At 46.1% G+C, this 143655-nt stretch overlaps 4 protein-coding genes across 8 annotated transcripts; 3 read left to right on the forward strand and 1 right to left on the reverse strand.

Moving 5' to 3' along the window:
• Nucleotides 1-3282: 3282 nt before the first annotated feature.
• On the reverse strand, nucleotides 3283-9064 carry xkr9 (XK, Kell blood group complex subunit-related family, member 9). Its single transcript, XM_010885983.3, has 5 exons — nucleotides 8779-9064; nucleotides 7448-7995; nucleotides 6766-6977; nucleotides 5066-5148; nucleotides 3283-4866 (listed from the first exon to the last, which is right to left on the reverse strand). Exons 2-5 carry the CDS (start codon nucleotides 7747-7749, stop codon nucleotides 4303-4305), a joined length of 1161 nt encoding a protein of 386 aa, XP_010884285.1. The 5' UTR covers nucleotides 7750-7995; nucleotides 8779-9064; the 3' UTR covers nucleotides 3283-4302.
• A 7329-nt stretch (nucleotides 9065-16393) lies between these two features.
• tram1 (translocation associated membrane protein 1) lies at nucleotides 16394-26914 on the forward strand. The gene is made up of 11 exons (XM_010885984.5): nucleotides 16394-16699; nucleotides 18063-18126; nucleotides 20101-20225; nucleotides 20471-20587; nucleotides 20678-20736; nucleotides 22648-22732; nucleotides 22808-22878; nucleotides 23367-23471; nucleotides 23907-24050; nucleotides 24355-24509; nucleotides 24731-26914. The coding sequence occupies exons 1-11, from the start codon at nucleotides 16577-16579 to the stop codon at nucleotides 24799-24801; spliced, it is 1119 nt and encodes a 372-aa protein (XP_010884286.2). The 5' UTR covers nucleotides 16394-16576; the 3' UTR covers nucleotides 24802-26914.
• A 2136-nt stretch (nucleotides 26915-29050) lies between these two features.
• ncoa2 (nuclear receptor coactivator 2) lies at nucleotides 29051-105565 on the forward strand. Of its 4 annotated transcripts, XM_034289322.1 has the most exons (24): nucleotides 29051-29393; nucleotides 44984-45077; nucleotides 59991-60144; nucleotides 67743-67915; nucleotides 73422-73525; nucleotides 76877-77054; nucleotides 78365-78559; nucleotides 80535-80636; nucleotides 81467-81607; nucleotides 81766-81913; nucleotides 82456-83177; nucleotides 83226-83860; nucleotides 88085-88295; nucleotides 88609-88830; nucleotides 89837-90055; nucleotides 90346-90457; nucleotides 92081-92246; nucleotides 92526-92685; nucleotides 92960-93117; nucleotides 93753-93830; nucleotides 93953-94442; nucleotides 97954-98137; nucleotides 98748-98934; nucleotides 101411-105565. In XM_034289322.1, exons 3-24 carry the CDS (start codon nucleotides 60053-60055, stop codon nucleotides 101420-101422), a joined length of 4689 nt encoding a protein of 1562 aa, XP_034145213.1. In that variant the 5' UTR covers nucleotides 29051-29393; nucleotides 44984-45077; nucleotides 59991-60052; the 3' UTR covers nucleotides 101423-105565. The 4 variants fall into 4 exon arrangements, with proteins under 4 accessions (XP_034145213.1, XP_034145211.1, XP_034145212.1 ...); XM_034289320.1 differs by having other exon boundaries at nucleotides 82456-83860; XM_034289323.1 differs by having other exon boundaries at nucleotides 29052-29393; nucleotides 82456-83860; nucleotides 93953-94226.
• A 543-nt stretch (nucleotides 105566-106108) lies between these two features.
• Nucleotides 106109-112111, forward strand: prdm14 (PR domain containing 14). Of its 2 annotated transcripts, XM_013131564.3 has the most exons (9): nucleotides 106109-106708; nucleotides 107815-108504; nucleotides 108913-108966; nucleotides 109098-109258; nucleotides 109458-109728; nucleotides 109977-110179; nucleotides 110396-110497; nucleotides 111333-111552; nucleotides 111684-112111. In XM_013131564.3, the coding sequence occupies exons 2-9, from the start codon at nucleotides 107871-107873 to the stop codon at nucleotides 111854-111856; spliced, it is 1818 nt and encodes a 605-aa protein (XP_012987018.1). In that variant the 5' UTR covers nucleotides 106109-106708; nucleotides 107815-107870; the 3' UTR covers nucleotides 111857-112111. The 2 variants fall into 2 exon arrangements, with proteins under 2 accessions (XP_012987018.1, XP_034145164.1); XM_034289273.1 differs by lacking the exon at nucleotides 106109-106708 and having other exon boundaries at nucleotides 106878-108504.
• Nucleotides 112112-143655: the final 31544 nt, after the last annotated feature.

A 143655-nucleotide genomic window follows, 5' to 3' on the forward strand; every position in this document is an offset into this window, starting at 1 on the left:
TGTCGTTTCCCAGAGTGCCTTTGACAGGGGACAGCCGTCAGATGAAAGGTAACTGCCATTTTCTTTTTAAATAAACATGTCAGGAAGCCTCTTTCAGCTGCGCCGAGTGTTTATTTGAGAGAGCCAACTACCGTTCCGGGGACCCTGTGGTTTGTCATCAGAGTTCCTCCCAGGTGAGCTAACAGATGGAGCTGAGCAGGCGGGAAGACCAATCTGAGAATGACCACATAGTACACTACTTTTAACCTGGGCCCTAATAAACCCTATTTACTACATAGTACACTACTTTTAACCTGGGCCCTAATAAACCCTATTTACTACATAGTACACTACTATTAACCTGGGCCCTAATAAACTCTATTTACTACATAGTACACTACTTTTAACCTGGGCCCTAATAAACCCTATTTCCTACATAGTACACTACTTTTAACCTGGGCCCTAATAAACCCTATTTACTACATAGTACACTTCTTTTAAACTAGGCCCTAATAAACCCTATTTCCTACATAGTACACTACTTTTAACCTGGGCCCTAATAAACCCTATTTACTGCATAGTACACTACTTTTAACCTGGGCCTTAATAAACCCTATTTCCTACATAGTACACTACTTTTAACCTGGGCCCTAATAAACCCTATTTACTGCATAGTACACTACTTTTAACCTGGGCCTTAATAAACCCTATTTACTACATAGTACACTACTTTTGACCAGAGCCCAGTAGAACCCTGCACTACTCTTGACTGCCATTCCAACAGAATATAGAATTCCATTAACCCCATTTTCCATTACCCTGTTTCTTATATAGCATCAGTACTTTTTGCCAGGGCCATTGGCTGCTCATTGCCTCTTCGAGGGAGCATGTGGTTGGTCAAGATATGTAAGGGATTGAGGGAATTGCATACGCATTATGAACAAAAAACAGCACAGCAGACGACCTGAGCTTAACATCCCAGACATATGTCCTCCTACACAGTTGCGGCGATGAAATCAGAAACCAACATTGATATGATCAGACTGGCCCCACCTGAGTTTCATCCGTTAAGATTTGTTAGTATACACATCACAAATATTCATTTCTCAATTGGTGTGATTTGCTCAGGGTTAATAAATTAAACTGTATCTCCAGAACTGTTCAAGATCGAGACCAAACTGTCTTTCACATGTTTGGCTATCCCAATCAGTGCCGGTCCTAGCTTTGGGCCCTAGCCTCGAAGCAACATTTGATTTATGGGCCCCATCTCCCTAGCAGTCCGTGGCCCCCTGGCAGTCGGGGGCCCTAAGTGCCTGCTTATGTTGCTGATGCCTAGGGCCGGGCCTGATCCCAATGAAAAATGTATAAATGCTTATTGACTATGACTGTAGAGTCAATTAACTATAGCAGTTTATCTTGAACCATTTAAACTTGAGAGACCAGACTAACTGTTATTTCACATTCAAGCTATTTCACATTCATCCTAACTCTTATTCTAAGTCTAACACATTTCCCACGCATACATGCTGGGAACCAAACCCAATTTACCACCCTGTTTCAAAAAAGTTGTAACGCTGTGTAAAATGCAAATGAAAACAGAATGCAATGAAGTGAATATCATTCATCCCTGTTTTTAACTGTAAATAGTACAAAGAGAACACATCAAATGTTGAAACTAAGAAATGTTACTGTTTTTGGAAAAATACATGCCTATTTTGAATTTCATGCCAGCAACACATTTCCATAAGGTTGGGACAGGGGCATGTTTATCACTGTGTTGCATCACTTCTTCTTTTAACAATACTCTGTAAGTGTTTGGGAACTGAGGAGACCAGTTGTTGTAGTTTTGAAAGAGAAATGTATTCCCATTCTTGCTTGATATTAGATTTCAGCTGCTCAACAGTTTGGGGGCTCCTTTGTCGTATTTTTTGTTTCGTAATGTAACAAATGTTTTCGATGGGTGACAGGTCTGGACTGCAGGCACGCCAGTTTAGCACCCAGACTCTCTTACTACGGAGCCATGCTGTTAAAATACGTGCAGAATGTGGTTTGACATTGTCTTACTGAAATAAGTAAGACCTTCCCTTAGAAAGATCTTGTCTGGATGGCAGCATATGTTGCTTCAAAACCTGTATATATTGTTCAGTATTAATGGTCCTTCACAGATGTGCAAGTCACCCATGCCATGTGCACTAATGCACCCCCATACCATTTCAGATGCTGGCTTTTTGAACTGTGTGCTGATAAAAAGACAGATGGCACCGCTCCTCTTTAGCGCAGAGGACACCCTGTCCATAATTCCCAAAAATAATTTCAAATTTTGATTTGTCAGACTACAGGACAGTTTTACACTTTACCTCGGTTCATCTTAAATGAGCTCGGGCCCAGAGAAGTTGGCAGTGTTTCTTCTTTGCATGGTAGAGTTTTAACTTGCATTTGTGGATGCAATGATGTACTGTGTTCACAGACAGTGGTTTTAAGAAGTGTTCCTGAGCCCATGCAGTGATTTCCACTACAGAATCGTATCTGTTTTTAATGCAGTGCTGTCTGAGAGCCCCGAAGATCACAGCCCTCCAATATTCGGTCTTGTCCCTTGGGTACAAAGAATTCTCCGGATTCTATGAATCTTTTAATGATATTATGTACCGTAAATGATGAGATCGCCTAACTCTTTGCAATTTTATGATAAGAATGTTATTCTTCAATTGTTGCGCTATTTGCCTGCGCAATCTTTCACAGAGTGGTGAACCCTTCCCCATCTTTTCCTCTGAAAAACTTATCCTCTCTGGAATGCTCTTTTTACACTCAATCATGTTACTGACCTGTTGCCAATTAACCTAAATTGTTTTTAGATGTTCCACCAGGTTTAGTTTTTTGCATTACTCAACTTTTCCAGCCCCTGTCCCAGCGTGTTGCTGGCATCAAATTCAAAGTGAGCATGTATTTTTCAAGAAACAATAAACATTTCTCCGTTTCAACATTTGATATCTTGTCTTTTTTACTATATTCTTTTAAATATAGTATTTAAATGATTTGCACATTATTGCATTATGATTTTCTTTAAATTTTTTGGAAGTGGGGTTGTACTTTGGGATGTATTTCCTTTGTATTTCCCCTGGCATTTTTGTGCTTTATTGCACAGCTAAGTAGGAAAAATATAGAATAGAGATTTTTGCTGAAAGACCTGTGGGACAGTTTGGAATTCATACAGCAGTAAGGACCCACTGCTTGCCCATCCAAGGCCCCAAGAGGACCATTTTAAAATCCTGTTGAGTTAATAAAAATTAAGTAAATTAAATTAAATCTGGTTTGTTGTGTTTATTTGGCATGGGAAGTCCTCAAACAGCACTGGGTTTTTCTGAGCTTGTTTTCACATATGCCATTTTTCATCTCGATAAGGAGAGCAATTGAGAAGATAGTTTATTAAACATTTTACAGTTAAATACATTATATTTGCTTGATGAATACTAACATAGGTAACCATGGAGACACAGGAGAGCTATCAGGAACTGTGGAAAGCTAAAGTTCGTCATTAAATAAATCTTTAAGTTAGTTGTTGCCAGGTTGATAAAAGAGTCCACGAGAAGTAAGTCCACACCAGAATCTTCCTCTTCACGTTATTCTAGAAGGCCAGAACGTTCAGTGGCAATGACCTGAAATGTGAGACAACAGTGCCCCCTGGTGTACTGTACTTGCGTTGCACATCTTGAATTCTCTGAGGTATATTTTACATTACATTCTCCTGCTGTGGGTACTGGACCAACTTTAACCTGCTCAATTCCTTCACTGGGGCAGGAGATAAGGAAAGGAGATGAGGAGATAAGGAGGGAGAGGACTTTGATCCCCAAAGGGTGCATGAGAACAGTCATATGATGTGACGTCACAAGAAGTAAACAAAACCTTCCCAGCAAAGGGGAAGTCTCTCGCTCGCTTTGGAAAGGAGTGTCAAGTTTGTTTGTGTGTGTGTGTGTCAGCTGCAACTCAGTGTGAGAATATTATCTGACTACATAACATTAGGCCAAAGTGACCACATCCTAAAGCAAAGTGACCATATCCTACAGCAAAGTGACCACATCCTACAGCACCAAGAATAAAATGTGTCGGTTACAACAGCTAATAGGTAGGTATAGCATGTCTTCGTATGTTTTACGAAACAGACTCACCAACCAGAGTTTGTTTTAGCAGTTACATTTCCCCCGCACATTGCTTAAATTGGTCGTCTTAAAGAAATGTGATTAGTAACCACTTTTTTGTATCACTGAGTGGCATTTTAAATTGTCTGTTGAAAGTACAAGTTAAACAATAATAAGCTAAATAAGAGGCTTAAAGCTGTAGGAAACTCCTGATCCTCGTCTGGGTCTCTGGCTTCTCTGCTTCGTCGTCCTGGTCCATGGATCCATCGACCTCATCCGCCTCCATGGGGTTCCCAGTGGGATGAAGACAGCTGTAAAACAGGCACAGACAGCCCAGCCCTAGAAGGGTCCCTCCGAATATCACCCCAGTCATGGGCCAGAAGAACTCCTTGGCCCCCATATCTGGCTTCACCAGAATCAACAGACAGGGACCGGAGAAGTTCACCAGCCCATAGAGCAGATAGTACACAGACATGTGGCCCCTGGTGTTCTGCCCTTTCACGTTAAAGAAGGTGAATACGAGGATGATCCCCACCACTATCCTGTACAGCACCTCCAGGGATTTAGATTTACAGAAGTCAGTCTGGACCTGACAGGCCCACAGTGTCCCAGCCAGGCCCAGGCCGGCCAGACCCAGGAGGCTGAACGGACTGACGACCAGGAAGAGGCTGATGCAGAGGATGTGTGAGGTGATGGTGAAGAGCTTGTAGAGGAAGTAGAACAGCGTGGGGAAACCACAGGGCATCTCCCGGACCTGGGTGAAATCGTACTATTATTAGCCTAAATCCTAACATGTATTTATATATTTATGTATTTTGTATTATATGTTGATTATAGCATCAATGTATGATAAAAGTATTCTGATATAAGTTCATGTACAGAATAGATATCATCATACTTTTATTTTGTTTGTGTCGTAGACCCAAGTTGTTACACAAGAAGGGCGTTATCACCTTAGACAAGGAGCGACGAAGACACCTGCGATAGTCAACTAGAGCCCAGGCAATATTAACCAATGAGAAGGCCATGCTGACACCTGGATGGAGCAGAGGACGCAATGAGAGAGAGAAGGATCTTCAAAGGCAGACACATGAGAGACAGACACGTGAGAGACAGACACCTGAGAGACAGACACGTGAGAAACAGACACATGAGAGACAGACACGTGAGAGACAGACACGTGAGAGACAGACACGTGAGAGACAGACACATGGGAGGCAGACACGTGAGAGGCAGACACGTGAGAGGCAGACACGTGAGAGGCAGACACATGGGAGGCAGACACATGAGAGGCAGACACGTGAGAGACAGACACATGGGAGGCAGACACGTGAGAGACAGACACATGAGAGACAGACACGTGAGAGACAGACACGTGAGAGACAGACACATGGGAGGCAGACACGTGAGAGACAGACACATGAGAGACAGACACGTGAGAGACAGACACGTGAGAGGCAGACACATGGGAGGCAGACACATGAGAGGCAGACACGTGAGAGACAGACACATGGGAGGCAGACACATGAGAGGCAGACACGTGAGAGACAGACACGTGAGAGACAGACACATGGGAGGCAGACACATGAGAGACAGACATGTGAGAGGCAGACACATGAGAGGCAGACACGTGAGAGACAGACACATGGGAGGCAGACACATGAGAGACAGACACGTGAGAGGCAGACACATGAGAGGCAGACACATGGGAGGCAGACACATGAGAGACAGACACGTGAGAGGCAGACACATGAGAGGCAGACACATGAGAAGGAGACACGTGAGTGGCAGACATGAGAACAAGGCCTGTGACAGAGAGGTGACATGTTTGAGGTAGTGGTAGAAAGACAGTCACATTCACTACACGAGAGTATGTGGTTCTGTTGTGGTTCTATTTTGGTTCTAGTGTCACACTAAAGCCACAGAAAGCTATCAGATGTTCTGTGTATAATGCCGAAGTAGGGGAGGTGGTTTTCTGTGTTCCACACATAGACAATGAGAGCACAACGATCAATATAATGATGTGCCGTATTCTGTAACTGTCTCCCAGCCCGCAGAGTCACACACACACTTTCAACCATTCAACATCCAGTGCATACACACTCACACTGCAGTATGGACCAATGACAGCTGCTCAGCCACTCAACATCCAGTGCATACACATCACACTGCAGTATGGACCAATGACAGCTGCTCAGCCACTCAACATCCAGTGCATACACACTCACACTGCAGTTTGGACCAATGACAGCTGCTCAGCCACTCAACATCCAGTGCACACACACTCACACTGCAGTATGGACCAATGACAGCTGCTCAGCCACTCAGCATCCAGTGCATACACATCACACTGCAGCATGGACCAATGACAGCTGCTCAGCCACTCAACATCCAGTGCACATACACTCACACTGCAGCATGGACCAATGACAGCTGCTCAGCCACTCAACATCCAGTGCACACACACTCACACTGCAGTATGGACCAATGACAGCTGCTCAGCCACTCAACATCCAGTGCATACACATCACACTGCAGCATGGACCAATGACAGCTGCTCAGCCACTCAACATCCAGTGCACATACACTCACACTGCAGTATGGACCAATGACAGCTGCTCAGCCACTCAACATCCAGTGCACACACACTCACACTGCAGCATGGACCAGTGATTGCTGCTCAGCATGATGTACAACTGGAGTAGGAGTTGAGGGCTGCTTTCTAGGAACGTCTCAAACAGTTTGAGCATGCTCAGATCAGCTGCTTGGCCAAACAGGTGCAGGTGGAAATCCCTGGAGTCGTCAACAGGGACGGGTGGTCTGGACCACAACACCCTGTGCCCCATCCTCAAAAGCCAGTAATACCTGCCAGGGACAGAGAGAGGGGAGTAAGACAGATCTGTTGGTGTTCCAATCGACTGACAGACAGACACAACTTGTGGGTGCAGAAATCCGTTTAGCTGACTAATTGAAATAGTGCCTCCACTGTGACATTGACTCTGGATCTAGGGTGTAACCAGATGGTCCAAGGAACATACTTGAGATGCCTGACATTCTGTTTTCAGGTGACTGATAATTGTGTTCAAAGAAACATTGCGTTTTCTGCAGCAGCAGAACACAAAAACTCTGCCTTATTGCTGTTAGAAACCGGCTACAGAATTAGAACAGAGTGTTTATCATAGTTGTGATGTAATCTCACATAGTTTCAATGTCGCACATAGCACAGCTTTCAGCCAATCAGCATTCAGTGTTCGAACCAGCTAGTTCATAACAACAGATCTAATGAAATGCCAACAGACAGACATCATGACATTTCACCTCAGACCTCTACAAACCTGTTGAACATTCCCATCTGTGTGACGTGGATTCCAACCAGCCCACCCATCTTCTGGTATGTTCCTGTTTGGACCAGCGTGTTTCTCATGTCGTCTCTGTACCAGGTGTAGCTAAAGATCTGTGTGACCATTGATCCGACCACCACAAACAGCACAGTCAGTCCGGCCCACAGAAGGTACTCTCCTCGGAAGAAGCTCACTGATAAAGCTACATCTGTCAAAATGTCCGCCAAGTAGAAGAGCAGACCGAGGATGGTAACCCACCATCGTAGTTTGGTGAATTCAGACTCAGTCTGAATCATATTTTTTGGTCAGCTTAGAAATTAATAGTGAAACCTAACTTGATTTGTTTCCTTAATAGTAAGTGGATCAGTGCATGATGGAAGTGATGACCCTCAGGAGCTAGATCTTCTGGGTGGTGGGTTGAGCTTGGTCGGTTGGTTTTAGATTCTTTAAGGAGTTGTGGTCTTTCTGGACTTTTCCAGAAAGGTCTGAGATGTCCAAAGCTACTTCGTTCCCTGGAATGTGTAAGTTGTCTAGATCATCCACTGAAAATTAGTAGGGGAAAAAAATATGAAAGATTTAAGTGTTTAATGTTTTACGTTTCATTCTCTTTCTTTTGCCCTCAATCTCTCCATATCTCAACCGATTATTCTTTATTCTTCATCACTTTGTTTCATTTTTATTTGGTGTCTTTATCTGACATTGTGGAGCAGGACAGTGAATGTGATGAAGTTGTAGACTTTTTTCATAATCTTTAAACAACCTACAAGTATTAAATGAACAAAATGCATACATGAATGACTTTTCTTGAACTCAGATTGTGTGTCCTGTCACAGCACCCTTTGCCACCATTTCTACCATCATAAATAATGATAACATACAGCTGATTGAGTGTTTCTCCTAACTACACACACGCACACACACACACAGCACGTTAACTCCCAGCACTCCAATTCAGGACACTTAATCTGTTGTAGCAAGGAGCAGCTTCATTCAAGCTAAACATTTCCGTGAACTATGCTGTTAAAACTCAGCTTTTTCATATGGATGATTTCCTAAAACATTTTGTTCTTCCCCGCTAACCAGGACCTAGACACTTTGGGTGCAAATCAGGTGGAACAGAAAACCTGTATCGCCTTCGCCTTGATCATGTCATCTCAATACTGACGCTAATTCTGTTCACCTGTAACTCCAACACGAAACATGTCCCACATTCATTGTTATCAGTCAGGTGAACCTTTGCTTTTACCTGTTGGAACGTATGCCTCTATACTGTACATAGAGAGGAGTTAAATTAAAAACATGATGTAATTAGGAATTAAGCATACCTTGTATTCCCTGTCGGTTGTCCCCCCTGTTTCACGGTCCCTGATCCAGACTCCCCCAACAGATCTGCTGTCTGCCTGATCCAGACTCCCCCAACAGATCTGCTGTCTGCCTGATCCAGACTCCCTTAAATGATCCACTTCACTCCCATTTATTGAAAGTCATGTGACCACATCACTACCAACACCCACTGCAGCAATCATATGACATAATAGAGTAAATGGGTGTGTGAGGTTGTGTGTCTGTGTGGGTGTGTGAATGCATACATGCGACTCCTTCGCTAAGAATTAACGTTTGCCAAAGTTCCCTATTCTCAAAGAAAAAAAGGAAAAGGAAAGAAAGAAAAACGTCCAACCACAGAAGCGCACCATTCTCACACGTCAACTCACATGTTATCACACTGCAGCAAATGCACCGTCGCAAAGGAAACACGCATTCTGGACATTCCAGTCTCATGGTGAGATGTTTAACCTCATGATGTAATTCTTCATTCTTAAAATTGTGTTGCAACATACACCAAGGGACAGTTTTGTGGATTTACATTAAGCAGGTAGGGATTCTCCACTGAGGTTGATTTTGTAGTCCAGGTCTAAGCATAATCTGTGCCAGTCTAGTCCTATTCTAAAAGAATCAGGCAAAGTGGAGATTTCCATATCAAGCTCAATGTACAGATACTCAGCCTAGAAACCACAAGGAGCAAACTACAACAAAAGTTGATAAACGGTGCTAGGAAAACCTCCCTAGTACTGTCAAAACCTAGGAAAAACCTCCCTAGTACTGTCAAATCCTTGTAAAGACCTCCCTAGTACTGTCAAAACCTAGGTAAAACCTCCCTAGTACTGTCAAATCCTTGGAAAAACCTCCCTAGTACTGTCAAAATCTAGGAAAAACCTCCCTAGTACTGTCAAATCCTTGGAAAGACCTCACTAGTACTGTCAAAACCTAGGTAAAACCTCCCTAGTACTGTCAAAACCTAGGAAAAACCTCCCTAGTACTGTCAAAACCTAGGAAAAACCTCCCTAGTACTGTCAAAACCTAGGAAAAACCTCCCTAGTACTGTCAAAACCTAGGAAAACCTCCCTAGTACTGTCAAAACCTAGGAAAACCTCCCTAGTACTGTCAAAACCTAGGAAAACCTCCCTAGTACTGTCAAAACCTAGGAAAAAACATGGATGACCAGGTAGACAGAAACAACCAGGTAGACAGAGACAAACAGGTAGACATGGATGACCAGGTAGACAGAGACAAACAGGTAGACAGAGACCACCAAGTAGACATGGATGACCAGGTAGACAGAAACAACCAGGTAGACAGAGATGACCAGGTAGACAGAGATGACCAGGTAGACAGAGACAAACAGGTAGACATGGATGACCAGGTAGACAGGGAACAGGTAGACATGGATGCCCAGGTAGACAGGGAACAGGTAGACATGGATGCCCAGGTAGACAGGGAACAGGTAGACATGGATGCCCAGGTAGACATGGACCAGGTAGACAGGGAACAGGTAGACATGGATGCCCAGGTAGACATGGACCAGGTAGACATGGACCAGGTAGACATGGACCAGGTAGACATGGACCAGGTAGACATGGATGCCCAGGTAGACATGGACCAGGTAGATATGGATGACCAGGTAGACAGGGACCAGGTAGACAGGGACCAAGTAGAAATGGATGACCAGGTAGACATGGACCAGATAGACAGGGATGGCCAGGTAGATGTGGATGATCAGGTAGATGGGACCAGGTAGACATGGACAGTGACTTTGGGCAGGGTCAGCTAGGCCTTATTAGCTAAATTAGCAATATCATAGGTATTTTAAAATCAATCGTTTTAACACAAACAAATGAAGTCAAATGATTAAATAAAGTATTTATCTTAAACTCTCTCTATATTTACAGTGGATATAAAAAGTCTACACACCCCTGTTAAAATGCCGGGTTCTTGTGATGGTAAAGAATGAAACAGATAAATCATGTCAGAACTTTTTCCACCTTGAATGTGACCCATAATGTGAACAATCCAATTGAAAAACTGAAATCTTTGAGAAAACAAACAAAAATAAACAAAAAATCCCAAAAACTTGGTTGCATAAATGTGCACACCCTTTAACTAATACTTTGTTGAAGCACCTTTTGATTTTATTACAGCACTCAGTCTTTTTGGGTAGGAGTCTATTAGCATGGGCACATCTTGACGTGGCAATATTTGCCCACTCTTCTTTGCAAAAGCGCTCCAAATCTGTCAGATTGCGAGGACATCTCCTGTGCACAGCCCTCTTCAGATCACCCCACAGATGTTGAATTGGATTCAGGTCTGGGCACTGGCTGGGCCATTCCAAAATGTTAATCTTCTTCTGGTGAAGCCATGCTTTTGTGGATTTGGATGTGTGCTTTGGGTCGTTGTCATGCTGAAAGGTGAACTTCCTATTCATCTTCAGCTTTCTAACGGACGCTTGAAGGTTTTGTGCCAAGATTGCCTGGTATTCTGTATATAATTCCCTCCACCCTGACTAAGGCCCCGGTTCCAGCTGAAGACAAAAAGCCCCAAGGCATGAGGCAGCCACCACCATGCTTCACTGTGGATATTGTGTTCTTTGGGTGATGTGTAGTGTTGTTTTTGCACCAAACATACCTTTTGGAATTATGGCCAAAAGGTTCAACCTTGGTTTCATCAGACCATAACACATTTTCCCACATGCTTTTGGGGGACATGATGTTTGTTTTTAAGGCTTGGATCTTTTTCTTTGTAAGAAAAGGCTTCCGTCTTGGCCCCCTACCCCATAGCCCATTCATATGAAGAATACGGGAGATTGTTGTCACATGTAGCACCAGTTCTTGGTGTCTCTGTTGTGCCATATTTTCTCCACTTGATGATGTCTGTCTTGTTCCATGGTATATCTAATGCTTTGGAAATTCTTTTGTACCCTTCTCCTGACTGATATCTTTCAACAATGAGATCCCTCTGATGCTTTGGAAGCTCTCTGCGGACCATGGCTTTTGCTCTGAGATGCAACTAAAAAAATGTCTGGAAAATCTGGAAAAACTGTTGAATTTTATTTGTGATTAATCAGAGTCACTTTAAATGATGGCAGGTGTGTAATGACTTCTATTAAACATGAGTTTGAATGTGATTGGTTAATTCTGAACACACCCACATCCCCAGTTATAAGAAGGTGTGCACACGTATGCAACCCGGTTATTGTAAGGTTTTTATTTTTCATTTTTCCCCCTCAAAGATTTCAGTTTGTTTTTCAATTGAATTGTTCAGATTATAGCTCACATTAAAAGTGTAAAGGTTTCTGACATGATTTATCTTTGTCTCGTTCTTTTACATCACAAAAACCTGGCAGGTTTAACAGGGGTGTGTAGACTTTGTATATCCACTGTATATGTATAATTCCCATGCCCGAATGCGTATTCCTCCCAAATCTAATGGGATGGTTTTAAACCTCTCATTTAGCAATATATGTGTAAAGAGATTAATTGAACTTGACCTGAACAATCGAAATGTCACGATAACATAAGGGGAAATAAACTCTGGGAGAGAATCATGAATCTGCTTACACTGACCTCATTACCAAAACTGTCAGAAAGAAACTGTGGGAGAGCATTGTGAATCTGCTTACACTGACCTCATTACCAAATCTGTCAGAAAGAAACTGTGGGAGAGCATTGTGAATCTGCTTACACTGACCTCATTACCAAAACTGTCAGAAAGTCGTGATCAAGTCAAATGATACAAAACTGAAAAAAATCAATTGCACATGTTGACGTCCCACAGTGTATTTAACTGATGTGAATGTTGCCTCTTATCTTTTTCTCATTTGGAGTTGTAATCTTCACCTTAACTTTATTGAGAGATTAAGGTAACCAGTTAAACAAATTACACCAAAAGATTACATTTTGGCTGGTATGGCCAGAAATTAGTTTAGGATCCCCTCTCAATCAGAGAGATTTCTGGCTCCCAGGTGTCTTTTATACAGGTAACGAGCTGAGATTAGGAGCACACTCTTAAAGGGAGTGCTCCTAATCTCAGCTTGTTACCTGTATAAAAGACACCTGTCCAAAGCAATCAATCACATTCCAAACTCTCCACCATGGCCAAGACCAAAGAGCTGTCCAAGGATGTCAGGGACAAGATTGTAGACCTACAATCTTGGAATGGGTTACAAGACCATCGCCAAGCATCTTGGTGAGAAGGTGACAACAGTTGGTGCGATTATTCACAAATGAAAAGAAACACAAAATAACTGTCAATCTCCCTCGGTCTGGAGCTCCATGCAAGATCTCACCTCGTGGAGTTGCAATGATCATGAGAACGGTGAGGAATCAGCCCAGGACTACTCGGGAGGACCTTGTCAATGATCTCAAGGCAGCTGGGACCATAATCACCAAGAAAACAATTGGTAATACACTGAAATCCTGCAGCGCCTGCAAGTCCCCCTGCTCAATAAAGCACATGTACAGGCCCGTCTGAAGTTTGCCAATGAACATCTGAATGATTCAGAGGAGAACTGGGTGAAAGTGTTGTGGTCAGAGGAGACCAAAATCAAGCTCTTTGGCATCAACTCAACTCGCCGTGTTTGGAGGAGGAGGAATGCTGCCTATGACCCCAAGAACACCATCCCCACCGTCAAACATGGAGGTGGAAGCGTTATGCTTTGGAGGTGTTTTTCTGCTAAGGGGACAGGACAGCTTCACTGCATCAAATGGATGATGGACGGGGCCATGTACTGTTACATTTTGGGTAAGAACCTCCTTCCCTCAGCCAGGGCATTAAAAATGGGTCGTGGATGAGTATTCCAGCATGACAATGACCCAAAACACACAGCCAAGGCAACAAAGGAGTGGCTCAAGAAGAAGCATATTAAGGCCTGGAGTGACCTAGCCAGTCTCCAGACCTTAAACCCATAGAAAATCTGTGGAGGGAGCTGAAGGTTCAAGTTGGCAAACGTCAGCCTCAAAACCTTAATGACTTGGAGTAGATCTGCAAAGAGGAGTGGGACAAAATCCCTCCTGAGATGTGTGCAAACCTGGTGGCCAACTACAAGAAACATCTGACCTCTGTGATTGCCAACAAGGGTTTTACCACCAAGTACTAAGTCATGTTTTGCAGAGGGGTCAAATACTTATTTCACTCATTAAAATGTAAATACATTTATAAAAATGTTTACGTGCTTTTTTCTGGATTTATTTGTTGTTATTGTGTCTCTCACTGTTCAAGTAAATCTACCATTAAAATTATAGACTGATCATTTCTTTGTCAGTGGGGAAATATACAAAATCAGCAGGGGATCAAATATTTTTTTCCCTCACTGTAACTGTTTATCAGTCTTTTATTATATTTTCTTACTTCCTGATCTCCTACGTAGGCTACATTTCTGCTTCTTCCTGACAATTGATTGCAATATAAAACTGATACTGACAAGAGCGGCCTGTAGATCCCTTGGTGTTAACATAGAGTTCTTAGGGACATTTGAGAATATTTCGGTCAGCTCTTGGGACGAATTTGGTGGTAAAAACTGTCCGACGCAGATTTTTATTTTCTAGCTCCTTTCAGAGGAAACAGGCTTGGATCTTGGAGGTGACTGAGGAGGAGACAGGCTTGGCTCCTGGAGGAGACTGAGGAGGAGACAGGCTTGGTTTGTAGAGGAGACAGAGGAGGAGACAGGCATGTCTCCTGGAGGAGACTGGGATAGAGACAGGCTTGGCTCGGGGACGAGTCTGAGGTGGAGACAGGCTTGGCTCTGGGAGGAGACTGAGGAGGAGACAGGCTTGGCTTGGGGAGGAGACTGAGGAGGAGACAGGACTGTGTGCTGGAGGAGACAGGCTTATCTCTGGGAGGAGACTGAGGAGGAGACAGGCCTGTGTGCTGAAGGAGACTAAGGAGGAGACAGGTTTGGCTCAGGGAGGAGAATGAGGAGGAGACAGGCATGTGTGCTGGAGGAGACTGAGGAGGAGACAGGCTTGGCTCTGGTAGGAGACTAAGGAGGAGACAGGCTTGGCTTGGGGAGGAGACTGAGGAGGAAACAGGACTGTGTGCTGGAGGAGACAGGCTTGGCTCTGAGAGGAGACTGAGGAGGAGACAGGCCTGTGTGCTGAAGGAGACTAAGGAGGAGACAGGTTTGGCTCGGGGAGGGGAATGAGGAGGAGACAGGCCTGTGTGCTGGAGGAGACTGAGGAGGAGACAGGCTTGGCTCTGGGAGGAGACTGAGGAGGAGACAGGCCTGTGTGCTGGAGGAGACTGAGGAGGAGACAGGCTTGGCTCTGGGAGGAGACTGAGGAGGAGACAGGCCTGTGTGCTGGAGGAGACTGAGGAGGAGACAGGCTTGGCTCGTGGAGGCGACTGAGCAGAAACAGCAAAGCAGGAGAGGTGGGCTAAGACTCACCTCCTCGTTCAGGGCTACACTCCCGCCAGCCACTAAGAACTGGTCTGAGATCAGCGTAAGTTTGTACATTTTACATTATAGTAATTTATGGAGTCTTGACTCCAAATCATATTCACATTTATTTGGTAGACTTTTTTTCAGAGTGACTTTCTGTACTGAGTGCATATATTTTCACACTGACCCCCTGCAAGTAATCAAAACACACAGATGTTGCAAGCGGCACGTTCTTACCAAGGGAGCTACAAGGGACCAACAGGACATGTTGTATGAACACACTGTCCTTGCGTGTCACCCAGAGGCACGTCTTGTGTTGCGTTCAGTCTGTCCACTAGGGGGCATGGATCTACCAAACCCCTGGAAGTCTCTTCAACCATAGTGCTGTTTTAACATCCCCAAGGCCAGTTTCCATGGTTCCTATAGTTAGCTAGGTGAGTACACCATAGATCTGTGGAGCACACACGAAACACAAGTCGCTCATGTTTTAGAAAAAAATAAACATCTGTAACTACCAGTTCAACATTCACTGTAGAAGGTATTTCATCTTTAAAGTGTGCCAACTCTCAGACATACAGTAAACTATTGCATGTCTTATACACTTGCTGCAAGTCATGATATTTGGCGTGTTTAAGTACCAGATTGTTTATGAACATGCGCAGGGATTTTCCCTTCGGACAAAACATAAGCGTAATGAAAGGCTACCATTGAATGTTGGAGGCTTTCTAATGGATAGACATCTCTTTAACCACTCTATCAGTTCTGGGCCGTGGAGGGCAGAGGACAAAGGAGATTTGGTACATATACACTCCTACTGAATGAAACCTTTTGAATGAACTCCTACAGAATGAGAAAACCCCATAGAGATGGCCTTTGAAGGCATTTACAACTTAAATGTAGTCAAGTGGGTGGGACTGCTATCATTCCTGATGACTTGGTTTGGTAGGACTCCAACCAAAGAAGTTGAAAGGCCAAATCAGTTGACCTTAAAATGAGAAAGTATAAAGTTAAAAGTCGCACACAATTTACTACATCAAAATGTCGGATTACCTCGATGTAGAAGTGCATGTTCTAATCAGACTATTGTTGGCCCGTAGCGGGCTCTAACCACCTCTATGACAAAAACCGATCAATGCACTCCAGGCATATAGGGGGCGGTAAATCGCTCAGGCAATGTCTAGCCCAGCTCGAAAAAAACAGCTCTACCGGCGATGCGCGTCGATGGATCCTCCCACAAGAAGAATAGTGACTCGCTATTCATTTGCTGGCCCGTGGTGGTTGTGAGAAAGGAGCAGGAGGAAGACCGTTGCTTTCCTTTCGAACTGACGGGGACGGAATACGGTACCGAACAGGCTCGGCGGTAATACAAATTCCCCCACTCGGCAAAAAGTTCATTTTCGGAAGCCTTTAAAATGGGTATCCGCAAAAAGACCAACAAGAACCCGCCTGTGCTGAGCCACGAGTTTATTATCCAGAACCATGCAGATATTGTTTCCTGTGTTGCTATGGTGTTCTTGCTCGGGCTGATGTTTGAGGTAGGTCGAGTCATCATGTTGGAGGGGTTTCGTCTAAAATAAGAGCATAGTAAGCATCCATCTAGGCCAAATGTTACATTGTGTCAGATGGAGTGCGATGTGAGACCGTCATGTCAGGCTGTTAAATATGGACATGGCTTCTGAAGGCTGCTCTTCTACCCACTTCCTTGACTGACAAACCCAAAGTTTCAATGTTTTTTTAGTGTCTCTGCTGTAATGTTCAAGTGAAAAGCAGTTGCTTTATTCTGTCTATGAGTCAAAAGGGCGTCTGTACGAGCATAGTTACGGATTTGAAACTCTCCACCCATCTCCACCTGATTGCCTTATTGTTCCAGGCTAGTCTAGCCATTTGTACATTTGAATAATTTGGTCTACGTCGCATTGCACACAACACAAATATTTGTGGCGGTAATGTGACAACTGGAACGCAATACAGATCCCTGGATTGTATTCGCTAAAACGTGACAATGTTTCTATTTCGCTGGGAACAATAACGTGGAGGACAGTCCAGCATGGATACTTTTTTATGCGCAGATCGAGTGTTACGTGGCAATCACTGGGCGATTGTACGCGCTGTCATCGTTTGTAGGTAACCAAAAACGAAAGTTTTATAATTCAAGTCCAAAGAATCGCCTATTCGCTTTCCCTAGACCCGATGTGTTTTTAAAAGCACTTTCTTTTTATTTTAATTTTTTTATCTACAAATATTCTTTTTTCGCCTGATGTTTAGCCTATAACGTTAAGCATCCTTTACAAAAATTCAGCGCCAGCATTGACTAGACGAGATGCATTGTGGGGCTTTTGGTTCTTGAGTCTTGATTTGCTGTAGTCACATAGTGGATCCACATTACAAAATTCTGTGTATTACGAAACTGGGTTCTGCGGTTTTACAGTTATTAATCAGTTTTGTCATATTTGTAAACTTGCATATATCAGAGTTCATGGAGTCACAATATTGTCCTAAATTCCCAGAGTTTAATCCTGTCTTGCATGCAGTGTTGCATTGAATGTTTGGCACACTGTGTTTCTCAAGAGATTCATGTTTTTCTGTCAAATGAACAGGATACAAAATGTATGTGCCAAAATTCTCACATTTTGGCACTGGTAATTCCACTGTGTTTTCTGGGTTGTTGAAGCAGTCCGTTCTAGAGGCAGCCCACATCGCAGTAGACAGCCCACAGGAAGGCCAGGAGGCAAATAAGAAATTAACTTGTGGTTTGTTCCAGTGGATGTCTCGTAAGCAAGCTCCCGGGATGTGTCCCAAATGCCAGTCTTTTCCCAGTTTAGTTCACTACTCTAGAACAGTCCTGCGCTTCACGTTTTTTGTTTCTTTTAGCTAATACTCTCAGCTGTCCCCGTACAGGTCACCTCAAAGGTTGCAGTTCTGTTCATCACCGTCCAATACAACGTTACCATCTCTGCAAATGGTGAGTGGCCCCATCTCTACCTGTGTCCGTTTATATTAACCAAATTGTAACGCTTAAAGTTACTTGGATCTCATCTACAGTTTTATCTTCCCCTTTGCTTCCTTACATTTTTGTATCTTACTTTTTCAAATTTTTCCACTCTGTTATTCTTTCTCTCTGTAATTATTTTGTGTTGTCCAGACATTGTTGAAATGTAACTATGACTGATAGTCTTCTCCTGTGCGTTATAGAATATAACTCGACTCATATGGTGTTCCAGAAAACTATTTTCAGAGCTTTTTTTTTTTTTACTTTCTTGCCCTATTGCTCTATATTTAGTCTCTGATTTCTAAAGTTGTCCTGTGGCAGGATCGTCTTGGAACTGTTGAAACTTGCGTGTAGTACAGGCCACTGCGTCAGGGTCCAGTCTGCCTTCCAGAAATGCATGTAGTTCCTTGTGCCGTTCAGTACTTTTTGTATTATTTGGGACCCGTAGAGCTCCAGTCATAAGTTAAACACCACAGGGCAAAGTGTGCAGTTTGTGCGCAAATAGTGTGTCTCATCTCAAGGCGAATGAACATCTCTACAAGTTCTCCTGTTTCAGTGTTACCAGATGAGCTCCAATTTAATTTCTTCCAGAAGTTCTAATCCTCTCTCTTAATTCTTGTCGTCCAGAGCCACATACGAATGGGGGACTGTTGGAATGTGTTTCATGCTGTCAGATTTAGTTTGAAGAGCTGATATTCTTATCAGTCAGGGTGCGTCTGAAATGGCACCCTATTCCCTACAGACTGCACTATTGTTGGCAGATCCCCGTGGGCCCTTTTTCATAAGTAGTGCACTTCAGTACTACATGGGACACGGTGTCATTTGTGACCTACAACCAGATAACGGTGCTCACAAGGCCTCTGTAACTCATTAACGGCCTGATATTTGTTGAAGCTAAATGACTACGACCCTTCCGTATTTAAGTGGCTTACTCAGCCTTAGTAGATGCTCTTCCACCTATATGCAGGGTAGGAAATGAAAACCCGGCTCCCCGCCAAATGCGTGTTATAATGTTTTTGCTTTGGCACATAGATTTGCCAAAACTGCCCGCCGCCGTGCCGCGGAGACATTAGCCAAAAAGACGGATATACCTCCCAAAACGTGTTAATTCTAAAAACACAAATCAACTCCAGTCAGTCAGTCCAGATTCTCCCTGACACTCTGATTGGACATTCAACCATGTATATCATGAGCGCTTCACTTAGTTGGTTGGTAAGAGCTCTGGCTCAAAATCTATTTGCATTGCAAAACAAATTGTGCGGAGATAAACATTTAGCTTTCCAGCTAGCGTGATAGCAGAAATGTGTCGGCATATTGCTGGGATGAAAAGGCTGGCAGCAGTAAAGGTAACATCAGACAAAGAACTCAAAGCCAAGAAGAAACGTTTATTTGACACAGGAAAGTTGCGGAATTGGTTAGTGTATGACGAACAAACTGAGAAAATGTACTGTTGGCACTGTCGGCAGCATTCATCGAACAAACGGCAGACAAATTAATTTATTACAGGAACTTACTTTGTTAGTTAGTTATGTAGCATATATATTTAAAAGAAATGTCTGATGAATGCTGATGACAGTGCATATATATATAGTCATCCACCAGCCACAATGGCTGGTGAACCAAAAGGTTAATTTCATACCTGCTCGTATAGCGTGACGTAAGCTTAAAATTCCCTTCACAAAGACATTACGAAGGCTTTATAAAGCATTTATATGAATGCTGGGTGGTGTCGATGATTGTTTTATATCGGTTCCCCTGTTGTTTACATTTTAATCTGGGTCCCCTTCCTCTCGCCCATGAATATTCAAAATACTTCCAAAATGTATTTGACTGGGACTCATAGTGTCCCGAAGACACTGCAGTGAGCCAGTGGATTTTTCCAAGCATCTATTAGGGCCTTAGGAATGATTTAGGAAGGGCTAACGATCGCTACTGTTTCCCAATCAGAGGGCCAGCCGGACGAGAGCGTGGTTAATCACTTCCATCACGGCCTGAAGGACCTGGCGACTATCTTCTTCTACATGTTGGTAGCCATCATCGTTCACGCCATCATCCAGGAGTATATACTGGACGTAAGATACCCGCTGTTCTGGGTTTTTACTTTCTACACTATGGACTCACACGTCATCAGTGCCTTGTTATATCTAAATGTCTTCATTCCAAACACCAGGTTGCCCCTTTGTGACTGACTTTGACCAGGGCCCATTAAAGGGAATGGCCTGTAGTTGGAGGGGTGGCCTGTAGTTGGCATCAGCTGTCTGTTTGTATAATGACCTCTGATGCCTGTTTCTGTGTGTTGTTTTTTCTGACATTGCAGAAGATTAATCGGAAGATGCATTTCTCCAAGACCAAACACAGCAAGTTTAACGAGTCCGGCCAGCTCTCCGCTTTCTACCTGTTCTCCTTCGGCTGGGGAACCAGCATCCTTATGTCGGTATGCACTTCATTTACTTCTGACTGTCTATGTCTGTCTGTCTGTGAGTTCAGTATAATCAACAACTCATTTGTTTTAATTATCTTCTAGGAGAACTTCCTGTCCAACCCAGTGAGTCTTTGGGAAGGGTATCCCCACACCTTGATGCCGTAAGTCTCATCAGCCAGTGGCGCCTCACGTAGCACATCTACCATTCGTTTTTTAAAATGCTGATGTCAAAAATGGACCCTGATAACACTGGTCCAAGTTATCAAGTATAGTAAAAAGCCAATATACCCTGACAGAGGGCTGTTATCATGGCCGATATACCCTGACTATGGGGTGTTCTCATGGCCGATATACCCTGACTGAGGGCCGTTCTCATGGCCGTTATACCCTGACTGAGGGCCGTTCTCATGGCCGTTATACCCTGACTGAGGGCCGTTCTCATGGCCGATATACCCTGACTGAGGGCCGTTCTCATGGCCGATATACCCTGACTGAGGGCCGTTCTCATGGCCGATATACCCTGACTGAGGGCCGTTCTCATGGCCGATATACCCTGACTGAGGGCCGTTCTCATGGCCGATATACCCTGACTGAGGGCCGTTCTCATGGCCGATATACCCTGACTGAGGGCCGTTCTCATGGCCGATATACCCTGACTGAGGGCCGTTCTCATGGCCGATATACCCTGACTGAGGGCCGTTCTCATGGCCGATATACCCTGACTGAGGGCCGTTCTCATGGCCGATATACCCTGACTGAGGGCCGTTCTCATGGCCGATATACCCTGACTGAAGGTTCGTTCTCATGGCCGATATACCCTGACTGAGGGTTCGTTCTCATGGCCGATATACCCTGATTGAGGGCCGTTCTCATTGCCATGTTCTCTATGGACCAAAAAGCATAGTGCCTGGGTACAGGCCTGAGCTGTGGCATATTGGCCATACACAGCTCCCCGAGGTGCCTTATTCCTATTTTATACCAGTTAATGACACAATTATAACTGTAGAATATACCACCTGGTTTATAATTACCAGTCATTTCTAGCTTGAGTGCACATGTTGCAGCTTACTGAAGAAGGGAAGAAAATCTTGCCTGACACACATCAAAAAGATTTCCTCCTCCAGAAATAAGCCCAATAACATATTATCATCTTGCAGGTGTGCTATTTAGAAACAACAAAAACACGTTGGCCTGCAGGGTAATTTACAGTGGCTTAAAGTAAATAGGCTTGAACATGTAATAGGGTCTCTGACCTGCATGTCACGTGACCTAATCATTATCTAGATTACATGCCGTAAATATTAACACGTTCCTAGTGACTCGAAATGAATACCTTTAAAATGTGGGTGTCAGATTTTTATCAAAAAAATAAAACATGACCATAACCCGAGGTGATTACCCTGGCTGTGGTTTGGGCCTGGCCAACCTCATTCACAGCTGCTAAGTAACTCTGTCCAGACCCGATTGCTTATGCCAGCTTTTAGATGTTTGGTAGGATGGAACTGTGAAAACGGCGCAGTATTCTCATTCCAGTCGTGGGTTTGTGTTAGGGTGTGAGTGGGTTCTTTTCAAACACGTGAGTCATATCGTACAGAACAATCTCTCCAAATAGATGATGGTGTAGGTGTACTCTAATTTGATCAGTTCTTAATTATTCATTAGGGATTTTATTGGAAATGATGGCTGCTTTTATGTGGAAAGTTCAAACGGTGGTATGGAGACGTCTTTCCTCTCTTGGGCGGATGCATGTCGCTCCATGCGAGTGTCCACTAAGCCACCGACGGTATCCAGACATTCCTATTCACAACCCGTCCTCCTCCCGTCCTGCAGTTCATGACATCAATAGAGAACGCAAAACAAAAATGGGGGACTGACTGGGTCCTTAAGAAGCGGCTGCAACTATCCGCATTGGAACGTCTTCAAAGAAATGGTTATAACAGTATTGAAAAGAGTCCTGCGGCTATTTTTAAATGTCCCCAAGCAAGTATAACCCAAAACGGAGACCGCTGTGCTGAATGACCCAAATGCGAGTGTTTAACTGACAGCGTTGATGTTTATCGTCTTGCTTGTAGGTTCCAGATGAAGTTTTATTTTATCTGTCAAGTGGGCTACTGGCTCCACGCCCTCCCCGAACTGTACTTCCAGAAGACCAAGAAGGTGAGTACTTCCGGTTGTGTCATTGTCCTGACCATACGTTATCCTGACCATACATTTCCTGTCTGTGTTGTGTAGGAGGACATTCCTCGCCAGCTCATGTATATTGGTCTCTACCTGGTCCACATTGCAGGGGCCTACATGCTCAAGTAAGTACTACACCACATTGACTGGAGAAGTGAATAATAATTTGAATGAACTCAAATGCCCAGCGGAAACACTGCTTCCTCTTTATCTTCACCCCCACCCCCACATCTGTGTGTTTGGGCGAAACGGGGGGGCTGACTCTTATAGTTTGTTTCCCTGTCGCTTTGTAATCAATTATACGACAATCGTAAAAAAAATATTATAATGTTCTGTCCTTGAGCAAGGCAGTTCGCTCCCCATACTGTGTCCCCCAGTACTACAGTTCAGAGAGGCCGGGTTACATGTGGAGGCCAAGTCTCGGTTGTGTGTAACCTGAAAAATATCCCTGTAGCCTTTCCCCTGAGTTAGTGGTTGAACTGGCTCTTTTCGCCTTAAAAAAAAAGAAAAAAAGAAAGCCTTTCTCTCGGTCTCCAAGAAGCATGACAGGCTAATAAGTGATGATTACTGTGGTACCAAAGGGCTATATTGACGGCTGTTTGGTGTCTTTCAGTCTGAACCGCCTGGCTCTGGTTCTGCTGGTGTTGCACTACTTTGTGGAGCTGCTCTTCCATGTGTCTCGTCTGATCTACTTTAGCAACGAGAAGAGGCAGACCGGGTGAGTTGACGAAAATGTTTTGGTTTGAGTTTCGGCAATAAGAGGGGGAAAAAGTTTTCCTTAACCTTAATAACCTGGCCTTACCCCTTAATGACTTAACTTAACCTTTAAAATGAACTTTAAGCCTAAATGTAACCCCAATCACTTGGCATGATTTTCCTTGTTTTACATTTGTAGTGAGGACCTTCAAAAACACTCTTAAACACACACACACACACACAAACAAACCCATGGACAAGGGGACCAACTGGGTGTGAGTAATTTCCACTTGAAAGTCTTTACAAAGCCACCTTGGACAGTACAGTGAGGGTGGAACTAGCTAGCTACTCTCAAGGTCCTGAGTAATGATGTGTCGATATCAAATGGAAAAGGAATTAAAATTCAAACATAGGAATTGAATGTCATGGTCATATGTGTCTGTGCGTCTGTCTGTAGGTTCACAATCTGGGCAGTGCTGTTTGTCCTTGGGCGTCTTCTCACTCTGTCCCTGTCTGTTTTGACTGTGGGCTTCGGCTTGGCCAATGCTGATCACCAGGGACTGGACATAGCCAATGGAAACTTCAACGTGCTCTTTGTTCGGTAAGAGAGAGTGTATTTTATTTAACTGTTATACGAGCAGGAAGTTGCTTGAAAACCAATTCTCAATACTTCACTGACAACCCCTGTGTCTGTCTGTAGTGGGGGGGTAGCTTGCCTGGATTGAGACAAATCTAAAGAAAATGAACAGCTTGTAAATGGCGGTCATTTTCAGTACTTTCAGACCATAAAAAGAAAAGGGTCTAGAAAGGAGAAGGGCCATTTCAGCTGAAGCGTATTGATTGACACATCAGTCGTCCGGCATTTCGGTGAACCACTTCACCTGGTGACCTCCTCTCCTCCACAGGTTCACCGTGCTGGCCACCATCTGTGTCACTCAGGCCTTCATGATGTGGAAGTTCATCAACTTCCAGCTTAGGCGGTGGAGAGAGCAGGCCCAAGCCTTGATCACCAAGCCCAAGAAGCCCCAAGCTCCCAAGAGCAAGTCAAAGAAAGACAAATGTGAGTCCCACTGCTACCAGACAATGCCAGCTGATTTGACACGTTGTTATAAATCTCTGCAATTTGGTTTTATTTTTTATTTTGATCAAATCTCTTAGCAATTGTTCTGCCACAAGAACAGAGTAAAATGATGCTGTTCCAAGTCATTTTACTTGTGTGTAATTTTCTTTTCCTTAGCTATTCACTTCATGGAGACTTACCTTTTTCTCTGTTGCTTGCAGCCAATGGGGTGAATGGAGTGAGTTCCGCCGGCGCTGATTCGCCAAGAGTAAAGAAAGAGAAGTCCTCATAATGCCCGAACCCCCCCCCCCCCCCCAAAAAAAACCTCCCTCTTCATTCCACTGTTCTGTCTGCTCACTACTCCCCATACCCTAAACCGACCTTTTGACCCTCTGCCAGGGCTATCCCGCTCTGTTTCTTTAACCCTTGCTGTCCTGTTGGTTTTTGTTCCAAACTTAATCCAGCATCAAACATTTAACTGCTTGTGACCTAAGTACAGTGTTCAGGTACAACTGGGTTTGGAGCAAAAACCTACAGAGTGTAGCACTCCAGGAATTAAGTCTGCCTAACCTGCAGTTCTACACATTTGTCCTTGTACCTTCTTATGATACTAGGGGTTAAATCCCGACTAAGCTTCTTTCGCCGTCACCAGCCGAGGACAGGGGTTCTAGTGGAGGATTTGGGATTGGGCCTTAATCTACAACTCTTTTTAAGGACTACAACTCTTTTCAGCAAGACTACAAGATCCACAATGGATTTTAGCTTTATTTGCTTGTTGCCAATCTCCAGTTCTGACGATTCACAGAATCAAGACGCTGCTGTGCCATTTACTACAGAAAATAAACAAAACAAATCTGAAAATACAATAAAAAAAGAACTTATTTAAAGAAAAATTTAAGTGCCTATTGATACAGATTGTTTTGAACAGGGTGTACAGATTTAAGAAGAAAAAAAAGTTTCAGTAATAACTTTATTTTCAAACATTTCATGCCATTTTCACAGAATTGTATTTATCTGCTTGTATGCTGTTACATTTTCTATTTCTTAAAAAGGGCTTATTGATGTTATTGCCGTCTGTGTTGGAATCACGTGCAGAAACCACTGCACTTGCCTACCAACGTTTTGTTCAGACAGAGAAGGTTTGGTGAAATCTAGCGGCCGAAGGGCAGTTTTCCCATCAGCACTGACATTGAACGCATCTGCTGTTAACGTAGTCAAATTGGCGGGACTTTCAATTATCCTGATTATCCGTTAAACCGGGGTGGGATTTCAAATTCATTGGCCGACCCGGGGGATCGGTTTGGGGTGACGTCAGACCGGGTCAATCGGAGGGTTGAAGTAGGATCGTTTGATTACATTAAAATGTCAGATGACACCAGCGGGGACGTCCACGCCGTCACAGATTCTATCATGGGAAATCTATATAACATCCTCGAAGCCCTTTCATCTACTTTGTCGGAATTAGAAACGTATGGATAAAATGTTTAGTCTGCATCTAGAGATAATGGAAATAGTTTTGTGACTCAACGCTATCTAGCATTAACACAATGACCGGTAAGTCTCCCGGAACAGCTAACTGCGCTAACCCTAGTTGGCAACTTACTGTTAACTGAGCGCGGAGACAAATAATATCCATAAGCTGGTCAGACTGAGATGTAGATGAAGGGCCTTCGTGTTTGTTTGTTTTTTTACCCCCCAAAAAACACGAAACCATCCCTTTAACTTTATGGAGAAAAAAAAATGTAATAGATTTTATTGGTGTTCCACTATGTTGCTCTCACCTATTGGCTTCTCTGGTCAGTGAAAGAGAAGAAAAGGGAACTGGGGTAAGAATTTTTCTGTGCTTTTCAAGCCTTAGCTTTGTCTCTGTAAAAAGTTGTGCTACTTTTGACTGGGACCAGTTAGAGCGTTGGTCAAAAGAAGTGTGCTATTATGGGTGATGGTGTGTTTGGGACTGACCCTATAGCTATTAAAATGTGTTCTGAACAGGACCCTGGTTGTACTGGGATGATGCGTCCAAAATGGCATCCCATTCACTTCGTAGTGCACTGCATTTTTCCAGGGGCCCTGGTTCAAAATAGTGCACTGCGTAGGGAATAGGGTGCCATTTGACGTGGCTCACTGCATTGAGCAAGGTTGACGGCGGAAGCCTGCCAGTGTACGATGTCACGATGAACTGGCGCCAGACTACACTGTGGTTACTAACCCTCCCAGGCTGCCTTCAGTGAAGTTTAATATTACACCCCTAATGCGCTTTATTAGGGGACAAAAGTAGAATGTGGAGTTGGTGCCTACATTTGCGCCGCAACCCAGTTTGAGTGGTTAATGGTGATCAGCACTTTATGCCCCCCTGTTCTCTTTTAAAGTGTAAACTATTAATTAAATTGGGGTGGGGGGTGGGGGGGGGTTGCCATTTAGTCTCCTTTAAATGTCACTGTGAGATTATAACCTGCTATTATAAGACACAGTGGATTATGGGTAAGGACATAGTCCATTGTGGTTGTGTTCTGTTTTTATGCCTCGCCCCCTTTAACTGAATGTGCCAAATCAGATCTCAGCATGACACATGGAATAAACACTGCTAGCTCTTCTCTTTCCTTTTGAATGCTCACTTGCTGCCATTAAAACTAATTTACACAGGAAATGTGTCGAGAATTATTGAAACGGGATCACATTTGAATTGATGTGATGTGGCTGTGAAGTTTTATGTATTAACATGAAAAGTGATTGTCTGACATTAGTTGAATGCCCTGAATATACATGGATGAAGGCATCTGCTAAAAAGTAATATTAATTCATAATAATTATATAGCTTATTTTACTGTTCCCTAAACTGTCTAAAATATGTCACTGAATTAACTTCAACCAGAGGTTAAAGTGCACCAGTTTAAACTAGGTTAAACTAAATCCATGTAGTTACCACCGTTGACCACACAGTGGTGCTATGCTTTAAACAACTTGCAATTTGGTAAACATGATAATACAGTAATTGGCCAATCAATGTGTTTACAAACTCCTGAAATACCCTGTAGAGTTTTATAATTATTCCCGGACGATCTTCTTTGGTTGTTTAAAACTACATTTAATCTTTGAGTCCGGTTTACCCAACAACATAATATTGACGTTAAATATGGAGGAAAATATGTCGTAATCATTTCAATGAGCAGTTAAAACCTTTTAGAAACCCGAATTCACTACAATTGTTGAACTAGATCAGAATGACTTGTAGGAGTAGAGGTAACCTACTTAGCCACACCAGCCCACGAGGAACAACGTTTATCCACAGACAAATGTCCCTTTACGCATTTATTCATTTCAGTACCAACTCCCTTGCAGACCGAATTTACTTTGCTAAAAGAAAACGTGTTTGCGTCTCCGCCGCTGGCTGGGCACATGCATGCGATGACACCAGTTGCATAAGGTCATGGTCCAACACACATGGTTCGCTTTAACTGGACAGATTTCCTCGTCTGCTTTCATCTGTCTTTATGAAAGCTGCATTTCTTCTGCCAAATGCATAAAAGCTTAAACCATGTATGTCGGAGGTTACATACCAAATGCCCTTCTGTAGCCTACATAGTGCACTCATCTTGACCAGAGCGTAGTCAAAATTAGTGGACAATACGTGCGGACTAGGGTGCCATTCGGGACATCATGGTCTGGAGGGACACTCGTTCCTGCCACCCGTTTGACCGTGTGCTTGCGTCGGTGACAGATGAAAAGCATTTCCTTGTTAAGTGTGAAAGCTGCATGTGTCTCCACAACAACAACATGCGTGTTTTTGTACACACAATATGAGTGACATACAGTTGGTTCCAAGTAGCACGATATATCCTGGATAGTACGCACTACTATTGACCGGGGCTATCCCAGCTTTGTAGGGAACAGTGTGTAATTTGGAATGGACAAGTCCGGTGTTTATTGAAACCAGTGTTGTTATTCTCGCGCTATCAGAAGAAAGGCGGAGGAGGGATGTACTGTCGCCATTCCAAGGTCTATACAGATGTCATAGAGACTTCGTTCTTGTATATATTTTTTACATTCATTGTGACTGTTTATGTGTGTATGCATTCACGTGTGCGCGCGCTTGTGTGTAAATCCTTAATTCATTGTGATAAGATTCATTCATGCACTTCTGCTCACGTGGTCCTCTTAATGTTATGACTACTGTTGTTGGTTGTGTTAGTAACAACGTTTCAGTCATGTTTGTGGCTATGCCGTGTGTACACTGAGATGGAGACCGCGTCATCCAGTCCTGGCTTACTGGCACAAGGCCTGAAACAAGCTCTAGAATAGTCGCCCAGTTCTTTCTGCTTTGCTCATCACATTACTTAGTTTGCCGTCCAACTGGCCCTGTATACCCTTAAGAGCAAAACATCAACGGGAAAATAGATATGTTCACCAATAACAAAATGTAATAGACTTGATAACGGTTATCAGAGTAAGTACTTTAAATAGGTTAGAGCTCAGCGTTGTGTGTTGGCCCACATACACATTAGGCCCATGTGACATATCCTCTGTGATACAGTAGCTAAACCGCGGTGTTTCACCTCTCAACCTGCACGCGCTGCAATATCACTGACAGCTTGTTGCTGTTCGTTCGACGCAAGGCAATGCTGTGTTCCATACCGGAGAGAGACCCCCGCTAACCGAGTAGCGTCTACGTGTGGTGCGGTGATCTGATGTGTGGGGGAGGCTCGCAAGCGAGATAAACAAGCAGCCAGTGAGCTTCGGGGTTTCAGCCAGCCAGGGAGCACAGAGCAGTCGGAGGAACATGGCGGCAGCGCAGTTAGTTAGCAGTGTAGCAGTTTTCACCAAACGAAGGTCAGACCGGGTTTAACACACGGGATTTAACAGAGCACTAGCGACGGAAAGTTTCGAATCGTAAGTAGGCATGAGGGGGTTTCTTGTTTTGGTTGGTTCGTGTTGTTTTTGGTGTGAAATCCGTGCCCTAATTTCGCGAGAGATTCAATCTCAGTTGTGTGAAGCAGTGTCGCTTAGCTGAAGCTAGTTTGCTAGGCAAGGCAGCACTGACTGCCTATAGCTAACAGCTAGCGTAAGCTACCGCAGGGCAAACTATTAATTTTGCATGACACTTTGTTAAGTTTGTATTTAAGTTTTGTTCCCTGGCCGCTTTAACTCATTCTCACTAGAATGTTTTTATTAAAGAGGTTCAGCGTGCATGTTTTTGCTTGTGCAACAAATGCATTGCGTGCACGGGGATTTATTTATTTATTTCTGAGTATGTGTTTTCAGTGACTGAAGTTCACCTACCCAAGGCTAGCACTGCTAGCAAACATAAGGTAGTGGGCATGCATGGTAAATGTATTCAGAGAAGTCTCCCAGTCTATTTAACTGTTTTGAGCGGGCTTTTAAATTCAGGGCAGAGACTGTGTCGCTCCTATTTCGATTAAATCACTTTCATATAAATAAAAAGGGCAAACACCTTTGTTTACATGGTGATTATTGACTATATCGATGTCTTAGTGAGTCAGCTTTCTTTCAGCACCGTGGTTGAGATATATATACACACACACACTACGACATAGTGTGTGTATATATAATATACTATGTCGCTGGGTGGACAAGTTACCGCGGGCGCAACACTAGTAGCGGGACTCACTAGTGGTGTGAATCTGAACAGCGGTGCGGGGTCCCAGTGGAACGTCACGAAGTCAGTCTGGTCACGAGACAGTAGCGAGCTCCGCGGTTTGAAACAACGTTCGAATATCCTACGTTCTGCTGCCGTCGTCTCCACGGGGGCAGTCAGCGAGTGGAGATGGCTCATAGGCCACGTTTAGGAGAAAGATGTGGGTGCGTGGGGTAATGACGTGCGTAGTAATGTGACAGCGGTGGGTGCCAAAGCCATGTATTAAGACAGGACATAGTTGGTGTGCGCTCGCTCTCACTGAACCTGGATCTTGAGTGGGCAGATTTGTCGACGGAGCTGACTTTATGACTGGCTGTTTTTGGCGGATGCGCGCGCCTCCCCCTTTCCAAAGCATTGTTTTCTAGTTGCATTGTATTCCTGTTTAATATGTTTTCTAAATCTGTGTTTCTAAACAGTTTAGGTGTGTTCTCCTTCTTGTGGAACTAGCATGAAACTGAAACGTTTCTATGCTTCCTCTGGGTTGTCGTTCTGCATATAACGATTCAGTTTCAAAAGGTTTCGCAACAAGGACAATGTTTACTCAACACTTTAACATGTAATTTGAATTAAGTCAGCCGGGTGTTAATCACAACACATTTCCGTCTCTTACCTGGTGTGAGAGAAACGAGTAAACAATTCCAGTTTAAGAACGAACTTGAACTCCACAGCTTTTTGTTTGACGTAAACATTTTCTCAGCTGCTAAACATTTCAGAACTTAAACAATTTGGAGTGTGGAATGAATACCCCTGAAGATATTGCCACATTTGGATAATGCTATAAGACGACCTGACCTTCCTACATTGCATTTCATAAGCAATAGGGTGGCATTTACGACACCTCTTGTTGTCTTCGTGGGAAGGTAGAAGGCAGTGGTGGGTGATGTTTTATGTCATAACTCTTAATAGCTTTGTCATCAGTGTTGGTGATGGTTTTATATCGTAGCATAACTCCTAATAGCTTTTGTTCATCAAAGCTGTCCATCACACTTACCCTATTGATTCATGGTCTATGGTGGTTTGCTTTGATGCTGATCCAAAACATCTCCTTGGCCTAGTTTAGTAAGGAACTAGTGTTTTATGCACTTTTCAAACGTTTTAAGTGTAGTTCATTCACGAGAGCCTTCTGCCTCGCTGACTCTGGGAGGTATTCGTCAGTGGACCACCGTAGCAAAAGGTTTTGCAAAGGAAACATTTAAATCTATGTTCTTATCGGCCTACCGCACTGTTTCAGTGCTTTTTCTTCTGTAGCCAGCCGATCATCAAGCTAATGTGTTTTAGACGATCTGTGCTCTAGAGGTTATGGTCGTAACTACTGTGTGCGTAGCTAAATCGAACACCGCCTGACTAACTGATTAGTGGAAAGACTTTGTTACTGTTGGGTTGCTCGGTCTCTCCCCGTCCACCCTATGTCTGTCTGCGGCGCACCGTGTTTGTCCCATTCCAGTGCTTACCGTCACGACGTAGTTCTTGACGACTACCAACCCCGTCCTCCTGGGCCGTGGACCATTCTTCTAGGCTCTTTTGAATTTTAATTCAACAGGACTTAAACTTGCTGATCAATATGTAATGTAACGTACGGGGCAGATTTATTCGGGAACGTGCACCGACAGGAGCGAAGGGGGGCGACTGCCCCTGACCCTTTGCCCTGCCATCGACAAAGTGCACTCCTATCGACCAAGTGCCCTCCTGGGTTTTTTTGTGGTTTTTTGGGATTATCATATTTTTCTAAACACAACCAAAGAGTACATGGTAACGTGAAAAATAAGCACCCAAGTGAAAAACAGAACACCCCTCTCCTTCCAAATGGTTTTGTCTAAACTTGAACTTTACCGCGCGCCCTGTGTTTAATGCGCTGCCCACTGACCAGTTAGCTCATAATTCAAGCGCCTCCGCTAGGTAAGTCTTTGTTAACCGACGTAATTTCACAAAGCTATCAGCACGTGAGCAGCCAGCTAGCTAACATACACTGGATTACTGGTGAGCGCGTGAACCAATACTTCCCGCCACTGTTTTCACCCTCACTGTCTGACGAAGTTTACAGTTCATCGCCTAACAACTGAAATATATATATATATATATAAATATTTGAAAAATCGCAGGCTACCTAGCTAGTTACCCTAAGCGTTAGTGGTACTAGCTTGGAATGTATTGCTCAGCAGCAATAGTTCGTTGCCACAGCAGCTGCATTAACTTAACAAATCCACTATGTTGATCTGGATGACATCCTCTTGGTAGGCAGACACATTTCTATTCAGAAAATAATATATCGTCAATTTATTCATCACCTCAGGAGGTCTGTACATCCTTTCTACAATCACGTTAGACGACAGAAGACGGGCAAATATACTGATTCTGGCTGCTTTTCATAATATGACATATATTTGCAAATATAAACATAAATACGATTATTTCTGCCCGAATATGTTTTTTGTGGTTATTAAAAGCACTCCAACCCTCTACTAAACATCTCAATCTTGATACAGACAACATAATTATTATAGACCTATAACTGTGTCAATAACTGTGCCTTTCTGGCCGGCAAATAGATTTTGACAAATAGATTTTATATAAAAAAAAATAATTCCAGCCCTGTTGAACTTCAGTAACCCAATTTGGACCTTGAATCAAAAGGTTTGCCCACCCTTGCTTTAGGCCGTTATGCAAACTATGCTGCTGTGCTTTAGTGACCAGATTGGGACTCCTATGATTTGTAGTAAATATTTCTGCTCTTTTTGATGGTTGCAGTTCAAACATGTTGGAGGTTCTGGTCAGGTTCAAACCATGCGTGTGAATTGCTTTGGCTAGTTTCCTGTCTTAGAAGCTCATTGATTGTTTCTTGCTTGATAACTCATTCTCCTAAGTGTTGCAGTTAATAAATGCCATAATACACTTGGCATTGTGTACTGTTTCTCATTGTAATGTACAATAAAGTGGTACATAAGAAAGGACGGAAGCTCAGCTAACATATTGGTCAGATTCACAGGCACATAGTAAATGAAAGGAATACTTATTGCTGGTGTGAATTAAACAGTTTGTCTATTTCTCCTGAGAGTGTAGGTATTTTTATTTATATATATATATTTTTTTGTGTTCGGCTCCTGTCCCTCCAGAGGTCTGTGCACAGGCCTAAGTTTATTGTTTCCTATAGTAAACACGTGAGAAACGGGCTACGTAATGAAGTAGACATGGCTATTTTTAGGAGGCTAAGATCTAGTTGAAACACCCCAGAACAAAGATACGTGTCTCTTTTTGGAAGAGCTAAGATAGAAAAACATTGTGCGTGCGTCTTCTGAGTGTTGGCTGACGGTTTAGCATGCTGCTTTGTTTGACGCTGTGTGGATGAAGAGCGCCAGAGCATGGCTGGTTCTTTCACTGCACCAGAATAGTTCTTTCACTGTCAAATTCAATATGCGTGTAACATAATATGTTGATTGCATGCAAATAAATCTTTCATCACTACCACACCCACAACAGAAGCGCAGTTGTGGGCCTGTTGAGTAATGAGAGGGAGGAGCAACTCCATTAATACATGATAGAGTTGGAGAAAAATAGAAAATGTTTCCCCCAATATCAGTGTTGTTTTTATTATTGTTATTATTTTGGGGGGGAAACCCCCCAATACAAAAGTATTGCTCAGACTGGGAAGAGATTTAGTTGAAAACTCTGGCAACATCTTAGAGGTTCAACTTTCCAATGCAAGTTCCACAAAGCGACATTGAACTTGCAACAGGTTTTATTTTTTTTAATTTTTTTTTATTCGTTTGCCCTAAGGGGCCAGTAGAAAATAGTTGTTGTTGTGAAACGTTCTTGGCAATAAAGCTTTCTGATTCTGATCCCTCATGAAAATGTTTTCTGACTGATTGCGTTGAGTTCATAGGATTAAGCAATTACCTGTTTTTGAAAATGTCGAGCTGTTGGCCATTTCAACACCTTAAATCAAAGGTATTCTCACAAGCATACGTTGGTCACTCAGTTTCCCTCTTTGACACTCAAACTGTTCAATGGCATTGTGATATCACATTTCAAGGCATTGCAGGCCTATTCCACACAATTATTACATGACTATAGTCTTTCCTAAAAAGAGAACCAGATCTAAATCATTCACATTTCTGTATTTTTATTTTTTTTACTCACTAAAGCGATGACCATAGCTTCAAGGCAAAATCTTTTTTCCCCGCATTTGTATACAGTAGCTCCAATATATTTTAATATTGCTTGATAGGCTGTGTTATGACTGTTAAATCAATTCAATGTGTTAGGATTGTAAATTCATGTTTTTAATCAAATAAAACTGAGCCCACGTTCAGAACGCCAGGTCAATACTGCCTGCTTGGGGAAATGCCAAAACCTACAGAGCTGGCTGATGTCAACGCAGGGGATGATGAGGAGGGACAGAACCAATTGGGACAAACAAAAATATATTGAAGGAACGATTCTAGATTCCATCAGATGCAATCCATCACAGGGAAAGAAAGAAAACACGACGTTCGATTAAGATTCACACAACTCCATGTTTTTAAGTAGGTGAACTTCTTCCCCTTTCCCTTACATCCAGGCACTGGCCTTTCCCTCTACATAGGGTGCTATGTCTGACAGTTTTCTATAGACAATGGTGAAAAGAAGTATGCTACATTGGAAATAGGGGGCCGTTTGGGGCGTGCCATTTTATGCTCCGTTATGTCGTCCTATATCGCGGACATGAACAAAGCACCTTCAGTGTAGAAGTGAAAAAGTAATCAGGTTTTGTTTGTTTTCCTGTGTTGACTGTCCATCACTTCTGTTTATATGTTTACAGACAGCGGGACGTCTCACTGAACTCTGTAGCCTTCATTCGTGTGTGTGTGTGTCAAAGTCACGTTTATTGTCATATACTACTGTACAAGAGACCGTTCACATGTTAAACAAAATGTGTGCGTGCACGCTGGGCCACTGGCTGTTTCTCTTGGATGTTTAAGGTACAGGAGATGTATGACAGACAAACATCCTGTGTAAGCTCATTTCACTGGAACGCAAGGTTCTTTGAGGGACTTTGTCTTCATATATAGTTGGTGAGTTGGAGTTGTGGTGGGGGATAAATGACAACGGTAGTTAGTTCGGGTCCTAATGAGCGCTGCATTATGATGTTAGCTACCGGTCTGGATTCATTGAATTCTGACAGCCCTAAACCGGTCTGGATTCATTGATTCTGACAGCCCTGAACCGCTCTGGATTCATTGATTCTGACAGCCCTGAACCGCTCTGGATTCATTGATTCTGACAGCCCTGAACCGCTCTGGATTCATTGATTCTGACAGCCCTGAACCGCTCTGGATTCATTGATTCTGACAGCCCTGAACTGGTCTGGATTCAGTGCCTGTATGCCAGTTTAATACCACTAATCGAAATCAATTGAGAACACTAACTTTTTGAATGTGTGTGTAAGACACCTGGGACTAGTAATTTAAAGACTGCTCAGCAGCTGGTGGCAGGTCCGTGAAGTGCTGCTCTGCTCGTCACAATACCGACAGTTGTTTCATTCTGTCTCTGACACTTTCTGTTTGTCTCCTACCCTTTCTTCTTCTTCAGTCTTCCGGTGGTTGTTACTTCGATCGCTGTTCTGTTCCTCTTTTCCTGCCCCGCACCCCACACAGGGCACAAATGTTCAACCTCAGGCTGTGACTTCGTCCGGGTAATTGATGACCCCTGACCTATAATTGATTGCTGTGTAGCCTCATGTTGACTCGGCCCCTTGGTCCGTTGAAGGTGCTTTACTGGCATGGGCATGTCTGTTCGCCCCCTGCCAAAGCAAAAGTAAAAAAAAAAAAATAGTCTCTTCAAACGGCATTGCTGTGAGTGTCCTCACAGGCCCCTAAGAGTGCCATGTTCAACTGTAGTATAGTAAATAGGAGTGAGGTGGGCCCCTCGATTTATCCATAAGCTCGATGTGAGGACACAGTGCACGACGTGGCCCGTTTCTTCTGCCATACACACTGTTAAGCTTCCTGGTTAATTTGCTTGTTTTGTTTTTTGAGAGAACATTTTAGAAATTGCCTCAACTTTTGCCGTTTTAAGATCAAAAATGCTACCTCAGTCAGGAATGAGAAGCGTCTCTTCAGTGGATCATGGGTCATAGTGGTCTGGGCGGTCTACATTATGACCTGCTGACCCAGACTTCCCCGTGGGCTCTGTTATCCCAGCCCTCTACATCTAATAGACTTCCTTACTGGTCATTATGGTAGAATACCCAACTGTGTGCGCGCTCGCTGTTGTCGTGGTAACGGCGGCATGACAGGCCCTTGGTGGGCTTGAAGGATGAACTGTGGGGATAATGACCTGATTTCAGTCTGGAGAGGAGAGAGGGCGAGTGAGAGAGGGAGACGGCAGAGGAGAGGGGGAGGAGGTGGGTGAAGACAGAGGGAGAGATGGGTGAGGGGAAGGAACAGGAGGAGTGCGTGTAATGAGAGGGGATGAAATGGATGTGTGGCAATGCATTTTGGTCCCAAAAAAAAGCTCCTCATGACTATATGCATGTACTCTGTCCTTGTTGTGACTGCCTCTGGATCCGTCGAGCCATCTGTCAGCTAGCCTAGCGGCGCTAGTAGCACGGGGGCTGGTTGCCGGAGCGCACTTCCACTCATCTACTACAACATGGTGTGTCCCCCTGTCCCTGTAGGGACGATCACTAGTGTGTCGTCAGGGAGGTGTCCCCCTGTCCCTGTAGGGAAGATCACTAGTGTGTCGTCAGGGAGGTGTCCCCCTGTCCCTGTAGGGAAGATCACTAGTGTGTCGTCAGGGAGGTGTCCCCCTAACCCTAACCCTAACCCCTGTCCCTGTAGGGAAGATGATTGTTGGAAAACCATACCAGGTAGGACAGCAAATATAGCAAATTACTCCCTCCCTCAGACTCCGTGCACGCACTGTGCATGCGTGCGTGTGTATGTACACAGTGTGCTTCAGTAGGCTGGACACCTGCCCTCCCCAAACAAGGCATCTGTGGTGTTAACTTTGCCCTTTTGCACTGCCTGCCTGTCCTCCCTGGAGTGAGGGAGCGGTTGGCGGAGTGGCAGAATGTCTCCAGAGATGGAGGTGCCGTTACAGTGAACATATTGAATCTTCCATAAGTTCTATTTCAGAAATCACGTACAGCTTGCCTAGCCCTGGTGACTGATGGCTTGTACAATATCACACTTCACATGAAATGTGTGCACACATGACTCTTTGGGTTTAAACTTCTTCAAGGTGGCATCTATTTTAGTGAAGACGCGGAAAAGGGTGTGGCGTCGGACCAATAAACCACTCTCCACTCCTCTGTCTCGCTCTCGCATTTTTTACCTCATGTTTGGATCTCCCTACTAACGACGGAAAGAAACTTCGTTCTACAATGCTAGAACTGGATTATATTATCCATTCGCTCCATGTGAGCTAGCCTACAGCTTCGCCGTCCGTCTGATCGGTTGACTGGCTAACAGTGCCATCATAAGTCCACTTCCTGTTTATCTAGCCCTGTGCCATCCGTCTCCACATTCACCTATCGTTTTAGCTACAATGCAGCCTTGACAGTTTAATGTAAGTGTCATGGGAGGTTTGTGAATAGTGTCTGCTGTTTGTGGCCTTTAAATGGATGCCTGTGCTGCACAAGTTAATATTGAATTGGCCAAGTGTCACTCATTCATTCTGACAAACAGCAGGGGGGTATTACAGTAGCAGTCTGAGGTTTGGACACTCCCATTTACGTTTATCGTGTGGTGAGGTCCTTGGCCACTCCTGGTCCTGCATGTGAACATGCCAGTGTATTTGGTGCAGAGATACTGATGAGATACTCCAGACTTACTGGTAGCAACTGCTGGCTGCTGCCTAGGAAAGCGGGGATAGGGAAGGTTTTTTGTGACTTCCCGTTTCGGTTTGAATTTGTGCATGTCTGGTCTCTAAACAGGATCTTCATGCCTCAGTGTTGGGTTGGGGTGGTGTAGGTCTAGCAGGCCTCAATGTTGGGTTGGGCTGATGGGGGTCTAGTGGGCCTCAGTGTTGGGTTGGTGGGGGACTAGCGGGCCTCAGTGTTGGGTTGGGGTGGTGGAGTCTAGCAGGCCTCAATGTTGGGTTGGGCTGATGGGGGTCTAGTGGGCCTCAGTGTTGTGTTGGTGGGGGTCTAGCGGGCCTCAGTGTTGGGTTGGTTGGGGACTAGCAGGCCTCAGTGTTGGGGTGGTTGGGGACTAGCAGGCCTCAGTGTTGGGGTGGTTGGGGACTAGCAGGCCTCAGTGTTGGGTTGGTGGGGGACTAGCAGGCCTCAGTGTTGGGTTGGTTGGGGACTAGCAGGCCTCAGTGTTGGGTTGGTGGGGGTCTAGCAGGCCTCAGTGTTGGGTTGGTTGGGGACTAGCAGGCCTCAGTGTTGGGTTGGTTGGTTGGGGACTAGCAGGCCTCAGTGTTGGGTTGGTTGGTTGGGGACTAGCAGGCCTCAGTGTTGGGTTGGTTGGTTGGGGACTAGCAGGCCTCAGTGCTGGGTTGGTGGGGGTCTAGCGGGTCTCAGTGTTGGGTTGGGGTGGTTGGGGACTAGCAGGCCTCAGTGTTGGGTTGGTTGGTTGGGGACTAGCAGGCCTCAGTGTTGGGTTGGTGGGGGTCTAGCAGGCCTCAGTGTTGGGTTGGTGGGGACTAGCAGGCCTCAGTGTTGGGTTGGTGGGGACTAGCAGGCCTCAGTGTTGGGTTGGGTTGGTGGGGGACTAGCAGGCCTCAGTGTTGGGTTGGGTTGGTGGGGGTCTAGCAGGCCTCAGTGTTGGGTTGGGTTGGTGGGGGACTAGCAGGCCTCAGTGTTGGGTTGGGTTGGTGGGGGACTAGCAGGCCTCAGTGTTGGGGTGGGGTGGTTGTAGAGGACTAGAAGGCATCTGTGTTGGTGGAGGAGTAGCAGTGTGAACTCGCTGTGTGTGCGTGGGTGTAGTTTAAGCACGTAGAGTGACAGTCAGGCAGCTTGTGGTCACAAGGCAAGTTGTGCAATTTGACCTACAAACACACACACACACACACACACACACACACACACACACACACACACACACACACACACACACACACACACACAGGCAGTATGTCATAATGTCAGTCTATCAGTAGCTTATGTTATCAGTAGCATTCCTGCTTATTATGGTTTCGGGACTATCGGATCCAGATCTTTTCTCTGAATCTCTGTCTCTGTGGGTCTGTCTCTCTTTTTCTGTCTTTGTGTGTCTCTGTCTCACCGTGTGTGCTTCTCCCATTGAGTAAAATTATTTCTTTGTTGCTATTTCTGTGTTGTTGTCTTTTTAAGTTTGGTCGTTGTCTTGTCGAAATCTTGATGGAATTAATTATGCCATGGATCTAAACGAGCCCCTGAACCACAACAGCCACAAAGGATCAATGATCCACCACTGGATCACCACTGGATGTGGATGGTTTGCATTGCCAAAAAGTAAAATGTTTGTTTCATCCGTCTACAACAAATTATTCAAATTTTGATAAAGCTTGTCAAAGTTCAGGCGCTGCAATTTGTGGCTCAGTGAGGGCTTTCGCGCAACCGTACCAAAGTACTTGTCATGGACGCGATGTCTAACAGTGGATTTTGAGACATAATAACCCCAAGATCCCACTAGATTACGCAGTTCTGAAATTGTGATCCTTGGATTCTTCTTTATCTCCCTCACCATCTTCCTCCTCTAGGGGTGCCAATATTTTGGAAACCTATGTTTTGCAGAAAAGATCCTACTACTTCAGTAAATGTTTTGTGTTTGAGTAATTGTTTTGAAATGAAATTCAATGGCTGCCCCTTATGTTTATGCCCAAAATATATTTATTTCATTTTTTTGCATTCACTTTTTTAGCTCTCCTGTTGAGCTGAATTGTAAATGTTAAAAACTGTAATTTGTCAAGTGCTCTATATGTTTTGAATCAGTTGAAAATGTGTTCTCATATATTGTTCTTCTCTGGTATACAGCCAGGTGCGCGTGTGCGTGTGTGTGTGTGTGTGTGTGTGTGTGTGTGTGTGTGTGTGTGCGCGCGCCTCTCTGTCTCTGTTATTTTCGTTTGGCATGATGTTGCAATGTATGTATTGCCACAGCATACTTCAGGAATTACATGATTATTTAACTGTTAATCCCACTCACAAGCTCTAGTTCACTCAGTGTCTCATTCAGTCTCTCTCTCTCTCTCTCTCTCTCTCACACACACACAAAAACACACACTTCGCTCTCACTTAAAAGGTGCTTAATTGGCATGGGAAGCCCGTAAACTTTGCTAAAGCAAGTGCATTGCTCCAGCCCAAACAAAAGATACTTGTGTTTTTTTGTGTGGAACTTTTTGCAGACCCTCCTGTCATTTTATTGCCAGAACACTGCTGTATTTATTTGTCTTATACCTATTGGAAGGCAAGTGGGAAGGGCAGCTTGCAGGCTTCCTGTTGGAGAACAACATGTGATGTCATTACATGGTTAGCCCTGGATGAGCCAATTACGTTATGGTAGAGGGAGTTACTATGCTGGAAAGCTTCTATAGACAGCATATCGCCATTGGTGTTGGCAAATAATTACAAAGTCCTGATGGATTTCTGCATGCCAGCAACCTTTTGACCCCGGATGGGAGCCAGTGCCAAACAGTCTCAGCCTCAACTGCTGTCTACCTGTTTGCTACTTTGTCAAAACAGATCCATTGGCAGAAGCTAACGAGCACTTTGGATAACATGGGAAGGTTCACTGTTGCTACTTTTCGGAAAACGAGCAGTCCAAATGGCCAGACAGTAATATCTAAGGCCATAGCTCAGTCTCAGAATTCAGGAAAAAATATTTGTCTCTGTAGAAAGTAGGACATTAAAAAACCTATTTCTAACAACGGTCAGGTGTAACGGAACTGATCAATTTAATTTAACCTGGATCCTCTCTTTTTAAATTCAAGCTGTCACTTTTTTATCCAGTTTTCTTAATGAAGCCTATAGTATAGCTGTCCCCATGTGCCCCCTTTAATCAAAGCCCTGGTTTTAGCTAAACTATTCAAACACAAATACGTTTAGAGCTACATGAGGATTTGGCCACTGATGAGTATATGGATAGCGTCATTGTGCTACCTCTCTGTTAAATAGGAAGAAATACGCTTAAAATATCTTCTCTGGTTAGTGAAATCAGTTGTTGAAATGAATTCAGGCAATTCAAATTACAGCACTTAATTCTCAATCCCTTTCCCAGTCATTTTGTTTATGGCGCTGGTCCCTTATTCAGCAACGCAAACCTCTTCGCTGCTTGCCTTCTTGACATTCTCCCGTTTCTCGCTGATTTAAGTTAAAGTTCAACTCTTACATTAAGGTGGGACAGTTTCGCTAGGGTGACTGTTAGCCTTAACCGTTGTCTAGCAGCACCTCACAACATTAGCGATCCCCTCACTGGATCACCTATACATCCTAGTGACTGCAGCTTGGACAGTGACCCCCCCCCCCCCCCCGCTTGACCCCCTGATTGGTAAACACATCAGTCAAATACCCATCCATCAGGTCGACCTATAGAAACAGCATTAGCAGAACAGGCCCCGGAGCCTCTGATTGTTGACTTGATTGCATCCCATTCTAGTAATTACATTTCTATGGCTCGGATGTCGCATCCAGAGCCCTGGGGTCTGATAGGTCCTGGGTTCTGTTGGGACTGCTGTTGTGTGGGATGCCATTGAGCCCCCACCCCGTTGGGAGTTCAGCCTCCCGTGACCTGGTCATTATGGCCAATTTGCACAGCGTGAAATATCGCCTAACCTCTGTGTCCGGCTTTATCTTCAGCTTCCCTAGTAGGGCGATTAGCTGGCCTGCCTCTAAGGCTTGTCAGGCCTTCTTAACAAGGTGGTAGTAATAAATGTTGTTATAAAGCCGAGGCATGGGGTTGTAAGTTAGGTGGCTAGGCTAACTTGCCGTTACCCTCCAGATAAAGGTTGAGGGCTATTGACGCTCACAGGCTTCGACCTGAAATGTTCCCTACACCTGTTTCCTTTAGTGCACTGCTTTTTTGACTGGCGCTCATATTAGCTAGGTTGCTATGTAGTCAATAGGACACCACTGAGTTTGCATTACCGCTGAGCAACACTGACAGTTCTGTGGTCGAAGCTGACAGAGCTAGACAGGGATGTGGTGGGTTGAAGTTGAAATGCAGAGGGCCTGATTTAACTGATCTGAAGAACTCTGGCTGCACTGACTGTTGCTCTTTGCCTGGTGCATGTTCATGGAAACTCGCTGATTCAAACAAATATGGCCTAAGTCACCAACTTGACTAGGCAGAGAGCAAATTACCTGCTTTTCCTTTGCTGATTCACTGGTATCATCAAACCAGGCCTTCTAATTCAGAACAGTGAGTTTTGGGAACATTGACATTTGTTTTATACTCTCTAACCCTAATGTTCTCAGGTCAGTTCTTAGCCAGAGCTTAGAGCTTTAAGCTCTTTCTGAGCTCCCTCTGTCCAATCGTGTTCCCAAGACTTTTCTGCCACAAATTCACGGAAGGACGAGTGGAACGCTTTGACCGATAGGGCCGTCGTTAGCCTTTAAGAAAGCGGCTAACGGCGGTGGGCATTAGTTTAATCAGTTTCGTCTGCCGACCAATCATTTTCCACCACACGTTACCCCAAGCCCCGATCGCCACGGCGGCACACCGCAGTGGGACAGCAGATCAGCCGTGTTTTGATTCACTCAGATCAAAGATGGCGTCTGTTTCACACTCCCGTGGATTGACACGCTCCTACGTCAAGCGGAAGGTGTTCCCGGACCGGCAGACGTGCGCTACGACCCAGGGATGGGGTTTCCCTCCGTTTGAGTCCAGATGTTATCTTCCCAGGGTGCCGTCTCACCTTCAGGGACGAGGGCCTTAGGAAACGGGCTAGCCGCCGACTTCACTTTGCTACCAGAGTTAGTACACGTGGCTAATTTCAACTAGCGTTCCCATATGGGTTCCATTTTAGCGTCCGTAGTGAACGTTCACTCCAACAGCCGTGAACCCATCAGCACCTCTGGCTGCGGCCTGCGTGGCACCCTGAAGTCTGTGTAGAGGACTACTTTTCATCAGGGCCGTGTGGAGCTCTTTTTAGGGTATAGGCTTTCATTTGTGCCACTGGGCTCTGCTGGCAGCATTTTTAATTGGCCTGTAAAGAAAGGGAAAATACTTCTGAACTTTCGACCCCCAAGCAATTTTGACCCCTTGCGCAGACCGAATGCCATCGGTTGCTCGGTTTCTAAACCGCTTTACAGGAGTGTGTCTGTTTTGCACGCGCATATTTCTTCACTTCACATCGTGTGCATGAATATAAAACACTGACCTGGCCGTTGTCCCCCCGACTTGGTTGTGCTGTTAGATGTTAATGGTGCCCCCCCCCCCCCCCGACTTGGTTGTGCTGTTAGATGTTAATGGTGCCCCCCCCCCCCCAGACTTGGGCCCTTCATGTATCGTGTAAAGTTTGAATTAAAAGTTAAAGTCAGTCATCAGATTCAGGCATGGGGCTTCATTGGAATTGTATTACACCTCATAATAATTTGATGTATTCCATTAAATCTTGAGAGCGGAGCTGACGGTGAGGTTGGCGTTAACCTAATAGGATCTACAGGGCCTTGGCTCTCTCTCTCCCCCTCTCATCTCCCTCTCGTCTCTCTCTGTTTCTCTCTCTCTCTGTTTCTCTCTCTTTGGGGACAACTCTCAGCCTCATTAGATCTAGCACAACGCCTTTTTAATTACCAACTAATTAGACTTTACATCATTCTTTCCCTGATCTGAGAACGAGACTAGTGTGATAGAAAACGACTGGCTGTGAAACACCCACAGTGCTCAGCGGTGGACGGGCCACCTCTAGCAGGAAACGCTGTGTCCCGGTTGGACTGCTGACCCGGGATCAGTTTGTCCGTTTGCATCACAATGAATTACCTCACGCCACGTTCGGTTCCCGGGAGCTGCTCGTCTACTCTGACGTGTTGTGGCGTGAGCTAGGGAGACTGAGAGCGAAGCATGTTGTGTGTTCATGATGAAGCGGTGCACATCCGCTCCGCTGGTTTTGGGGGAAGTGTGCGTTGGGGGTGCCTGCGGGGTGTCTCAACGGAACCCGCGGAAGGATGTAGTCACATGATGTCATAGTGACATAACGGCCATTTCCCCCCAGACTTATGATGAGTGGGGAGGGGCGGGGTGTAACAGCAGCAGGTTCACACCCGGTGAAACTAACAGACCTCAGTCCGGAGGTGAGAAAAGCACGGCAGTGTGTTTTTAAAATCCTCTTGCTAGGGGCATGCGATCTGCCGTCAGGCTGATTTGAGCGTCCTAACACTGCAAGTCCCATGATGCAACAGAATGATGTTCCAGAATTCCTACCTGCTGCTGTGTGTTGAAATGTGTGATCCTGAGGGAGTTGCTGGAGCGCTGTGAAATCAGAAATCGCTGTAGGCGACGCCCCCCCCCCCCCCGGGTGTTGCCCCACTGCCCCCAGGACGCCGCCCCCAGAACGTACTGGTGTGTGCGCTGAGAGCGGTTCTGACTTCTGTGGCTCCTGGGTTTTTAACCCTGGGAAGGGAATGTTAGATACGGGGGCACAATGCTCTCCTGTTGCACTTTTCAACTCTGAGGAGAAATCTTTGCTCTCGTCTTTAGACAAATGAACCCGCCCCCCTCCTTGCATGCACAAACAAGTGTTTTACACAGTTGGTTGTTTTATACATGTTGTGTAATATGTTCTTGATGCTGTCTTGATTTTATGTATAATTAATAAAATATAATGTACATGCATTTCCCAAAGCGTGTGGAAAATACGATTTAAAAAGATTAAAGTGAAAACGAATATGATAGTAAATTCTCTCCCGTTCTGTTCCTGTCATCAACAGGACTACATTATGGTAGTTTCCCCAAGGTTACCCTGCCAGCTTACTGCAGACGAGATGCCCTGAGGACATGGCTGGAGTCTGGACTAGACCCTAGGTATGGAGAAACACACAGGCACAGACAGACACATTTACAGACTTTCTCCCGGTTGGCTCTAAAGTATTTCTTTCTTGGTCTCTCTATTGGTCTGTCTTGGGCGGCCTATATTGGTCGGGCTCTATTGGTCTGTCTTCTGTCTCTGTATTGGTCTATTTTTTGGTCTTTCTGTCTTGGTCTTTCTGTCTGTCTTTCACTCATGTTGCGGATGGGATTGGTTATCATAGTCATTCATTATGTGTTCCTGTATAGATATTAAACCTCTAATGATGTGCTGGATTGTTGTGGAGATGCGATGAATTGTAGGGTTTAATCTCTGTTTTTGGAGTGTTTTCACATGTCTCTCCCATGTTTCACATCATCACATTACATTCACGTTTATATAGGATTATATTCAACAGCCCTCCTTTCTGGTCCAGTTAGCCCCCTATTCCCTAACCCCCTATTCCCTAACTTTTTGTCTGAGGCCTGGTCAAAAGTAGTGCACCCCAAAAGGGAATAGGGTGCCATGCAGGACAAAGGCCCTTTCATGTACCAAATCAGGTCTGTTGTAATAATTTTCGTCTGGTCCTCCTCCGTGACCTTACCTCCACACAAGACAACACACAGCTGAACCACAAAGAGGGAGGAATACGAGGGGAGAGGTGGAGAGAGGACGCTTAGTGAGGGGGTAGAGGGATGAGATGGGGGAGCGAGAGTCTCCCAGCTGTCCCCCATGATGGATCTCTCTCCGTTTGGGGGAAAATAAATGACCCATAATGCAACCCCTCCCCCACGTTCCAACAAGAGAGAGTTCCTCCCTCATTGCATCCCTGCTCCCTGACTCCCCAAGTGGAGCAGGAGAATTCCTCCCTTGTTGCCTCCCTGACTCCCCAGGTGGAGCAGGAGAAGCCATTCGGGGTGGCCGTGACGTGGCTTCAACATGGCCCCAGTAAACCCCAACCATACCGCTTCAGAGGGAGCACACTTCTGCCCCTCTTGTTGCCCCTTAACTGTGCCGCTGTGGCCAGCGGTAGTGTGCTTTGTTTGGCATTTGGGAGGCAGACGATGTTTCTCCAGTGTTCTTGTCCCAGGCACCAGTCAAGCCCTTGTCGTCGGCTGGTTTTAGGTGAAAGGGCCGCGGAGCCGGTTAAATACCGGGTGTGCCTCCGCCAGCCGAGCCCACGAGCCCACATGATTATAGACATGCCGTGTTGGCACAGGCCGACCCCGCCCCGCCCCCGGACATCCCCGGGCCCCGCCCTCCGCCCCCCTTCGGTGGACTCTGTGTTGTGGGTTTCATTGTTTCAGGCTACAACTCAAATCACACCTGTTTCTCCACTTGGTGCTTGGCTTTTGACATAAGGGCATTTCTTTGGGAGCGTATTTACCCAAACCTTTTTATTCAACAGTGAGTCATTCAGGAGCCCGAAGTCTGTTTTACAGATGAACTTTGAGGGGGTAAAAATGTATCCCCCCCCCCCCCCCCTCAAAAAGCGATGATCAAAGAGCTGAAATGCAGAACAGTAAATGAAATCCCAGCCATCCAATCGAACCGTTCTGTTCCTCCACAAGGGTAGTCCTCAGTCATCTTCTGGAACCGCCGGAACAGAACGTTGCCATGTAATTTGTTCTGTCATTCGTTCTAGTAAATTAGGTGCTTTAAAGCTAATGGGGACTATAGCCAGCTCAGTGGACACCCATGGAACGGCAACCGTTAACCGATCCTTAGAACGTTCTGGCAACTCGGTGTCTGTGCTTCAACATCAAGGCGGGTAGCTCATGCAGTTTGACTTGGTAAACAAAAACACAGTCAAGATGCCATCTGCAGATATTTAAAGGGGTTCAGTCAAGACCTGTTACTATTAAAAAAACAAAACAACATCTAGCTTCTTAACGGTCTCATCCGTTGGTTTGAAACATTAAATCTGTGTCAATCTAAACACCTTGTTGGTTATGTGCAGCGTTTAATTACTCCAATTAAATCATTTAATGAGTGAACCAGCAAATCCTCTGAGTCAATCGTATCAACATTTTAAAAACGCGTATTTAGTTATAGTTTTTCATTCAGTAAAGGTTTGGAGGGAACATGGCCTCCTGTACAGCTGCCATACATCAGACTGACAACTTTGTCCCGGACAGATCAGTAGAAACGACCCCTACAGGAGCAGTCATCCTCATATAGATGGACTTTAACATGCCCCACGGGCCAGGGATACTCAATTCTTAACCAACAAGGTCCAGAGCCTGCTGGTTTTCTCATCCACCTTATCATTAATTGCACACACCTGGTGTCCAAGGTCTAAATTAGTCCCTGATGAGGGGTTTGAAACGTAGAATTGGAGATGGAACTGGCTCTGAGGGCCCGATTTGAATACCCCCTGCCGAAAGTTTCGTATGTGTGGTAAAAAATAACAATCCGGGGTACTGAACCCTGCAGAACACCATTGTTCACACTAAGTTTTGGTGAAGCTCTGAGAGAGGCTGATAACTCGTGAGGTCACTGGCATCGCCGCTGAGCCCGTGCGATGGTAGGAGTGGTCCTTCTGAGTAGTTGTACGGTTTGTTTAACTTGGCAGTGTTTGGTTTTTGTTTGACAATTTAAAGGGTTACAGGCTCGCTCTGCTACCGTGGAGATCACCACTGGGCTCTCGTTGAAAGGAGGGCACTAGCTGAAGGGAGCAGGGGGTCATTTGGGACGGCTCGTTCTGACTCGGCGCTGTAGTATGACAGGACTGGGTGATTCAGAACACACACACACACACAGACACTTATCAGAAAGCACACATCATAAAACACTCTTCACAACACTCACTCACTCATCAGAAAGCACACACAGTCACACACACAAACACACTCTTCCCCTCCAGCAGCGGTCAATTCCTGCTCCCTCTGTGCGGTTGTGGCAAATGAAGTGGAGCAGAACAGTTTGGAAGTTGTCAAACATGATTATAAAATGGTGTGCTTCTTTAGAAGCAGATTGTATGTAAGCTTTCCCATGTGGGACTCCTGGCTCATCGGTTCTGAAGTTCTGAGAAAGGTTCCAGAGTTCTGAGAAAGGTTCCAGAGTTCTCTCTGCAGTCTGAGCTAGCCAGACTGAATGTCTCTCATCAAGCTAGCGCTGAACTCCTGTGTCACCTTAGACTCACACACACTGTGTTGCTTCGGTACCTGAGAGGTTAGAGGGCCACCACTCAGGTACCAATTCAGATTAACCGGCTTTACAAACATTATATTGTCGTAATTGTTAACCCCGATTGCTCCCGTTGTTGCTGTGAACTGTTCTAAATTGAGATGTGCTAGCAACAGAAAATGTCCTGTCTGGAGAAATAAGACACACTGGGGGGCAGTGTTGGGTGACAAGAGTCACCTTCCTTAATCATAACTTTTGTAAGAATATGTAACGTCTTTTGTTAACGCTTTATATTGAATAAAGTTTTGATTTTCCAAAAGACATGGCATGTTTGACAAGGCCCATGAAAAAACGTTGTTCTGACATGGATGAACATAGACACATAGATGGCGTGTTGTAGGTTTGTCATACATGGCGTGTTGTAGGTTTGTCATACATGGCGTGTTGTAGGTTTGTCATACATGGCGTGTTGTAGGTTTGCAAAATTTTATTTGACGTGAATGATATTTAGGCCTAATATATTTTGTCAGGCCTAGCCGGCAGAAAGGAATCAGGGTTTTTCTGGTCACTAATTGACACACCCAACTGGGTATACAAAATGCCAACCAATGGTCAGGACACAGAGCGTTTTGGTGGACAAGATTTCGATAGGTAGCCTGTTAAAGATGTAGCATGTTTTCTATCACATTTTTCTACAGTCCCTGTGGAAAGTATTTCGACCCTGTTGCTTTCTCCACATTTTACTGTGCCATGGAGGTCATTTATAATTGATTACTTTTTTTGCCATCAATCTACACATACAACCCCTTATGACTAAGTGAAAGCACATTTTTAAAAGTGTGTGCCAGTTGAATGAAAGTACAGAAAACGTATGTATAAAAGGAGTCCGAACCCTTTGCCATGATGCTACAAACTGAACTCAGATGCGTCTCGGACCCTTTGATCATCCATTGATGTGTCTAAAACTAGATTGAGTCCACCTGTTGTAATCAGTTCAGTTGGTTAGACATGATTAAGAAAGGCACACATCTTTGAGGTCCCACGCTTCACAGTGCGTGTCAGAGCAGAAACCAAGCCATGAAGTCCAAGGAACTCTCCGTAGACCTCTGAGTTTGTCTGGGGAAGGTTATAAAAAATGGGATGGGAGAACCTGCCAGAAGGACAACACAATTGGCAGCACTTCATAAATCAGACATTTTATGGTAGAGTGGTTAGATGGAAACCACTCCTAAGGGAAAGGGCATATGTCATTCTGCCTAGAGGACTCAGGAAGCATGAGCATTAGCTATTTTGGAAGCATGCGTTTCAGATATTAGGAAGTGGATGACAGAAAATGACTTGCTTTTACACTCAAGAAAAACAGAAATGCTTGTTTTAGGACCCAAGAAACAAAGAGCGTTGTTAGCAGATCTCACTGTGAATCTTGATGGCTGCATGGTCGTATCCCAAAAAACTGTTAGAAACCTCTGCGTTACCCTTGACACTGACCTCTCCTTTGATGAACATAAAATAGGTCTCAAGAGTTGCTTATTTTCATCTTCGAAACATTGCTAAAATCAGAAACATTCTTTCAAAAACTGATGCAGAAAACGAATCCATGCTTTTGTTACTTCTAGACTAGATTACTGCAATGCTCTTCTTTCCGGTTACCCTGACAAATCAATAAATAAACGTCAATTAGTGCTGCACACGGCTGTTAGAATCCTAACTAGAACAGAAATATGTGAACACATTACTCCTGTACCTACTCTTTACACTGGCTGCCTGTTAGGGTTAGGGTTGTTTTATTGTTAAGGTAAGGTTTTATTGTTAACCTATAAATCAATAAATGGACTTGCTCCTACTTACCTTGCTGAAATGATCCAGCTATACATACCTACACATAACCTACAATCGCAAGATGCAGGCCTTTTAATTGTACCTAGAATTTCTAAACAAACAGCCGGAGGCAGGGCCTTTTCTCATAGAGCTCCACTACTGTGGAACGATCTGCCAATTAAGGTTAGAAATGCAAACTCAGTGCAATCTTTCAAGTGTCTACTAAAGACTCATCTCTACACAACGGTCTATGATTAGGTGTAGCCTGGCCCGGGGGCGTGAAGGTGACCAGAAGGCTTGATACTGTCCACCCTTGCTGTCTTGCCACGTGGGCTCTCGTCGCCACTGGGATGCCCTCCCTCCAGTGCCTCTCGGGATTGGAGTCACTGGCTTGTTGTCTCTCTGTTGCGCACTTGTGCAATTGGGCTGTACTCTGCTGGCAATACTCTGCCCTCATTCAGGGTGGTTGTGGTTGGTGTGTATCCCTTTGGTTGATGCTTGGTAATGTGGATGGATTGATTTCCTGCCTGTTGGGCCCTGTCCGGGGCTTCCCCCAGATAGGGCCACAGTGTTGCCGGACCCCCCCGGTCTCAGTCCCAAGGTCTTACGCTGCTATACTACTGTGCTGGGGGAGTAGGGTCATTTATCCTTCTCCATTAAGTTCTCCTTCTCCACTATAAATCCTTGTTGATATGAGGAATGCGTTTTCTGTATTTTCCCAGTCTCCTCCCGTTTTGAACTTAGGAGGGCTTGAGGTCCTGGCCCACATCTGCGGAGTACCTGGCTTTGGGGCCCCGTTGCTGTCCCTGTCCAGAGTCCTCCTGGTTGTGTTGCAGATCGAAACAATGCCTGACGATTTCACCTGCCACTGTGCTGACACCTCCCCCTCCCCGATGTTGTCCCTGTCCTTGTTCACCAGGTCATGCTTCCGACCTGGACTAAGTTTATAAAGACTCTAGACTCCGCCTACACGCATTTATTATTTATTACAATTGTAATCTTAATATGTTCACCTGGCACAGCTGGAAGAGGACTGGTCACCCCTCTGAGCCTGGGTCCTCTCCAGGTTTCTTGCTAAATTCTGGCATTCTTAGGGGTTTTTTCCTAGCCACTGAAATTCAACACTACTGTTGTTTGCTCCTTGGGGTTTAAGGCCAGGTGTTTTGTAAAAGCACTTTGTGGCATCTGCTGATGTAAAAAGGGCTTTATAAATACATTTGTTTGATTGATGAGGAAAAATATTCTCTGGTCTCATGAGTGCCAAAATGAACAATTAGGCCTAAATGCCAAGTATTACGTCTGGCAAAAAACAAGGTACATCTCATCACCTAACTAATACCAATACTGTGGTGGACCGCGGTGTTTGGAGTGTCATGCTGTGGGGACGCATCTTAAGGGGCCTGGAAAGTGGTTGCGTGTTGAGGATTGAGAGACAGATGAATGAAGCATAATACAGAGGTTACTGAAGAACCTGATCCAGAGCGCACAGGACCTCAGACTAGGGTGAAGATTTATGTTTTAGCACTAAAACAACCTGAAGCACACAGCCAAGAAAATGCTGGAGTGGCTTCAAGTCTGTGACTGACTGAGTGGGCCAAGTCTGCACTTCAACCACATCGATATCTGTGGGGTGACCTGAAGATCGCTTGAGAGGATCTGATAGGAAGAATGGGAGAAATTGCCCAAATCCAGGTGTCCGAGGCTAGTAGACGCCTATCCTAGAAGACTCAAAGCTATGATTACTGCCAATGACACTTCTACAAAGTACTTAATAATAGAAATATTTTTTTTAATTTACAGTACATTTTCACAAATTTTAAAACAATCAAATGTGGAAAAAGTGAAGGGGTCTGAATACTTTCGATGGCAGCTACTAAGACAACATTCTATCTGAAACCGCTTCACTGGAGGGCACTTGATTTTTACAATTTGTCTGTGTCATCATCTGTTCTCAGTTTTCTGAAATGTACTTTGTAGTAGTGTATTTCAACATGTTTGTCAGTAGGCTGAACTAGTGTAACTTTTCCTGAAGTTCACTCCTGAGCGTATCCTCTCATTCTCATTCATAGGCCCACTCTGTCTGCACAATGACCTACGACCCTTGTTTACGTGAACGCATTTGACCTGTCATAACATAACATAGGTTATTGGGCTATAGAGTATGTAGCTGTCGTCCAGGGGTTTGGCAATACTATATGGGGTATAGTGCCAGCTTACAAGGTTGAGGCAATAATTCAGACTTCCACATGGGTGGAGGTGGACCGGAAACCGTCTCTGTTCTCTGGATGCTGTAACCGTCTCTGTTCTCTGGATGCTGTAACCGTCTCTGTTCTCTGGATGCTGTAACCGTCTCTGTTCTCTGGATGCTGTAACCGTCTCTGTTCTCTGGATGCTGTAACCGTCTCTGTTCTCTGGATGCTGTAACCGTCTCTGTTCTCTGGATGCTGTAACCGTCTCTGTTCTCTGGATGCTGTAACCGTCTCTGTTCTCTGGATGCTGTAACCGTCTCTGTTCTCTGGATGCTGTAACCGTCTCTGTTCTCTGGATGCTGTAACCGTCTCTGTTCTCTGGCTGGGTGTAGAAACCGGCTAGACCATGTCTCTGCTTGGCTGTAGGGACAGCTCTATCGCTCTGTCCTCTGATCTCTTCCTCCTTGTAAAATGGGTGAATGACTGATGCGTTGTATCAGTGCAACAGCAGCTCTGACTCCCTCTGGGACTTCGTAATCATCAGCACCAATTAGGAGACAGTCTATGACCTTTGTAATCATCGGCTTCAACCAGAAGACAAACAATGTGCGTCAACAACTTAGAAAGTGTCCCTCTTTTTTGTTTTTTTTTACCGTGCCCAAGCTGTGGTCGATCTGGTGTTTTGCAGCAAGAGACAAGATGGTCTGTCTGGCCCCTGCTGTGTTTGGAGAGACTTAACACATTCTGTCCTTGTTCCAGGAGGAATAGTCGGGCAGTTGAAGTGCTAATCATGTTCCAGTGTAACCAACATCAGTGATATTGGGTGAGGATAGCTAGCTAGCCACTGTAGGTGTGTGATATAAGCCAGAGGATGTTCGTCATTGGTATACAAGCCTGGAGTCGGGGGGCGAGGGACAGATGAGTAATTCCGTCCCCAGACACTACACTATGTTATTGATTAACCAGCGCCTCCGAGGGGATTCAGTTTCCTCACATTTAGTCGTTTATTTTTTAGGTCAACGAAGAGCAGAATAATGCCGACATCTGGTCGGGTTGGGTGTAGGCGTCTTGAGGGGGTTGTCCTATTTATCATCTTAAACAATAGCAAATGCTATTTTCCCCAGTCAAACAAAGATAACTTCATAGAGAATGGGGCTCTGAACAAAGTTCGTTTACTATGCACTGTACGGTCGGGCATTTAAGACACATCGGAAATCGTATCCTTGTTTACTGCTTAACAGTTAGATCATTGGCCCGGCAGCCAAAGGGTTGCTGGTTTGAATCCCTGACAAGGCGATAGATATTTCTGCCCTTTAGCACAGCAAATAGTCCTTCATGCTCCTGGGTCATCATCTATAGTTACCGGTCTCCCTGTGGCCATCCAATGGTGTCTCTGAGGACGTTGGGATCTGTCGGGGCAAACCGGTCCGCATCTGATTTAGAATAAATAGAAGTGACCCATTCTCTTCCAAAGAAAAGATTCCATCATGTACTTGTCAAACTCAGTACCTAAACACAGATAAGCAAAGGCATTTTTAAAGTACGATAGTTGTATTTAGATGAACAAGAGCTTTTCAGAGCTTCTATTTATTTTTATATAGTGTAAACCGGTGAAAAATATTGTCGCACGCCACCTTCCAAGGTAACGTGCAAACTTTTCCAACAGATACTCCCCGTGGCCACTGAGGTCTAAAGTCTTGCTCAATGTGTCTTAGCGTGGAATGAGCATTGACGTCCGGTCCCGAAGGTCCTTCCAGCCTCATGAACGGAAAATAGTTTTGTTGATAGGTTGCCACTGAGCACGAAACCTATTTGACTGTCAGCCCCAACACCACTTCTTCAATGGAAAGCACCATGTTAGTCACCTGGTAAGCAAGGTTGTCAGTGAGTTTATACATGCTTTCCAAGTCACTCGTCTGGTTGCTGATGTGTAGCAAGACTGTTCGCTGCAAGAGTTTGTTTTTGCTCATGTGAATTGGATGTCGTGTTTACTTGTTGCTCTGTAGCTGGAACCTACTTTTTGTATGTTTTTGGTCCCGTCAATGCAACAGTTATGTGATTATACATGTAGGTGATAGAGGCTGTGTGTCTGCTATTCATGGTGGTTAAAAGAGGTGTAAAGGGAGCATGCTTTTCATGTACAGCTTTGGTCTTCAACACTGGTGTCTCCCCAACGTCTCCATGTTGTTGTAGCCCGCAACCAGCTCACCGGAGTCAACTAGTCAAGGGCTTGGTCATTAGTGGACAAATTGATAACATTCAGGGACCCGCACCCACTGAACTTCCGTTAACATTCAGGGACTCGCACCCACTGAACTTCCGCTAACATTCAGGGACCCGCCCCGAATGAACTTCCATTAACATTCAGGGACCCGCCCCCACTGAACTTCAGTTAACATTCAGGGACCCGCCCCCACTGAACTTCCGCTAACATTCAGGGACCCGCCCCCACTGTGCCTGTCTGCGTGCCTGTCTGCGTGCCTGTCTGCGTGCCTGCCTTCCTGTCTGCGTGCCTGCCTTCCTGCCTGCGTGCCTGCCTTCCTGCCTGCGTGCCTGTCTGCGTGCCTGCCTGCCTGCCTGTCTGCATGCCTGCCTGCCTGCATGTGCCTGCCTGCCTGCATGTGCCTGCCTGCATGTGCCTGCCTGCATGTGCCTGCCTGCCTGCCTGTCTGCATGTGCCTGCCTGTCTGCATGTGCCTGCCTGTCTGCATGTGCCTGCCTGTCTGCATGTGCCTGCCTGTCTGCATGTGCCTGTCTCTGTCTCTGTGTGTTTTTGTCGGTCTGCGTGTGTCTTTGTCTCTCTGTGGTGTCATTGAGACGTGCCCACTATGACAGTAAGGGTTGGCGTTTAGTTACGATTTCCCGCTGCCCGGTTTCTGTTCAGGGTCAGAGTCTAGGAGGAAAAGGCAACCAATAATTTCCAACTGCCCTGAGCACTGCTTGGATGTCGAGGCTGCAACAGCCAATGGGATTCAGGTGCCGCGGCAACTCTTTGTATGCTTGTGGGAACAGATGGCAACATCTAATCAGATTCACTGCCATCGAAGTGACTTCGTCTGTTTGGGGGAGATGTCCAGGCAAAACACACAGAGGGTTAAAAGGTCATGTAATGGACAAGGTTAGGGCTGATTTATGCACCTGTCGTAAGGGATATTTTTATGAAGGGGAGCTAATGTCCCCTCCCCATAAATTGACATGAGTGATGAAGGACCTAGCTAATGTAAGAGAACCAGATTTATCCTAGAGTTCTGCCAAGACACACACGACATGTAGTACAGAGTAGAATACACTCCGGCGGGTCTAATAACATAGGGTTTTAATTCTCAATTTTTCCAAAATATTGGGACACTTCATAAAGTGCAAATGAAAACAGAATGCAATGATGTGCAAATCATTCATCCCTGTATTTAATAGAAAAATAAAGACAACATATCAAGTGTTGAAACTGAGAAATTCTATTGCTTTTGGGAAAATATGCCCATTTTGAATTTGATGCCATCAACACGTGTAAACAAAGTAGGGACCGGCATGTTTACCACTGTTTTGCATCACCTCTTCTTTGAACAACACCTTGTAATAGTTTGAGAACTGAGAAGAGTAATTGCTGTAGTTTGGAAAGTAAAAAGTATTCCCATTCTTGCTCGATAGAGGATTTCAGCTGCTCAGCAGCATTGTTGTATTTTTCGTTACATAATACACCAAATGTTTTCAGTGGGTGACCGGTCTGGACTGCAGGCCAGTTTAGCACCCATTCTCTTAACTATGGAGCCATGCTGTTGGAATATGTGTGGTTTGGCAATGTCTTGCCTTCCCTGGAAAAGGCCTTCCCTGGAAAAAAATATTAATCTGGATGGCAGCATATGTTGCTCCAAAACCTGTATATATTGTTCAGCATTAATGCTGAACAAAAGTGCAAGTCACCCATACTGTGTGCACTAATGCACCCCCATACCATCACAGGTGCTGGCTTTTGAACTGCGCTCATAACAACTTGGATGGTCCCTTTCCTCTTTAGTCTGATGGACGCGGCATTCATGATTCCTGAAAATACTTTCAAGTTTTGATTTGTCAGACCACAGGACAGTTTTCCACTTCGCCTCAGTTCATCTTAAATGAGCACAAGTCCAGAGAAGGCAAGGGTTTTTCTGGATGTTGTTATGTATGGTTTCTGGTGGTAGAGTTTTGACTTGCATTTGTGAATGAAGCAACGTACTGTGTTCACAATGGTTTTCAGAAGTGTTCCCTAGCCCATGCCGTTATGTCCACTACAGAATCGGGCCTGCTTTTAATGCAGTGCCTTCTGAGGGCCCGAATATCATAGCCATCCAATATTGGTTTTCAGCCTTGTCCCTTGAGTACAGAGATTATTCCAGGTTGTTTTAATCTTTTAATGACATTATTTATCTTAAATTATGAGATCCCCAAACTCTCGTTGTTGTTGAATTCTGGCAGTATTTGCCCGCGCAGTCTTTCACAGTGATGAAACCCCGTCCTTACTTCTGATAGGCCCATCCTCTCTGGAATGATCTTTTAATACCCAATCATGTTACTGACCTGTTGCCAATTGACCTAGAGAGTTGTGTGATATTCCAGCTGGTTGAGTTTTTTAGCTCTACTTTTCCAGTCTTGTCTCTGTCCCAACTCTTTTGGAACATGTAAATGGCAAGAAATTAAAAGTGGGCATGTATTTTCCTAGATTTTTTTTTCTCAGTTTCAGCATTTGATATATGATATTGGGGATTTAAATGATTTGCATTTAAATCCCCATACAAAAATGTAATATAGGGTTTAAATTACTTGCACATCATTGCATTGTGTTTTTCCATTACATTTTATGCAGCGTCCCAACCTATTTGGAAACGGGATTGTAGATGGCAACAATTAATAATTTTTGTTTCAAATAGTTGTAAACAATAAGGGTACTTGTTGCATTATAATTTACTGCCAATGTGTTACTAGATGAGGATGAACCAGACTTGAAGCTATTTTCTCGAATTGTTGGCCACTGCTGTTAAAAGGAGCGTTGTTGAGGTGAAGTGGGTCCCCGAAAATTGCAAACTATGTGACAGTATGTGCCCATGTCATCAAAACCACTCTATTTCAAACTTTGAATTTCATGGTTAACTGAGGTATGATAGTGATTCTTTTTATAGATGATGCACATATAAACATCATATTCCACATCCAGCCCCAAATGGGAGGTTTAAAACAATGGTTTGCAGAAGTCCCAGAATGTGTCTGTAATTGCACGAAAAAGGGGCACCCTTCACAGACCATTAGACCTTCACAGACCATTAGACCTTCACAGGGGCTGAATCTGGAAACAGTTCCTCCCTGGATTAATCTCTCTCTGTGTCTCTGTGTGTCTCTCTGTGTCTCTGTGTGTCTCTGTGTGTCTCTGTGTGTGTCTGTGTCTCTGTGTGTGTCTGTGTCTCTGTGTGTGTCTGTGTCTCTGTGTGTGTGTCTGTGTTTCTCTCGCTCTGTGGCTCTCTCTACCTCTCTGTATCTCTGTCTGTTCTTCAGTACTGCTGTGATTTCAACTATTTCAGCCACACAGGCTCTGCTGCCATTAGGTTTAACTAGGCCACTGCAGTCCATCAGGGAGCTCCAGACTGCTAACACCCCTGGCAGACCCCCCCCCCACCGGTCGACTCCACCCCCCGGCCACCGGTCGACTCCACCCCCACCACCGGTTCGAAACCGCCACCGGTCCACTGCCAACCCCCAGCGCTATGACCACCCCCTCCCCCCGCCACCAGTTGGACTCTCCACCAGTTGGACTCCGCTCCCGGTGCTGGCTGGCACTGTGCTGCATGACCCACACATTGCCTGACCAAGTCTGTTAGTTTTTTATTATGACGACAAAAGCCTTTAACTGCATGACATGAACGCAGGCAGGTCTCACTGACTGTATCAGGACCGAATGAACAAGGCAATGCCATCCTGGTGTCTCTGGTGTCTGGCTGGACTGCCTGCTACCGTGACGATCAGGGTTACATAACGCCTGAGGCCGTTACCATGGTAAATAGGCTGTGGCACAGAGCGTAACACACACTGTAACGTGTGTGTCTGTTGTGGCACTATTCTGCCTTTCTGGTTCCTGTCTTGCTCGCTCCCCACTTTCCCTCTTTCTCTTTTAGGCCCTCCCACTTCTTGTCTTTCCCTGTTTCTCTTCCTCTTTTAGGCCCTCCCACTTCTTCTCTTTCCCTCTTCCTCCTCCTCTTTTAGGCCCTCCCACTTCTTCTTTCCCTCTTCCTCTCTCTCCCAATCTGTTTTCTTCTGTTTCGATCTGTTATGTTGCGTCGCTGTTTGGCAGTGGAATCACTAGCCTGTGTGTGATTGTGGAGGTGGGGGCGTGCGTGTGGGAGGGGTGTGCGTGTGGGAGGGGCGTGCGTGTGGGAGGGGTGTGCGTGTGGGAGGGGCGTGTGTATACCCGTTGCACGCGTCCATCCTGTCTGCGGCCGTTGAGATCCTCCCTGACTCATTTTATTCCACATCGTGATTAAAAAGACATCAGTGCTCAATAATTGATCATTTTATTATTACGGTCAGGATGTGTGTTGAGCTCTCATTAAAATTTGAATGACCCTTAAGTGTAAAGAAACCTGTAGTTTCTGTCTCCCCCCCATACCTCACCTTCTCTTTCTCACTTCTCTCTGTCTCCCCCCCCCATACCTCACCTTCTCTTTCTCACTTCTCTCTGTCCCCCCCCCCATACCTCACCTTCTCTTTCTCACTTCTCTCTGTCCCCCCCCCCCATACCTCACCTTCTCTTTCTCACTTCTCTCTGTCTCCCCCCCCCATACCTCACCTTCTCTTTCTCACTTCTCTCTGTCTCCCCCCCCATACCCCACCTTCTCTTTGTCACTTCTCTTGGTCTCCCCCCCATACCTCACCTTCTCTTTCTCACTTCTCTCTGTCTCCCCCCCCCCCCCCATACCTCACCTTCTCTTTCTCACTTCTCTTGGTCTCCCCCCCATACCTCACCTTCTCTTTCTCACTTCTCTCTGTCTCCCCCCCATACCCCACCTTCTCTTTCTCACTTCTCTTGGTCTCCCCCCCATACCCCACCTTCTCTTTCTCACTTCTCTCTGTCTCCCCCCCCCATACCTCACCTTCTCTTTCTCACTTCTCTCTGTCTCACCCCTATACCTCACCTTCTCTTTCTCACTTCTCTTCGTCTTCATCTCTTCTTGATTTTGTTTTGGTCTTTAGGGAGAACATCAGAAGGAAGAAATTGAATCTATTTCTCTGCTCTACTTTTAGATTAGGGGACGCGACTCAACCTGTCTGTGCCTGCCTGCCTGTCTGTCTGTGCCTGCCTCGGGTCTGTCTGTTTAAATGCTTTGAATTGTCTCAGGATGGACCAATGTCTTCATTACTGTAATAGCTTATATTAGTGTGGAATTTAACATGACAAAGTGTTCCATTTTTAGCTGATTTGTAATGAGACAATTAATGGCTACAACAGTCTAACCAGTAGTAGTTATTTAAAGGCTGATGCATGGCTGACAACAGCATGAATATGGGAAATTACTCGTTTTGAGTCAACTCAAGGAAAGTCATTAGAATATGGATCTTTAACTATTGCTTTCCCTTTTTTTGCAATAAACATTTCTCAAAATCAGGAGCAACCATTGTGCTTGTGTTTATCACTGTATTTATTTCCAACCGGCCGTGGATTCAGCTGGATGACACATCCCAGGGCTCAGCGTTTCAGATGATGTGATGGCACTCATTTTTCAGGATACATGATCTGTGTTTATAACCATTCTCTCTGTATTGTCTTTTCAGATGCTGGTCTGCAGTGAAGGATGAGTGGTATTCAGTGAAGGATGAGTGATACGCATTGAAGGATGAGTGGCGTCGGTGAAAACACCTTGGACCCTGCTGCCAGGGCAGAGTCTCGTAAACGCAAAGAATGTTCCTCCGACCTACTGGGTCCCAGGTGAGATACAGCTAACTCTCCTGCCTCGTCTGTATAGCAATATACTCAACTGTAATATATATTGTGATTTTTGTCAATAAAGCCATTTAGCTAGTTTCCTAAAGTAGGATGGATCTTGCGGTTGAGCTTTGTATGACTTTCTGTGCAGTTTAACCGACGTTTCGATTCAGCATGAACATCAGCTGAATGGCAAACCCAGTTAGAACGGCCGTCGTGCTAGCCGAAACCCAGTTAGCACCACAGCCGTCGTGCTAGCTGAAACCCAGTTAGAACGGCCGTCGTGCTAGCTGAAACCCAGTTAGCACCACGGCCGTTTTGCTAACCGAAACCCAGTTAGAACGGCCGTCGTGCTAGCCGAAACCCAGTTAGCACCACAGCCGTCGTGCTAGCTGAAACCCAGTTAGAACGGCCGTCGTGCTAGTTGAAACCCAGTTAGCACCACGGCCGTTTTGCTCACCGAAACCCAGTTAGAGCGGCCGTCGTGCTAGCCGAAACCCAGTTAGCACCACAGCCGTCGTGCTAGCCGAAACCCAGTTAGCACCGCGGCCGTCGTGCTAGGCTGCCTTGGTTGATAGAACCATCTCTCGTCTGCCTGTCTTTCATGTGTGTGGTCACGGGTATGAGGGGTCTTTACGTGTGATTAAATAATGAGTGATGACTCAACTATGTAGTATTATGTGTTGTTCTCTTGTTCCAATAGAAGGAAAAACGTGGAGCGTCTCCTAGTACTTTGCCTCTCTGTCGGTCTCTCTGAGTGCCTGTTTAAACTAGGGGATATTTACTTCTGCAAGGCTTCTGCATGATGCCCTCACCAGACCTTTTAATTTGCTGTCCATGTTCTCCATCTCACCCCCTGCCCCTCAGAGCAGGCTCATGTAAACAGTGCTTTCTTGTTCCGTTAACAATCCCAGTTTAAATTGTAATTTTATAAACAGCTGAAATCTGGAGGCATTTTCTGTTGACTATGTTGACGGCTGCTCTTCCCATTATGGAAACCTAATCCTGCCACCGAAAAAAAAAAAAAAACTTTCCCCAAGCAGACGGGCAGATAGTTATACATCCTAAGCAAACATCTTTCTTCAATCAAAACCCCTCGATGCTGCTCTAAATTAATTTGGCGTCGATGTAATGAGTATCAAACAGAAGAGGAAATGAGCTGTTGTTTCCACTTTGTTTATTTAGTAGTGGTCGCCCTCAATGGATGATTTTTGCTGTCACTCCATAAAAACGTTGTAGGGGAACCGTCGTCATGCGAGCGATCGAGTGAGTCTGAATCCCCAGCCCGTCTCCGTACCGTGGCGCCCATCCTAAATATATAGCGTGTCCCAGATATCACTGCTCCATCACCTGAAGCTAAGACACCCAGTACGAAAGTCAGAGTTGGTTCGGGATTAGGTCTTATGGTACGAAAAATGGTTCGGGATTAGGAATCGGATGGTACGAAACCCATCGTCATTCCATTTAGCTATTTACCGTTAAAGGGATCGTGATTAATTAATTTCCTGTGGATACCGGGAGCAGTGGACCTGCTTAATTTCAGGGGAGCATTTTGTTTCCATTATGGAGCATTCAGAGCCAACTATACAGATGGGCAGAAAAAGACGTGCCCCCCCCCTCGTAGGATTAAAGACGTTCTGAATCATTTCATCAGATGTGTGGAGAGACACTCCGAGTCGCTGTGTAGAGACTTTAATTGTCTGCATGTGGACACACTGTGGTGTTTTTCAGGCCTTATGCCCCTCGGTCCCGGTGATCAGATGTGAAATGCGGTTAGGGTGTTGTTTGCCTGGAGGTTAGATTCTATGGAACGTCATGGGTATCTTGGACTGTTGGTCGAGGTACATCGGAGCTGCCAAACAAGGACTTCACCTGGGCCTGTGGGAATCCCCGTTCCGGTGTTAATTGTTAATAATCTGTGATCAGTTGAGGGAACTTAATGATTATTAAGAGCGGGGGTGATTAGGGTGAGGAGCAGCTCAGACGGGGAGGTAGTTGACCCATAGACCTCCCACAAGCTCCTCTGGCCTACCAAGTCACGTGCTGTTTAGTTGTTTGAGGTAAAACATTGTTCCAAAACCTTAAGTATATGACGAGGGCTCTTTCTGTTGGTCACTCTCTTTAATTTACCTGCTCTCTCTCTCTCTGTCTGTCTCTGTGTGTGTCTGTCTCTCTCTCTCTGTCTCTCTCTCTCTGTCTCTCTCTCTCTCTCTGTCTCTCTCTCTCTGTCTCTCTCTCTCTGTCTCTTTCTGTGTTGCATGCTGGGAGGTTGGGGTGTGAGGAGTTTTGGAGGTGGCTGTGTGGTAAGAGGGCCTGGTTTCTTTTTTGTTTAAGTTTGTTTTGTATGATTTTAGTTTCCAACTTGTAAGGTGCCTTCATTTCTCTTCATACCAGATTAGCGGGTAGCTCTTGGAGGGGAAGGGGGAAGTTTGTTTGGGTCTTGACGGTATGGCAGCCGCTATGAATTGTTGTTTGTTTCGCCTCTTTCTACACCTTCGACTAGGGTTGTTGTGGCGAATTTGCCGCCGTTCATTACGGATGAGTTGGTAAAGTAGCTAGCGGTTTTCGCGTCCTGTCGGCTGGGTTTTGGGCAGAATCAGTGAAGCATGTCGTCTCCTTTTGTTGGCAGGTGTTTATGTTTCTTAACAATGCGAATCAGCAGCTCAATGTCTCTTAAAATCCGTCACAGGGATGGCGTGTACGCAGGCTTTGCTAGTACAGCGTTGTTTTGAATGTGGTGATCTGGGCCATAACAAGTTTGCGTGTCCACACAGGACTCCAGGACAGGGAGAGCAGCCGCCCGTGGCTGCCGGGCGGAGTGTCCAACCGGTAGGTAGGGAGGGGGATCTCTCTGTTGTGGAAAGGAAAAAGGGTGTGAGGAAAGGTGTGGTGGAGGAGGTGTTTGCGTCCCTGGGTATTTCACCTGACATTGGGGAGCAGGGCCTGGGTAAGAAAAGGGCGCAGGTCAGTTCAGTGTTGGGTCAGGGAGAAGAGGAGTGTGAGGAGATTCTCTGAGTGCTCTCTGAGTTCAGTGCTACCAGCCAGTCAGGTTGCAGGCCCTACTTACACGGTAAGGGAGCTGTCTGGGTTTTTGACTGATACTTAAGGGTAAGAAGAAGGTAGTTCTGGAGTCCCATTTTCCTGACCCTGTGAGATTTGTGAGGTCAGTGCAAAAGGCTATGAGGACTGAGGGCCTGGGTGTCCTCTCACCTAAGAAAAATTTCCGGTTGAAGAAATGGGTCACTGCGATGCGGAAGGGTTTGCCTTCTGATACAGCTTAAATGGCTTGGTTTCTTCCAACATGTTTTGTTCTTGCTCCTTTTCCTCTCTTTTTTCATGGGGGCTCTGCGGGTTGGCTCTCTTAATATAAATGGCGCCGGAGACCAGGGAACGAGGGGTCTGTTGGGGGAGTATGTCAAACATAAACATATAGTTGTCCTGTGTTTGCAGGAGACCCACTCTGATGTTGTAAATTATGTGGATTCGGGGCTCTGGTGGAAGGGGGCACAGGTGCTGAGCCATGGTACCAACAGTAGTGCAGGGGGGCTGAGCCATGGTACCAACAGTAGTGCAGGGGGGCTGAGCCATGGTACCAACAGTAGTGCAGGGGGGCTGAGCCATGGTACCAACAGTAGTGCAGGGGGGCTGAGCCATGGTACCAACAGTAGTGCAGGGGGGCTGAGCCATGGTACCAACAGTAGTGCAGGGGGGCTGAGCCATGGTACCAACAGTAGTGCAGGGGGGCTGAGCCATGGTACCAACAGTAGTGCAGGGGGGCTGAGCCATGGTACCAACAGTAGTGCAGGGGGGCTGAGCCATGGTACCAACAGTAGTGCAGGGGGGCTGAGCCATGGTACCAACAGTAGTGCAGGGGGGCTGAGCCATGGTACCAACAGTAGTGCAGGGGGGCTGAGCCATGGTACCAACAGTAGTGCATGGGGGCTGAGCCATGGTACCAACAGTAGTGCAGGGGGGCTGAGCCATGGTACCAACAGTAGTGCAGGGGGGCTGAGCCATGGTACCAACAGTAGTGCAGTGTGGCAGTATTGTTCTCCCTTGGTCTGGGCGTCAATATTACATCGTCAAAGGAAGTGCTTGGCGGCAGGTTGTTGGTTGTTAAGGCAGAGATTGAGAATGTGCTGTTTGTTTTTATAAATGTGTATGCACCTAGTACAGGGCGGGAGTGGGGAGTCTTTTTTGGGTGCTAACGCAAAGAGCTGGCACTGATAGATCAGGCTGAGGTGCTGGTGAAGGTAGTCGGGGGGAGGGTTAGTATATACCTGGGTGAAGGTAGTCGGGGGGAGGGTTAGTATATACCTGGGTGAAGGTAGTCAGGGGGAGGGTTAGTATATACCTGGGTGAAGGTAGTCGGGGGGGGGGGGGGGGGGGTTAGTATATACCTGGGTGAAGGTAGTCGGGGGGGGGAGGGTTAGTATATACCTGGGTGAAGGTAGTCGGGGGGAGGGTTAGTATATACCTGGGTGAAGGTAGTCGGGGGGGGGGGGGTTAGTATATACCTGGGTGAAGGTAGTCAGGGGGAGGGTTAGTATATACCTGGGTGAAGGTAGTCGGGGGGAGGGTTAGTATATACCTGGGTGAAGGTAGTCGGGGGGGAGGGTTAGTATATACCTGGGTGAAGGTAGTCGGGGGGAGGGTTAGTATATACCTGGGTGAGGTTAGTCGGGGTGAGGGTTAGTATATACCTGGGTGAAGGTAGTCGGGGGGGAGGGTTAGTATATACCTGGGTGAAGGTAGTCAGGGGGAGGGTTAGTATATACCTGGGTGAAGGTAGTCAGGGGGAGGGTTAGTATATACCTGGGTGAAGGTAGTCGGGGGGGGGGGGTTGTATATACCTGGGTGAAGGTAGTCGGGGGGAGGGTTAGTATATACCTGGGTGAAGGTAGTCGGGGGGGGGGGGGGTTAGTATATACCTGGGTGAAGGTAGTCGGGGGGGGGAGGGTTAGTATATACCTGGGTGAAGGTAGTCGGGGGGAGGGTTAGTATATACCTGGGTGAAGGTAGTCGGGGGGGGGGGGGGTTAGTATATACCTGGGTGAAGGTAGTCGGGGGGAGGGTTAGTATATACCTGGGTGAGGTTAGTCGGGGTGAGGGTTAGTATATACCTGGGTGAAGGTAGTCGGGGGGGAGGGTTAGTATATACCTGGGTGAAGGTAGTCAGGGGGAGGGTTAGTATATACCTGGGTGAAGGTAGTCAGGGGGAGGGTTAGTATATACCTGGGTGAAGGTAGTCGGGGGGGGGGGGGGGGTTGTATATACCTGGGTGAAGGTAGTCAGGGGGAGGGTTTGTATATACCTGGGTGAGGGTAGTCAGGGGGAGGGTTAGTATATACCTGGGTGAAGGTAGTCAGGGGGAGGGTTAGTATATACCTGGGTGAGGGTAGTCAGGGGGAGGGTTAGTATATACCTGGGTGAAGGTAGTCGGGGGGGGGGTTGTATATACCTGGGTGAAGGTAGTCGGGGGGGGGTTAGTATATACCTGGGTGAAGGTAGTCGGGGGGGGGGGGGTTAGTATATACCTGGGTGAAGGTAGTCGGGGGGAGGGTTAGTATATACCTGGGTGAAGGTAGTCGGGGGGAGGGTTAGTATATACCTGGGTGAAGGTAGTCGGGGGGAGGGTTAGTGCCCTCTAGCCTGGATCGTGTTTATATGTTCAGGCACCAGAACAATAGGCTGGTGTCAGCCTCCATACTCCCAGTTGGGTTTTCTGACCATCATATTACCATGTCTCAGCTCTCTGTTACACCAGGGCTCCGGCTTGCGTCCTACTGGAAATATAATGTAAAGCTCTTACAAGATGCTGCCTGAATTGCGTAGGGATCTGGGTGCATTTCTTCAGCTGAAAGCATAGGGGGCACTTGTAAGAGCTAGGTTTTCTATGTTGAATGAGATGGATGCTCCCAGCTCCTTCTTTTTTGGCTTGGAAAAACAGAGTGGAGAAAGGAGTTTTCGTATGGCTGATGGGCGGGGTCTTCTGTTGTGGGGGAGATGCAGGAGCGAGCTGTGGAGTTGTATTCTGATTTATGTAGGGCTGAAATGTGTGATCCTGCATGTTCCCAAGAATTGCTTCTGGGCCTTCCCACACTGTCACAGTCACAGAGGAGTGACATGGATGTTCGTCTGTCACCAGCGTCGCTGGTGGACTTCTTCTGGTCGGGACATCATTGGCTGAGGGCGGCTGTTTTGTTTTTACCGGTCCGGGAGGGCGGTCAGGGCCTGGTGGACCTTGAGAGCAGCGTGGCAGCCTTTCGTCTTAAAGTGGCACAGAGACTGTTATATCAAACGGGTGTCAGTTGGAGGGGACCGGCTTGTGCTTTGCTGAGGAGGGCCAGTGGTCTGTTCGTGCGTGAGGACGGAGTGACACCTGGACTTTGGGTGTGTAAGGAACCCATTTTTCATAACCCGCTGATCCCTTTGGGTTCTGTCCATTCTGCAACCCTGCTTGGACGGTTGATGGCAGCAGGTATCAGGACACTGGTGGATTTACGGCAGCCCGGGGGTGGAGGCTGGAAGACCTCGCAAGAGCTGGCACGGCAGTCTGGGATTACGTCACACCGGGTGCTGGAGAGGTTCATGGGTGAGGTTCATGGGTGAGGTACAGGATGCGCTGCCGGGACCGGTGAGGGGAGTCTTCGAGTGGGCACTCAGGGAGGGGCCCCCACCGTTTCAGGGGGGTCGGGTGGACATACTGTCTTTTAGTTCTTCTGAACTGGGTGGTTTTGCAGAGGTGGGGAGCAAGGGTTTGTACTCCCTCTGTGTGAAGGTCAGGCCCATTAGGGAGTTGGAAGGTGTTAGGGGCCACCAATGGCAGGGGGTTCTGGGCTCTGATGGCATGGCTGGGTGTAGGTGGAGGGTGCTCTACAAACTCCCAGCTCCCAAACAGTCTGGTGACCTCCAGTGGAGGGTTTTACATGGGGCCCTGGCCACCAATAGCTGGTTGACTCCAGTTGACCCTGGGATTGGGGAAGGCTGTCCTTTTTGTATGATGGCTGAGACTGTCCAACATGTCTTCTCTGTATGTGCTGGAGTGTTTTTGTTTAGAGATGTTTGTGATGGGACATCGGTATTCAAGGGAGGAGAAGAGCAAATGTGTTTTGTTGAATTTTTTGTTGTCTGTTTGGTTGACAAGGAGGAACCGGGTCGGGGGGTTAGGGGTTACGGACCAGGTGTTGTTATTTAGGGGGATGGTCTCTGCGCGCCTTAGGGTCGAGTTAGAATTTTACACACTTATTGACAGTGTTGAACTATTTGACGTTTGGGGATTTGGGGGGGCTGTCTGTGTGGTTGGACAAGGGGGCTTTGAGGTCCAATTGTGATTGGGGTTTGAGGTATGTATTTGTGTGTGGTGTAAGATGTTTGTGTACGAGGTGTAGCAGCACACCATGTGTTTTTATGGGGGTTGTGTGTGTGTGTGTGTGTGTGCTGAGGGTGGGTGGGGATTTCTTAATGTCATGTAGTCTTATTAAAGAACGATAAATCAAATATCTCTGTGTCTCACCGTGTGTCTCTCTCTTTTTGTGTTCATATTAATCTTTGCCTACACGTTCCCTGTCTAAGGCTTTCTTACTCCTCTTTCTCCTCAGTCCCAAAAGAAGCAACGACAAGAGGAACCGCGAACACGAGAACAAGTACATCGAGGAACTGGCAGAGCTGATCTTCGCCAACTTCAACGACATTGACAACTTCAACGTCAAGCCTGACAAATGTGCCATCCTGAAGGAGACGGTCAGACAGATCCGACAGATCAAGGAGCAGGGTAAGTCCATGGAGGTGCCGCTCCACAACCATGGAGGTGCCGCTCCTCAACCACACGGCAATCTGATGTGGAGAAGGGTGGAGCCGGTGGCGGAGGGAGGACGAAGGAGATGGGGAGGGGGGCGAGGAAGAGTAGAGAGTGGTGGGAGGAGGACGAAGGAGAAGAGGGTGGAGGAAACCGGGAGGAAGGAGCGTAGAATATTAACCCTCTGTTGCCCGTTCTTGTTGTTTAAGTCACCTTGGCTTTGAAACAGTCTGATGGGCTCATTGTGGTGATAGTTGTGACTCACAGAGGTGTGTGTATTCAATCATGAGCAGTAAAACACACACACACACACTTCTAGCCTACCGTCTGTCAATACATTTCTTATCCCTTCCACGTCTCTCTCTCTCTCTCTGTCTCTCTCTGATGAGCTTTATAATCTGGCCTCCAATGTGTGTGGCCCCCTGACAGACGACGACTTCAGCGTGGTTTCGTCTTAAGGCCTGGGTCGCACCAATTAGTTGGAAACCGCTTCGATCGGAGCTGCACGTTGCAAGAGCTGTTTTGAGCAACACTGCTGGTACACAAAGCGATTCAGGCTTAATTAAAATAGCACAGAACCGTGCATACTATCATACATCACGGTTTCATAAGTAATTAGTTTGTCGATATGTTATTGTAATTGTAACCGCATCAGTACATACAAAATGCCTAGGCATTTGGCTAGCTAATGTAGTTAACCAGTCAATTAGATTTTATAAGCAGTCATGAATAGCACTTGTGTAGCAACTAACCTGTGTCGTTTCACAATGAAAGCTTCTTCCCTGTGAGTGAATAATCCACGCATATAACACTGCCTAAATGTAGTTTTTTGTGTGTACATTGCTCTCACGGCTAATGACGTACATTACATACGGCGCATTAAAGTAGCATTTGGAAGGTTTAGTCTGGGCCACATTGGATCAGTGGACTTCCTACTAATTAATGTAAAGGGATGCATCAAGCTAGTTGCATTTAGAGCTTGTTTTCCTTTGACCATGGGAGACAAAGACCACCTGAATGTTTCGTCTGGGCCACATTGGATCAGTGGACTTCCTACTAATTAATGTAAAGGGATGCATCAAGCTAGTTGCATTTAGAGCTTGTTTTCCTTTGACCATGGGAGACAAAGACCACCTGAATGTTTAGTTTGGGCCACATTCGCATCTGCTTGGTGCTCTTCTTTGTCCTTATGCATAAATATGCATAAATATATGTAAAATATACAGTATGAAGTGCCTGTGGAATGTATTCACAAACCTTAACTTTCTCTACTTTTCTGTGTTCTACACTTAATTTCTAATGAAGTAAATATGCATTTTTTGTAATAACCTCCAAATATTACAATAAAGCATGTATATTAAAGCTGCGAGCAGCGTTTCAGGGGGCAGCGTTTCAGGGGGCCAAGCGGGGCCCAGGAAGCATCTCACTGCATGCTCTCACTAGAGAAATGTTTTTCTATTTAAAAATGCCCAATAATAGTCAGGGTGTCCAATCGAAGGAGAGGAAATCAAAACAAAACGACCCTGAAACCAGAAAAGGAACCAGGCAATCCTAGTTCAGCCGATTAGGAGAGATGGATATTGTTATCGTTGGCAGGTTTCAATCCCTGGTTTTCTATGTGGCAGACTGTCTTTAATCATTACACTATTTAAACAGCAGAATGCAACTTATACCTCAGCCATTAGATTTTTCTAAATAATGTGGACAAAATAACATTTATTAACGGAACTAAAGAGTAGTCTTGCACAAAGACTATATAGCTAATACATTCTACTTAAAACGAAAACAATGACTCCAATCACTTCATGGCTGATTTGTGTCTTTGGAAAACAATAACAGTATAAAAGGGTCACGTAAAACAATTCTCCTAAACATATGAGAATCATGGTATTAAAGAGGGGATATATATTGTTGTGTGAAGGGTGAAAAGTACAGAGTGGATATTCATATCTGAAATACAATATTTGGAACATCTCAGAGGGGAATTGAACCAGGATCAGAATATTGCAGAACAGGGATGTCCCCACTACACCACAGGGGCTATAGGTTGTCCCTACAGCTCTCTATCCTCTCCAAATGTAAATTTTACCCCAGCCATTACAATTTTGCTGAGATAAAGTTGGCAACAAAACATTTGTAATGGAACTAAAGTGTACTGTAGTACAAAGATTATTATAGATGGCTAGCTATACATCCTACTTATAACAAAATCATTGACTCCAATCACTCCATGGCTGGTTCTTTTGTTTGGAAAACAATAACAGCATAAAAGTGTCACGTAATACAATTATTCTCGTAAATAAATTAAAATCATGGTATTGCACACATGTATTGTTGTGTGAAGGCTGAAAAGAACCTAGTGGAAATACGTTTGTGAGATACAGAATTTGGATGTCTGAGAAGGGAATCGAACTGGGGTCACAATGTTGAAGGACCGGGATGTTTCCACTACACCACAGGGCCGGTTGACCGAGTGAATAGTCTCACCGGGTTTTGAGCTATAATAATAAATAAATAAATAGCACACATGCATATTTTGAAAATCCACCAGAAACATTTACAATAATATAACTTTTAAAGACAATGGTCCAGTAGTCCTTTACACGAATTGTCATCCAAATCCATTCAGCTGTTTCGGAGGAAATGTCATTTAAGTGTGTTTTGATCAACGGCAAAACCGTGAGAAACATTGGTTATGTTTATAGCGCCCCAAGCGGTATTTCTGTATGGGAGTTTTCCTGTCCATTCCTAGCAGACACATTTGCGAGTATGATTCATTTCATAGCTGTTTAATGGACATCTAAAGTCATAGACCCGCCCAGCTCAATTTAATTCGCTAATTTCGGCCATATTGTTTGACATATCAACTTTCCTTATATAACTTTTAAAGATAATGGTTCAAAGGTCCTTCACACCAAACGGCATCCAAATCCGTTCAGCGGTCTCGGAGGAGATGTTGTTAACGTGTTTTTCACCAAATTCAAAATGAAGGAAAATCCAAGGGGCGAATTTAAAAGACCCCACTTTTTTGACTTTTTTGGTCAGCATGAGAAGGGGTATATCTGGAACATGGTTGCGTGTCTCTACGACATTCGGTTCATGAGATCTGAGCCTCACTTTCGACTGAGTGCTACAGCGCCACCATGAGGAGTATGGGCACAATCAGGCAAATTGGAGCGTTTTGAACCAGAGGGGACCGAGCTATGGACCTCTGAAAATGGCCCTGGAGAATAATAATAATAATAATAAAACGTACAAACATAAAAGGGTTCCAGCAACTTGGTTGCTTGGCCCCTAAATACAGAAACATTGACCTAAGAGCTCTAATCAGCTAATTAACTCAAAACACCTGCAAAGGTTTCCTAAGTATGTTAATTTATGTACTCAATACTTGGTCGGGGCTCCTTTTGCACCAATTACTGCATCACTGCGGCGTAGCATGGAGGTATTCAGCCTGTGGCACTGCTGAGGTGTTATGGAAGCCCATGTTGCTTTGATGGCGGCCTTCAGCTCGTCTGTGTTGTTGGGGCTGGTCTATCTCATTTTCCTCTTGGTGCACGCGTGTGTGTGCGTGCGTGCTGGTTCTGTGGCTGGTGCGTCTGGTTTGCCAAGACTTGCTGACACACACCGTTTACCACGAAGGAGGTGTGTGTGTGTGTGTGTGTGTTCGGCCAGCGTACTAGCCCTTGATGATGTCACTCTCTTCCTTTCCTCCTCCTCTCTATCTCCCTCGTACCCCAGCTTCGGTCCTCCTCTCTAACTCCCTCGTACCCCAGCTTCGGTCCTCCTCTCTAAATCCTGCGTTCCCCTGCATCGCGCCTCCTCCTCTCCCTGCCCTCCATATGGTATCATGTCATGCTGGCATGCTCTAATATGCCCCCTCCGGTTTCCCTCCTATCACCTGACTGCATATTACTCTCCTCACACTCCTCCACACACACACACACACACACACACACACACACCCCCCCGTCATCATCTCTAGAAGTAGGGCAGATTGTGCTTTCACCATAAGGGCTCTCTGCATGTCTATTAACACACACACACACACACAGTCCGCCTATTAGCCCAATCACTCAGCGGAGAGACGCGTAGCGTCATGTACTGTCTGTAGGTGGAGGACGTCCACGCTGTTAGATATGTGATATATATATTTAGGATGGAGAAGAACTGGGTCACCATGTGTTCCGGCTCTGACGCAGGTCAGCGAGGGGAACCGGTCTCGTGGGCATCAGCGAAGGCCGCCCCACCCGGCCGTTTGTCGTGAGCGTAGGAGCCCAGGCGCGGAAACGCTCCGTCATTTCAAATGTACCTTTTCCGGTTTCCGGTGCGGCGGTCTTGCCAGACGGTCTGGCACTGCGTGACCACGTTCCTCCTGAACTGGTGTTACGGGTCGTTTCCGTTGTGTATATTAAATTAATATTGTCGTTAGGCTAAGGATTTGGGTGGGGTAGTGTCATTTGGGACTCACGTTTCTCACTCCGCTCAATGAGGCACCGATGTTCTCAGCCCATCCACAATGGCTCTGGAGAGCTGTTTCACGCTGTGACAATGGACAGCCAGTCAGTCAGTCAGTCAGTCAGCCGACCTCCTGCCAACAGAGTAGCAGCTGCTCGCTCTGTCTCTCTCACACACACACACACACACACACACACACACACACACACACACACACACACACACAGATACTCTCTTTTACCCAACCTTTCACCCCGCCGGTTGCTAAGTGCCATTGTTAGCACCATGGCAACGTGTGGTTTCTGGACAATGAGCGGTTCTTTGTGAGATCAGAAGATGGGTTGAGATGGACAGAGACATGCTGAGTGAAGAAGACCGAGAGGGAGAGAAATAGATACAGGGATGGGATTGAGGAGGATGACACACACACACACACACAGGGTGATGGGTGGTGGGGGATTTAGAGAGATGCTCAGGGGAGAGAGGGAGAGAGAGAGATGGTGGGGGGAGACTGGGGGAGGGGGAGAGACTGGGGGGGGGCATTAGGCAGGCTGTGAGGGCAGCCTCCGCCTCCTCTGCCTACCCAATGTCATGCTGTTCCTTAAATGTGTGCTCTTGTCAAAAGTGGTCCCCTAGGAAAAAGGGTCCCACTCGGGACTCTGTGTTGCCCTGTGTGGGTCAGGGAATGTACCCAAGGATTGGTAACACGAGCACTTCCCTTTTCAGGACTCTCCTGTTGATAGTTGGATTATTGAATAAGCGATGGAGAGAAATCTCTACCTGAAAATAAAATGGTTATGAAAAGGGTGAAAACCCGCTATGTAGGTCACATGGTTCAATTTGGGACATAGACCTCTCTGTGCTTTGTGTCCGTCGAAGATTTTCTACGTGTCCACGAAGTAGCGATGGAGCGTGTCATGGTAGAGAATGGAAAAAGATGGAGGGTTCGTGGTAAGACACAGTTCCCGGCATAATTAATGGCATAGTGAAGCATCTGAATCTAACTGGCCGTCTCTCCCTACAGAGAAAGCAGCCGCGGCCAATGAGGAGGAGGTACAGAAGGCGGATGTCTCGTCGACCGGCCAATCCGTCATCGACAAGGAGGCTCTGGGACCGATGATGCTGGAGGTGAGTCAGAAGGCTGGCCACTGACAGGGGTTCAAATCCCCCTCTACACCGCCCGCGCCTGCTGGCATTCTCTGCTACCAGATAATGAAGAGCCCCCACCTGGTGCCTCACGTCTGCATGTGTCCCTGAATAGACTGGATGTGGGTCAATACCGGCCTGACCTGCAGAGGAAGTAAAATGGGGGATGAGGCTGCGATTGGGGGGGGGGGGGGGGGGTCAAGGGCAACTTTCCCAGCGCCCAGACTTCTAGCAGATGTGATAGAAGGTAGCTCTCCTTGAACGGGGTTGGAGTTAACCAATAGCAGGTGAGCTCTCCAGGAAGAGGATAGAATCTACCAATAGCAGATGAGCTCTCCAGGAAGAGGATAGAATTTACCAATAGCAGGTGAGCTCTCCAGGAAGAGGATAGAATTTACCAATAGCAGGGGAGCTCTCCAGGAAGAGGGTTGAATTAACCAATGGCTGGGTATCTCTCCAGGAAGAGATTTGAATTAACCAATGGCTGGGGAGCTCCCAAGGAAGAGGGTTGAATTAACCAATGGCTGGGGAGCTCTCCAGGAAGAGGGTTGAATTAACCAATGGCTGGGTATCTCTCCAGGAAGAGGGCTGGAGGATCCGGGGTGTAACAGAGAGTGTTCTGACATCACCGTTTCCTGCCCTCAGCCTTTGTCTACGGAGCGTCCTGTAATGAGCCAACACAGACCCTACTCAGAGAGGGAGTGTGGGTGTGCGGCCCTGGTCTGTCCGGTCGTCAGCCGGCTTCTAACAGATGGGAACGTGGGAGGGAGGGGGTAGTGGAGGGATGGATGGGAGCTAGGGAGTGGTAGAGGAGGGACAGGTGGGAGGGAGGGAGTGGTAGAGGAGGGACGGGTGGGAGGGAGGGAGGGGTAGAGGAGAGGGAGCGGTGCGGAGCGTGTCTATTTTTAGCGTTGAGTTGCATGTGGATTCAGTGACGGCAGGCGGACCTACAGATCTATTAATATTACCCTGACAGGACACATCTCACATTGGAGGGGGAGGGAGAGGGGGAGGGAGGGAGGGAGAGTATTTTGCCATTAGACGTCAGAGGCCCTTCAGTTAGTATTACGTCCTTCCGTCTGGCTATGTAGTCCCATACACACTGCTGCCTCAATGCCTCCATCCCTGCCTCAACGCCTCCATCCCCGCCTCAATGCCTCTGTCCCCGCCTCAATGCCTCCGTCCCCGCCTCAATGCCTCCGTCCCCACCTCAATGCCTCTGTCCCCGCCTCAATGCCTCCGTCCCCGCCTCAATGCCTCCGTCCCCGCCTCAATGCCTCTGTCCCCGCCTCAATGCCTCTGTCCCCGCCTCAATGCCTCCGTCCCCGCCTCAATGCCTCCGTCCCCGCCTTAATGCCTCCGTCCCCGCCTCAATGCCTCCGTCCCCGCCTCAATGCCTCCGTCCCCGCCTCAATGCCTCCGTCCCTGCCTCACTGGTGGGGAGGCCGATGGGGAGGTGGGGAAACCGGAATCTCTCCAGGCTTTCCATAGATCTTCTGAACCTGCACATTTCTACCAAAAACCCATCAGGCCAAATACTGTACTGTGCTTTGATGGAGTTTGAAATAAATCCCCAGCTTGTTCTTTTTTTTATTTTAATGTGACCTAATTCTAAACAATATTTTAGCTATTTAACATTATAGTTATAATTACAACTTAAGCTGCAAGCAATCTTGACCGTGTTTTAACATCCAGGTACGTTTGGCATTACTGCACCACTTTTGTGCTGAAAGACGCATATCCAGACCATATCCAGTGTTGCCCAGACCGAGAGGGAGACTATCCAGTTAAACCATAGTTCATAAATAAACTAGATTCGTATCCCTGAGCGTGTGGGCCAAATCATTTGGTCTGGTAGGAGTTGCCTTTTTCACAATTGTTTTGTTAGTATCGCAAAACTTTTCCTTCTGAGAGGCAGGATCTACATGTACCAATTGACAGAACTCTAGGTCATATGGGGTGTTATGAGTTTCCAAATTTGGCCACATTAGAGGCTTGGAACATGGTCTCCATGTTAGGGCTACTATGACGTAAGAATCTGATCAAAAATGCCATTATTACAATAACCAATAGAAATACCACGTATAACTTATGTAACCTTTAGAGAAAGAGACATTGACCAAACATAAATCCACCCTAGAGCAAGCGTGCAGACATGTTTTCCATCTTCAGAACATTTCTCCTGCTGCATCATTTTTTCCATTTCAAAGTTGTAATGATTTTTATGCAACATCTTTATTTCGAATGACCCAGCTAAACAAAATGTCAGTTATTGCAGAATTCTTGAGTTGGGGAGACGTTGTTGTGGCCGGAGTAATTCAGGTGTTGTTGCTAGGTAACCTGCTAAAATTCATGGGATGATAATGCTGCCAAGAGAACCGATTCACTAAAATCTAATTATGACAAATACTTTACTCAGAAGGTCAGTCATAATTCTGTGGTCGAGCCCACTAAGGCCAACTTGAATAGGCTATGTTCCAGACATAGAGTGGATATCAAAAGAGTACATACACTTATTAAACCTTTGACATTTTATAACCGAGAATATTTAAAAGGAAAATATATTGGGTAAATTCTTTGGAAATATGAATAACTGTCAGTACCTCTGTTGAATAGGTTAGCCTGCACATCAGCTAATCAATTCTGGAAGCACAGTTTGTTTGGATGACTGCAGTCAGTTTGTTTGGATGACTGCAGTCAGTTTGTTTGGATGACTGCAGTCAGTTTGTTGGGATGACTGCAGTCAGTTTGTTGGGATGACTGCAGTCAGTTTGTTGGGATGACTGCAGTCAGTTTGTTGGGATGACTGCAGTCAGTTTGTTGGGATGACTGCAGTCAGTTTGTTGGGATGGGTGTTCATCAGCCAAGCACACCTGGATTTAGCAATTTTAACACGCTCTTCTTTGCAGAACCGTTTAAGCTCAGTAAAATTGCAGAGGTATATTCTGTTTACAGCCACCTTTAGGTTAGTCCACAGATATTGTATAGGATGGAGCTCTGGGCTGTGTCTGGGCCATTCCAGGACATCGATCTTTCACATTGTAGGCCCTTTTTTGATTGATTTGGCTGTGTAAAGGTAAAATAAATTAACTTCCGTTTCTGGCACGGGGCAGCTGAGTTCACGCCAAAGTATCTGGACATTTTGATCTATTCTTTGTCCCCTCTATCCTGACCAGAGCCCCCGTCTCTGCTAAGGAGAAGCAGCCCCATTAGAAGATTCTGCCGCCACCGAAGATATTTTAAATCAAAGTTGATGCCAAAAAAAATCACTGTCAACAATTTGGTAACTACCTTTTCGCCCCCCCCCCCCCACCCCCCCCCCGCTCCTCCCAGGCTCTGGATGGGTTCTTTTTCGTGGTCAACATGGAGGGGATCATAGTGTTTGTGTCCGAGAACGTGACACAGTACCTGCACTACAACCAGGAGGAGCTGATGAACACCAGCGTCTACAGTGTCCTGCACGTCGGAGACCACGCCGAGTTCATCAAGAACCTGCTCCCGAAGAGCCTGGGTGAGTAACCATCACGACACCACGGTCCTCTGTCCCACACCGTCCTGCTAAAGAGCCTGATGCCGGAGAACCAAGGGGGAGCCTGTCTCTGTCACTCTCTCTAAAAGTCTTATTAATAATTGTTTTATTAGTTGTGTTAGTAATGTCTTATTCAAAATAATGATGCAGGTGTGTTCACTCGCTCGTATTAGGCCTGCTGGGTTTTCATTTAAGCTGTTTTGTGAACCACATCTTTCTGAGATGGCGCTGTCTTAGGCCTGTGGTTCAGTTCTGTGAGGTATGGTGAAAGTGTGTTCTAGGTCATTCCCAGGCCAAGTCACATTCAGAACAAGTGTCTGCTGTTTTCCGACACCTCCCCTGTCCCTCCGCCTGTAGATCTCCACGTCTCCTCCACCACCCCTGCTTTCCCCCCTCCTACCTCCTCTCCTCCCCCAAGAGGCACCAAAGTGTGACGTTTTCCCAATCTGCTGTCGCTTAGTTAATCTGTTCACTGTTACTGCTTTGAATGATATCAGATCAAGGTGTCTTTTTCTCTCTTTTGTCACTGATTTGTCTTCACATTCTACATGTGTTCTGAATGGCAGCCTATTCCCTTCATAGTGCCCTATTTTTTTTTGCGTGTGCGCGTGATGACGGTGCCAGTGTGACAGTGTTCCCAGCCATCTGGGTGTCAGAGCACTGAGGAAGCCTTCAGCAGAGCGGTGTCCTAGATACGCAGCTTATCAATGTTCCCCTACACACACAGCTCAATGAGATCATCAGCTGGATTGATTGGAGGGGAGCGGGGGGCTGTTTTAGAGGTCTTAATGTGCAGAACCCTGGTGACACCGAGCCCTTTATCTGTCTCCCCCTCTGTCTTACTCTCTCTCCTGTCTGTCTTTTTGTATCTGTCTTACTCTCTCTCTCATATCTATCTTTCTGTATCTGTCTTACTCTCTCTCTCATATCTGTCTGTCTTTCTGTATCTATCTTACTCTCTCTCATATCTGTCTTTCTGTATCTGTCTTACTCTATGTCCTGTCTGTCTTTCTGTATCTATCATACTCTCTCTCCTATCTGTCTTTTCGTGTCTGTCTTCCTCTCAAAAATGTTGGTATTTTATTCAATCTTCATGACCCAGAAGCACAAGTAGGCTAATATTGAAAGACACTTCTTATTGGCCTGATCTCCCTTCCTCTTTCATTTTCATCCCTCCCTCCCTCCCTCCCTCATACAGCACCTGGCCATGTGAAAGACTTTCCTGAAAGTTTTCAGTAGCAGAAGTACGCTGGTGTTGTTAATGCTGTGACACTATGCCCCCCCCCCCACAGTGAACGGTGTTCCTTGGTCCAGCGAGGGCCCCCGGAGGGACAGTCACACGTTTAACTGCCGTATGCTGGTCAACCCTCACGGCGACCGGCAGGAGGTGGCCATCGCCCAGGAGGCGCAGCAGCAGCAGCAGAGATATGACACCATGCAGTGTTTCGCCGTGTCCGAACCCCGGAGCATCAAGGAGGAAGGAGAAGGTATGTAGTGGGGGGGTGGGGGTGGTAGAATTAGGGGTGGGTATCAAGAACCAGTTCCAGATTTCCAAGAACAGTGGATTCGAAAACGACACGTGCATTTCAATTCTTCTTTGGCTCCTAATTTTTGCATTTCAGTCGCACATTTTACAGTACACAAACATTGCTCTTATCTGCCAGCATCTGCTACGCGGACGGCAGAGCTAATGTCACGTCATTTAGCCGAACACGTCAACAAATCCAACACGAGAACTGGGAAGAGACGCTTCTGTCATTTAATGTGGCATCTTTACCTGGCGGAGCTGGTATGGAGGGTCGGTGCTTGACGATGGTGACATACGTGGTGCAACAGAGACTCGCTTGACTTCTTTAATGTTTATTTATTGGTTGGAGGGGAGCTTTGGGGTCAGGAACCCCTCTAATGGTCCCATCGACAAGGGTTAGGTCTTCCCTGGTGCCCCGCTCCCACACGGGGGAACAGGAAGTCATGGCAACGGACATTATTTTAGCGCTAAGCTCTGTAATCTCCCATTAGTATCATGTTAACTAATCCAGAGGTGCCTGTAGATTAGTCACGGGTTCAATCCCCCCAACATTACCATCCAATCTGACAGTCGTTTTCTGGGGGTGCTGGTTATGATATATATATATATATATATATACGTATTTTTTTTTATATTTGTTATAGGTTGTTTTGATCTGTAGGGCTAGAATTTATATATTACATTTTTAGAGAAAAATTGAAGTAGGCACTGGACTCCTGGTTATACCGCAGTGCATTGGACTCCTGTAGTTATTCACTGGTTATACCGCAGTGCATTGGACTCCTGTAGTTATTCACTGGTTATACCGCAGTGCATTGGACTCCTGTAGTTATTCACTGGTTATACCACAGTGCATTGGACTCCTGTAGTTATTCACTGGTTATACCGCAGTGCACTGGACTCATAGCTACTTACTGGGTACACTACAGAGCACTGGACTTCAATAGCTACTGACTGTCACCTTATCCTAAAAATGCACTGCATTCCTCTAGTGGCCTTGGCCATTTGGAAATCAACCACTGTTGGTAGGTCCAGATTTCAGCAAATTACTGCTTATCCACATCTCAATATGAATATAGAGGGCCAAGGAGCTTTATGGGACTTATGGTGATGTTACATCTCCGTCTGACTGACAAACTGGATTCCCTAGGAACCTGTCCAAGGTGTTGGTGTGTATTTATGTTTGTAAGGAATGATTGCTTCGTTCACTAGCTGGAATGACAGCACTTGCCAGAGAGGGAGAGAGAAACCGAGGGAGGGCGAGAGCAAGCATTGGATCCAGTCCAGTGCTGGTGTGTGTGGAATGATCGCTCAGTTCACTAGCAGGAATGAGACTTCTTGCCAGCGACGGAGGGATAGAGAGATGGAGAAGTCTAGGGCTCTGACCACCCAAGTGGCTCTGTTTGCTGTGTGTCAGGGCAAACTGGCTGGAGAAACACCAAGCTGGCATCCCTTTCTAGGGTCACCCCTAGTCCTGGATTTTGCCTGTGTGTGTGTGTGCGTGTGTGTGTGTGTGTTTTGTGCAGCCGAGGGGCTCATTAGTGTGTAGTTTTGCCCTGCAGTCACCCTTCTAAAGGTCACACTCGTTTCCCTTGCTTTTCTGTGTCATCGTCTTTCTGTCTGCTGAGGGTGTGTCCTGAAGACCACCCTTTTTCCTGTGTGCTGTGCACTTCTTCCTTAGGGCACTGGTCAAAAGTAGTGCACTGTGAAGGGCGTATGGTGGCATTTGGCACACTTGGCCAAGGAGCATTGCCCTGCTCCCCACTCTAATTAATAACTAGATTAATATGAACACATTCTGGAAATAAACCAGGCTGTCTTTCTACCTCTTTCCCCCTCTCTCCCTCTTTGTCTGTCCCCCTCCCCCTCTCTCCCTCTTTCTTTCTCTCTCCACCTCCCCCTCTCTCCCTCTTTCTTTCTCTCCCTCGCTCTAGATTTCCAGTCCTGTCTGATCTGCGTGGCCCGCCGGGTGCCCATGAAAGAGAGGCCAGCGCTGCCCACGCACGAGAGCTTCACCACCCGCCAGGACCTGCAAGGTAACCAATCATGCCAGTAGGATCCACACCACCTGACCCAGCGTGAGCCAGTCACGTTCCCCCGATTCACACCGGCCAGTCACGGACCAGGCTGGCACGATCATGTCATCGCGACCTCCAGGCGGTCGCAGAACAGCCAGTTAACGGTGACCTGATGATAGGACGTGGTTTATGACTCTGTATACCTCGGCTGTGACATCATGGTACTCGGTTGATAATAGCAGTGGAGCATCTCGGAGGTGTGTGGTGTGTTTAAACGGCCGATATACCACGCCTGAGTGCTGTATCCCAGCCCTCCGGGATGCCTTGTCCAGAGGAACAGCTCTTAGCCGCGGTATCTTGGCCCTGTACCACAAACCCTGAGGTTTCCTATCGTTTCATTATGCAGCTCTAGATGGAAGCCCTCAGGATGGGACACACACACCACACACACTGTCTCTGATGAAGTGCTGTCCTTGTAGTGTGAGACAGTACCAGCCGGTCAGTTAACGACGAGACTCTTCATTTGGAGCCGTCAGTCATCTATGTAGTTTACCTGACAGGCCTTTTAAACTAGACACATAGGAGGTGGTTTCGAGACTGTGTGTTCCTGTTTCGTTGTCTAGATAAGGTCCTCTCCTGCATAGTAAAACGTGTGTGTGTGTGTGTGTGTGTGTGTGTGTGTGTGTGTGTGTGTGTGTGTGTGTGTGTGTGTGTGTGTGTGTGTGTGTGTGTGTGTGTGTGTGTGTGTGTGTGTGTGTGTGTGTGTGTGTGTGTGTGTGTGTGTGTGTGTGTGTGTGTGTGTGTGTGTGTGTGTGTGTGTGTGTGTGTGTGTGTGTGTGTGTGTGTAGGTAAAATCACGTCCTTGGACACCAGTCTGCTGAGAGCCTCTATGAAGCCAGGCTGGGAGGATCTGGTCAGAAGGTCCATCCAGAGGTTTCACCTACAGAACGACGGGGAGATGTCCTTCGCTAAAAGACACCAACAGGAGGGTGAGTCATCACGCACAACAGTTGACAGCTTTTTTGGGTCGTGCGTTTCTGTCCCGTGTCGGTGCCTCAGATGTGTTAGTCTTAACGTTACAGTAGTTACCCTTTAAATGGTTTCAACGTGTGTGTGTGTGTGTGTGTGTGTGTGTGTGTGTTTCCAGTGTTACGGCACGGCCAGGCCTTCAGCCCCATTTACAGGTTTACTCTGTCGGACGGGACCCTGGTGTCGGCACACACCAAGAGCAAGCTGGTCCGCTTTCCTGCCACCAATGAACCCCAGCTTTACATGTCTCTACACGTTCTGCAGCGGTACGTACGGAACCCCAGACTCCAGATATTAACGTCTGTACAGGATTACAGAACCCTTAACATCTGTACAGGATTACAGAACCCCCCACATCTTAACGTCTGTACAGGATTACAGAACCCCCAACGCCTTAACATCTGTACAGCGGTAGAGTGCTGGAGTTATATCCCTGAGGGGTTATGGGTAACTAGCAGGGCTGTTTGGGTACCAAGCAATGGACTTTTCACCTGCCGTTTGATTGGGCATAAAAATGAACACGACAAAATGGAAAATGTGGAATGATTTTCCGCGATTGTCCTTTGGACCTTAAAATGTTTGGCCTGAATTCAGTTCCGTGTTCTGTGTGTTGTTTTAAATGTTGTGCCAGGCTCAAGTTGTACCCTTAAAAGCAGGGCCCTTCCACTACAATGTTAGTGTTTGAAAAGGCCAGTGTTCTCAGTAGAGCATGCTAGCTGCTACCATAGCCTAGACACTGCGCTAAAGCTAGTTAGTGATTGCAAAAATGCATGTGTGTGTAACTTCCACTGTGCCGTGTTTTTCCCAGGGAGCAGTCTGGCTGCGGAATGGGAGCGGGTCAGGAAACTCCGCAGGGACCGCAGCAGGGTCCCGGGATGGGCCCCAAACCCATGGCCCCGAACCCCTCCATGACCCCGCCCACGCAGGGTCCCCCCTCAGGGCCGGGTCCCCCCTCAGGGCCGGGTCCCCAGGGTCAGGACGCCATGGTCAGCTCTAACAGCACGCCCTTCTCCCCTGCCCACGGAGCCCCGGGGTCCGGAGGAACGAGCTCGGGGCACATGCAGGGCTACCGCTACGGCTGCCCCACCCAGGCCACGGGTCACCCCTCTGGGGTACCGGCCAACCATCCCGGCCTGCAGCCGGGGGCCAACTGGAGGATGAGCAGCCCGTCTCGAGGCAGCCCCAGCCCGGCCGGAGTCCCCCATCCCGGGCAGCAGGGGTCCATGCTCTCCCCCAGGCACCGGGCGTCTCCGGGGATGGCGGGGAGCCCCCGCGTGGCCCTGGGTCTGCACTCGCCCTCCCCTGTGGCAGCTAACGGCTACACCAGCAGCTCCCTGTCGGCGCTGCAGGCCCTGACGGAGTGCCACGCTGGCCGACAGGGCGGGAGCGGGCAACCGCACACGCACGCCACGGGGTCGCCGGACAGGAAGATGATGGGGTCGCCAGCCGGGGTCGCAGTGGGTACGGGGGTGAATCCTAATATGATGTCCAAGCTCGCGGGTAATAACCGTAACGCAGACTCTTTCGGAGGTCACATTGACCAGGGTCAGGGAGGTCACATTGACCAGGGTCAGGGAGGTCACATTGACCAGGGTCAGGCGGGTCAGACAGACAGGTCGACGGACGGAAACGACAACGGCGGTAACCACGGAGACATCAAGGAGGAGAGGGATGGCCTTTCGGAGTGTCCCGATGGGCAGGGCCATGGTTTCCACGGCGACAACAAGGGTCACACCAAACTCCTTCAGTTGCTCACCACCAAGTCTGAGCCCCTGGGCTCCCCTTCGTCCCCAAACTCCAAGGACACCTCAATGGGGCCGGGGGGCGCTCCGGGTCCAGGCTCCACGGGGGGCCACGGCGCCTCCCTGAAGGAGAAACACAAGATCTTACACAGGCTTCTTCAGAACAGCACCTCCCCTGTGGACCTGGCCAAGCTGACGGCGGAGGCCACGGGCAAAGAGCTGGTGGAGCAGGGTCGAGGAGGAACCGGCGGGGCAGGGGGGGGTGCGGATGGTACGCTCACCCCCAAACAGGAGCCTCTGAGCCCCATGAAGAAGGACAACGCCCTGCTGAGGTACCTGCTGGACAAAGACGAGGGCGGCGTGAAGCCTAAAATGGAGGTGGGCGGAGGTGAGGTGAAGAGGGAGGGGGGCGTGAAACCCCCCCATGTGAAGACGGAGCGGCAGGACCCTGGATATAACTACCATCAGCAGGTGGGTGTCTGAGGATGCTGTCTCTCTTGACAACGGGGTTTAGGAGTAGTCCCAATAGAGGAGATGCAGAGAAGAAGTGGTGTTGAGAAGGTTCTGGTCCAGTGAGGTGGTCACAGAGGGTCAGGCACCATATAAGGGATACATTTTAGATGCCTTACTGGGTCAGTCTAAAAAAGGCTGTGTACTGGAACAAATACTGGGTACTACTCACTGTCTCTCACTGTCTCCTCACATACTGGGTACTACTCACTGTCTCTTCAAGTACTGGGTACTACTCACTGTCTCTTCAAGTACTGGGTACTACTCACTGTCTCTCTCACTGTCTCTTCCAGTACTGGGAATGACTCACAAAGCCTCAAACTATTTATTTTTCTTACTCTCTCACTTTCCCTCTCTTCATCTGCTCCTTCTCTTGCTGGACTCTCTTTCTTGTACTCTGTCTCTGTCTCGGACAGTTTCCTGGAAACTACCCTCCTTTATCTTGCAGACATCCAATCTCAGTAGGTCTGGTCTCAGTAGATGCTGGGATGGGGGTCCAGTCTCAGTAGATGCTGGGGATGGGGGTCCGGTCTCAGTAGATGCTGGGGATGGGGGTCCAGTCTCAGTAGATGCTGGGGATGGGGGTCCAGTCTCAGTAGATGCTGGGATGGGGGTCTGGTCTCAGTAGACGGTGGGGATGGGGGTCCGGTCTCAGTAGACGGTGGGGATGGGGGTCCGGTCTCAGTAGACGCTGGGATGGGGGTCCGGTCTCAGTAGACGCTGGGATGGGCCGTATGCTGCCTGCTGCCGGTCCCCCTGTTACCATGGAGATTGAGGAAGGCAGCAGGGAGGGGAACATGGGAGAATAATCACTTGGTCATTAGTGATGGTCTCTGTTGAAAATTAGAGGAGAAAATACTCCACTCAAATTCATAACCTCTAAATGTTCAAATAGATGAATGGGATCATTCAATTAGATGATTACTGATGATGCCCTGTTGAAGTGGAGAATATTAATGTTATAATGTGGTTGAGTCTAGGAGAAACCAAGTCCTGTCTGCCTTCCTGTCTGCCTTCCTGTCTGCCTTCCTGTCTGCCTTCCTGTCTGCCTTCCTGTCTGCCTTCCTGTCTGCCTGCCTGTCTGCCTGCCTGCCTGTCTGTCTGCCTGCCTTTCTGCCTGCCTTTCTGCCTGCCTGTCTGTGTAATATGAGGAGAATGTCTTTGTGGCCAGTTCTTAACCTATGTTCTGTATTGATGGAGAGAACACTTGGTTTCCCTCTTCCTGTCATTTACCCCTTCTCTCTCTCTCTCCACCCCTTCTCTCTCTCTCTCTCCCCACCCCTTCTCTCTCTCTCTCCCCACCCCTTCTCTCTCTCTCTCCCCACCCCTTCTCTCTCTCTCTCCCCACCCCTTCTCTCTCTCTCTCCCCACCCCTTCTCTCTCTCTCTCCCCACCCCTTCTCTCTCTCTCCACCCCTTCTCTCTCTCTCTCCACCCCTTCTCTCTCTCTCTCCCCACCCCTTCTCTCTCTCGCTCCCCACCCCTTCTCTCTCTCTCCCCACCCCTTCTCTCTCTCTCTCTCCCCACCCCTTCTCTCTCTCTCTCTCTCTCTCTCTCTCCACCCCTTCTCTCTCTCTCTCTCTCTCCACCCCTTCTCTCTCTCTCTCTCTCTCCACCCCTTCTCTCTCTCTCTCCCCACCCCTTCTCTCTCTCTCTCTCCCCTTCTCTCTCTCTCTCTCCCCACCCCTTCTCTCTCTCTCTCCCCACCCCTTCTCTCTCGCTCTCTCTCCCCACCCCTTCTCTCTCGCTCTCTCTCTCCCCACCCCTTCTCTCTCGCTCTCTCTCTCCCCACCCCTTCTCTCTCGCTCTCCCCACCCCTTCTCTCTCGCTCTCCCCACCCCTTCTCTCTCGCGCTCCCCACTCCTTCTCTCTCTCGCTCCCCACCCCTTCTCTCTCTCTCGCTCCCCACCCCTTCTCTCTCTCTCGCTCCCCACCCCTTCTCTCTCTCTCGCTCCCCACCCCTTCTCTCTCTCTCTCTCTCTCCCCACCCCTTCTCTCTCGCTCTCTCTCTCCCCACCCCTTCTCTCTCGCTCTCTCTCTCCCCACCCCTTCTCTCTCGCTCTCTCTCTCCCCACCCCTTCTCTCTCGCTCTCTCTCTCCCCACCCCTTCTCTCTCGCTCTCCCCACCCCTTCTCTCTCTCTCTCGCTCTCCCCACCCCTTCTCTCTCGCTCTCCCCACCCCTTCTCTCTCGCTCTCCCCACCCCTTCTCTCTCGCTCTCCCCACCCCTTCTCTCTCGCTCTCCCCACCCCTTCTCTCTCGCTCTCCCCACCCCTTCTCTCTCTCTCTCCCCACCCCTTCTCTCTCCCTCTCCTGTCTCACTCCCTCTCTCTCTCTCTCCTGTCTCACTACCCTCTCTCTTACTACAGTCCTTATGTTAGTCTAGTTCTTGGTGAACTGTGTTGATGAATGTGTTGTTCAAAATAAAGGTCTTTCTACTGGTTATACTGTTTGTTTAAAGGATCCGTGTTGATGAATGTGATGTTCTAAGTAGGCCAAAGCTGTAAGAGACTTTTCTCCACTGTTTCTGCTGCCGGTATGAAGAGGCAGTCTGTCTGGTTAATGTGTTGTTGCAGTCTGGGCTGAGCTGGGATAGAGTTGTATAGTGTGCTGCCCTCTTCTGGCGGTTCTCAGACACCACAACTTATTTACTCAGTCCCCAGGGCAGTGGATGTCAAAACTCTCCTCTGGGCCCCGAGAAATTTTCCCATGTTGGTGTTGATCAGAAATGTACGAAACCCTTCACCTAATCAAGGGCTTGACAATGCGACATTGAATCTGTTGTCCTGCTCTGGAATAAATCAAATGCCTGGAATGGATGGGGGGTGGGTTGGGACGCCTCGGCGTAGCATAGGTCTCTCTTTAATCCAGGGAAGTGGAGCAACTCATCACTGCTCTTTATTTAACTGCTGTTGTGGGTTTTGCTTCCATACGCTGTTGTGACTGAGGAGTTCCCCAGATTGCACTCTGTTATCCAATGGGTGCTGGTCTGGACCTCCTGCTGTGTGGATTGGTGATAGTGGGGGTCACTGAGGTCGGAACTTGCTGGGAAGTGTATGGTGGTAGTAGGTGAAGGAGTTCAAACTAGGTATTGTGGGTAATGTAGTCAAATGTTGCAATCCAGACAAGTTCTTAACCAACATTATTTACAGTAGGTAGTTAAAGCTGAAATTGACAGCAGCAAAAAAAGGAAACTGACTTGCAGCGTTTTGTGTTATTATCCATCATTGATATCAGGTATGCAAGACCAAACATGCCAAACATTTTAGCTTGGATATACCACGCTAACACACACATTGGTTTCCACTTTCGGTGCCAAGTTGGCTGAGCTACAGGAATGTAATGTCTGAAAAATGCCAGACTTTCAGAAATACCATACGTTTGTTTAATGTTTTTCATTCTGTAGCCCATATCCTGTGTGTCATAGAGTTTGTGTGTGTGGTCAGTGCTACAAGGTTTGTGCGTGGTATTATCATTGCCAGATACAGGTCTGTGAGAGTTCCCGAAGGTTCTCACTACAATGTTAAAACCAGGGAAATATCCAACGTGAGGACATTTTGGTGGTCGTCAGTTTAACGAGAAGCTTTATCTGAGGTTAGGCTTGGGTTAAGTTTAGGCATTAGGTCCTCACCTTGATAGTTGGGTGGGTGGGTGTGGGTTCGACCTTACTGATCTCATGGGTACCAAATGTAAAACCAGAAAAAATTTGACTCATTGGGACCTTTTGCCGTTCTCCGTGAGGCAAAAGTCAATTTCCGGCTCAGGGTTTAGGTTTAGGGTCAAACTTACAATTGATTTTATAGTTAGAATTTTCTTTAAGGTCCAGGTGTTGTTGGTTAAGTTTAGGGTTCATGTTAGGCATTACATCTAAGTAAAGTTTAGGCATAAATGTTACTTTTTTGAGGTTAGGGTTAGGGGTAAGGGTTAAGATTAGGGCAAGGGAGCATGCCATTTCTGTTTTCTGGTCCCCATGAGGATAGCTGTACAAACGTGTGTGCGTGCGTGCGTACGTGTGTGTACGCACGCCATTTGCTCCTCTGTCAGCTGCCTTTCAGGGAACCACTCGTCCTTTAGGACTCTGTCGATGTACAAATGCAATATGTACCGTTACTAGAGTGTTAATGTTGAAGCCGGTGTGAGGGACTGTCTGCACCTCACTCTGTCCTCCTGGTCTTTGCCCCGGTCAGTCATCAGAGCTGGATGATATTCTGGATGACCTCCAGTGTGTCCAGCCCCAGCTGTTCTGTGAGCCGCGCCCCGTCTCCCTCCCCTCTTCCCTGGACAAACAGAACATCATCAACGACATCCTGCACATCACCCAGGAAACCAGCCCTGGCAACCCCAATGCCATGGCAACGCAGCAGCAGAGGAACATGCAGCCCAACGTGGGGCCAGGAAGTAAGAAGTCCTCTCTGTTTCACCCCCCCATCTGTCTTTCACTCTGACTTTCAAATAAACAAGAGCAAGATGAGTGTTTCATCAGTTAGACCATCTGCATTCATGTTGTCCTTCTTCTCTTCATCCTCTCTCTCTTCATCTCTCTCTTTCTTCATCTCTCTTCATCTCTCTCTCTCTTCATCTCTCTCTCTCCCTCTCTCTTCATCTCTCTCTCTCCCTCTCTCTTCATCTCTCTCTCTCCCTCTCTCTTCATCTCTCTCTCTCTTCATCTCTCTCTCTCTTCATCTCTCTCTCTCTATTTCTGTCTGTCCAGACTATGCAGGTCAGAGAGGGTCAGGGGTCAGTGGACCAGGCCGGGGTCTCCCTGTGAGAAGTGTCTCGCTGGATATGAACGTATCAGGCAGCCAAGCCCCGTCAGGGCCCCCCCAGACTCAATACCCCCCTATGAGGACACCTGGCCCCTACACACACCTGCAGCAGCAAAGCATGCTGGGAAACCACAACACCCTGATGGCTAATCAGACCAACCTCTCAGGTGGGTTTCAGTCCTCAGTGAAGAAGGTTTTTTGGTCCCTCGGACTGTCTTGAAAAGAGCATGAAACAAATGATGGGACTTTCCTTGTAAATGATCAGAGGTATGTTCTGAGTCAGTGTGAACTTCCCTAACTGCTGCATTTATTTGTTGCCTTTTGTGAACCTTGACCTTTAGGCTGTAGTTTTTCCCTGGTCTGGGACAGTCACCCTGCCTGTTTCTAAAATGTCTTCTTAAAATCAGATTATATTTTTAACAGATTAGAATAGACACATAAACACACTGAGTGGTTAGGGTTAACCATGTATGACCTAAACTTGAATTTCTGCCAGAAAAAGGCTATTATGTTTTTCTTAAATGTATTAAGATTTATCAAGTGGGGGGGCTTTGTGGCTTTGTCAGACTCTGTGGAAAGCAAGACGGTAGAAAAAGGTGCTAAAATCCGCTTCTTGTTCCCCATCTGTGGGGGGGGGGGGGGGGGTCTCATTTCACAACGATGACACATCGTACAGAATCAATTCCTCTTACTGTGGCAGGAAGTGGGAGGAGTCAACATCACCCACACAGCTTGTGTTTATGTATATTTTTTTTTTGCCATTTCTACTTCATCAGGTGAAGTTAGGTGGGGATGGGCGTTTGTAGCGGTGGGGATGGGCGTTTGTAGCGGTGGGGATGGGCGTTTGTAGCGGTGGGGATGGGCGTTTGTAGCGGTGGGGATGGGCGTTTGTAGCGGTGGGGATGGGCGTTTGTAGCGGTGGGGATGGGCGTTTGTAGCGGTGGGGATGGGCGTTTGTAGCGGTGGGGGTTACGCGACGTTGACTGGGCTGGTTAGGAGAATTGTGCCCAAATAAAATTGCTCCAGCTGTATCCATTCTGACCCGTGGTTATTGGAGAAGTCCAGGTAAGGTGACTGGCACCTCTGTCCATGCTCTCCAGTGGCTGTCGTTGACCCTCAGTGTTTCCACGAGACTCTTAACACATTCCCTGGTGTTGTCCCCCTGTCCTCCAGGCCTGATGGGGGGGGCCCGGCATGGGATCCAGCCGATGCAGCAGGAGGGAGGTTGGGGTCCTGGAGGGCCAGGCTCTGGGTCGGCCTCCGCCCCGCCTCCGGGCCAGCAGGGGGCGATGCACGGCTGTATGGGCCCCAACAGCGGAGGCCCGATGAGAGCCAGCAGTCAGCCGGGGTCAGGGGTCAGGCACATGCTTCAGTCTCAGATGATGGCCGGAGGTGAGACCCTGCAACGTCGTCTGTTACCTCACGTTTTTTCTACTCCGACTTTGTAAATTCAGCTTGTAATGGTTGCAAGCTTTCTGTTGGCCCAGGGTCACTTATCCTCGGTTGTCCTGTGTTCATGTTGGCTCTCGTGGCTTCGTGGTTTACGTGTGAAGGGATAATTTATGTGACACAAATGCCCCCTGGTGGCCTGCCTGGGGAATTGCAGCCTGACACACTTGTCTCTGGCCCAGTTTGGGAGTGTGAGTTTGAATGTCTAACCAGCTGTCATGTGTCTCTCCAAGAGATGGGTATGAGGACCCAGCAGTTCTCCCAGCAACAGGCTCCACCCAATCAGACGGCTCCGTGGCCAGACAGCATAATGCCAATAGAACAGACGCCGTTCAACCAGAACAGGTAAAGAGCCCACTTGCCTTTTACCGTCGTGCACCGCCTCACACCAGATTACACCTTTTAAGCCTTATGGTTGGAATCCTGAATGCTGATTGGCCATTTTATTAGTCCAATAACACATCTCAAGTGTTGGTCGATTTACTTGGATACTGATACATTTAGTTATTTTGGCTGTTTACCAAAGTGTATTCAAGTTACAGTTGCATAATGAATATGGGCTTAAAGTGCAATCTCTCAGCGTTCATTTTAGGGTAACCCACACCTGCCACATGTTTCATGGACAGGTGTGGGTTATACCTTTATTTCTTCATCAATTAAGCAGGTAAAAGGTCTGGAGTTGATTCCAGATGTGGCATTCGCATTTGGAAGCTGTTACTGTGAATCCACAACATGTGGTCAAGGGAGCGCTCAATGCAAGTGAAACAGGCCTTCCTTATGCTGCAAAACAAAATCCATCAGAGATAGCAGGAACATTAGGAGTGGCCAAATCAACAGTTTGGTACATTCTGAGAAAAACAGAACGCACTGGTGAGCTCTGCAACACATAAAGGCCTGGATGTCCATGGAAGACAACAGTGGTGGATGATCGTAGGATTCTTTCCATGGCAAAGAAAAACCCCTTCACAACATCCAGCCAAATGAAGAACACTCTCCAGGAGGTAGGATTATCATTATCCAAGTCTACCCTAAAGAGAAGACTTCATGAGGGCAAATCATCATCACATCATCTGTAAAACACGTTGGAGGCAGTGTGATGGCATGAGCATGCATGGCTTCCAATGGCACTGGGTCACTACTGTTTATTGATGATGTGACAGAAGACAGAAGCAGCTGGATGAATTCTGAAGTGTGTAGGGATATATTGTCTGTTCAGATTCAGCCAAATTAAGGTTGATTGGACAGCGCTCCACTTTACAGATGGACAATGACCCAAAACATACTGTGAAAACAATCCCTAGTTTTTTAAGACAAAGAAGTGGAATATTCTGCAATGGACGAGTGAATCGCCTGAACTCAACCCCGATCAAGCATGCATTTCACTTGCTGAAATACTTGAGGCAGAAAGACCCACGAAACAAACAACAACTGAAGACCTCTGCAGTAAAGGCCTGGCGAATTATCACAAAGGAGGAAACCCAGCGTTTGGTGATGTCCATGCATCCAGACTTCAAGCAGTCATTGCCCGCAAAGGATTCTCAACAAAGTACTAAAAATGAACATTTTATTTATGATTGTGTTCATTTTTCCAATTAAATTTTTTGCCCCTGAAATAAGCGGACTGTGTATGAAAATGCTAGCAAGTCCTAAACGTTTCATACAATATTTCATACAACCCCTTGAATGAAGTCTGAAAGTATACACTTCAGTTGCATCTCGGTTGTTCCACTTCAAATCCATTGTGGTGGCGTACAGAGCCAGAATTACAGAAATTGTGTCCCTGTCCAAACATTTCCGGACCTAACTGTATGGTCAGCAAACTAGGGCTAAGCGCTGTGTCCAGGCACTCCTTGGTTTTTACCAATAGCCTCCAGTGGGTTCTCACCTGGGACCTAGCTTAACGTAACGTTTTACCCATGCCCCCTCTGCTGTATCTTTCATTTTCCTTTTCCCTCCCTCTCTCCCCAGATCTCTGTACACCCCCCAACAGGAGGAGGTGATGTGTGGGGGTCCCGGGGATGGAGGTACCAGCGATGAGGGAGCCCTTCTGTCCCAGCTCTACACCATGCTGAAGGACTTTGATGGCCTGGAGGAGATCGACCGAGCTCTGGGGATACCTGCACTCATGGGACAGGTCAGTCTCCGGTACTCCGCCTGGCCTCACAGAACCAGGAGGTCCATTTGTGATGTCCAGTTCATGACTACGGGAACCGTTCACCCAGTCGTCCTCCACTTCTTTATCCTCCACGCCTCCAAGGTTTCACTTGGTCAAACGGACACAAGAAAACACACGTTTCTCGTTTGGGTTCCAGTAGCTTGTCCTCAGATGTTTGGAAGTGTTAGATATTTTGGTGAGATGTCTAATCCCTCTGTCCTTCCTCTCTTCCTCATCTGGCTCCTCCCCTTTCCCTAGGGCCCATGCGCGGACCCGGACCAGTTCTCCTCCGACCCGTCCATGATGTTGGACCAGAAGCCACCGGCCTTCAGCCCACAGTATCCCCCAGCGGGCGGCCACCTGGGCCAGAGGGGGCCCCATGGAGTTGGGCCTGGCGGAACCATGCCGGACCCCACAGGTAGAGAGTCCCACCACGTTTCATCACGCCTTGCGGGTTACTGTTGGGCCCTTAACGAATCTCAGTTCCTCATGCCTTGTGATCCGACCGACTCTGGGTAGTCCTGACCCGCCGGAGCCCGGAGCATAACCACCTCGTACAGACCGCCGGTGACATGGCCCGGAGAGTTGGGCACAGCGGGATTCTGACTGTGACCTGAATAACCCTCCTCCTCCTCCTCCTCCTCCTCCCCTCCTCCTCCTCCTCCTCTCCTCCTCCACCTCCACTCCGTCAGGGCAAGGCTTCCATCCTCTGGCTGGTCAGTTGGGACCCAGGCCCGGTTACCCTGTCATGCGGATGCAACAGAGAGCAGGGCTCAGGCCCCAAGGAGGGGTACCGACCCAACCCAGCACCCTGAGGTTACAGCTGGCCCACCGTCTGCAGGCACAGCAGGTACACACACACACACACACACACACACCGTTTAGGGACTGATCTGCCAAGATCAATATCGGTTTTGCTATGGAGGGATGTGTGTGTACTTAGCCTTGGGCTGTCTCTGTGTGTCTGTCTCTGTGTGTCTGTCTCTGTGTGTCTGTCTCTGTGTGTCTGTCTCTGTGTGTCTGTCTCTGTGTGTCTGTCTCTGTTTCTGTCTCTGTGTGTCTGTCTCTGTGTGTCTGTCTCTGTGTGTCTGTCTCTGTTTCTGTCTCTGTGTGTCTGTCTCTGTGTGTCTGTCTCTGTGTGTCTGTCTCTGTGTGTCTGTCTCTGTTTCTGTCTCTGTGTGTCTGTCTCTGTTTCTGTCTCTGTGTGTCTGTCTCTGTGTGTCTGTCTCTGTGTGTCTGTCTCTGTGTGTCTGTCTCTGTTTCTGTCTCTGTGTGTCTGTCTCTGTGTGTCTGTCTCTGTGTGTCTGTCTCTGTGTGTCTGTCTCTGTGTGTCTGTCTCTGTGTGTCTGTCTCTGTGTCTGTCTCTGTGTGTCTGTCTCTGATGACTGTCCTGAACAACAGCAGGGGGATCATGGCGCCATCTGCTGACCAGTCAGTGCGATGACAGGGTTCCTTCTGTAATACTGTTGAAATCTCTGTCCTCAGAACCGACAGCCTGTGATGAACCAGTTGGGCGGAGTGCCGAATATGAACTTACCGCTGAGGTCCAGTAACCCCAACCAGGTATGTTTCCCACGGAAATGACGTCAAGGTGTGTCTCATTTGCACAGCTCACAGAATCCGGCCCGTGGTCTCTCACGCCTGTGATGGAGTCACAGAATCTCTCCCCCCGAATCTCCATCCAGGGTTCCATCAACGCTCAGATGTTGGCGCAGCGCCAGCGAGAACTCCTTAGCAACCACCTGCGTCAGCGTCAGTTGGACCAGCAGCGACAACAACAACAACAGCAGCAGCAGCTACAACAACAACAGCAGCAGCAGCAGCTACAACAGCAGCAGCAGCAGAGGAACATGGTGATGAGAGCACAGGGACTCAGCCTGCCTCCCAACATGGCTGCCACTACAGGAGGGCTGGGTAACCCCCGGATACCGCAGGCCAGCCCCCAGCAGTTCCCCTACGGTACAGGCCTGGCCTCGCCCCCGCACCCGCCCAGCAGCCCCTTCTCCTCCCCCCTGTCCCCCAGCCTGCCCCCCTCTCTCCCCCCACACCACGCCCTGCATGGCTCTTCCTCCTCCAACTCCCAGATGATGATGATGATGGGCTCGGGACAGTATGGGGTCGTAGTCAGCCCGCATCATGTTCACCAGCACAGTGCCTTTCAGTTCCCCCACTCAGGTACTGCTGAACCCCTCCCACCCAGCCTTTCCGTGTGTGTGGGACTGTGTGTGTGTGGGACTGTGTGTGTGGGTTAAGTTTTAGATTAGGGTTAAGTTTAGGGCAAGGGAGCATGCAATTTCTATTTTCTGGTCCCCATGAGGGTAGCTGTACAAACGTGTGTGTGTGTGTGTGTGTGTGTTTGTGTGTAACTCTCTCTCTCTCTCTCTGTGTGTGTGTGTGTGTGTGTGTGTGTGTGTGTGTGTGTGTGTGTGTGTGTGTGGAACTCTCTCTCTGTGTGTGTGTGTGTGTGTGTGTGTGGAACTCTCTCTCTCTGTGTGTGTATGTGTGTGTGTGTGTGTGTGTGTGTGTGTGGAACTCTCTCACTCTCTCTCTCTCTGTGTGTGTGTGTGTGTGTGTGGATCTCTTTTTCTCTGTGTGTGTGTGTGTGTGTGTGTGTGTGGATCTCTCACTCTCTCTCTCTCTGTGTGTGTGTGTGTGTGTGTGTGTGTGTGGAACTCTCTCTGTGTGTGTGTGTGTGTGTGTGTGTGTGGAACTCTCTCTCTCTGTGTGTGTGTGGGTGTCTGTGTGTGTGGATCTGTGTGTGTGTGTGTCTGTGTGTGTCTGTGTGTGTCTGTGTGTGTCTGTGTGTGTCTGTGTGTGTGGATCTGTGTGTCTGTGTGTGTGGATCTGTGTGTGTGTGTGTGTGTGTGTGTGTGTGTGTGTGTGTGTGTGTGTGTGTGTGTGTGTGTGTGTGTGTGTGTGTGTGTGTGTGTGTGTGTGCGTGTGCTTGCGGGTTCAGTTCAATAGGTGCTTTATTGGCATGAATGGATGGTTGCCACTGTTCTCCAAAGCAAACATGTTTTGGGTAGCAATAGTGACACAGTAATAAATACAATGAAACTATAAAAGCACAATCAAATAAATTCAGTATATGATTATTTTACAGAGAATAAACATAAATAAATAGTAATAATCAAACATTTACATTCTGGGTGCTATTGCTTCTCTTTTGTAATGACAGGTCAGGACACATTCAGATACCAGGTCTATTGTTTCTATATCTTCACCCAAGAGAATGCACAATTTCTCCTCAGCAGATTGTTGGGGGGGGGGGGGGGGGGGGGGGGGTCTTCGTGTGTGTGTGTGTGTGCGCACGAGGGTCTCTCTCTGGGTTGTACTGCTGGTACAGACAGACATTAACACATATCGAATAGTGTGTCTGTGCATTAATGTACTATTCCCCTTTGTGCTGCAAAAGCTAAACTCAATTGAACCACACTGCTCAGAAAAATTAAGGGAACACATTCATCACAGTATAACACCAAGTAATTTAATCTTCAGGGATTTCAGTCTGTCCAGTTAGGAAGCATAAGCGGTTGTGAATCAATGTCACCTGTTTTGGTGTAAATGAAAGTGACAACGGGTGCACCAGAGAGGCAACAGCAAGACCACCTCCAAAAAGGGAATGGTTTTGCAGGTGGTGTCCACAGACAAATACTCTCTCCTTGTCCTTCCTGACTGATTAGTCTCTAGTTTTGTGTTTTACTATTTCATCAGAGTAGACTGGAATTGGAATTGGCAGGTCCACCATTGGCGCCCTGTTCTCTCCACAGATGAGAGCAGGTTCACACTGAGCACATGTGACAGAGGTGAAAGAGTCTGGAGACGCCGTGGTGAATGTGATGATGCCTGCAACATCATCCACCGGTTTGGCGGTGGGTCAGTGATGGTCTGGGGAGGCATATACTTGGAGGGTGGCACAGACCTCCACATACCAGCCAACAGTGCCCTGACTGCTGTTAGGTACCAGCATGATGATGACCCATTCATCAGACCCATCATCAGACCTTACGCTGGTGCGGTGGGCCCTGGGTTCCTCCTGGTGCAGGACATTGCCTGGCCTCATGTGGCCAGAGTGTGTAGACAGTTTCTGGATGACGAAGGCATTGATGCCATTGACTGATCCTCATATTCTCCAGACCTGAATCCAATTGAGAACCTCTGGGACGTTATGTATCGGTGTATCCGACACCGCCAAGTAGTGCCACAGACTGTCCAGGAGCTCACTGATGCCCAGATCCAGGTCTGGGTGGACCGAATTACACAATGTACAGTCAAGATTTTGAATTTCATTAATCGAGACATGGAAGAGGGGACATCTGGGGACCAACCATAATGTTCCTCAGGATTTGATCGTTTAAACTTCTCTCTTTCCTCCCCTGCCAGTGTAGGGATGTCCAGTTATGGTTTTGTCTGATCAGCACCACTGATGGTTGTGGCTGGTTAAAGTCCTCTGAGCGTTCACTAGAGGGCAGTAGGCAAACCTCTGTACCACACAAACTACATTACCAGTCCATGGTACAATAGATGCATAACGACTACTTTCATTAACTAGTTCTCAATTAGTTAGTTGAAATATATAGATTAATTTTGTTATTAGGTGTAGTCATTTATTAGGTTCCCAATTAGCTAAGGTGGGGTAAACAGAAGACAGGACATAATGACAAAATGTATGTGTTTACACACACACACACACACACACACACATATTCAATATTTCAGCAGATGATAATCCACTGGTTTGTTAGTGAGGTCTGTAATTTCCCAGGTAATTGGCAAATAATCCCGTCTGAAACGCCCTCATGCCATCACCCTGTCCACACACACTACAAACCACCCTCTCCTCTCTCTCTCTCTCTCTCTCTCACTAACATGCATGCAGTTCCACCCCACACCCCTCCCGCAGAAGCAACGCATCATAAAACCTTAGAACATGGCTGCTTAGCAACGCCTGGGTCACAACCGTTGTAGCTTCCTGTCTTTTGAGACTTCTGGTATTAAGTCCGATCCGACATGGCTTCTCATTGTGTAATAATCGGCTGTTGTTTTGTTGAAAGTGTGTATGTACGGTGTGTTATGCATGTTCTATAATGTACTGGGATTATAAGGATTATTGGGATAGTACAGTTGTTTTTTTGATTAAGGTTAAGGGGAGGGGCTGGAGGTCAGGTTCGGGGGGAGGGGCTGGAGGTTAGGTTCGGGGGGAGGGGCTGGAGGTTAGGTTTGGGGGGAGGGGCTGGAGGTCAGGTTCGGGGGGAGGGGCTGGAGGTCAGGTTCGGGGGGAGGGGCTGGAGGTCAGGTTCGGGGGGAGGGGCTGGAGGTCAGGTTCGGGGGGAGGGGCTGGAGGTCAGGTTCGGGGGGAGGGGCTGGAGGTTAGGTTCGGGGGGAGGGGCTGGAGGTTAGGTTCGGGGGGAGGGGCTGGAGGTTAGGTTCGGGGGGAGGGGCTGGAGGTTAGGTTCGGGGGGAGGGGCTGGAGGTCAGGTTCTGGGGGGGGGGCTGGAGGTCAGGTTCTGGGGGGGGGGCTGGAGGTCAGGTTCGGGGGGGGGCTGGAGGTTAGGTTCGGGGAGGGGCTGGAGGTTAGGTTTGGGGAGGGGCAAGCTGGTCCTAACTCACTACACCACGTCATTCTAGCCAAGGCAAGTTTGACCCTTTAACCCTGACCCACGACCTTTAACCTCTAATCCACCAGGTATGTCCCAGCAGCCTGACGGGGTTTTTGGGGGTCCGGCGACGCCCCAGAGTCCAATGCTTTCCCCTCGGATGGCCCACGCCCAGTCTCCCATGATGCAACAGCCAGGCCAGGGCAACACCGCCTTTCAGGCCTCGTCTGACGTGAACAGCTGGCCACCGCCGGGGAACATGGGGGGAAACAGGTGAGAGAGGTCAGAGGTCAGAAATGGCCAGATTATAAACTCTGTGTACGGTACTGTCACAGTCTAACCCACAGTTAAGCTCATTAATGCTGAGTGCTGGGAAACCATCTTTAATAACCAAGCTTCTCCCTACCTCCGTCTCTCCATCCCTCCCTCCGTCTCTCCATCCCTCCCTCCGTCTCTCCATCCCTCCCTCCCTCCCTCCGTCTATCCATCCCTCCCTCCCTCCGTCTCTCCTCCCTCCCGCCGTCTCTCCTCCCTCCCGCCGTCTCTCCTCCCTCTGTCTCTCCTCCCTCCCTCTGTCTCTCCTTCTCTCCCTCTGTCTCTCCTTCTCTCCCTCTGTCTCTCCTTCTCTCCCTCTGTCTCTCCTTCTTTCCCTCTGTCTCTCCTTCTTTCCCTCTGTCTCTCCTCTCTCCCTCTGTCTCTCCTTCTTTCCCTCTGTCTCTCCTCTCTCCCTCTGTCTCTCCTCCCTCCCTCCTCCCCTCCCTCTGTCTCTCCTCCCCTCCCTCTGTCTCTCCTCCTTCTCTCCCTCTCTCTCCCTCCCTCCCTCTGTCTCTCCCTCCCTTCCTCTCTGTCCCTCCCCCCCCCGTCCCTCTCTCTCCCCCCCCAGTATGTTCAGTACACAACCGTCACCTCCCCAGTTCACACCACAGCAGACCAACGGGGGGGTCATGTACAGCGGGATGAACGTCAACATCTCCATGGCGACCAACGCCAGCGGCATGGCCGCCATGAGTCAGATGGCCGGCCAGATGAGCGTCACCTCGCCTGGGATGACCACCTTGGGACAGGAGCAGGTACCCTGAATAGTCAAACATATGGCCTGCATAGCCATGCGTAAGCATGCCATAGAACCGGGGAACACGATGAGTTCTGATATCCTGGGCACAAAAGACGGGTTCTCCTCTAATGCCCGAGGAACCCAAGACAGGTTCACCTCTAATGCCCGAGGAACCCAAGACAGGTTCTCCTCTAATGCCCAGGGAACCCAAGACAGGTTCTCCTCTAATGCCCAGGGAACACAAGACGGGTTCTCCTCTAATTCCCAGGGAACACAAGATGGGTTCTGCTCTGATGCTCTCTGTTTTAATCCATATCGCTTTTTACCAGCACTGAAAACATTAACATGTGGATGTTTCGCATGAAATTTTTTAAAATAAACATTCAGTTTTCTTGCTGGTTTAGCCAAATGCTCTGCGTGGCATTAAATAGTTGCATTGCAAATGCCAAAGGTTTATTCCTACTTGGTTATAACTCCCCAACGCCCTGTGTGGGCATGACATTGCCGTATCAAAGCAAGTCATAACCGGACTTGTTTGACCTGTTATGACACGGCCCTGGTTGAAACCGGCCCCAGATCAGTGGCTCTGGAGCGCAGGTCTGGTTTACCCATTTCCCAGAAGCACTCCCTGTTGGGAGGCAGTAAACAAGCATTTGCTGATAAAAGCATTGCATTCCTTAACTTCACCCCATTACAAATAGCCCATATAGCAAGACCCCGGGGAGTCCCCAATGGCCCCCTATTCCCTCCGACACGCACTACGTCTGACCTGAGCTACAGCAGTGTGGAATAACATGCAATTTGGGACGCATGCCCTAAGTGCCTGCCTCGGCACGTGTTCCTCGATTGAGCCCCTTTTTCTCGTGACTCCCCTTGTGAATAATTTAGTCTAATTAGCCGTGTTTTGTGATCGCAGGAGTTATTGGGCTCTGCCAGCGGTTGGGAAGTACACACTGACATAATAACGGGATCAGTTGTGTGTGTGGAGTAGAGGGGTGTTTTGTCTGATCCCTGGGCCTCAGGTCAAATTTCCATCTGCTACAACAAACACCCCTGAAGTTCTATATTTCCAGGGTTCGGCCTGTTCGCTTTGAGTTTGAAGGTTTCCAGCTTCCTTCCACATGGCCGTATAGCACCCGTGGTTTAAATTCTGTGTGCCCCCCCCCCTTGCAGGGATAACTGCGAAGAGCCTATATTTATTATTATGCCTGGGAGTCGTAGTTCAATGCAAAGCATTGGTCCAGTTCCACTCTAGTCTTCCTCGCCATAGAATCAGCTTTCTGCAATGGCCGTCCCAGTCTGCTGAACCTAAACACCTTTGAAAACCTGAGGGGGTTTTAGGTGGAAAATGGCGGGGGGGGGGGGGGGCGGCGGCTCTTGAAATATATTATGTTCATCCAGTGAGATTAGGGTTGAGGGTAAAGCCAAGGTCTGTCGCTGCTCTTTAGGGTATCTAGGTACAACCGTCGAGGTTCGCTGTGAGATCTGACAACAAATAACTTTTTGGGTCCTAAAACAAGCAAAAGATATTCTGTCATCCCCTTCCTTATGTCTGAAACGCAAGCTACAATGTGGGTCATTGTAGGGCTTCTCCATGTTTCAACTTTGTGATCTGCAAAACAGTGAAAATTGACATTGTTACTCTGGATGACATCACCCAGAGGCAACATATATAATGAAAACAAACGTGATCCCAGAACCAAGCCTTGAGGAACACCAAAACATACCTTTGATTTGTCAGAGGGGACATGCCATCCACGCATACAAATTGATATTTTTCTTATGAATAAGATCTAAACAGGCAAGAATGTGTCCGCGTAGCCCAACATGGGTTTCCAGTCTCTCCAACACAAGGGAGAGATCAATGGTGTTGAACAAAGCACTAAGATCAAGAAGCAATTGGACAGATGCAAAACCTTCTTCTGATGCCAGTTAAACTCCATATCACTCCATGCTCATTGGGTGCTTAATTTCTCTCCTCTTCTTCTCATCAGTCTATTTAAGAGCTGTAGTGTAATGTTGTTGCTTTTAAGCCTAATAAGCAGCAATTAATATTTAATCAACTAGCAGGGATGTGTTAGTCTGAGCACTTCAGGCCAATAGTTACAGCCTACTGCTCTGTAATGTCACTTGATTTATAAACCCACACTATTCCATCGAAATTATACTGGCACTTCAATTATTCAAGCTGTCGAACATTAGTTTGAGTAGAGGTGGTTTGTTTTTATGTTTGATCGTTTGTTTTCTGGTGTTCTTCACGTGCCGCGACTGTCTGAGACGTTCATCTGAAATGAGTCCATCTAGTCTTAATGACCCAAACCCAAAATCCTGCTTTAAGTCCTTGCAACTACCCTTCAGATGATTGTTTCCTTTCTTTTTTTTTTTACACTGACGTATTTAAAACCGCTGTGTTTTCATACAGCACCATGCTCACGTTAAGGTGTTCATGTTTCATGTGTATGTTTGATTACACTGTCTTCATCTCTTCACAGAAATACTGTTGATCCTGTTGGAGCATTTCGGCCAACCAGCACTTTGATGCTATGCCTGGATCCCATAGTCCAATGAGATCACTGGTTCATCCTCAACCACCCAACCGATCAACCAACCACTCTGTGAATGGACCTGACCCCGCCCATCATGGCGTCCGCCCTCACCCCCATGGCATCAACTGTGCCTGGAATTTTCCCTTACTGGTGCGCCCTACCAGGACCCCAGTGTTAAGGGGGGAGGCCATCCTCAAACACCTAACCCCTCCCTCCTGTGCATTGTTCACCCGCTGGGTGTGGACCGACGGAGGCCGTTCAACCTGGGGATCCTAGGAGGTGAAAATGACATCAGTATCCTGGGGTCAATCGGCTGTTGCCCCTGCCCACTTCCTGGTGCACGACCAGCATTTATTGTGGCGTGTCTGGTCCCAGTCGCCTGAGCCTGTCTGTCAAGCTGCATTCACCGTAGTGTGACTTACTGTAGGCCCCTCCCCTCTGTTAGCCCCACCCCTTACATCGGCCAGGCAACTGAGAAGGGGAGTTGACTATGGGGGGGGGGGGGGATTGTGTATACAGTGTACAGATTTCTGCTTGCTTATTCAGCCTTCAGCGTAGAGCTAGCACTACAGAAAGAAAGACAGGACAAAACTCAACACAGCCATACAGTTATACATAGCTAACTCTACAAAAAGAAGTAGAAATGGAAGACGTGTGCTTTCTATGTTGTTTTGGAGTCTTGGTGCTTCGTACAAGCTGCTAGGTGCTGTTCTGGTCTCTCAGTGTGATGTAAGTAAACAAGCAATAACAATGACTAGGGAATCTTTGTTTTGTTATTTTTAGTTTTTGTTTAATTTTGTAATTTTTGTACAGATTTATTTCCTGGAGGCACATTTTACGCTCCACCGGTCCATAGGACTCAGTATTAACAATATGTATTATTTTTTTTTATTACAATTTGTTTTGAAGACTTCTCTAATCCAGATTATATTGAAAACTTCTCTAATCCAGATTTCTCTCAGATAATGCAGCAGCGCCATTGTGGGTGTCGAGCAGGGAGCGTGTGGTGGTGAACCCCAATTTTAATGCCTAAGTCCCAAATGGCTACGCTAAACAAGCGAAAGGGTGGCCATTTGGGTCTCCACTATGACCTCTCTGGCTGGAGCCCCAGGTTTATTGCAGAATAGCAGCAGCAGATTTATAGGGGCCCCGATTCATTTCTTCAATGACGTCCTTTTGTCCTCGCCTTCTTACTTGGATGCAGAGCCGGTTCTAGGCAAAAGGGGTTGCTTAGGGTCCCCGAGGGGCGCCGTCGGGGAGGGAGTCAGTGGAATACGTCACAGAGTTTCGATGACTCCACTGGGCTGATTCTTGCTTTAGCTGAGACACTTTAACTGAATGATGTGTAACTGAGTCAGTTTGAATAAAATGAGCCGATTCTGTTAGAGTGAATCATGTCCACACTGGAAAGGCCCGTAGTGCCTGAGCCCATCTCCCGGTCTGGTTTGACCCGATCTCCCCCGGCGACGTCCCAAATGGAACTCTGTCCTACGAAGTGTGCTGCTTTTTTTTCCTGGGCCCTTGGGACCTTGTCAAAGGTAGTGTACTAACTGGGGTCCATTTTGGAGTTTTGCTCTTATGGGCTGTAATGCATGGAAGGGTTGAAGGGTAGCCCCAGACGACACATACTACGCCCCAGACGACACATACTACGCCCCAGACGACACATACTACGCCCCAGACGACACATACTACGCCCCAGACGACACATACTACGCCCCAGACGACACATACTACGCCCCAGACGACATGCTAGGTTGACTGCTTAGAACCCACATGTTGTGACAACACAGTCAATATCAGATCCCTCATCAAGCACAGTTATGGTGTTGATGGACAGGCGCCCACACGCACGCGCACACACATGTGGGGACCCTAATTATAACTTTCTACATTTAACCTCTAAGCCTGAAATTGTTTTCCTCGTGGGATCTGAAAAATTTACCGAAATGTTCCTTCCATTGGGTTCTTGCAGGGATTTTTATGATGTCACCATACCGTTATGGGGGGCACGGGAATATGATGTCACCGTATTCGTTATGGGGGCACGGGAATATGATGTCACCGTATTTGTTGGGGGGGGGCATGGAAATATGATGTCACCATACTAATTTGAGTAATACTAATTGAGTAATATGATGTAATTGAAAATGGATTTGGAAATAAAATAAAGTTTTACTGCCTGAGTTCAAAAACACTGTGGCTAACTGACAACACTTCTTAGAAGCACCCTACCCTTCAACCCTTCCATGCATTACAGCCGATAAGAGCACAACTCCAAAATGGAACCCCAGTTAGTGCACTACTTTTGACTCACTAATCCAGCAGATACCAACCTGCAGTGGAAACAAACGGGTATATTCTGTACTTCTAATACCCCAGAGGAACTTTAGACAGATCGCTGTGTGTCTTACGATGCCTGTGGGAACCAAAAATCCCTGCAAGAACCCAATGGAAGGATAATTTCGGTAAATTTTTCAGATAATTTCAGGCTTAGAGGTAAAATGTAGAAAGTTATAATTAGGGTCCCCACAAGTGTGCGCGCCTGTCCAACACCATAACTGGGCTTGATGAGGGATTTGATATTGACTGTGTTGTCACAACTAGTCATGTGGTCTGGGGCGTAGTATGTGTTGTCTGGGGCGTAGTATGGTATTAGAAATGCAGAATGTACCCATTTGTTTCCACTGCAGGTTGGTATCTGCTGGATTAGTGAGTCCACAATGCCACTAACCAGATGGACTCCGTTACCCATAAGCCCTGTTCTGAGATGTTTTTGTTTTTTTATACTTCCCTAATTGTAACTGCTAAGACTGGTGTGTAAAAAGATTATCCCAGATCTATGCTCAGGGGGCTGCCTTGCTTTTAAATGCTAAAGTACAGTGGCACTTTGGCTGTTTTGGACACAGTCTAGCCTGGGTAACTGTCTTTTTGTGCCACCGTTCCACATATTGTACTCGATTGGTAAGAAATAATGGAATGTTAACACAAAGCAGGGCTGGATTGCAGCCTCGGGAAATGGTGTCTTGTGGTTCTGTTTGTAATTTTATCGTTTGGCCTTTGTTTTTGTATGGGCATTGGTTCTGTCTCAGAAGCTCAGAGTTCCCGTACTTTAAACATCTTTGATCACCTTACGTTTGATAAAAGCTGGATGTCACTGATGGTAAATGACAGGCATTGTAGTGTAGCCAATTTTAAACTAGATCACTCTCACCCCTCCTTTGCAAAATTCCCAAAGATTGTTACGATTTTGAAATGAATATAAGCCATTAAGTGAATGCGTTTTTTAATAGCATTTATATCAGGACTTAGAGCAAAGAACCCATTTGCCCTACAACAAAATAATCTTACAGGCTTTCAATTGAAATCACTTTACAACTGAATACTTTCTCTTCTTACCTTTTTCATTTTGGAGATTTTTTAACTATCCTGTTTGTGTAGTCCGACAATTTTCTTAGAGCTGTAATGCAAGAACCTTGAAATGCTAAAAGAAATAGCATATTGCCTTAGATTGTCTGTTGTCGTTCTTGTATAATATAAAGCTGTATCATATTTCTGTTGTGAATCCTGTACATTTTGGAATGGGTGCATCGTTACTTAACATCTAAGTTGCTGTACATACACGCAGTAGCCTGGGCCTCTGTCACTCTGTCCTCCCGTTCCCCGCTGCATTATGTTTGTGATTGATTGAAGGCTGTATTGTTTGTATATTTTCTCTCCTCACAGGACGGTTTGTTGGACTGTCGGGAAAAAAGACGATGCAATGGGATATTGAAGCAATATGTAATATATTCTAAGAACTTTCCGGAGAAAGCTTACATTGTCGCAAGTTGTTCTGAGATGTATTTTTGCAGCCTAGTTCAGAGAGAAGCATCACACCTTCTGTTTGTTTGTTCGTTCGTTCGTTCACCCGTAAAGCATCAACGTTTATAATCTTTAGTGTGAGCATTTTATGCAAATGTTAAAATAGGCTATAACGACAGAAATTTATTAAACAGTTATATGCAAGTTGTCAACTAATAAGGCTTCGCTGATGCTATTTGCAATTTGATGTTGAATAGTACCATTGTAAATAAAGAGTTCTGTTATTGCAACATGTAATCTATTCTCTATACTTTATATTGAATTATTTCTTATATATTTACTACCGTTTGAGTAGAGAGCTGGAAGTAATATAATCTATGACAAAAAAAATTGTGTTTAGGTGATTTTGTGTTCAGGTAGGAAGAAAAAAAAATCCTGGTAAAGAAGAAATTATGGGAACGTGGACAACTCAAATTTGTTTCAGTAGTTTGTTTGTTGTTCAGCTGAATAAGTTGTGGAATTAACTGCTGATGGCTTATAGTTATTTTATTGTATTACTAAATAAGACTTATTGCATTGATCTCATTTGTGTCCAGATCGCCATGTTTAATAGTTCGTTTTATTACGTCTTGGAGATGCGGTTTCTTTAAAAGTTTCATGCGTGGATTTATTTGATTATTCGTTCTCTGAAATAAACAATTTTGTTTAATTTAACAATTACAGTTTTATTTATCGGTATTATACACCTTAGATATACCCAGATATACCTTAATTGTTTTTATTGAGAAATTATTCATAATAGAAGCAGCAGAATCGAAAATTGGGCTGTTAAATCTTTTTTCGACCATCTTTTCATTTCATAAAACGTGTTTTTTTTAGACTGCTCCGTCGCAATCATTATCTTAATTAACAGTGGTCTTTTTAAATGATCGAAAAGCAGTAACGGGGGACATAAATCTGCAATGTTCGATTTTAACCTAAAGTTGTTGCTCGGTCATAGCAATAGGACTTGTAGTCCTAATATAGTGATTTAGGGGTGTACTTTTATACGCCTTGTTTTGTTATATAACTGTGCGAGTGTGTGCGACTGTGTGGGGGATCTTACTGTCAAAGGGTGAAATCCTCAAGAGGTTTGAGACGCACGCGGCGGGGGTGAAAAGATCTCCTGGCCAATAAGAAAAGAGAGTAGGGAGCAGCATCTCTAGATTAAGTCGCTACAGTTAGCAATTCGGTAGTTAGTTCAGTAGAACCTCGAACCACAGAGGCACAAAGTGTCGCGCTGCTCTGGTTCTGCCGTTCTATTTCATTACATAGGATTTTGTGGACAAAATCAAGTATCCAACACTTGTAGCCGAACTGGTGTTTTGGCTTGTGGAGAATTTGGAACGTGGGATGGATTCGACTGCACGAGATTTATATTTTTAATCGATCTTTTTCGAGGTAAGTCATACTTTAAGATTAATAATTTGTAAACATACGTGTTTAAAAATATTTAATTTGCCAAACAGTGTTTGAAATCATTTGTCATATTTATTTAGCAAAACAAAACACCTTTTCATTGTGTTAATTTATTAAAATATCCCGTAATTTTTACGTCACTTTTGCTTATATTTTTCATCCAGAATCAAGCCTAGATCCTTAGTGGTGGTGCTTAACAGACATTGACCAGGGCTCGCCCTATAACGCCCTAATGCTTTTTAAAGGAGTGGTGAATTGTGATAGCTTCATTATTGTTGACCTCTGCCGTTGACCCGGTGTTCTTTAATTTGGGTGTCATGACCCTGATTTGTCTCAGTAACCGCTGGTTGCCACCCACCAGCACCCGCCGTGCATCTCCGGGGCCACGGCCTCTACAACTCACACTGCCCGTTTAGGGATGCATGGTGAAGCACCAGTCTTAGGTAGTTTACTCTGCAGGCGCAAACACCAATTTCAAGATATTGATGAACATCAAATTGGTGTTTTGCGAACTGGAAAAAATGCCCAAACTGCTGCTTTTTGATAGTACGAAGTGCTGTGAGTGCTGGACAAGGCTAAAGGTAATATATTACGTTTGCTAAAAGCAGGGCTCAATGACCCGTTATCTAGACTATTTGTGAAAATAAAACCGGAAAAGATGACTGAACTTTTAACATTAATAGGCTAGTTGGTTATTGTGTTTATAAAATGTATTTAGCCAATTAACTCATTGTTATTAAAAAATATGTGAGACCATGTAAGCTCAGTTGTTAAATGAAATTCAATTTCGTTTGTGTTGATAAATATTGTGAATTAAAGGTGTTTCGTTCACCAATCACATTTCTACCGAAAGACTAAATGGAAAAGGATGGAAGTAAATTTCTAGAAATGTATTCTCAATATTTTTTCAGAAGCATACATGTGTCATTGCAAATACAAGCCTTCCCTAACTGTAGGCTACACATGTCATTTGGTTTTGTTCTCTACATACAGAAGTTAAGTTCGAAGTAAAACAATAAATCTGAGCAGAGAAAATTGTTATTTATAGAGACTGAGCTAATTCCCCCCCACCTTTTCTCTTCCGGCAGATTAGCGCTACAATTATTTCCATTCAAATCAACCAAGAACAGCTCAGCCTTCTGTGATGTCCGCGTCTCTGTCCGGCAACCCCGCCGTGAAGGAGAAGCTTTTCCAATCTAAGGGCAGTCCCGTCCGGGGATCGAGTTATTACCCTTCCCCGCTGCACGGAACCCATCATTACATGGACATCTTCAGGAGCTCTCAGCATCTCCTCCATCCGCTTAAGTCTTTGGGACGGTTGGTCACGGACACCCAGGCGGTCATGCCGTTCAACTTTACTGCCGGGAACCCCTCTTTTTTCGGCCACAGCGGCCACCAAACAACAGCCGTTCTCCACGAGCAAGTCTTCAATGTCTCGAATATTCCCTACTTCAACCGGATGATACCGGGAGTCGGACACACGATTTACTCCAAACACGAGGAGTTGGCCGCGGTAGTAACCGAGCATGCCACAGGGCCGTTATCGGATTTCAGCAGCCCCGCCTCAAGCGAGAGATCTTCGAGATCCTCCGGTCCCTCGACCTCGCCGTCCAAAGAAAGTTTGTTCAATCTCCGGGGAACAGAATTATCACCAGATAAAACACGCACTTACAGTTTCACCGAGGATGATCTGTTCACCGTCCTATATGGATATTCCCGGAGCCAGGAGCAGAATGCGGGTCATGCTATCTCAGGAGTAGCTCTGCCGGGGAACTCGGGTAACAACTATAGCCTTTCTTATGTACATTATTGCTGTCAATAATTTTGAGTTTGACATGTTTTTAAAACTTGAAGGGGTATATTTCTAAGGGAAATTGCGTATGTGCTTGTTTCAGCTGTCCAAAAACAGGCCCATGTTTGTTCAGCCTAAAGGTTAACATTGTTAATTCCCAATCAGAATGCTACTGAAGTCATTCTGTACCCTATTTCTGGCTGTGATTTGACGAATAGGCTTTGTTTACCAGGACATTTACACGATTAGGAGTATGTTGTGTCAAAAGTATCCTCATTAAACCAAATTGCTTTTCCAAAATGTGTCTCAATTAAAGTCGAAACCAGTCCGGTTTTGATTCCTAATGTTCACCATTAAGAACCAGAATCACTAACGTTAATTTTCTCTTGAACAGTATGCAACAGCGAGCAGCTCACCCTAGAAACGGACGCACTTGAACTTCCAGAAGGCAAGTCCTCTCTCTTGCACACACACACACACACACACACAGAGAGAGAGGGAGAGAGACATATCTCTCTCTGTTTTTCAATTTCGGTTGAAATTTGTAAAGTTGTGTAATGTTTTTATTTATTTATTAAGGTTTAACTATCCACCAGACAAGTTACGGTAATTTGTCCCACTACGGAGTTTTCGCTGAGAAGAGCGTAATCACCAAGGGAACCAGGTTTGGGCCTTTCCAGGGAAAACTCGTTAACACCAGCGAGATCAAAACATACGATGATAACACGTTGATGTGGGAGGTCAGTAGTTTGTCTCGTGTCAGCTAAAGGCTTGAACATTTTGTTTTTAGGTGTGCGTGTATGTCAACTAGTGTCAATCTCGTTTGCCCAGTGTTTGAGTAACAATTCAGGACCATTAAGTTAAACACAATGTAACCATCTGGCATCTTACCGCGTAATGGCTCTAATCACAAGACTTCCTCCATGTCTGTTAATCCAGGTGTTCGAAAACGGCCGGTTAAGTCACTTCGTGGACGGACGGGGCTCTTCCGGAAACTGGATGGCCCTGGTGAAGTGCGCGCGTTTCCCGGAAGAGCAGAATCTGATCGCGGTACAGAGTAAAGGCCAGATCTTCTATGAGGCCTGTAAGGAAGTACGACCCGGCCAAGAGCTTCTGGTCTGGTACGGGGACTGCTATGTTCAGTTTCTGGGAATTCCTCTTACGCTGAAGGACTCGCTGGAGGAGGGGAGTGCACCGCTTTCTCATGAAGGTATAGAATAACAGAATAAAATAGCCAACACAACAATATATTTTTTATATTTCTGTCAGTGGGAACGTCATTTCTGGCTCATTCGTTCAATTATAGACTATTTGCACGTGTAATATGTATCCGCTGGGCTTCCTTATATTGGCCTCTTCTATTATCCGTCCTCTACTCTACTTCATTGCTACTTTCTTCTACAGAACATGTTTAGCATGTTAAGCCTTTCCTTAATGTTTTTTCCAATTATATTTCAGATTCTGGGGAAGGATTCAAGTGTGATCGGTGTGGGAAAGTTTTCGCATACAAATACTACCGAGACAAGCATCTGAAGTACACGCGCTGTGTGGACCAGGGCGACCGGAAGTTCCCGTGTCACCTCTGCAACAGGTCGTTCGAGAAGCGAGACCGACTGAGGATCCATATTCTGCACGTCCACGAGAAACACCGACCGCATAAGGTAAATAGTAATACCACATCCGCACATTCGTGACTGGTGCTGAAAGAACAGCTCCTATAACATTAGACTATTAGCAGAGCACGTTTTTCTTAACCTTTTGGGCAGAACTTGTTGTCTAACTGAAGGGAAACTGTAGTCACTCCACCTATATTGTATTTGTAGTGTAAAATGCTAAAACATGTCCCCAGGTATTTCATTTCCATACTCTCTCTACAGTGCTCTGTTTGCGGAAAGAGTTTCTCCCAGTCTTCCAGTCTCAACAAACACATGCGCGTACACTCCGGAGAGCGCCCTTACAAGTGTGTCTACTGTAACAAGGTAAGCAGATGCGCGTGTGTGAAATCCTCCGAGAGTATGGAGCTTCAGCTCACCATTTAGATGCTTGCTAATTTCATGGTGCATTTGGCGCAAGCCCCGTTGATTATTCTCCCCTCGTGCAAGCACGCTCCACCGAAACTCGGGTGATGATTAGCGCCAGATGTGCACTCAACCCCGATACACTCAGAATTTACAGCTCTCAAAGGAACGACTTTTCTTTGTTAGTAAGATATGAGATCCCCCTCCTCGGATTTTATGCACTTTAACAATGCTCTGTTTCACCCACATTTCATCATTTCCTTTGTAGACTGATCCAAATGACCATACAAGGTATTAGGTAAATAATTTAATAACAGAAACAATAAACGGCGAACGTTAGGCCTGTGTATATATTTTTCTGATTTGGCTAATAATGTAGCCAATAGGTTTGCGGTGACGATCGTCTGTTTTAATCTATGAAAGTCACTTTGAGCTTCATAGTGCTTTGCCAAGTGAGTCACCATACACACAGTTCCACACCAGACAAATGAAACATGATAAATAAACATGTTATTGGTATGTTAAACACTGCAACGTGCTTCACAGAACTTCAAAAAGTAGGTTTAAAAACATTCAGGTTTAAATGTTTCCTCAAGAGTGGGCTAATCTGTTACCCCGATGTCATTTCATCAGAATCTAAACATCCAGATTTAAATCCTAAGTGTCCTTGTACAAATTACCTAAAAACATGATTTGTTTTCTTGTGTTAGGAATGTTACATTAGCCACTATCAACACTGTGTCCAAATTCTCTAGTTTCAAAAGTTCCAATCAAACTTCATATTTGTTTCTTCGAGGCTTTCACGGCTTCCAGCATCCTGCGCACGCACATCCGTCAGCACTCGGGAGAGCGGCCCTTCAAGTGCAAGCATTGCGGGAAAGCCTTTGCCTCGCACGCGGCTCACGACAGCCACGTCCGGCGCACCCATGCCAAAGACAAACCCTTCCCGTGCGATGTGTGTGGAAGCACCTTCCAAGAAATCACAGAACTCAAAAACCACATGAAGAATCACAAAAGTAATAATTTTTGAGAGTTAATAAATTATACTATAATTACCTATGATACTATAATACTATTTATTTATTACAGTGTTACACTTTAATTTATTGATTTTCATTTTAAAATCTTATATTTTCGTTTTTTACAGGAAGTTCCCCCTCGGAAATCACAGTTCCTCCAACAATCTCACTAAACGGGTCGCTGGAAGATACAACGATGTTTTCATTCACGAAGGACTGCAGGACGCAAAATCAAACGGAAGACAACTTCTCCTACACTGGCCTGACACTTCTGAACCCTGAATATCGACCATGGAATTAAAATCATCCACAGAACCTATAGAATTAGAATGTGTAGCCTTATTCTAGAATTTGCCAAGGACCCATCAAGCAGAGATCAAATCCCTGCAAGAACAATTCGCTTCATGTTTTAGATAACAATTAACAGAATCGATGTAACACCACAATGTTACTGTATTGTATTAATGTGATTGTAACGTGTCGTTCGTGGCTTAAAGCTTAGAACTACTGGAGTTTTGTTATTGGTGTTGATCAGTTTTACATAAAACATATAAACTTTCGTGAACATAATTTATTTAATTTCATCTTTAAATAAATTATTCGATTATTAGACCTTTTGATTATTATTATTAGTAGTAGTAGTAATATCATAAATTATTTACCTATTTTCCAGCTAGACTTTGCAGCTAGAAACGTTTTGTAAACCTGTTAATATATTTATTTTAATACAATTTGTTTCATATTATCCCTGAATTCATTATATTTCTGTTGCCAGCTACTTCGGCTTTTTTAACTTAAGCTGTGTTTCTCGTCTGTTGTCCGCCGTCTGCAAAAGCAGTTGCTCTATATACCTGTGTTAACTTGTTTAAAAAGCATTGGCTTTCTAATAAATATTAAATAAATAATAGCATGAATTTAACATTGGGTTAGTTTGTAAATATAGTGCTATTATATATATATATATATATATATATATATGTGTGTATATATATATATATGTATATACACAACAGGGCTGTTCAGACTGAGAAAAATATTTTTTAGAATTGGATTCACAATATTTGTATTTTTTGGGTTAATTTCACATAGTCATTGTATGTAGCCTAATAATCTGTGTTTGGCTTGGGCCGGAACGGTAAACAGCGTTACTGTTCCTTTTTTAGGCAAAAGAGCCGTCTGGAATAGTCTAATCAGCCTTATTAACGTATACATTTTGATGAACGTAGTCTAATGTGCGATTTGTCAGTTCCTGCACTTATTTTATCCCATGTCAAGCACTGCTAATAACTGAATTAGAAGAGACCATCTAAATTAAAAGTGACCATCTAAATAAAACTGACGGTTATTATTTATACCCTACATTATTTTGTTTCATGTTAAGAAAGTTGCATATACTTTTCTAACTGATAATTGAACGTTTTTTAATGCTCGTTTAGATGTATCACTTTTTTCAATAAAATAAAATTACTGGTGAATTTAACTAGAAGCATATAAATCATTTATTGTAGAAACAACATTTCAAAACCAGTGTTAATTTTTTAATCGCGAGGTGCGAGGACCGAGAGAGACAGTGATCCGTGGGCGTCTATGTACCGGAACGCTTAACCCAATTGGCGGAGTTCTGAGCATTTCTTTTCACCTGCTCAGAAAATGAGACCTAGCTTAGGGAGTTAAGCAGAATCGTCGCCAATACAGGACAATACAAAACCTTCACAATCATTTTGCAACGGCTAAACCTCAGTCGTTGATTTGGTTTCTATGTAGTTTGTCCGTTTCTACCTGCAATTAATAGTGCAGCGTCGCCAGGTTACTTACACCAAGCGCGTGTCAGCGGGTTCCAAGCGTGCCCTTAATAGACACGATGAGAAGTGTGTGCACCACAGGAAGTGTGTGCGTGCATGTGCGCAGGCAAGTGTTTTAGATGCGCTGTGAGGAGGGGGTGAAAATGAACAAACCCCCAGTAACACCAAATGAATGACAATGGAGTGGCAGCAGTGAGGTGGTCCGCGTGGAGAAAGGGGCAGCGGCAGACATAAAGACAATACGATGACATCTGCTCCTCTCCCCTCTGCCCTGATGGTCCCCTACCCTCACCGCCAACGACTGGACCCAGTGTGGTCCTTTAGACGAGTTACCAGTCACATATGCATCATTATAGCCGATGTTATAGGTCGGTGCAGCGGAATGCTGTTATAGCCACCTCCAAACAAGCCGGTCAATATAAGTTACTTTAATACGAAACAGTATAAACACAGAAAAGTACAATGTACAAAGACAAAAAGGATCGCTGCGTCCGCGTTAAGTGACCAGTGTTCCTAATGTACTGTACAACACAGACCAGCTTTGCAGCCAATGTAGCGGTATATGTTAGTGGTGTGTGTTTGTGACGGTGTGTTCGCGAGTGTGTGATATGATATCCAGAACAGACACTAACAGACAATGTTTCTATTTATTTAATGAAACAACCTCACTTAATCTGTATATTTTAATATATGTATATAGGTACTATATAACTCCCGTCTATGTGGTTAATCTAACGTTTTGGAATAGTAAAAATGATAATAATGACTGCTGAGTATAAGTGCTGTTTTGAAAGCATGCAAATTGGGATGTCTTTGCATTGTGACATCACCAGTGTTCGACCAACAGGAAATAATTCCAATCCTTTCTTTTGGAACACATCCACTGGTGCATGGGTTCGAATGAGCTACTGCTCTCTCAGCAAAAACTTTCTTTCACTAACCTTCCTGTCCAATAATGCAATGCTTGAATCTACCTTTTAAAAGAGACATTACTTCAACTCTAATCAATCACCGTTTGTTACAGAGTATTTCTATGTTACTGAGATTAAAAAAAAAAGAAATCTGCATTAAACCTCAAAACATTTATTTGCTTTGTTGTGAAAATAATGTTTAGGAACACCAGGGCTAAGTATGTCGTGCGTTCTTGATTGATTTACCTGTTCTTTATGCTTTCCAAGCAGGCTTCCCCAGTCCCTAACCCACTGGGCCATAACCTCTGTCTGATGTCACACCATTGTGAATCTTCCAGCTGATTAGATTCCGAGCTACTCCGTCATTAATTATACACTGCTGCTATACATTCAGCAATGAGTCAATGACTTCATGTTGTCCCCAACCAGAGCGGGAGGGGGGCAGAAAAGGGAGAGATGCAGAATGCAAACTGTGGGATATAGGGGGACACTGAGGAATGGTCAGAGTTTACTATGGCATTTATTGAATATGTATAGATTGAATAAGAGCGAGAACGACGTGGGCTTCTTATTCCTATCAATATTTATTGGTTTTTGGGTGTCCCAGTGGTACCCCAATTATTCTGACCAGTGTTTCTTGGTGTTGGGGAAGATCCTGGAAAAATTCCTGCTCAATGCTTGTAGACCACAATAGATGGGTGTCACCTTGAAAGTAGGGGTCAAGGGTCAGGGGTTAAATCTCAGCCTAGTGTTTAACAGCCTGCTAAGACTTCAGATGGGAGAAATATGGGAGCTTATTAACAGTGACCTGTCTGTGGGCTTGAATCCGCCTTCAATGGACAAGAACCCACCTCCTCTCTGCTCGGTCCATACTCTAAACGTCGCACCGTGAAAAGGAGGTGGACGGAGATAATTCCTCCTCTGCTCATATAAGGACCGGAAAGATGAGGGGACGAGCAGGACGAAAAGATGGGGTGACCACCAATGTGAAGATGTCAGAAAGAGATGCCAGCATAAAATACACTTTTTACATTTGATGTCATTAATTATTCTAAGAATACAGCATTTAACTTTTAAGATGATGTGATAGGATGTTGTGCCAGTAACCATGGTTGCATATGTTGGAAAATGTCAATTAAAGGGACATTTAGAAATTGTGTGAATGTCAGAGCATCTTATGCTCTTATTTTCAGGTAAAATGTGCCTAAATGCATGGTTTTACTGGCCCCTTTTTGATTGGCTGTTTTAGAGCCTGGTGGTGTTCTGACTGGCTGGTTTATGGTCTGTAGGCTCCATTGTGGCACAATCTTTTATTTGCATCTTTAATAGGAATTGATTTGACATTTAACCTTTCAGGCAGTTACCAGAAACCTTGGGCCCTACAAGTCCTTCAGACTGATCATCTTTATGTTTGTATCCCAAATGGCACCCTATTATTTTCATAGTGCGCTAAGTTTAGACTGGGTCCGGGTGAAATGCAGTACACTAGGAAGGGAATGTGGTGCCAATTTGAGAAAAAAATAAAATAAAATGTGACATTGTCATTGCCGGCTATCTGCTGGCTGCGGTCTATAGGCTTGTTATCCTTTATGATGAGTCATAACTCATTGGAAAATAGAGTGACACGTTTCATAATAACACAGTATGAGAGATGAAATATGAATAGTCGTAGGAATTAAATATACAGCTCTGGAAAAAATGAAGAGACCACTACACCTTTTTCTTTCCTTTCCAAAAAAGTTGAAAAGGAAAGTTTTGAGTGAGGAACAGAAGCGTTCAATTTGCAGTGGTCTCTTAATTTTAACCCTTCTGTTCCTCACTCAAAACCTTCCATTCCTACTTTTTTGGAAAGGAAAGAAAAAGGTGCAGTGGTCTCTTCATTTTTTCCAGAGCTGTATATTGTTATAAGGATTAAATAAGTATTTTTTATAAATTGTTGCTATGAATAATTCAGGCTGAGATGACTGAGATGATAAAACTTAATATGAGATTGGTTTATCATGTGTGCCCCATTAGAGGAAGACTTAATAGGAAATTCCTGGATAACTTCCCTCTCCTCACCTCCTGATCTCCTCTATTGCTCTCCTCACCTCCTGATCTCCTCTATTGCTCTCCTCATGCTCCTCTTTCTATTAAGACTGAGGTTGAGTGGAGTCCATCTGATCTATTACCTTGTATTGATCTTATAATAGCAGCCAGTCAGTCAGTATTGTGTGTGTGTGTGTGTGTGTGTGGGTCAGTCAGTATGGTGTGTGTGTATCAGTCAGTATGTTGTGTGTGTGTGTGTGTGTGTATCAGTCAGTATGTTGTGTGTGTGTGTGTGTGTGTGGAGAGTATTCTAAAGCTCCAAGACAGTACCATCAGACCAGACTCTCCCCAGGCTCTTAGCTGAGTGCTCTCATAAACTCTGCTATTATGACCAGACCATATCTCTCTCTCTCTCTCTCTCTCTCTCTCTCTCGCTCTCTCTCTCCAACCCTTTGTCTCTCCAAAAACAGCAGTGCAGTGAGGCAGCTGGCCGAGGTGTTCTTTGGAAGCGTTCTTCGAAAATGTAACCAAAAAACCATTAACAATGAATCTTTAAATTCCTCCTCCTCAAAATGGCCCTTCAGTTTTGCAAGTGGAAGAATCTCTATAGGAGATGAGATCATCTGATGGCACAACAGAGCCATGTCCTTCAGTGGCTAGGCAGCTACCACCCACTCATCCCCAAACGCCCGTGGCCGGAGATAGGACTCGTCCTTCTGGGTCTGTCAGCCTCTGGCCGGTGACGGCATTAGAACCTAAGTTCAGTTCTAATGACCACCTGCCAGCTCCTCGTTGCCATGACTACAGTGACTTGGTCAACAGTCGGTCCAGGTCACCTGAAGACCAGAACATCCTACCGTCAGAATGCTTCAGTGGAGACGAGTAGGACTGTTCACGGCGTGAAGCCTATGCCCAACTATTGGCTAAATCAGTGGTTCCCAACCAGGGGTACTAGGACCCCTGGGGGTACTTGGCCTCTCCACAGGGGGTACTTGAAAACACTCATGACACCATAGACTTACTAGTGAAATGAACATGAGGGGGTACTTCAGGGGTACTCCAAGCAGTGCAAATTCTTTTTGGGGGTACAGTAACTGAAAAGGGTTGGGAGCCACTGGGCTAAATGACTGCACACGCTGGAACGGAGAATCTGTAGATCTACATCATGAACTCAGTGCTTAGTTCCCATTGTCTTGTATGCTCACCACCCACTACATATAAGAAGTTGAAAGGATAGTTCACCCAGAAAACAATGTCATTTTAGTCCAGAGATCAATATTAGCATGTTTTCATATCATATTTGCAATGACCCCATGTATAATTGAGGCTATTTGGGACAGACCTATATTGTAGAGCTAAAAGAGAGGAAGGGGAAGCCACTTTATATTGAAGAGCTAGAAGTGGGGGCAGCCTCTCTATATTGTAGAGCTAGAAGTGGGGGCAGCCTCTCCATATTGTAGAGCTAGAATAGGGGACAGCCTCTCTGTAATGTAGAGCAGGAATAAAAGTCTGGCTCTGTTTCTCTGTGTGTGTGTGTGTGTGTGTGTGTGTGTGTGTCTCTGTTTTACAGCAGAGTATTGGACAGATGGTCTTACCCTGCTTTTTTTAGAGCTGGTGTGGGGTTCCATTTCCCAGAGGATGACACACTTCAGACCCCCACATCCCTTGAAGAACCTTCAGGTAAAGTCTCTGTTATGTCATACAGGGTGGACCATTGTAACACTAACTATTGTTTTGTGTTTGATCTCACAAGAACTCCCAAAACTCGCTTCATCCAATCTGTACCTTTACTTGGGCCATAAATTCTTGATCTGTAGTTCTGGATAAAAAGTGGTTTCTGGGGCTTGTGAGAGTTAGGTCATTAGATAAGAATACATCTGTCCTTATGTTCCCTTTCTGCTTTATTTGATTTGTAAAATGACAGTTTTTGTCTATCATTACATATTTGGGTTTCCATCAAAAAAGGTTAAGAAATCCTGCTTAAGAGAAATCAGCTAAAAGAGTTTCATCAGTGTTTGGCTTTTGACTGTAAGAACAAAAGGCCAGGGCTCTGAAATTCTCACCTGTTAAGCTGTCATTCAAATATAGTAAAACTACTCTGAATTTAATCATTTACATTCCTAAAGGGGGTTCAACATTTTTCTTAAGTATTAGTTATGATGATGTAAACCAAAATTATAATGCTTGTAATGCCAAATTAAATCCACAAAAAACTTCTGTCTCAAATTTTGTGACTTCAATTTCTGTAAAGCAATTCAGTCCAAGTTAAACAACCATGTGGTATTTTGAGGTTGATTCAAATGCAGCTTTCTTTTTCCGTGGGCTTTCATCCTCTGCTGAATTTGGAGATGTGAGGAAGAATTGGATGGCTCCTGTCCTCAGGCCTCATGGCATTCTAAAGGACCCTGCTGGGCAGTTAGTGGTCTCTGTGTGTCTCTCCAGAAGGCCTTTGTCTCCCCCACTCCTCCTTGTGAGGGACCCATCAAGCAGCACAGGATGGGATGGAGGAGGACCACTGGGGAGAAAGAGGTCTATGCACTGAAATGCGTATGTGTGATGAATGACGAGTTAGAATTGCAGTGCTCCCTCTCTCACTCACTCACACACACACACACTCACACACACACACACACACACACTCACTCACACACACACACACACACACACAATCTTTGCCGTTCCCAGTGGAGAAGGACGCTTCCATGCCAGGGATGTGGGGTTCCATGGGGGACCAGTACGTCAGTATTACGGCAGCTCTGAATAGGAGTCTTGACTGATACGTGAATGTACACACACACACACACACACACACACTTCTCATGTCCATGTGAATGTCTGACGGGGGTTTAATAGGGCCCCTTCCGACAGTGGTCTGGCCTGATCCGTATTGTTACTTCAATGTCTTTCTGTGGCCCTGACGGACAGCATTCGACTTCATCCCAATTGGCCCCATGTTCCCTATGTAGGGTACTCTGTTTGATCAGGGCACAAAGTGGTAGTGTTCCATTTGGGACGTATACACTGAATGGGTGTGTAAAGGGTTTGGATTCCACCGTTTGTGGAAAAAAGAAAAAATGTACTTAATTGGTGATCAAAGATTACACCAATATTTTATTATTACCCCACTGGTTTTACCATTTCACAACTGGTTTAACCATTACACCACTGGTTTTACCATTTCACAACTGGTTTAACCATTACACCACTGGTTTTAACATTTCACAACTGGTTTAACCATTACACCACTGGTTTTACCATTTCACAACTGGTTTAACCATTACACCACTGGTTTTACCATTACACCATTGGTTTTACCAATACACCAGAGTATTCTCTTTGCATTTGTGAATAAAGTAATTTCTTAAGCCCCGGCCGTTTGCAGTGTATAAACACAGAGTGCTGGTGAGACCACAGTTGTTGTTTTAATCCCAGATTGTCCCTTTAAGATGAAATCCTTTCTATTCAGATGTAGAGGACAGTAGGCTTGAGTCCAGCTTGAGTCCTGCGGGAGGGGCCAGCCATATGGACACTGTACTGCTGTTGGTCCTTCTCAGGCATGCGTCCCCATGCCCCAGTGACACCACACACACAAACACACACCCCCCGTCGCCTGGAAGAGATCATGTCTTCTATTGGTCTAACTAAACTCTAAAGCTGTCCACTTAAAGGGTTCGATCACCAGTACTGGTGACGTCTGCTTGGGGCCTCTGATCTCCTCTCATCTCTTGCTCCTGCTCATCTCAATCACCTCACCTCTCGTCCTTCTCTCCTCCCCCTCACTCCTCTCACTCCTGGCCCCTCACCCCCATCTCACTCCTGGCCCCTCTCATCCCCTTCTCCTGTCATCCCTCTTGCACCAGCCAACATCTCAGGAAGGCTAATCATCCATTCCCTGGTAGCAGGTCTGGGGATGAGAACACAGTATAACCCAGCTAACCGCTTCACGACACACACACACACCTCTGATGTCGGAAACACTTCATATCTGTCAGTCACATGAAGAGAGGACAGGACAGCTGGTTCATCACATAGCCCAGTGGCTCCCAACCTTTTTCAGTTACTGTACCCCCAAAAAGAATTTGCACTGCTTGGAGTACACAATGTACTCCAAGTCTAGAACACAATGAGCGGCATCCAGTTGTAGCCTATCAAAGGATCAAAACAAATCAAAACAGACAAATCAGCCCCCCCCCCAAACGACCTGCTGCACACCTTTTGGTCGGGATGGTGATTGGTGAGGATTTGTCTGGGTGAGGTCAACTGTAGACATGGCGAGATAATGTTTTGAGAACAGTGTGTTTTTGGAGGGTAAATCTGAATGGGGTTATTGTGACCTGTGTAGACCTTCAAATAATCAGAAGTGGAAATATGGCTTATTCGCGTTGCTGTTGATGATGATGGACATGGATGAAGATGAAGCTCTGATGCAGACTGAGTGCTCTAGCACAGTAAAGTGGTGACTCCATGTGACTGTAAGTATAGATGTGTATTTGTGTGAGAGTGCTCTACCACAGGCCAGCGGGGACAGAGAGGGTCATAAGAGGTCATGAATGTTTCAGCAGGTCCGGGGTCGTTTGTCTTCTGGCTCCATCAGGTCTCAATAGAAGACGTGTGGACTGTCTGCAAGTTCCATGTCTCTCTCTCCATCCTTCCCCTCTCTCTCTCTCCACCCCCCCTCTCTCCACCCCCCCCTCTCCATTCCTCCCCCTCTCCATCCTTCCCCTCTCTCTCTCTCCACCCCCCCTCTCTCCACCCCCCCCTCTCCATTCCTCCCCCTCTCCATCCTTCCCCTCTCTCTCTCCATTCCTCCCCCTCTTTTCTCCACCCCCCCTCACTCTCTCCGTTTATCTTTCCCTGTCTCTCTCCTCCCCCCCCTCCCCCTCCCTACCTTTCTCCTCCCTCCCCATCCCTCCCTGTCCCCCCCCCCATGTCTCTGTCCATCCCTCTCTATCCCTCAGTCTTTCTCTCTCCCATGTTAATGTACCCTAACAGTCTTTACGACCTCACCATCCTAGCGTCACCTCAGTTCCCTCCCTCTGCTTCCCGTCATCTAACTCTTAACACCACCGGGCCCAGACTCCCCACATAGGGCTCTGCTTGGTACTACTGTGGTACGAAGCAGCGCCCTGTGTGGCTAACAGGGGGTGATTTGGGACGTATCCCCGGTCACGAGCAGCCCAGGGGCTTTCAACGCCGACCCACCTCCTGCAGTCTGCGTCATGTTATTGCCTTGACCAAATGGACAGGCCAGTGCACTGATGTCTCTGTCAGATCTCCACATAACCAGGTACTAATGATCAGCTGTTGTTGTAGAATTCAAAAGGGCCATGAAGACAATCTGGAACATTCCTGAGTAGTAGCTTTAAATTAATTTGACGGCTGATCCATGTTATGGATGCCTCTCCATGCTGACCTTGTCAGAATTTTCAGAACGTGCTCCTCTTCTCCTCTCCTGTGTGGTCACTGACAGCGTCTGTAATTTGAGTCCGTACGCTTCATTGATCTGTTAAGGTTTTCACTTAAAAAAGCTCCATTAGGGTTTAAGGTTTGACAGCTGATATCAACATCCTTTGGTGGTGTGACAGGTTTAAATGCCCTGCCACTCTAGGAGAAAGGGAGACCAGAGACAGAGAGAAACAGACAGAGAGACAAAAACTTAACACAGGCTGAATGAGACAAATATGGAGAGAGACGGAGAGAGAATGAAAAAAAAGGAGAGAAAAGCAAGCAATATACATAGACATTATGTGATCAGAGAGAACAAGTTAAAAGTCAGTAACCTATGATGATAACCATACTTCCTGCATGTCTTGTATTGAACAGTTTGACCCCAGCTTGTCATTGTGGTCAGGCACTGGTCTGACTGGTGTCCATTAGTGTGTGAGTGGGCCTGCCAATTAAACCCAGCCTGTTAAACCCCGACTGTTAAACCCTGACTGTTAAACCCTGCCTGTCTCCAGTCCACAAGTGCTCCCAGTGATCTCTGGACCTTCTGTAGCCATGGGTCTGTCCCAGTTGGCCCACTATTCCCTATATAGTGCCCTACTGCTAATGACCAGGTCCATATGGAAACTGGCTCCGGTCAAAACTAATGTGCAGTGTTGGGGATATAGGGTGTTATTTGGGTCTTACCATGTTTTACTGGCCCCTGGCCTCCTCCTGGCCTCCTCCTGGACTCCCCTGTCCTCCCCCTGGCCTCCTCTTGTGTTTATACCTCGACAGTAAAAACAGCCATATGCCCCATGGTCTTGTGTTTCAGATCTGGTTTCGAAGATCTCCAACGACCCCACACACTCCCACTCAGGCCGAAGGACGGCCGCTGGGCCAGAGCCTGAGGCTTTAAAGTGGGAGACCATTGATCTGTTTCTGCTTTTTAACATTCTCTCCAACACATGAGATTTATCCATGTCACCGACCCAGTGGACCAAATGGACCCCTATTCCCGTAGCCTCCACTTAAACGTAGTGGACTGTGTAGGGAATAGCGTGTCTTTTGTGACACGGTCTATGCGTGTTCCTTCCGGTTGTGATTGATTGATTCAGCGGGTCAATTAATTAATGATGGCAGTGATCATTATTGCTTTCTGCCAGTCCGTGCCTTATCAATTACACTGGGCTTGTCACGGGTTGACGTACGGGTGGAGAGGAAAGGACCAGGCGCAGGCCGAGTGGCGGTCCAGGATGTGATATTTAATTGAAAAGAATGCAGAGCACCAAAGAACATACGAAACAAAAGGTGTAAACAAAAGCGGAACACTCACCACGTACAGTCACTAACGAGGACGAGCAACAATGACAGACAAGTGAGGGGAGCAGAGGAGAAACAATTAAACACATGACTAATGACTTGACTGGGACCTGGTGTGAACGACAATTGGAGACGAGACAAATGAAGGAGTCCGGGGTGAGTTCATGTGCAACGGGAATCCGGGGAAGAGCGGGAGATGACGGAGCTGTCCGTCACCTCACCGTCACAGCGCTCCTGTTTGGTTGTTGAGACCGGCCATATTCCCTGCAGCGGCTTATTACCCAACTGAGCCCCATGGAACCTGGTCAAATGTAGTGCACTACAGAGCGAATAGGGTGACATTTGCGCCGTGACACACTTCTTGCTCCCAGCAAGATGGCTGCATTTGTGCACTTGTCTTATTTTCCCGTTTGGTACCACAGAGCGTCACACAAAAATGAAATACAGGAGGAAAACATGAATCTTCACTAAATGTATTCATCTGAGACCTCATAGCAGGTAGTGCTGTTATTGATCTCAGCGATATCAGCCCTAGAAAGGCAGGAGTCGGCGTTCCGGTAAGTAACAGAGCATGTCTGGGACAGAGGAGGAAAACCGCAGAGCTCAGCATGTATTTTAGGGATGTAAGGACTATTCTCTCAGTTTGGTCAATCAATGTCAGGAATGAGAAGGGCTCTTCAGGGCGATCTGTCTGATCGTGGGTCTGAGGTGGGCGGGGCCTGGGGCTGAGGTGGGTGGTGGTCAGGGCTGAGGTGGGCAGGGCTGGGGCTGAGGTGGGTGGTGGTCGGGGCTGAGGTGGGTGGGGCTAGGGCTGAGGTGGGTGGTGGTCAGGGCTGAGGTGGGCGGGGCTGAGGCAGAGGTGGGTGGTGGTCAGGGCTGAGGTGGGTGGGCGGGGCTGGGGCTGAGGGGGGTGGTGGTAAGGGGTGAGGTGGGCGGGGCTGATGATGATTCTGAATGTGATAAAAACAATCTCTGTACAGGACCTAAAGCTCCTCTCATCTCTTCTCTCCCCTACTCTTTCCTCATTTGTTTCTGTTACTCCAACTAGAACTATCCAATCAATACCATGGTAATGAAGCCTCTGTCTTCCCCTCTCTCTGTCGTTCCTCCTGTCTCTCTCACACAGTTGAGAGCATTAGCCTAATGCTGCTAATCATCATTCTGAAAGGTCCTTCCCAGAAGATGTGCTCCTTGCCTTAGACACAAAACACTTTCTACACCACGAAGGGGATGAAGAGGTCAATACACACTTCTACGCTAGGTAACGCTACAGTATGTAACGCTAAACTAAAATAAAACTACACTATGTAACACTATATAACACTACTCTATGTAATGCTACACTATGTAAAGCTTCACTATATAATGCTACGCTATATACAATGCTATGCTACTTGTCTAGACATGGAGAGGCGAGGTCAGCCCAAAGTGCAAACATAAGCTATATTATGCCAATTCTACTAGCCTACTAGCCTACTAGCCTAGCCAGGCAGCGTTGGAAGGTGTCTATTACATGGTGTTCATTAAGGAACATGTCAAACAGAGATGAAAGATACTTGGGGGGGGGGGGGGGGGTGTAGAGGGGGCTGGAGAGAGGGAACGGGAATAATGACCAAAGAGGGATCACATGATATTGCCTTAAAGCAGGAAGCGTCCTTTTTTTCAGAACATTAAGAATGAACCAAACAAGGCCTCCTTAGCCTCAGGGGCGGTGTGGGTCTCCGTCTCTGTGACAGTTACATCAGTACTGACACCTCAGACAAGCAAAACCCCTCAACGAGCTCTGCCACCCTATCCTCATAACCCAGGTGATCAATACATAAATGTGATGGCAGCAGTTGTTTCTGGTCAGAAAAGGGAAGTTACTGAGAGGTCTGTGGCTGGGATTACTGATCATCTGCCAACATGTATTTTTCTTATATAGCATATTTTGTCTTGAAACCATGAGACTGTGTTCCTAGAAACCATGTCACAGACTGGCTCTGTAGGCTGGAGATGTTTCACTACTAATCACCAGTGTGGCTCTGACACCTCCCTCTCCCGGTTCTGTCTCTCCGACATGACACGCGGTCGCTCAGGCTAGGCAGCATTTCCTCTCTGTCCTTGCAGTGTTCAGCTCCAGCGGGCTATTGATCAGGCCTAGTCAGTTAATAAGCTTCAGTCCCATTTATCACACAGCTAGAGACTGGAACCGAACAGTGAGGCATAATCTAGTCATCAGGACCCACCACCTCGACCTCCTACAAACACACAAATTAAAAGAAGAGAGCGAGTGATCGTGGAAAAGTGGAGTCTATAGACCCTGGCTCCGGAGAGAGATGGAGAATTTTTCATTTTCCCTTATATCGCTCTCTCTCTCTCTCTCATTTGTTGTCTTATTCATGTCCCACTTATTTGTTCTGCCTCTCTCTTTCCCCATCTTTCTCTCTCTCTCTCTCTCTCTCTCCCTCTCTCCCTCCCACTCTTTCGAGCTCTCTTTCGTTCTTTCCCCGTCTCTATATGTCTCTCTATCTTTCCCTTTCTGTCTCTCTATCTTTCCCTTTCTGTCTCTCTATCTTTCTCTATATGTCTCTCTATCTTTCTCTATATGTCTCTCTATCTTTCCCTTTCTGTCTCTCTATCTTTCTCTATATGTCTCTCTATCTTTCTCTACATGTCTCTCTATCTTTCTCTACATGTCTCTCTATCTTTCTCTACATGTCTCTCTATCTTTCTCTATATGTCTCTCTATCTTTCTCTACATGTCTCTCTATCTTTCTCTACATGTCTCTCTATCTTTCTCTACATGTCTCTCTATCTTTCTCTATATGTCTCTCTATCTTTCTCTACATGTCTCTCTATCTTTCTCTACATGTCTCTCTATCTTTCTCTATATGTCTCTCTATCTTTCTCTATATGTCTCTCTATCTTTCTCTATATGTCTCTCTATCTTTCTCTATATGTCTCTCTATCTTTCTCTATCTGTCTCTCTTTTTGCCGTTCCATTCCTGCCTTCTGTGAGCCAAGCAGGGATGACTGAGCAACGTCCCACTGTAACAAACTACGGGGAAAATCTTTATTTTATGTATTCACATCAACAATTCTACTCTGTTTATATTGTATATTATCTATAATACTATTTCATAAATTATCATTTTTAATAAACCTGACCTGCTGATCAATAGCCTGTCTAAACGTCTAAACCCACAGCACCCATTTATTCAATAACAATGTCCTTCTATTTTGTAATGGAGCTGTTGTTCTTCTGTTCTGGTTCACCACCAATACGCCACAGTAGCAGAGATTAATCAAGGCCTGAAATACAATCAGGCAGATGATCCAAACAGTGATCTAAGGACAGGCCATTCATCCTGCCACACACACACACACACACACACATACACACAACCCCACCACACACACACACAACCCCACCTTGGTTAGCACAAAACGTCTCCCCAACCCAATGACACACTGCCAACTATCTGTCCACTATGGAAATCACCAATAATTACCATCATCATCGTCATCCAACCTTCGTATTTCACCATGGCAACAGAGCGGACAGCTCTGTGTGTGTGTGTGTGTGTCTGCATGCGTTTGTGTGTGTGGGTGTGCGTGTGTGTGTGTGTGTGTGCGTGTGTGTGTGTTTTATGTCAGTGTCAGAGAGAGATGACCTAATTTGGCGCAACGGTTCAACAGTGGCTGAATTTACAGCGGAACTATTTGACTGAAGACGATGGTTGGCTCTTTCTCACAACATAATTACCAGAGGAGAGGACAGGCAGAGAGAGAAAGACAGAGAAATTGAATGGAAAAGATAAAGACATTGAGAAGAAAATAAGATGAAAGGAGGAAAGTAGAAGAGGAAAGGAAGGGAGAGAAAATCTAGAGAAAAGAGAAATTGAGAAGGAAAGGAGGAGAAATGGAGGTGAAAAATAGGGCATTAGGTAACCTTCCCCTTTTCCCAGTAAAATACTGGTCTAGATATGTACTGTTTGTGTAAAGTGTGAGGTAGTTAATGAGATAGAGCATGATGTAGTTATTATGTTGTTCATGAGGTAGTTAATGAGGTAGTAAATAATGTTGTTTGTGAGGTAGTTAATTGGGTAGTTTATAATGTAGTTTGAGGTAGTTCATGAAGTAGTTTATAAGTTAGTTTCTAAGGTATTTATTGAGGTAGTTGATAAAATTGTGCATGATGTAGTTTGAGGGCATTAATGAGGTTCACCAGATTTATTAGGTAGTTTTTCAGGTAATTCATGAGTTATTTCATGATGGAGTTTATCAGTTGGTAAATGAGGTAGTTTATGAGGTAAATAAATACCAGTAGTCAGAGTATCAACATCTGTGGGACAGGATGAAGTTAGGGGGAAATCTGCTTGGTCATTTATCAAGTAAGACCTGGACATGGAAACATTTTCCCACTACAAAAATTCAGCTGGACGTTCTGTCCGAAACAGTTAATTCAGTTGTACACCTCTAGGTCATATCGCTGCAATATTTACTATCCCACATCAAACTGCCGGAGCAATCTGTGTCTCTCTCTCATTTCTTATCTTTAACTCCTGGAGCAGGTGAGCATTAATGAGGTCCCTGGATGAACCCAATAAGCCTCATCTCTCGGTGATGTTTTATCTGGGAGGGGTCAGGTGGCCATTACCGTCAAACGAGGTCCTCACCTCGTCTCAGTGTTCTGCGTATCCGTAGTGTGTGTGTGTGTGTGTGTGTGTGTGTGTGTGTGTGTGTGTGTGTGTGTGTGTGTGTGTGTGTGTGTGTGTGTGTGTCGTAGCTAGCAAGACAGTGATGCGAGCAGTTCACTCAGGTGGTAACCCCCAGTGGCCTATTAAGGCTAAAGCCATCCATTAGACAGTCCATTCAACCCTGCCTGGTGAAAAACACACCTAATGAAGATGCGCCGCGCCACGGTGCGGTCTGACTGCCTAGCTATTAGCATTGTGGCTAATTGCTACTGTTGTTGTTTTAAAACCGGTCTTCTGCCGGAGAGGCAATGAGAAGAGGGGAGGAGACGACACTGTGTGTGTGTGTGTGTGTGTGTGCGTGCGTGTGTGTGTGTGTGTGTGTGTGCGCTAGTTAATACAACTACCTCAGTCCTTTGCGGTCTGACAGGTAAAATTACCATCACAGGTGATTGTTAAGCGCGTGGCGTGTGTGTGTGTGTGTGTGTGTGTGTGTGTGTGTGTGTGTGTGTGTGTGTGTGTGTGTCCTGAGAACAATCCCTAAAACCTCATCCACAGAAACCCTTGCACTCTGAACAAGATTTGCAGATGGACTAAAAGTTGTTGTTGCCATTGTTTCTGATTTTGCAGCTGTTCACATCCAGTGTGTCTTGAGGATGTTCCTTTTTAGAGGTGAGACAACAACATGTCACAGTCAAATGAGGAGATGTTCACCCTGCACCAGTTATGGATCCGGGAAGCCAGGACTAGCCGGGAAAGATGAGTGCCACTTGGCATTACGTTATGGAGTCACTAGAATGGCGTAGCGGTCAAGGCCACTGGATTGCAGTGCTGAGACGTCCACTAAGCCAGTGGTTCAGGCCTTTCGCCACGAGATCAAGACACTGAAAACGCCTCTTTCAGGTGACTGCGCTCACTGGGATGGTCGTGCTATTTACCACCGTGCACCTGGGGCTCCCAAAAGGGCGGGGGATTTTTATTATCTTTCATTTTAGCCCCCCTCCATCATTACGTACAGGCAGACCAATCTAGCGGTGATTTAGATTTGTTGCTGAAAAAGAGCAGTAAGGGAAGAATCAAACAGATTGATTTTCTTACAGCCAACAGACCCCACCCCCCCCCCACCCCCCACCCCCGATATTGTGTAGCCCGGCATAGCATACCCAAGGAAGGGTCAGAAACCCCACCATCACCAGGGATTACACCACACCACTAATCCCTTTAGATTCCTTGGTTGAATGCTGGTGTCCTGCTGGTGTCCTGATCATCCTATTGATTAATTATTAGCTGCTGTTAAACCCTTCTGATCACACTCACACACACACACGTTTAATCATATAGTTCTGTGGACGCTGTTGAACCCTATAGGGACTCAGGCTTATTGGAACAATCTCCCCTGCTGAGCAACTCATAATTAGGCCTGGGAATGAACCGTAATAACTGGCGAGTGTGTGTGTGTGTGTGTGAGACTTGTGCACTGGCCACATGCAAATGACAGCATGGATAAAAAAAAGAGCATCTTTGTATGACTTCTGCTTCGATGTTTCATCCAAATTTGTGTCTCTTTTTTCTACATATGATAAACCCCCAGCCAGCCAGATGAAGATAGATTCAACAATCAGAGAGAGCAAGTAATCCTTTCAAAACACACTCAGAGTCCAAGCTGAACACTCCACACACACACACACACACACACACACAACAGCTCAATTACAGTGTAGTGCCTTCATAGATCTGTTGTCTTATCTGATAGCAGGATCAGCTGATCAATAAAGAACGATCATTACCGTGTATAGAAGATACACTGGGAACCTGTTGGTGGCTGCTTCCCCAATGACAGCCTGTCCCCTACAGAGTTCACTGGTCCCTGGTTGACACACGTGCCTCCTGTCCCCTACAGAGTTCACTGGTCCCTGGTTGACACACGTGCCTCCTGTCCCCTACAGAGTTCACTGGTCCCTGGTTGACACACGTGCCTCCTGTCCCGGGTTTAGGGAACACGCCAACATTTGGGGACAGAGGGGGACCGGCTGTGTCTTTACCAGAGCTCAACAGCTCATATGACGAAAGCACTGGAGTCACGGTGTGTGCGTGTGCGTGTGCGTGTGCGCGTGAGTATACATCAATTCCCACATGGGTTTTTTACCAGTCTAATTTTCAAGCCATACTTAATCAATACTCACAACAGACCACCCCCCTGGCCCGCCAACACTGTGTGCCAATAGGTTACTTACCAGACTCATTTCCCACTCAAATTTGATCAATACTTCTCTTTTCACACCTAAAAACACACAGATACACACAGAGACTAATGTGAAGCACTGTACACACACACACACACACACACACACACACACACACACACACACACACACACACACACACACACACACACACACACACACACACACACACACACACACACACACACACACACACGATGCTTCCTAGTAACTCTAGTGGACCACCAATAAATCCCCACTTCCCCAACACCAGTCATCCAAATGTATTGATCCCATCCTGTAATCATTGACAGTGAAATCCCAACATCTGACCAGGAATTTAATCTGAAGGGCAGCTTCTCTTTTAAACCAGGGCTGGTCCCCAATGGCCTACTAGCCCCTATGTAGGGCACACTACCTTTGACCAGAACCCAGGGGCTAGTGGCACGCTACTTAGGGAATAGGGTGCAATTGGGTACAGACACCCTACTGGTAATGGGGAAGGGCAAACTGTACCGTTGTCTTTCTCCATCCTGAGGAGCAGCGAACTCCCCGGCCACTTCCCCTGGCTCCGACCAATGAATGAATGGCCGTCCAATGAATAAGCCAATTCACTCACTGACCCAAATTAATGACTCCACGCTCACAAAGGGCCAAGATGAGAGCTGGGCTCGGCTGTGCTCGCTGAGGCACGAGGTCAACAGGCACAAAATGTTTGCTTAAAGCAGTTGTATAAAAGTTGGCCTCCATTGTTGTGCTGGAGCTTCCTGTCGCGTGCTGGAGCTCACAATCACAGTCTCATTATCCTCCTATCCCTGTTCTATTGTGTGGCGCAGCACACTTCTGTTGCATGTGTATGTTAAGGGGTGTGTGTGTGTGAAGGGGTGTGTGTCTCCTTTTCAGGATGGTGAAAGATCACCCCATTTGCAAAGAGGGGTGGCGATAGCCTTTTGAAGGAGGAGGAGCAGAAGGGAGGAGAAGGGAGGAGAAGGAGGAGGTGTTTAGGTCCTAATCAAGGGTCAGGCACACGCAGCCCCTAAGGATTATGGGTCAAACAAAGACAGTGTTGCAGTAATTACAGCAAACACCCACTGCTACCACTGTGACTGAGCCCACAAGCCTCCGCTGGCAGCTGTGGGAGAGGTGAGGAGGGGTGAGGATGGCTGGGAGGGGTGAAAAGGGGACGGGTCCCCTCCACCTACCCTCCGTTAGCGTCTTTCATTGCATACTCCCCCAACACCAGCTTCTCTTCTTGGGGTCCAAACAGGACACAGAACGCAGTGTGCTTCGTTACCACGGCTCTAACTTACTCATCAAGGAGCCCAAATATATGAGTATCATACTTCAACATTTGTTGAACAATAAAAAAATATAAAGCACAAAGTTTAAAGTTACTATTCCAATAGGCACTGGACATGTAGCCCTTAAATCTGTAGCTCTGAGAGTGGTTACATGTCTCCCAGCAGCAAGAACAGAGGATAATGTTTCCCAGCAGAGAGAACAGAGGATAATGTCTCCCAGCCACAGGAACAGAGGATAATGTCTCCCAGCAGCACGAACGGAGGATAATGTCTCCCAGCAACAGGAACAGAGGATAATGTCTCCCAGCAGCAGGAACGGAGGATAATGTCTCCCAGCAGCACGAACGGAGGATAATGTTCAGGACTGGCCGGCTGCTTCACCAACAGGGTCGTTGTGAGGAAGAGGAATCAGAACCTCGCTGTGGGGAGCTGACTGTTACCTATCGACACACATCACTCCATCACTCTCTCCATTCATCTCCACCTCCATCTCTCCCCCTTCCTCCAATCACCCCTGTTTGTTAGCAGAGAGCTTGTTGGCTAGTATGGCTGGTGGATCTTTAACGTGATAACCCAGGGCCGAAGGACTCTTCAGGGGGTGAACAGGCACTGAAATGGACACCCACGGGTCCTCGGTGGCCCTCAGCAGGTCACTAAGCCCAAGGCTTGTGTGTCTTTATACAACTGGGCTGGTGTTTCTCTCTAGTTTAATCTGGGTAGGTTGTGATATTATGGATTCACAATACTTGAATGCATCAATAGTTTATATTGATATCTGACACACTGTAAATGCATTCCTATTGAAAGAGAGCACATTTCATCAGTAGGGTTAGTGTTGGGGTTGGGGTTAGGGTTGGGGTTGGGGTTGGGGTTAAGGTTAGGGTTAGGGTTAAGGTTAGGGTTGGGGTTAAGGTTAGGGTTAGGGTTAGTGTTGGGGTTGGGGTTGGGGTTAAGGTTAGGGTTGGGGTTAGGGTTAGGGTTAAGGTTAAGGTTAGGGTTAAGGTTAGGGTTAGGGTTAGGGTTAAGGTTAGGGTTGGGGTTAAGGTTAGGGTTGTTAATTTGTTAATGAGTTAATAGTAATTAAGCTAATCTATTCACCAATCTCTTTTCCCTCTACGTCCATTGCCATGCTTCCTATCCATAGAACAAAAGACACAAAGGAAGTCATTCATACTTTAACATTTCTTCTGAATAGACAAGCCAACAATCAGACCAGCAATCACATTAGATCAACTAACACACATACACTATGTGTCTCGCAACACAAACCTCCATCCCTCCCATTCTATATGTGGAGAAAGAACAGGGGTCCTCCTCTGCTATCTCTCTCTCTCTCTCACACTCTGTTTATCTATCTATCTAATGGTCATCCTCTTAGCCAGAGGGGCTCCATTGAATTAACCTGGGCCAAACCTACCATGGGACTTTAAGCCCCAGCAATTACACCATTGATATGGAAGTCAATGACGCCCATGAATACAAAACATTTGGCGGCATCCTTTAACGTTGTTGAAGGACTCTGGGTGTCCCTGCTGTGGACAAAGCCCTGGTGGTGTAGCGCCCATTTCCATATGATTTAGAAGGCTTGAGAAGGGCTTGAAACAAGTAGGTGTTTACAGTAAACTCTTCCCTGAGCTCACCTTCCTCGACTGAGGCCCCATTTTCCGTTCCCCATTCAAGTCAATGATTGATCTGCGCCATACATTCTCCATGCATGTATTCCTGTCCGATAGGTGACGACCGAGTAGAGGCACTTTGACATCTCCCATCCAACCCTAATTCATCACACCAAATTCTACCATCTAATCAAGTCTTTTAACGAGCTGAATCAGGTCCTGTGTTGGTTTCTGGAGTGAAATCTTACCGGATGATATAGATCTCCAGGATGGGTTAAGCAGCCCTGTTTCTGAGCGGCGTGGAAGATATGTCGAGGGACGCTGGGAAGATATTTATCCACCGCTAATTCAACAAACATCTAGGTCTGCGTCCCAAATGGCACCATTTCCATTTAGTGCCCTTCTTTTGTTTAAGTCCCCTACATAAGTGTCCAGTCAAAGGTAGTGCACATAATGGATAAAAGGGTGCCATTTGGGACGCAGGGCTGTGCTGTGTTTACACTGAGCTGAGTGTCTCTCCCTGAGCTGAGCCTTTGGACTGCCTATTTCAGATGCCCCACGCTCACAGCTACATACCACACAGCTCTGATTAAGCAAAGACAAAAACAAAAACATGTATACAATCTTCATGTTCGGTCCTAGAAAGTCAAGAGGTTAAGAAGATTTGCTGCTAACACCAGACAGAGTCGTCTTCATCAGCTAGATATTTGCAGAGGTTTAAAGATTTTTTTTTTAAAGAATGTCAAGCATGGAATAAAATAATCAGATGGTGTCTTTTCTCTTGCATAATCTCTTGACTTCTTATTTTAAATAGTCATCCATGTGTTTCACATGTTAATGGGGCAATCTGCAGTTCAAAAAAATAACAAAGCAGTCACACACAACCACTGATTTGGTAAACAGCTGAGAGAATGGGTTGGGGAAACTGAACCTCAAATCTACATTATTCACAGACAAAAGGAGTTTCCGTTGGGTTCTAACAGGCAAGGCTGAAACCCCCTGTTTTACACCGTTTAAGAATTAACGGCCATGTATCATCTACACTAAAAATCTAAACGTGCATGTTTCAACGGCAGAAAACCCGATAAGACAACGGCATGGGGGGGGTTGTCACGGGCCCACTCTCTCTGTGGTCACATATTAGTGAATGTCTCTGTGATTTATGGGGAAGGGGCTTTGTCATGGAGGGATGAGCTCTAAGCTACCTGTTACAGCCTCACAGCAGAAGACGGGGGTCGGTCTGTGTTAGCATAAGCAAGGCCACCAATCTGGAGGAATTGCTCCGCTCAGCGAGGGGCCTCATGTGTTTGTGAGATTGTTCCGTACAGCGAGGCCCCCCCACAGGTTCTCTGGCCTGGGGGGGTGGAGGTCTTTATTAAACCTGGTTCTCCACACTTTCTTTCTCTCTGTTAGAGAACTTACATTGGCCTTTTCTGCCCCACAGACCATAAGCTCAGAGCTCCATGCTGCCCTTCGTCCAAATGACACACTATTCCCTATATGATGCCCTACTTTAGGAATAGATTGTTGTTTGGGATGCAGCCTATCTTCCTTTTGGGACACCTGAGGAGCCTCGTTTGGGAGAGTGGTTCATGGATAAACAGCCGAGACGTTGGAGGAGTTTTGAGGAGCATCAGATCAGCTCTCTAAAACAGCACAAAGGAGCAGAGCTAATAGAAGAGAAAGTTTCTCACACAGGGAGGTAAAACACTTTGCAGGGTCGTAGTTCCCTTCACCCCCTAACACATAACCTGAGTGGTTGGGTTCTAAACTCACACAGGGGTCAAAGTTCAACCATACAGGCCACACCACTGATTGGTTACGGCTGTACACCCATTTCATGATTTGATGGTCCCTCACAGACACAGGGAGAGTAGAGTGGGATTTTCCGTAATGGAGAAGTGTGTGTGATAAAGAAGTGTGTGTGATAAAGAAGTGTGTGTGATAAAGAAGTGTGTGTGAGTTTTTGTATGATAAAGAAGTGTGTGTGAGTTTTATGAACGGAAAAGAAGTGTGTGTGATAAAGAAGTGTGTGTGATAAAGAAGTGTGTGTAAGTTTTATGAACGGAAAAGAAGTGTGTGTGATAAAGAAGTGTGTGTAAGTTTTATGAACGGAAAAGAAGTGTGTGTTATAAAGAAGTGTGTGTGAGTTTTTTGTACGGTAAAGAAGTGTGTGTGTGTTTTGAACGGTAAAGAAGTGTGTGTGTGTTTTTGTTAAGAGGAACAATGATAGAGGAAACCAATGGCACCCAATTCTTGTGTAGTGCACTGCTTTTAACCAGGGCTCTGTACAAATGTAGTGGCCTATAAAGGGAATAGGGTACCATTTGCTTCCAGTTAAGGAAAACCTGCCCAGCGGCGACCCACTGGCCTTCTGAGTTGGAGTTCCGGTAGCTAAGACAAGACACGCTCTGTCTGGGGTGAGGACCGATGTTCGGGAAAAGACTGCAGCGCGAGCGCAGCCGTGTGTGATCTCCTTCAGTAGTCACCCAGGCAGACTGTGTGTGTGTGAGAGTGTGAGAGTGTGTGTGTGTGTGTGTGTTCTGAGCCCCAGACAGCATTTCATTAGGGATTCCTGTAAAGTCAATGAAGTTGGAATGTCAGGAAGAGCGTTGGATGGGGGACGGTCTGCCGAGGGGGTGTCTGCCACAGTCTCAAGGCCACTGGGAGTGTCTGACCAGACCACATACACACACACACACACACATACACACACACACATACACACACATACACACACACACATACATACACTGACACTGGGGAGATGTCCTTGTTCATGCAGGCAGGCTGATAGCCAACACGCAGATCACAGGCATCCTAATTCCTATAGAACGCGTTCATTTCGACTGGGAGCCCACAGAGGTGTGGTCAGAAACAGAGCACTATCCAGACTGCAGAGTCCCACACTCAGACACCGACAGTCATCCTAGAAGGGTTAGAGCTCAACCGAGTCTGGAAGATGAGATGAATCACAGAACATTCAGAACTTGGAATCGACATGGTGAACAACCGTAGACAGGACTGGTGTACAACAGCATGAAAGACCTTCTCTAAATATCTAGGGGACCCAATATGAAGGACCCTATCTGTAAATATCTGGGGGACCCACCATGAAGGACAATGTCTGTAAATATCTAGAGGACTAACCATGAAGGACCCAGTCTGTAAATATATGGGGGACCCATCATGAAGGACAATGTCTGTAAATATCTAGGGGACCAACCATGAAGGACCCAGTCTGTAAATATATGGGGGACCCATCATGAAGGACAATGTCTGTAAATATCTAGGGGACCCACCAAGAAAGACACTGTCGGGGCCAATGTGAATCTTGAGTCAATTGTTTTGAGCAATGCTTACACTGCCTGAACCAGCGTACCTGGGAACAGCAATGTACTTCATAATCCCACCCTGACATGCCTGAACACTGTAGAAAAGCTCTATACAGACGAGAAAATGTACATGGTAGACCTCCTGGTCTGCTGCTATTTCCATCGGGCCCTTGTCAAATGAATTGTACTAAGTCGGGACTCTTAGTCTTGGCTGAGTCCCAACTTATAGCAATGATCCACGCTTAACAATCAGTGCTAGAGCACCATCCTCTGGTGAGCAGAAGAACTGCACCAGAATGCATCCCCTCAGTGTGCTACGAACTCCATCCCCTGGACCCATGGCTCTTAAGTCCAACCCTCCAGTACGCCCCACAGTACACATTTCAACTGCAGACAAGCACTGATGTTGGGGTACTGGCAGACCCGAGGGGCACCAATGCCCAATAGCATCCATTCATAGGATGAACCTTGACCTGTCTGACCACTTAGACTGACTCTGACCTCTTACGCTGCCTTTTAAATATCACTGCTAGGAGGTGCTCACAGCGATATCCCCTCCTGCCCAGCCCTGAAGGATCCCCTAAGGCAGCAAAAGCATTTTGAGGAGTGAAGGAGAGAGCATGCAAGGCACCAGATGTACATGAATGGAGAATGCAGGGTGAACTTGCTCGTTGACCTTGACATCAGCGCCATCGTGTCAACTCTTTGTCACCTACCGTGGTGCCAAATGACAGGCCTGGACACACCTGTGAGTGAGCTGTGCCGTCCGCGGTTCTGAAACAATGCTCTGGATACAACATGGTTCTGTGGGAGACTTGCCATTTAAAAACCTGCTGCCAGTCGGCACGCACGTTGCATTGGTTGGCCTCGCTGCAGGTGCATCAATGAGCCTTGGGCGCCCTTGACCCTGTTGCCAGTTCACCGCTTTTCCTTCCTTGGACCAATTTTGATAAGTACTGACCACTACAGACCGGGAACACCCCACAAGAGCTACAGTTTTGGAGACGCTCTGACCCAGTTGTCTAGCCATCACAATCTGGCCCGTGTCGAAGTCGCTCAGATACTTACACTTGCCCATTTTTCCTGCTTCTAACACATCAACTTTGAGGACAGAATGTTCACTTGCTGCCTAATATATCCCACCCACTGACAGGTGCCATGACAACAGGTTAATCAGTGTTATTCACTTCACCAGTTTGATAATGTTATGGCTGATGGGTGTATATATGGGATTAAGTTACACATCATCAAAATGTATATTTCTTCCTTTGGAGATTAACTTTCACATGTAGCCTATTATGGTATTTCAGATAAAAGGCTATAGTTGTTAGGTTAGCTACACTGTCTGGAAGCCTCCTGATTGACAAGTAAAGTAATATCAACAGCAGAATTAGTTGGACAGCCAGTAGCTTTCGAACTAATTCAAAGTTTTGCTGAAACAAAGGGAAACATTTGTCACTGCGGGTGGTATTTGGTGAGCTGTGTCTGCCAGCGAAACATTCGCAAGAAGTATCGACAGATCGAACCAATCAACTCAAATCCAACAGCCAACTATGAATGCTTTTCCTAGTTACATTAAGTTCATCTGTGACCAAGTTCCAGGAAACATACATGTATATTTTTATAAACCACTACGTAACCTCAACTTACAGAAGGCACTCAGCCGGGATGGCTCGGGGTTATATCTGTCCTCGAGGACAAAGGGAGGGGAACAATGTGGTGTGAACAAGACAGAGATAAGTTACACCTCACAAGCAACTGGAGAGACTACGATGCCTCCACCCCCACTTAATTTAGGACGTCCAAATCTAGCGACACACTTCACAAACAACAGGTGTAGACCCATAGTGAATCGCTCACAGCACCAGTGGCGATGGGCAGGACTATGATTTGATGGATTTAGGTGCAGTTAAGGGGATTTTGGTGGAGCTACGGTGATTTAGATGGAGTTACTGTGATTGCATTAGATGATAAACTGAAGCAGCATATTGTATATGGGATGTGTATGTGTGTGTGTAGCAGCAGCATGTCTGTGGTATTATGTAAATGTGAGTGTGTTTGCATAAAGTCAGTACTGAAAGGTAAGCCCAAAAAGGGGACAATGAGTACCGTCTGGGTTGCATTTAAAAAATAGAGAGACAAAAACGCTCAACCCTTTTATGGAAGGTGACTAACAGAAGCATCTGAGGTTAAGTGTTCTTATTGAAGGGCACACCAGTGTGTCTGGGTAGGGAAGTGCTTGTCCATCCGTTTCCTGTAGACCAGGGTAAGGTCCTTTGCCTTGCCGACCTCGAGGCTGTTGTCCTGTCACCACCCTGCCAGGTCTCCGACCTCCATCCTGCAAGTTGAGATCCGGCATACCATCACCCAGTTGTCATAGAACGTGGAGATGGTGTTGACACAAGTAGAATAAAAGGGGGAGAAGCGCATACCCCTGATGGGCCCACTTAAGTAGAGACTGAGGGGCCCACTTAAGTAGAGGCTGAGGGGCCCACTTAAATAGAGGCTGTGGGGCCCACTTAAGTAGATGCTGAGGGGCCCACTTAAGTAGAGGCTGAGGGGCCCACTTAAATAGAGGCTGAGGGGCCCACTTAAATAGAGGCTGAGGGGCCCACTTAAGTAGATGCTGAGGGGCCCACTTAAGTAGAGGCGGAGGGGCCCACTTAAGTAGATGCTGATGAGCCCACTTAAGTACAGGGAGAGGGGCCCACTTTAGTAGAGGCTGAGGGGCCCAATTAAGTAGAGGGTGCCTGTGGCAGATGTGTTGTTGCCTACCCTCACCACTTGGGCGTGACCTTTTTGGAAGTCCAGAACCACGCAGCAGAGGGAGGGGCTCAGTCCGAGGGCCCTGAGATTCCTCAAAACTTTTCTGCTTGTTACGTAGTTTTAGGTGGTATGTCCCCCCCCACAACGCACCCCTTAAAATAAACACTAAATTGAATTAAGACGACTGGACATTGACTAGATGTGGTCCCTAATCACTTAGAACATCTTCTGATGCTCACAAGTTCTTCTGAGTTCTCTGACCTTTCGGTGACAACAGACGCATGAATAATCTAATTATAGCGCAGTCTTTGAATAACGCCGCTGGGTCGGGTTACACGTTTCAACAACAGTGGTAAGGTGTCCAGCCGTCATTCCGTCTGGCTGACAGACAATGCTTTCCACACGAGGCAAGCTGGACAGCTGAGAATGAGGACATATCAAGAAAGGTTGAGCCTAGAATAGACTGTTGAAGGTATTAGAATGGGGTTAGGCAACCCTGTTCACGGTGTGCAGGGGTTCGATGTAACCAGGTGTGATGAATTTAGGGTTGTAACATCACTGATCTGACGGAGTTATTGTAACTTGTACGCTGCACCAGGGAACGCGGGTTACACACGTAATCTAGGATGTCATAATGGTTTTGTTCTTTCACAAACGCCACTTGTGAATTTAAATGCAATCCTTTAGTTTCTTAAATGTACAGTGGGGAGAACAAGTATTTGATACACTGCCGATTAGTTGCCCAGCAACGACCCATCTTCAATGCTCTAACTGTTGGCCAAGAACTCGCGATACATGGCCCCATCCATCCTCCCCTCAATACGGTGCAGTCGTCCTGTCCCATTTGCAGAAAAGCATCCCCAAAGAAGGATGTTTCCACCTCCATGCTTCAAGGTTGGGATGGTGTTCTTGGGGTTGTACTCATCCTTCTTCTTCCTCCAAACATGGCGAGTGGAGTTTAGACCAAAAAGCTCTATTTTTGTCTCATCAGACCACATAACCTTTTCCCATTCCTCCTCTGGATCATCCAGATGGTCATTGGCAAACTTCAGACGGGCCTGGACATGTGCTGGCTTGAGCAGGGGGACCTTGCGTGCGCTGCAGGATTTTAATCCATGACGGTGTAGTGTGTTACTAATGGTTTTCTTTGAGACTGTGGTCCCAGCTCTCTTCAGGTCATTGACCAGGTCCTGCCGTGTAGTTCTGGGCTTATCCCTCACCTTCCTCATGATCATTGATGCCCCACGAGGTGAAATCTTGCATGGAGCCCCAGACTGAGGGAGATTGACCATCATCTTGAACTTCTTCCATTTTCTAATAATTGCGCCAACAGTTGTTGCCTTCTCACCAAGCTGCTTGCCTATGGTCCTGTTGCCCATCCCAGCCAGTGCAGGTCTACAGTTGAATCCCTGATGTCCTTACACAGCTCTCAGGCCATTGTGAAGAGTTTGCAGTCTGTTTGATTGAGTTTGTGGACAGGTGTCTTTTGTACAGGTAACGAGTTCAAACAGGTGCAGTTAATACAGGTAATGAGTTGAGAACAGGAGGGCTTCTTAAAGAGTCACAGGTCTGTGAGAGCCGGAATTCTTACTGGTTGGTTGGTGATCAAATACTTATGTCATGCAATAAAATGCAAATTAATTATTTAAAAATCATACAATGTGATTTTCTGGATTTCTGTTTTAGATTACGTCTCTCAAAGTAGAGGAGTACCTATGATAAAGATTACAGACCTCTACATGCTTTGTAAGTAGGAAAACCTGCAAAATCGGCAGTGTATCAAATACTTGTTCTCCCCACTGTATTAGAAAAGTATACACATGTTTTATTGCAGTAACTCTCCATCTCTGCGCAAGCATCGGGTGGGAATTAAACCCCTAACAGAGGCATTAAGTTGCAAGGGACATAATGAGCTCTGGGAGCTAATAAGGTGAGACTTCTCTGCTGAAGGGAGACCCGAGGTGTTAAGTTGTACGGCTCCTCTGTGGCCCTTGCATGGGTCTTTAAAGAATGGGACTCTCTGGATGACAACTGCTACATTATCACCATCTAGAAGCTTGTAGATGGCTGCATGGCCACGCTAATGCATTGACAGCAGTCCTGACCTTTAACAGGGAGTTACTTTAAATTCAAGACCTGAGGCTAAGCCCCATAAGTATTCTACACAGGACATTCTAACCCCATTAGACATATATTTTTATTACACATCTATTTTTGTTATTGTAATTTTAACAGGGAGGTATTTAGGAAATGCAATCATGTCTCTCTATTACTTGAGCACCTTAGTAAATGCCTTTCATTTCAGCAGACGCTCTAATCCAGTGTGATTTACAGTTGTGAGTTTTTTTTACTTATTTCATACTCAACAATAAACGTGGCAAACTCCATTCCAAACATCTCAAATTAATAAATATGTGATTACCTAGGTCAATGCTAATTTTCCAACATCATATTACAGAACAACAAAAAAATATATAATATCCTAAAAGCTATGAACACATACAATAATGTTGTTTTTAAAGGAATATTTTTTTATGTTAACTGCTATGTTAGAAATGCATCTAAAATCTAAAATCTAATAATTTCACTGTTTCTTTTCTCCATCAACAACAAAAAATGAAAAGAAACAAAGTCCCTTCAACCAGGCCCAGAGGTCTTAATCTTGGTGAAAATGGATATGGGAATCAGCTTAACTTGGTAAACAAACAAGGACAGCTGACATTATAACTCAATTATGCCCTAAATTAATTATGTAACCAGCAATGTCACCATAATTGGGACCGTGCACAGACCTTTCCAGAGGCATGTGCTGAAACTGAAAAATGGGGCGGAGTTGACAGCTCATACGAGTGGACGATGTTTAGGAATGAGTGACGCACGTAAAGATGGAAGACACGTGACACATATCACGGAGACAGAAAGGGCACATATCAACAGGAAAGGACAAAGAGGCTTGTGCTCTGAGTCTTACCTGGGCAGGTTGAGCCCTATTTCACTGTCCACCATGTAAAACCCTATAAAACAACAGACTCTATTTCACTGTCCACCATGTAAAACCCTATAAAACAACAGACTCTATTTCACTGTCCACCATGTAAAACCCTATAAAACAACAGACTCTATTTCACTGTCCACCATGTAAAACCCTATAAAACAACAGACTCTATTTCACTGTCCACCATTTAAAACCCTATAAAACAACAGACTCTATTTCACTGTCCACCATGTAAAACCCTATAAAACAACAGACTCTATTTCACTGTCCACCATGTAAAACCCTATAAAACAACAGACTCTATTTCACTGTACTCCATGTAAAACCCTATAAAACAACAGACTCTATTTCACTGTCCACCATGTAAAACCCTATAAAACAACAGACTCTATTTCACTGTCCACCATGTAAAACCCTATAAAACAACAGACTCTATTTCACTGTACTCCATGTAAAACCCTATAAAACAACAGACTCTATTTCACTGTCCACCATGTAAAACCCTATAAAACAACAGACTCCATTTCACTGTCCACCATGTAAAACCCTATAAAACAACAGACTCTATTTCACTGTCTACCATGTAAAACCCTATAAAACAACAGACTCTATTTCACTGTCTACCATGTAAAACCCTATAAAACAACAGACTCTATTTCACTGTCCACCATGTAAAACCCTATAAAACAACAGACTCTATTTCACTGTCTACCATGTAAAACCCTATAAAACAACAGACTCTATTTCACTGTCCACCATGTAAAACCCTATAAAACAACAGACTCTATTTCACTGTCCACCATGTAAAACCCTATAAAACAACAGACTCTATTTCACTGTCCACCATGTAAAACCCTATAAAACAACAGACTCTATTTCACTGTCCACCATGTAAAACCCTATAAAACAACAGACTCTATTTCACTGCCCACCATGTAAAACCCTATAAAACAACAGACTCTATTTCACTGCCCACCATGTAAAACCCTATAAAACAACAGACTCTATTTCACTGTCTACCATGTAAAACCCTATAAAACAACAGACTCTATTTCACTGCCCACCATGTAAAACCCTATAAAACAACAGACTCTATTTCACTGCCCACCATGTAAAACCCTATAAAACAACAGACTCTATTTCACTGTCCACCATGTAAAACCCTATAAAACAACAGACTCCATGTAACTGTCCACCATGTAAAACCCTATAAAACAACAGACTCTATTTCACTGTCCACCATGTAAAACCCTATAAAACAACAGACTCTATTTCACTGTCAGCCATGTAAAACCCTATAAAACAACAGACTCTATTTCACTGCCCACCATGTAAAACCCTATAAAACAACAGACTCTATTTCACAGTCCACCATGTAAAACCCTATAAAACAACAGACTCTATTTCACTGTCCACCATGTAAAACCCTATAAAACAACAGACTCTATTTCACTGTCCACCATGTAAAACCCTATAAAACAACAGACTCTATTTCACTGTCCACCATGTAAAACCCTATAAAACAACAGACTCTATTTCACTGCCCACCATGTAAAACCCTATAAAACAACAGACTCTATTTCACTGTCCACCATGTAAAACCCTATAAAACAACAGACTCTATTTCACTGTCCACCATGTAAAACCCTATAAAACAACATACTCTATTTCACTGTCCACCATGTAAAACCCTATAAA

Source organism: Esox lucius, chromosome 21 (assembly GCF_011004845.1).
Source record: "Esox lucius isolate fEsoLuc1 chromosome 21, fEsoLuc1.pri, whole genome shotgun sequence".
NCBI lineage: Eukaryota > Metazoa > Chordata > Actinopteri > Esociformes > Esocidae > Esox > Esox lucius.

Bases quoted from the DNA above. Each gene is read 5' to 3' on its own strand.
- xkr9 (XM_010885983.3), bottom strand. From the start codon at position 7,749: ATGATTCAGACTGAGTCTGAATTCACCAAACTACGATGGTGGGTTACC. The intron at 5,149-6,765 runs GTGAGTGTGTGT...TGCTCCATCCAG, and splicing joins TCACTGGTCCATGCTGCAGT to GTGTCAGCATGGCCTTCTCA. The intron at 4,867-5,065 runs GTGATAACGCCC...GATTTCACCCAG, and splicing joins TTCGTCGCTCCTTGTCTAAG to GTCCGGGAGATGCCCTGTGG.
- tram1 (XM_010885984.5), top strand. From the start codon at position 16,577: ATGGGTATCCGCAAAAAGACCAACAAGAACCCGCCTGTGCTGAGCCAC. The intron at 18,127-20,100 runs GTGAGTGGCCCC...TTTCCCAATCAG, and splicing joins CGTTACCATCTCTGCAAATG to AGGGCCAGCCGGACGAGAGC. The intron at 24,051-24,354 runs GTAAGAGAGAGT...TCTCCTCCACAG, and splicing joins TTCAACGTGCTCTTTGTTCG to GTTCACCGTGCTGGCCACCA.
- ncoa2 (XM_034289320.1), top strand. From the start codon at position 60,053: ATGAGTGGCGTCGGTGAAAACACCTTGGACCCTGCTGCCAGGGCAGAG. The intron at 88,831-89,836 runs GTGGGTTTCAGT...CCTGTCCTCCAG, and splicing joins TAATCAGACCAACCTCTCAG to GCCTGATGGGGGGGGCCCGG. The intron at 93,831-93,952 runs GTATGTTTCCCA...ATCTCCATCCAG, and splicing joins GGTCCAGTAACCCCAACCAG to GGTTCCATCAACGCTCAGAT.
- prdm14 (XM_013131564.3), top strand. From the start codon at position 107,871: ATGTCCGCGTCTCTGTCCGGCAACCCCGCCGTGAAGGAGAAGCTTTTC. The intron at 110,180-110,395 runs GTAAATAGTAAT...CTCTCTCTACAG, and splicing joins AGAAACACCGACCGCATAAG to TGCTCTGTTTGCGGAAAGAG. The intron at 110,498-111,332 runs GTAAGCAGATGC...TGTTTCTTCGAG, and splicing joins AGTGTGTCTACTGTAACAAG to GCTTTCACGGCTTCCAGCAT.